At 35.1% G+C, this 144,179-nt stretch overlaps 2 protein-coding genes, 2 long non-coding RNA genes and 1 pseudogene across 4 annotated transcripts; 3 read left to right on the plus strand and 2 right to left on the minus strand.

Moving 5' to 3' along the window:
* Positions 1-52,521: 52,521 nt before the first annotated feature.
* Positions 52,522-53,444, minus strand: LOC144842726 (uncharacterized). Its single transcript, XR_013612164.1, has 3 exons — positions 53,371-53,444; positions 53,128-53,214; positions 52,522-52,746 (listed from the first exon to the last, which is right to left on the minus strand). It is a non-coding gene; the product is annotated as an uncharacterized LOC144842726 (long non-coding RNA).
* A 15,427-nt stretch (positions 53,445-68,871) lies between these two features.
* LOC144842722 (uncharacterized) lies at positions 68,872-111,944 on the plus strand. Its single transcript, XR_013612161.1, has 4 exons — positions 68,872-68,924; positions 69,177-69,211; positions 69,364-69,907; positions 111,932-111,944. It is a non-coding gene; the product is annotated as an uncharacterized LOC144842722 (long non-coding RNA).
* On the minus strand, positions 84,326-86,225 carry LOC144842694 (P2X purinoceptor 7-like). Its single transcript, XM_078699225.1, has 3 exons — positions 85,809-86,225; positions 84,972-85,190; positions 84,326-84,714 (listed from the first exon to the last, which is right to left on the minus strand). Exons 1-3 carry the CDS (start codon positions 85,994-85,996, stop codon positions 84,555-84,557), a joined length of 567 nt encoding a protein of 188 aa, XP_078555351.1. The 5' UTR covers positions 85,997-86,225; the 3' UTR covers positions 84,326-84,554.
* A 2,822-nt stretch (positions 111,945-114,766) lies between the features above and the next one.
* Positions 114,767-115,781, plus strand: LOC144842706 (uncharacterized). The gene is made up of 3 exons (XM_078699240.1): positions 114,767-114,899; positions 115,091-115,502; positions 115,716-115,781. Exons 1-2 carry the CDS (start codon positions 114,845-114,847, stop codon positions 115,384-115,386), a joined length of 351 nt encoding a protein of 116 aa, XP_078555366.1. The 5' UTR covers positions 114,767-114,844; the 3' UTR covers positions 115,387-115,502; positions 115,716-115,781.
* A 24,494-nt stretch (positions 115,782-140,275) lies between these two features.
* Positions 140,276-142,127, plus strand: LOC144843379 (uncharacterized; annotated as a pseudogene).
* The last annotated feature ends 2,052 nt before the right edge of the window (positions 142,128-144,179 follow it).

The raw sequence follows: 144,179 nt of genomic DNA on the forward strand, positions 1-144,179 counted from the left end.
TGAAGCAATACAATGGTAAATTTGGATGGAATCATTGCCTGGCACCGGGACAGACTCTACGCACTGCACCTCTGCATAGATTTTGAGGATATTGTGCCAAAAAGATCTTACCAATTAATGATGAATGATAAGCAGCCACAACCATGATTCTGTTTATTATGGTGGTTTTTTGGTATAATTGTTATAATATATTCTTATGTCTTTCAAATAGAATGAATAAATGTGATAATAGATGAAAACGCTTGTTTTATTATGTAGGGATGTGCACTCGTGGAAATACCAAATTATAAAAGAAGGTGTGGTAAATTGGGGACTGAAGATCACAATGTGGACGTAATTTTGTGGGGTTATGTTAAACACTAATCTAAAATCATGCGCCTAAATAATACAGAAGTTGCAGTTATTGAACATTTTGCAATTGTAAAAACCTTGCTTAATGAAGACGGTTATGTTTGTTCGACACCTTGAATTGAAGAACACTAAATATGTGCATTACCAATTTCATTGAGAGAGATTAATTTACAACTATTACCTCGATTTTATTGCATTGATCCATGTCATTTAAAGTTCTATCATATTCTATCAACCAAAAATATAAAATTATTGAATAATTTAGCAAAATATATTTGATTGTTCTGAAAAAAGACAAAGTGTATTATAACTGTACCGTATATAATTTTCAATTATACTGTATTTGGGCCAGAGGCCTCTATACATGATCAAATAAATGTCCTAGGTCACGTGCCTAGGAACGAACTATTCAAATATTGTGAATGCAAAATTATGTGTCTGATACAACCAATATTATAAAAAGATTTAAAGTAATTAGATTGTTGAACACATTATGCTTCAATTAATTTTGAATGAATGAATTGTTATCTTTTTTTCAATAGGCATATTTTGTACTTAAGTCTTACTTTTTACATTTATGCTGACATGTTCAATCAGCGTCGCCAAAAAGGGGATTCGCCTGCCTGCTTTCAAGAGCGAATTTACTTCCATTACCTCACAGTGTATCCAATGCGGTGTCACAGAAACACCTCCTCTAGTGCAAGAAGAACAAGTACCAATCAAATGGTTTCTTTTTATTAATTAAACAAAGCAATTTTTATATATATATATATATATCTATTTATTGCAGACTTGTTGATAATCTTAAGTTGCGTAATAATTTTATAGCTCGAACTAATTCCTTTTATCGTTTTATCTTAATATTGTAATGATTTTGGGGTAGAAAAAAAAGATAGAGGGCGGCAGATGAAGGCAAAGGTAGGCAGGAGGAGAACGGGGAGAGAGAGATTGGAGAAGGAAGGCAATGGAGGGTGAGTGCGTAATAAACAGGAGAAATAATAAAGAAAAGAGAGACAGTAGAGCCGGAGGTTACGCCTACTGGTTGTGTTACTGTGGAAAGGCGTCCGAGCGATGGGTCTGACCAGAAGAAAGTCCAAGTTAGTGTTTTAGATCAAAATCTTTTTGGCGGAAGCCAGCCTGCAGCCTAAGCAATCAAAAAGACATTGCACCACGATACCCATCTGGCAAAGAAGAAAGGAAGGAATTACAATTGTACTATACACAGTGTTGCCATTGGCACCCTATCCTTATAACTTGTGAGGCCTACCACCCAATAATGAAATTCGCAATGTCAGTATCGGCCAGGCAATGATAAATAATAAACTTGTATGCTACAATTGGCCTAATAAAAGTAGTGTCATAGACAGACAGACTGGTAATAACAAAGTATTAGTACCGTAACAGAAATTAAAAAAGTTACACTAGACTTTTGCTATTGCTAGTCCCAGGTTTTTTGTTATCAAAACTTAGGTTAACTTATTATGTTAAATGTTATTTATAACCCATTGTTGGGAGCACTGGAAGGAAGTTTTCTCGGAAGGACCCATAATGGGTGGATGAACCAAGAGGTTTTCTTTGAGTGGATGGCAAATAATTTTTTCAAAAGTGTATCCGAAGCTGGTATTCCTTTCCTGTTTATTTTATTTTTTGACGGCCATTCCATGCACATGAATTTGGAATTTTACTTTATTGTTTTCTCAGTCAATGTAGTCATTATTCAACCTCTTGATTTATCACTTTTTTCTTCTTTGAAGTCATCATGGAGTCGTTCGTTACAAAAATTTCAATTCAGCAACCCGGGAGAAGCTGTCACTAAACAAACATTTTTTGTCTTTGCCCTCGCATGGATGCTACGAAGAAGATTGCGGTAAGTGAATTCCGGAAGGCTGGATTATTCCCTTTTCTGTAGAAGCAATAGATAAGAAGAAGTTCTCATAAGGCAGATGGATGAAGATGTTGCAACTGTAGGCGCTAACAAAGTCGACACCACTCTTGCTAATGGTTTCCATTGAGCACGCCGTCGTGCCATCCACCACAGCCACAATCCCAATAACGTCCGCTAAAGAAACCCAATCAGAAAGGATGATGCCACTTTCAACTAGCCAACAAGTTCTGTTCTTGAAAAGCAAAAAGCTGTTGTTGTTCAAACGCCGCTATGAGTACCAAAAATGAAAGGTTCTAAAAAACGCAGCAATCAAGTCGTATTTTAAATCTATTACCGGTGAAGCATTCCCTCAGCAAAAATCCGATGACGAAGGACCAATCCCAACAACGTCAGGCAGAGAAAGTGCAGAACACTCCCCACTAGAACTTGTAAGTATTTAGAGACCACTTAAGTTACCCCACAAAAGAATTGAAAGCCAAAGTGGTAAATAAAGCGATGCCCAAGGTGCTATCTGGCGCGCAATTTATTGCGTTCGCTGAGGCAAAGGCAAACAAAAGGGCAGAAGAGGATGCGGCAAAAAAATAAATAATTCAATAGCGATTAGGATGACCTACTAGGCCTAGGCCTAAACTCAACAGCGCACTTGAAGCGTCGCCTAACAGCATTCTTATCCATCGTAAACACGCACACACACCACGTCACAGTCATCAGTCGTCGCACCAATCAGACTACTAATACACGTCACTTTGTTCGAACCGCCGACGAATCGAAAGAAGGAGGAGCAAAGATAGCTTTGGGAGGAGTAATTAAAGTTTGTATAACGCCACTACATGGCGCTATACGATCTTTGGGAGGGAATATAGGATAGAGTGGGATTGGGGGAGGAGAAGGGATGATTTGGATAATAAAAGCCTCATATCGAGAAAAAAAAACGGGTTTTTGGCACTTATAATAAATATATCTTAGAGAAAAAAGCACATGGCATGTGGAACTATATAATCTTAGCGTAGGAAGACATACAAATCCCAGGTCATGATAGGCTCAACTGCAAAAACAAGGTTAAATAAGGTCGCGTACGGCCGTACGCATGTGCTAGATGGTAAGATATTTTGACCACATTTTTTACGTGTTTGGTTAGATGTAATGAAAATAAAATATAGTTGATCTGAAGGGAATGATATGATATGTAAATAAACAAACACTCAAAAGAATTATGTTTACAGTTCAATTATTGTCAGAATAATAGTTTATTCTTATTTGCCTAACTTTATTTTTTTCCTCGGCACCTTTGTCTGCCGACCCCGGCCCCCCCACTGGATATGCCACTGCTTGTGTGTGTAACGAGTGCAAGTAGACCGACGATCGACTACCAGTATTAAATATTTTTTTAGAGGCAAAATTTAAAAATGTGGAGATTTCTAGAAAATTGTTCACCACCCAAAAAAAAAAAAAAACCAAAACGTCTGATGAAAAGTTGGAAACCCAGAGGAAGTACGAAAAGGAAATACAAAATAGAAAGTTTTTATCGGCATGGCAGCATGGTCGTCCATGGCTTGTTCACAACAACAGCCAGCGACAGTGTCTTCCCCGAGCAAGGATGAAATGTTGTTCTGTAGCGTTTGCATAGCTGCATCGGCAACTAAAATAGTATGTTTATTGATGGTTCCACACATTATAAATTAGAAACAATAAAAAAAACATGAATTGTTAGCCACTCATATTAGGGCAAAATCTATAGTAAAAGCAAAGGAAAATCCTCAGAAAATGCAAGCATACAAGCACGTACTAACCAAACTTAGCATCTTGTTTAGAAATTGTCATTCGCTCGCCGTACATAACCGACCATTCACGGATTATGAATGGCAGTGTACCTTGGACAAAGCTAAGGATTTGGATAATCGGAAACACCTATACAAATGTAACAACAGCAAAACAGTTCACAAATGCCATTGCTGATGTAGAAAGGTCGAAGTTAAAATCGAACAGAAGTAAGACTAAGTATGTGTCCCTGTTAAGTGATGAATCCACAGATTCATCAATCAGGTTGCCGGACTAAGCTCGTATAACCACAATTTACTAATCTTGATAGACCAATCAACAAATATTGTATCCATATAACAGGTCTATGGTTCAAGTGAAGCAAAAGTTGGAGGGCCTTTAACTAAGGTTTTGCAGAAAGCTGATATCATTATCAGAATTTGTATCGATATGCAAGTCAATATGTCAAAAAATAATGACGTTGTCCAGCGTTATTGATGATGCAGACTCAGATATGTTTGCCAATCGGATAGAATTTCCTACAGCCGCCAAACTAATTGATGATATCCATGAAGATGATGCTGTATTATGGCCAGAAAAAGGTACAAGAAATGACCATGCAGTACAAAAGTACACTTATTGTTGAGGCGGTGTTTTTTGGTTTTACTGTTCAGTACTACCCATTCCGGCATGCAGGCTAGGCCTATAGCCTAGACCTACTCTTCGATCGATATCTGGTGGGGAAATAAAAAAATCGGCCTTGGTATACCTTTAAGGCCAGTTTAATTACGTATGAATAAAACATTAAAAAACTCAGTATTTTTCATCTGAAGACTTCGTAAATCAAGTCAATTCTGTTAGAAATATTTGACATATTAAAGACTGCTAAGAAATTTTCAAACAAGAAATTGACATACCAATGGAACGGTTTGAAAAACATTTGTTTTTACATGTCATTGTATAACAGTGATCTATATTTGCCAACTAATTGAAAGTAATGTAGCATAACACGGAAATAATTTATTTCAATCTTGATTGTTTTTGGTTTTAAAAATGTTTTAAAACTACTGCATCGTGATATACGAGAACGAACGCAAAAAGGGACTGTCCCACTTTTTGCAAACAGCACATGACGATAGCGTACGTTGGTAGCTAAACATTGTTACTTGAATTTTACTGTTTTATAATATAATAATAATCAATTTACTATACTTAATTTAACGCAAATCTGTACCGAATAGTTGACATAATAAATTAATAGCACAACAGGGATTGTAAAACTGTCGATACGGCAATAGAATTCGACTAGAGAGCGAAGCGAAGCCCGGGCGTAAGTCGAGCATTGCTTAATTTTTGTCAACAAAATCGCCGCCGAGCGAGCTATAGCTACTATACTGTTGATGATGAAAAATGTTAATTAATACAATTTGCCAAACATAATATCTCCGATTTTTTGAAATTCTATTGTGTGGATTTTTTTCCTTACACTTTTTTTCTTTTCTTACGTGTACGTCAAATGGAACTTTTTTTTCAATTCGCGCCACGGTGACTCGCATCATAACACACGTGGTAATTTCTTACAAAAAGGGTGCGTGTACGTCAAATGGACCGCCACAACAATCGTTCAGCTCGCAGGAACACGCATGGTAATTTTCTTCTTTTTTTGGGTGCGGTGTACGTACAATAAATATACTGTATTCCATGTTTATCATTTTACGTTAGGCTTTAAGTTTTAGACAACGTATCAAGTCTAACATTATTGGTAGGACTGACAACTCTAAATTTTCTGCTTTTAAGCAGTTTCAACGCTCATGGGATAGGTTGCCTCAGGATCTTAGAAATACGCTCCCTATTAGCTTAGGCTCATTTATAAATGAATTAAAATGTTATTTAAAGCAAAATATTTCCTTTTATTCTTTTACAACTACCGGCCATTAATCCACGAATAATTAAAATTGTAACTTTAGTGATGGAAATACGTTTGATAATAATTTGTTAATATTCATTTGATATTTATAATGCTGTAATAATAATAACAGTAATAATTATAATGGTGGTAATAGTAGTAATGGCAATTATAATAATAATAATAATTATAATTAAATGTCTAGGGTAATTATTGTATTAATATTTGTACTTTTTAATCTTTTTCGTTGTTTCTATTGTTGTAATTTTGTATTTCTTTGTTGGATGATTATGTTTTGCTTCGGAGACCCACTTGATAGTTTAAATTAGTTCGCTTTTGGGAATCCTGTCTCTTTCTATTGTTTGTTTTTTTGTTTTTTTTTATATCTGAGACTAAATAAATGAAATGAATTGATTTTTTGTAATATGTATTTAGGTTTAGTTTAGTAATAATATTGTTGATGATTGATAAATTATTGTATATACCGTAATTAATGAAATGTAAAACAATTCAGTACAGTTTTTATGTGTTTTTCTGTTTATTGGATGTTCCAATGTTGTCCAATTGTTCTTTTTTTTGGTGGTAGACATTGGTTATTTATCTAAATCAATTTCTTATCTACATACTAATTGATATGCTAATCAAGGCGCGATCGACAAATTATTCCAGACCACAGAGAAGTGTCTAGACACATCTTGTTGTTCCGAAACCAGTCTGCAAGGTACTACACCGTTTGAACGTTCGATATTCATGTTAAAAGAAACTCCTCCCCTTTAGCATGGTCGACTGCATTTTTCTATTGTTACTTGAAAATACGAGGCCAGTGGGGTCCGTGTGGACCAGACATGTTATTTTTTTGAAAATAAACACAAACATACAAAAAAGAACAAGAAAAAATAAAAGGATAATAATTTCTCCAATTACATTGAGTTGTTAAATTGAAAGTACGCACGCATATACAAAAAATGAATAAATTAGCACCCCGCACGTCGCAAAGTATAATTACAAACAAGTTTGAACAGTAGACATAAGCCTCTTGAGTTTTATTAGAAGATACTAACTGTAAATTCACCTGTACTATAAATAGAAATTCAGCAAGCGCGTTCGCTACTCCGCCGTGATCTGATCTTTTGCCAAGTTTGCTACACGGCGGTAAACAACAAAGGTGTCGGTAGCCGTTTGTTCGTAAGTAAATGTAGTTGTCAATGAATGTTCATTTCCACTACATTCTGAGACACAGACTTCATAGTATTATTAATTTATGATTAAATAGGCAATGGGCAACACCATGTTTTATTTAAATTGTTTGTATTTTTATTGGCTAATTATATATCACATGCTGTAAAACAAATAATTAATGTTTTGTATTCTCCGAATGGAGAGAATATTTCAATCGTTGAAAGATTGACTGCTCTATTTAACTCGGCTCCATGGATGTTAAATTTTAGGGCCTGTTTAGCCTCTGCCTAAATCTGTGCTTGCGTCTGTCAAACCTGACAGTAGTCTACATTAAAAAGTGTAGTGTTATTTTTATTAAAGAATATGTTTTTTTCAGGCATTGATACAGTTCATCATCTATTTAAGACTCCTCATTTGGGAAGAAAGAGATCGAACAGATACAAAGGTTACATTGACGCTAAGATACCATGAAAGGATAACAGCAAAATGAAGCACAATAATAATGGACACTTTTATAATGCTCGAGTTAAATACTGCTTAGAGCTTAGTGCGAAATTCCCTAACAACCAATCATCATACCAACCTCATATACTACATGCGAATTAGACGCTCTCATCATTACAGCTTATGCTCCTGGCCAATCAGCCATGAATCCGATAGAACATGTTCGGTGTCCCTTCCTGACAAGATTAACGGCGAAGACCTATGTCCTTGGCAGCAAGATCTCACAGAAGAAGAATTGCACCATAAAGATTGTCAAGTTTATGATTCTGCTATGTTGTCCCTTGGGAGTTACTTAAACAATGTTCAATTCGGGGGGCTCCCGATCAATGTTGATTTTATCCGATCAGCAAACGCTGACATGCCTTATGCAAACTATAATGATGTGTACCATGTAATGTCTTCTAATAGTGGAAAGGTTTTTAAAGATAGTAGTTTAGTGAAGGAGGCAGAATTTATGCTGAAACATTTAGAAAAGAGAATTGGGTTTCTTTGTTTTGCAAAATGTACAGATATTTCATGTGGCCATTGCAGTACTCATCCAGTAATTGCTACCAATGTCATGACTGATGTCTTTTATGGTGGCTTTCCATCCCCAGTCCCAAGTGAGAATCTGGTAGATCACTTTGTAACTTTTGAGGAAGTGTTGTTACTACCCGCAAGGGGCACATTAGACAGTTATATGTCTTCTTCTGTTGGCCGTTGTTGCATTTGCCCGTCTTTCATATTTTCTAGCAAAGCAGAAATTATGTCACGTAGACGAAAGTACCACCCAATGCAGAATGTGTTGATCCGATTTTAAATTTTCTTATGATTATGTGAATTATTCAATTGAATAAAATATTTACGAAACTTAACTTCCGATGTTCATTTTGTTGTTAGTGTTGTAAAATAATTGTATAGGCCTAATTATGTCATTAAATGATGATTAATAACAGTTCAAAATTATTCATAATTTTTAAATAGTAGGCCTAATAGTAATTAATGTACATGCAATTTTTATTTCATTCAACCCTGACAGTAAGAACAATGGAACGTCCTTCACTGTTTTAAACAATGTACAGTAGTTATAATCTGTCGGGCTTTTGTTAAGTCCGTCTTTTATATAAATCCAAAGGATTCAAATTTAACGCTCCCGTAAATCAACACTGTGCTCGGCTCCGCACTTATACTTTAAGAAAGAGCTTAATTTTTGGCGAAATAATGATGTATATATTTTTATGATCTAAAGCTTCAAAATGAAAAGTACATCAGTGATTTTATATCTAAATTTAAAGGCATAAATTAAACGGCCAAGCCGAAATAAATATTTATATAAAGGTAATGAGAAATAATTATAGATTTTTTTTTGTAGATAAAAGAGCACTTTCAAAATTTATGGTAAATACATACATACAGTCTCGTGAATAAATAATATATTCCACAATAATATGAATAATATATCGGGCGGTACAAATGTGTTAAGTGGAGTGGAGTGGAAACTGAGCTGTGGGAACATTTCTCATTGTTTATAATATGGACCGGTTTTACCACACTTTTTACCATTCACACTTTATTTCTTGGTTATAGCAAACGTTAACAGGTTAGCAGAAATGAATAAACCCCAAAAACCCCACTTCGGTAACGATCTGACATACACTTCGCGGAATAATATCACTTGACATAAACGATGTAATATGACCGCCCAAAGCTCGCACGTGGTGTGTGACAAAAGCTGCATGAGAACACTATAGATAGAGCCGAACGACAACAACAAGGCGTGTGAAATTGGCAATTGCGCATTTTTAACTTCGTAAACATAATTATTAATATTATATATAAAAGTATTTAATTGCCTATTAAACCATTTAAATAGATATAATTGTTTAATGTACACACTTAGTATTTTGTAAAACATTAGACACACTGTAGGCCGACACTGTGCGGTGAGAGAAAACCATGTGCTTGCTGCATGACGTCATATCGCCCAAAGTTTCTCCTCGGTTATTTTGTTTTGAACGTACAAATCGAGGCCTGCGATAGGATGGTTGTGCGTTGATTCTGGGTTACCTTGGCATGGACATTTTGCTGTTACATACTAAATAATTCAGTTTATGGACTTTACTTTTATTCCACAAATAATATGATTTTATTTTATGTGAGCTATAATTATTGCTTTATTAATATATGAGATATTGTTTGTATGTTTTTTATAACGAACTGTATAAAAATTTGGGGCGCGCTATTTTAAGCGCTCCTTTGATCGTCTTCAGGGAGCATCAGCACCAATTTATAAATATACTGTAGTTTGTATACGATTCATATACAGCATTTTTATCATGAATAAACAACGTATACGTCCGTATGATAAACATACAACGCTAACTCTTTGTGAAGCAACAGAGTTGAAATAATGTACACAGTGAAATCGTATACGTTTTTAACGTATACGGATCGTATACAGCTTTTTTGCAAAGGGTATCGACCAGAACTAAATACCAAAATATGCGCATTTGTGTAAACCGACCAACAAGCCGAAACGAATTCTTGTTTGACGGGACTTAGAACAGTATAGTGGACGAAACTGCCTACTTTTGCATGGTATGCCCCTGAATCACCTAGAGAAGATACTGACGAATTAGCTATTAATTTAACTGCCTCTAAAATAACTGACAGTATTGAACTAAGCGCTCTTGATCGAACCCATCGCATAGGTAAAAGGAAGTTAGACGCAACAAAATCAAAACCACGGACAATTATCATCAAATTCACGTTGTACAGTTCCCGATCAGAAGTCTTTAAAAACAAAAAAATGCTTAAAAAGTCAGGTTTCACAATCACCAAACGCCTTAATCTGCTTCATAAGACCTCAAACAATGAAGCTGTTGAAGCCGCATGGTCAATCGACGGGCGTATTACATGCATACTAAAAAGAAACAAGAAAAAGATGGTAATAAAATCGGAGTCTGATCTAAATTATCACCTTTCAGGACGTTCTTCGTGGATCAACGAAAAGATAAGTAACCTTTGTGTTTTCTGTTACCAATTGCAACTTAACTTTCATCATATTGACTTTTTGACACTTCTGACTCTTTGCATGTACCGGTAATGTTATTGTCTCATAAATCAAACATAATTAATAATTTTCTTGCATCATTGCATTGACTTCTATTGACGTTTCCTCATGATTTTTCACCTTTTGGATTTTCCTTTCCCATTTTCGCCATCGATATTGGCTTGATTTGTTTTTTGTTTTTATTTCTCTGTAATTTTTATTATGTTATAACCATATTTACTCAGATTCTGAATATTGATCTATGTATGCTTCAATATTTCCGTATTGGTGTGAATGTTTATCGTTTGTGCGTGCGTGTGGGTGGATGCGTGTTGGTGCGTGTGTGTGATGGTGCCGCCATCCTAAAATTACTAAAGAAATTACAAATTAGGCCAAGAATATGTTGGTCCTCTATAATTTAATATAAAACGGTTATCATGTGTACACAACATTTGGCAACCTTGAAGGCGCGTATACAGACTTAAGCCTCTTGAGTTTTATTAGAAGATACTAACTGTAAATTCACCTGTACTATAAATAGAAATTCAGCAAGCGCGTTCGCTACTCCGCCGTGATCTGATCTTTTGCCAAGTTTGCTACACGGCGGTAAACAACAAAGGTGTCGGTAGCCGTTTGTTCGTAAGTAAATGTAGTTGTCAATGAATGTTCATTTCCACTACATTCTGAGACACAGACTTCATAGTATTATTAATTTATGATTAAATAGGCAATGGGCAACACCATGTTTTATTTAAATTGTTTGTATTTTTATTGGCTAATTATATATCACATGCTGTAAAACAAATAATTAATGTTTTGTATTCTCCGAATGGAGAGAATATTTCAATCGTTGAAAGATTGACTGCTCTATTTAACTCGGCTCCATGGATGTTAAATTTTAGGGCCTGTTTAGCCTCTGCCTAAATCTGTGCTTGCGTCTGTCAAACCTGACAGTAGTCTACATTAAAAAGTGTAGTGTTATTTTTATTAAAGAATATGTTTTTTTCAGGCATTGATACAGTTCATCATCTATTTAAGACTCCTCATTTGGGAAGAAAGAGATCGAACAGATACAAAGGTTACATTGACGCTAAGATACCATGAAAGGATAACAGCAAAATGAAGCACAATAATAATGGACACTTTTATAATGCTCGAGTTAAATACTGCTTAGAGCTTAGTGCGAAATTCCCTAACAACCAATCATCATACCAACCTCATATACTACATGCGAATTAGACGCTCTCATCATTACAGCTTATGCTCCTGGCCAATCAGCCATGAATCCGATAGAACATGTTCGGTGTCCCTTCCTGACAAGATTAACGGCGAAGACCTATGTCCTTGGCAGCAAGATCTCACAGAAGAAGAATTGCACCATAAAGATTGTCAAGTTTATGATTCTGCTATGTTGTCCCTTGGGAGTTACTTAAACAATGTTCAATTCGGGGGGCTCCCGATCAATGTTGATTTTATCCGATCAGCAAACGCTGACATGCCTTATGCAAACTATAATGATGTGTACCATGTAATGTCTTCTAATAGTGGAAAGGTTTTTAAAGATAGTAGTTTAGTGAAGGAGGCAGAATTTATGCTGAAACATTTAGAAAAGAGAATTGGGTTTCTTTGTTTTGCAAAATGTACAGATATTTCATGTGGCCATTGCAGTACTCATCCAGTAATTGCTACCAATGTCATGACTGATGTCTTTTATGGTGGCTTTCCATCCTCTATAATTTAATATAAAACGGTTATCATGTGTACACAACATTTGGCAACCTTGAAGGCGCGTATACAGACTTACAGTTCCTATGTCATATAAGCACGTGCAGCATATACAGTAATCTAATCGAAGACATCACATGCGGTGGAGCGAAGTTTTTTTCACAAATGTTTCTCTACTCTAATTTGGAACTTATATGTTTATAAGTGTATTTATAAGAAAATCTTTGTTATGCCTAGGTTGGGCCTGGCTTAAATACAAAGTAAAAGGCTCCGTAGTAGGCATAGGCCTAGCTAGTCACCCTCTCTAGTGTAGGTTCGTAAGTTAATAATTGGGCCTGTCTTCAGTAACGAAAGGTTAAGCTAAGTTACTCTCTGTATATATTATATTGAAGGCTTTTATTTTTAGCTTTTATATGCGAGTGACAGTGTCTGAGCCCATGTTTGGGTAACTTTTTTAAGAAATACCTTTTTTATACAAAATTCACAACTTGTATTCCAAATACAGTTACTTAGGTAGTGCATTGTTTCTCTCTTTTTATCATAATTTACAATAAAATGTACATTTAAGACAAGGAATGACCTGGTTTAATGTAGTTTGTGACTTTAATGGGACTTTAATAAGTATCTACATGATATATTGTTATGTATTTCATAAATAGTTGGTTTGATAATTAAAAAAACTATAAAAAAAACACTTCAAAACAAGAAAGTAGTGGTTTTTAAAATTTCGTTTACAGTAGCTTGAAGTTTGATAGCATGGAGGCCTTTATGTGTGGTCTAAAAGTATGTTCTATTTCTCCTCTAAACTATTTCTAAACATTTTGTGTTTTTTTTATTCTATTTGAATATTTACCGTAATATCTAACTGATGATATTGTTATAAGTAGATGTTGTTTAAAGTCAGAAGGTTTGCTAACGGAGTTACACTAGGGCTGGTTAACACTAATATCAGTTAAAAATATGGGATGAAAATAAAAGTTTTTTTAAAATTTTACAGTACTGTTATGAGCCTACTGTCCTAATGTCCACAAGAAGCAGAAGACACCTTATAATCATTCCTAATATCAGTTAAAAATATGGGATGAAAATAAAAGTTTTTTTTAAATTTTACAGTACTATTATGAGCCTAATGTCCACAAGAAGCAGAAGACACCTTATAATCAATCCGAAAGTGAATAGTTAGTATTATTTTGTAAATCAAGATACTAGAAATACTAGAGATCGACATCTTTGATTACAAACAGTGCAGATTTTGTGACAAGTTACTTCATTAGATATTCTTACAAAGAGGCCCATGTGGATTATTTTAGACCATAAAGAAACTGAAATTATGAAAGCTGTACAGTAGGCCTGTGTTTGTCACATGCAATTGCAGAATTCAGCAGGTTTCATATTCATATTAATGTACCTTTTAATATTTTGTATTGATTCAAATGCCACTACTCCATGGTAGAGATATAGATGTATACAGTATGTTGCATTGGAATTATATTTTTGCTACTTCTAAAACTCTCAAACATGACTGGGTTTATGGTTTATATTGCAGTGTTTTCTGTAATTTTAACAAAAACTTTTTTTAATGTTTTAAAATTAGATTAACATGAAACACTGCGGCATCCGTTCTGACCCAGTCTCTGTTTCCAATTATACTAATTAAAAATCAAATTATCCATTTACATCTAATCAAGCACCATGCTTTGTTTTAATATAATAATATCATGTGGCCAGGTTGTCAAGTATTTGTTAAAATTTAAATGTTTAATTTCACATCTAGATATTTTATATGTTCGCTATCTAAGAGCCTATTAAACACGTGCCTCACCTGTGTAGCCAAAACATTTATTTATTAACATCCCTAAATTTACAATCAAGTATTCTGTAATTTTACAGACGCTATTCAATTGTTGTTTGACATTCATCAAATAAATTTGCCAATTTGGTTCAACAAATTACACAAGAAACCCAAATCGCGAAAATAAAAGGTCACGAAATAGTTGAAAAAGTAAAATCGCGAAAATATAAGGCCGCAAAAATGTTGGGCTTTACAGTAAGAGAGAAAAGGTATGAACAAATATTATACACTTGTGCTGGAGGAACAAATTAGCCCAAATGGCTTCAAGCTAGTTCACCAGGAACAAGGCCAACAGCCATAAGTCGCGTGCTCTCAGAAAAAAATGAACTTTCAAAAAGTAATGTACTTTAAAACTTTTCTGTACATCAAAACAGTTCAAAAAGTACAGAAAAACGCAAAGTGATACCCGACAGACCGACCGACCGACATAGTGAACTATAGAGTCGCGTGCACGTCTAAAAACGAAATGAAACGCTTCTATTGGGCCGTTGCATCATAAGACAAACTTTTAGTCGCGGGGGATACGCATAAGGTAAAACAAACGACCGATAGAGGGCTCACTACTTTTTGACGTGGATGTAAACATCATATTCATACTCGTCTTCTATTTAAAAACAAGGAACAACTTCAACTCCAGTTAATAATGGCTCTCCAATCACTCCTTCTCATAAACACAGCAAATGGAGATGATGACCGACCGACCGACATAGTTATAAACTTGTCTGTACATCAAAACAGTTAAAAAAGTACAGAAAAGCGATAAAATGCATAGTGATACCGGACAGACCGACAGACTGACATAGTGAACTATTGAGTCGCGTCCACGCAACTAAAAATGTTAAAAAAAATATAGTGTATATATGTAATTATATAATTAAAGATGTATTGTCCCTTTGACTAATTCCAAAAAAATAACAATAAAAAGATTTCGAAAAAAAGTGGGTCATTTTGAAGTATCATAATAGTTATTAACTTTCACCAAAAATTAGTCGAAAAAAAAATCATTCAACTGAAATACAGTTCAAAAAATAACTTTTTTTTCGATCAAAACATATCTCATAATGCAACGCGCTTATTTGGCTACTCTGTATGCATAATCATAAAACTTCCTCGCGATCTGTGTGAAAACACCTTCTCAACCGTAACTAGTTGTAAACAATCCTAATTAGCATCATGCATAATGCATACTCATGGTTTGAAATCTTTGTTTACTTTCGCGACGATTTTCCAGACGAAATGTAATCAAATTAATTTACCTGTTAATTACGTAAACTTGTTGTTTTTGGCTCGAACTTTCGACTTAAAGTGAATAACTTTAATATTACTTTGATATGGCCAATTTAAATTTAGAATATTTTGATCTTCATTTTTTTGTGTTTCAAGGGACAATACATCTTTAAATATTGGATGCAAATAAATAAAAGAAATTAGGAAAAGAAAAAGTAAGCTGCATGCACATACTAGGACACAACATAAGAAAAAACAAGGAAAAAAGAGACAAAGTTAGATTAGTTATATAATTCTATATTTACTAGACTAATCTTTTGAATGCATTTTACGAAGAATAGACTTTCTAAAACAAATGATAACTCTTTTCCGTTGTTGGCAATGGCTTAAAACATATAGGCAGCAACGGGAAGAATACACAACCTGAATGTTTGCTGTTATGAAAATCAAATTGAGAGAACAATGTCATTTTGGGGATTTTTATGCCAATTAAGGGGCATTCACACCTGTTCCGTTTCGCGGAACGGAAGACGGTGCCGTTTCTTTCAACGTGACGCGCCCGTTCACCGTTCCATTTTAAACATTCACTCCTGTTTCGTTTTGTGACATATCCAGTGACAACGGGCAAACGTTAAAATGACAGCCGTTTCTGGATGGTCATCGGATGATAGTGAGGAAGAAATTATTCTTTCCGCTATAATTTTAGCCAAAAGAAGGAAAAGAAAATGGGTGAACGAGGTCTGTTTCTGAAAGAAAGAAATTTGGTCAATTTGAAACGTAATCTGGCGACCAATGAAGACGAATTCTTTAATTATTTTAGAATGACGCCTCATCAATATGGTCATCTTGTCAGTTTAATTAAAGATGATATTACAAAACGGGACACAAGATTCAGAGAGAGTATCTCCGCGGAAGAACGTTTATCCATCTGTTTAAGGTACGGTAATGCTCCGAGGTTTATTAATTAAAAATATAGTAGAATGAGTAGAAGAGAATGGTGGATGAGTAGAAGAGAATGCTGAAGAAGTAGAAGAGAATGCTGAAGGAGTAGAAGAGAATGCTGAAGGAGTAGAAGAGAATGCTGAAGGAGTAGAAGAGAATGCTGAAGGAGTAGAGGCCAGGGATATGACGGGGCTGCCATGTCAAGCTGTAGAGTGGGTGTACAAGCTCGATTAAAGGAAGATTCACCACTTGCAACCTTTACGCACTGTGCTGGACGATAGCAAAAGCCTGTTCATTGCCAGCAATTAGGAACATGGTGGACACTTTAAAGGAAGCTTGCCTCTTCTTTAACTGGAGGCCGAAAAGAGAAGGTCTACTGAAAGAGGTAGGCCTATTGTTCAATATTTCTTTTTTGAAACTGTTGCTTTAGAAGGGCCTTCTTCCTTTACTAATTCTTCTAGACTTATGCAAGTTAAGAGGCTAGGTCTAAGGCTTAGGCTATAGCTACTGGTATTAGTTGTGAGAATTGATCCGGCACAAAAGCCTACTAGAGTAGGGACCTTACCTAGGTCTGGCTCCATGGCCTATTTAAAATACATATTATATTAAATATTTCAGATGGAATCTTGTAACTTATGTCGCCTGTGTGGTAAGAGAGCAGTGGAGGAAAGTAGACGTCAAATTTTGAAGCAGAGCTATGCAGATTTAATTAAGTGAGCTCTTAATGTTGATGTTATGAATGACGGTTCGTCATATATTTGTAATAATTGTAGAGTCAAGTTGGATTTTTTGAAGAAGCAGGTTCAAAGAAAAAAAAAAGCTGTCCTTAACATAGTCCTTGCTGAACACCAGCCTGCTGTTAACTTGTTGGAGGTGGCCAAGTCTATCGGCGAGAAGCATGGTTTTATTGTTTGGCAAGGTGAAAACAAGCATGTTTTTGTCAAAATTGACGTGACCACATGCACGAATCAGCGGTGTGTTTGTACTAGAAAGTGATGGAAAGTGGCAAATTAAAATTTTGGGGAAAAATGTAAAAGTTACATCATCGGTCATGCAGTCAGTGCCAGACCCTGTAAAGGTTGGAGACTTGGAAAGGCTTTTCTCTGTTGCAAACATGAGTATCTGTACCGGCAACAATGATTTTCCTGGTATTGCCGAGAAGAATTTGTTAAATAGTGATGGGATTGTTATTGCGACTGTGACAGAAAGCACAATTCGACATATAGATTGTCAACTACTGATCGCCAGCTGTGTTCGGTGTTGTATTTGCGCAGCATACCATTGCAATTTGTTTGCGAAAAAATCGTACATGGAGCGAACAGGAGATGTTGTAAAAGTGGTATCACCGTCATCTCACATTCGTCACGACTTACTGAGTAGCAACGAATTGAAAACCAAACTTCAAATGGTCCAATCCAACCGTAAAAGTTTGATTTAAAAAGTTTCTGTTCTTCAAGACAAAGTCTATGATCAATTAGACAAATACAGATGCTATTCCAAAAGATTCGGCTTCAAGAATGTTGTGGGATCAACAGGTAAACAACCAGCAAATGCGATGGCATCCTGCAATGCTAGGTTGGTGCATTGGGCTAAACAGCAAATCGAAAGCTGTCTATAATTTCATCAGAAAGTCTGGCTTCATTCAACTCCCGCATGTGAACACCTTAAACGCGTACATCCACCACACCGTAGTAACAGCTGGTGTTAATGCAGATATTATCAAACAAATCGTAAAGAAGGCAGAAGATAAAGGAGCATTAGCATGGGATGTCAGCCTAAAAGAGGAAAAAACTTAGAAAACTCTGGCTGGAACAAAAAGAGTAGAAATAAGTATGCAAGTTTTATGTAAACCTTGTACTCAGGCGCGTAACAAGGAGGCAAAGGTGAAATTTCCTGGCTATTACATTTCAATTTCAATTTCAAACTGAGAAGCAAAAAAAAAAGTCATTCGGTTGTTTCGGGTCCTGGTTAGGGTACATATTTATTATTTGGGTATTCCCTCTCCAGTGGAGTCTTTCTCAGCCGTCAAGGGGTATCTTGCTGCTTCTCCCGCTTGTTACGCTAGTGCTGTCGAGAAAGAAAAATGAATGTTCGCAAAATAAATTCAATCCCCATACTTATTACCTCCGCCAAGGAGGTTATGTTTTCACCCCTGTATGTTTGTGTGTGTGTCTGTGAACAGCCTGGAGGCCACAGTTTTTATCCGACTCTCACCAAATTTGGCAACAATGATCTATGCCCCAAAAGCTCGGACAAGTTCGAATTTGAGGGGAAAAGGTCATAGGTCAAGGTCACAACTAACAAAAACATACAGTCCACAGTTTTTATCCGATTCTCACCAAACTTAGCCACAATGATCAATGACACATCATATAATTGTGGTTAAATTTTGAAGGGTCAGGGTCAAAGATCAAGGTCCACAAAAAACTAAAAAAAAAAGAAATAAAAAAATAATAAAAAAAAAAAAACCTCAGTGGGACTTGAACCAGCGATCTCAACTGTGAGAGGCTGGATACATAACCATTACACCACACTGTCATCCACAACTTTATAGTGTGCAGTTAACATATTTACACTTGGAACTAATAAAAAAAAATGTAAAAAAAAAATATTCAGGGGGCATTTTATGTAGGGAATTTTACAGTAGGCGGAGGTTTGTACTCTCGGAGTACCCTCTAGTTTCTTCTTTTTTTTTAGTTCAAAGGACAAGCTGTTAAATGGAAGCAGTGTCTTGATGTTTATGAGTGGGATCTTGGAATTGGAAAACATTCACCAGGCTTGCGGATGCTTCACAAGATTAGCCATGAACACCTTTACCTATCACCATCTCTTAGAATGAAAGTTCACCTGGCAACACAGGTACGGTGTTATACAATTTTTTTTTTTCCAATGTTATCCCCAACACAATGGTTTTTATTTCATCTTTTCTATGATTTTTTCTTTGTTTTTAAGTAAAATGTTTGCAAACGCCACTGAAACCTTTCACCCTGACCTTTCGCCACAATTTCAAAATGTGTAACCAAGCCAAAAATGATTGTTTGACCAACCTAAATCAATTTCTAAAGTCAAATTCTCTGGACCTCAAAGTGCATACGAAAGTTGATCTAGCTACTAGAGTATAAATATAAATACAATGTAGTTAAATTAAAATGGATTAAAAAAACATTTTATATTTCCTAATAGCGTACTGCATTAAACAACGACCTACAATTTGGAACTAGACCTCTTGCTACTCAAATGGATAAAATTCTAAGGAAAAACTAAATTCCTCGACAACAATACCATGGAAAGAGTTATTGTTGGAAATCCCGTATACAGAGCATGTAAAGTAAGTGTTGTGCATTGTCATAGAAGATTGATTAATAATAATAATTTCAAAATACAATGCTCCTTTGATCATTATTTGGAATTAGTCAAGTTCAATTATTATATAAATGATATTGAAAGAATGTGAATATGCCAGTGATGTTTATCTTTCCTGATGTGCTTGTGTTTCTACGTTTCACTTACCAGTGGCAAAAGGCTTTCTACTTTCTAGGAGTTTTATCAGATAATCTATATTGTTTTGGCAACTCTTGCTGATATTGCCATTTTGTTGTTGTTTCAGTTTAATGTAATAGACAAACTTATGGATGGAGTTGAAATTACACTAAAGCAACAACTACATCACTGCCCTGAACACTGTAAGAATCTGTTGGAGATCAAGTTACAGAAGATACGTGAATCGTTTACACCTGTGTTTAACACATTCAGTGAAGTACAAGCCTGCATAAACCATACTAGATGTATTGATGATGCAAATATTGATGGAAGAATATGGTAAGCAAACAAAAATGCTTTATTATTGGCGATTTATATTACAAAATTGTAAACGAATTTATCGTAACAAATTTTCTTTTATAACTAATTAAACTTCAAATACAGAAAATGCAATAAACAAGTTCTCCAAAGAGTATAGAAGAATAGCACCAGGGGTCATACAACCCAAGCTCCACATGCTGGAACATCATGCCATTCCATTCATGAGGGAGTGGAGAGTAGGAATTGGTCTGTTAGCAGAACAGGGAGGAGAGCTTATACATGCTGAATTTAATCGCCGTAAAAGGGCTGTTTATGGTATCCGAAGCAATTTGGACCAATTGATGTCAATGATGACTTCACATCATGGTTTACAACTCCCTGTTCACATCACCCGAAATTCAGCATGAAGTTACCCAACCCAAGAAGTGCAGGAAAGGTGAAGAATGATGTGTGTATATAATTAATATACATACCCAACATTCAGGAATAGCATGATTAATACTGTTATGTTCAAGTTGCAGTTGACCATTTTCTTTCATCTCTGACATGGGCTGTCCTTTATGAGGTCTCAGTTAATGCAGGGAGTTGGTTAATGCAGTGTTTTATGATGAGTGAAGAAAATAAACAATCAATTAATATGAATGCAAAAAAATGTTGTAATTGGAAAATGTAATTTTTATGTTACAATACAGTACTTAATAATTAATCGCTAATGTTCATTTTTCTGTTATATCTGCCATGTTAGCTGTTAACTTTTAACTTGTTATTACATGATGGCTGCGAATTCATACTGTAGAAAATAATAAAACCACAAAAACATTAATTATCATTAATGATAAATTGTGCTCTATCAACAGCATGCACTTCTAGAAAATTGAATATGACAACGATAATAAATTAGAAGTTGATGTAAAAAAATGTAATACCTGTCATAATAATAAAGTAATATAAAAAAAAAAACATGACGCCGTTGGAGTGAGATGTTCCACTTGCGAGCTCCCTAGCCTATCAATATTTATAATTTATAACCATGAAGAGAGTTACACTCACTTGGATTTTCGCCAATTTGTGAGGCTAAAGGCCTGTTCATACTACGACGATAACTATAACTATACACAATAGAAAAAAATCGCACAAGTTAAAATGAATAGAACCGTTCACACTAGGACGATAACTATACAATTCTATCGTGTAACGATAAAAGATAGTTTTACATACAGCTTGCATGAGCGATATTTTATTTGGACGCGAACGATAAAAATATTTCAACCAATCATAGAGCTTTATTTATGGCAAGCGCCAAAAAAAAATCAGACGGATGGAGTCATCTATGGGCCTAGACGAAACGTTAATCCTCCTTGTACAAGGAAATGAGGTGCTGTACAACAAATCAGACACGAATTACAAACATGTAATTAAAAAAAGAGATATATGGAATGCAATTGGAGTAGAGATTGGTTTGACAGGTAGGCATAATTTGTTCCCATTTGGACTTACTAGGCCTGTAGGAGGCCTCTAGGCTAGATACATAGCCTATGCTAGACTAGACGAATACAGGTCAACCCGTACCCATGCCAACTCGTACCCACCAACTTGTACCCAAATTTTGGCTTACTCGTACCCAAAATTTTGGCTGACCCGTACCCATCATTGGCTGACCTGTACCCAGGTTTATTGCTATTTAAAGTATATTTATATTACATTTAAACCCAGTTTTATTACATATTTAGATACCAATCATATGTTCGATATTATAATGGCAAAAACTATTGACCTAAAAAGTATAATTATATGTACAGACTCGTACGAAAAAAGCACAGCTTTCATCGTATTTGGGTACGTCGTATTTGGTCAAGTTGATACTTGAGGGCGCTGTTTACATGGAAGATGTCAGTGGTCGGCTGTGTGCTGCATTCTATTTTTTTCATTTATGAATAGTTATTAATCTATTATTTACTACGAATAGTAGTACACGGAAATTGAAATACCCACTAGTCTGTGATGATGAAAACTTGAATTATTAAAAGTAAACATGAATTTCTTTTATACATAATAATTTGTATTTTAATTTTATTTTACACTAGATAATGAAGTAATGTGCTTTTTGAAAATCGTTTTAAAAATGGTTTTTGTTGTTTTGTTTGCAAGTTTTGGAAAATATTAAACTGTTTTAACATTTCGAAAATATTTAATACATTTTTAAGTAGTCACTCGTATTTTAAAATCACGAAACTATTTAAGTGGATACCAGCCTCATTTTTGTTGCTAAGTGGGCATTTTAGAATAATGAATCTAAGTAGATTATTGCCGTTAATAAAACAAATCCCCTAGTATAAAATGACGGATGTGAGAATAATAATAAAAGGTAACCTCCAATAATTTAACATTTAATTACAAACGACGACATTTGCTGTTATTACGTTTTCATTTTATAATTATTATTACTGTATTATTATGACTAAAAACCGAAATAAATACTACTAAAACTATAAAAAAAATCATCTTATCGCTGACAGATACGTAAGTACTCAGACACGTGTAGGTAGGCCTTCAGAACGTTTATATTATTTTAGTAAATAAGACGACATCCATTGCCATGGAAAAACGATCGTGGTCATTCATTTGTCTTAAGTTTTGACACATCATAGAATGCGTATTTTTTTTTTTTTTTAAAGGGAATCCCTCGTCAGCAAAAACACGTAGCTGTTATTGAGGAAACATCTACCAAAAATGTTTAATTGCCGTAAACAAACAGATCATTTTACTGAATTATTTAAGAAAAAAAAAATAGAAAACGATCATACGCTACATTGCGTAGCCGTTGTCTATTTTTTGACACACTACAAATGCGTTTTTTTTTTAATATAAAAGAGGAATCCCCAGTCAGCAAAAACACGTAGCTGTTATAGAAGAAAATCTGCCAAATTGCCTTACAGTACGTGTATATGATCATTTCACTGAATTATTAATAAATAAAATATATGGAAAACGATCATACGTCATTACTGAGTCATCTCTTTGATGCCCTATAAATGCATGTTTTTTATAACAAAAGGTTAATCCCGGTCAGCAAAAACATGTAACACGAAATCTACAGGGCCTTACAGTACGTGTATAATTATGATCCCCGATATGATCATTTCACTGAATTATTAATAAATACAATAGGCCTATATGAAAAACGATCATACCGTACTGAGTCGTCTCTTTGACGCCCTATAAATGCGTAATAAATAATAAAAGGTTAATCCCGGTCAACAAAAACACGTAACACGAAATCTACGAGTAATTCGACCCCATAGCCCTGTGGGCTTTTTGCTTAAAACAGGGCATTGTTAATTCAACCAATTTTAAATTACCAATACAATAGTTAGAATAATAATTACTTGATCGAATCTAATCAGGGAAGATAATTAGGTGATAAAAATTGAACGTTGTTGGTAGGCCTACTTTACCTGGGCTTAATTGAGAATTGTAATACTATACAATAGTTAAAATATTTTTTTATTAATTAATGTTCTCTTACGTAAATAAAAAAGACACATCAAACATACGTTTATAAAACTATAATACTATTAAATAAATGTTGACAAATATATGCCTAATTAAACGAAGTTTACAATCAAATCAATGGTCATTTTTATTAGCACACATTTCACCGAGACCTGTAAAATAAAAAAAAACAATTTAAATATAAAAATATTCATACGGCAAAAGCATACCACTAGTTTTGCGCTGATCAAATCATTACAAGTAATTATTAAAATTGGGTACGAGTAGGCCAAATAATGGGTACAAGTAAGCCAAAAATGGGTACGGGTAAGCCAAATAATGGGTACGAGTAAGCCAAATACTTGGGTACGAGTAAGCCAAATATTTAGGTACGAGTTGGCATGGGTACGAATTGGTTTGGGTACGGGTTAGCCAAAGTGGGTACGAGTTGACCAATTATTTGGGTACGGGTTAGCCAAGTTGGGTACGAGTTGGCATGGGTACAGGTTGGTTTGGGTACGGGTTGACCAGCACCCGACTAGACCGCCTGTGCTACAATACATAGGCCTAGGCTAGTCTCATATAGTACTAAAGCATAGGCCTAGGCTACTCTAGGCTAGTAGCTAGCTATGCGGACCTAATACTAATAGGGCCTAGGCCTAGCCTAGATTATAGGCATCATCCTATTATAATTTAATTATTTAGGCTAAATACTACTAGCCTAGGCCTACTACTCTAGGCTATGCCTAGTACTACTAGGCTAGTAGGCTAGACCTAGCCTAGGCTAAGCTAGTCCTAGCCTAGAGGAGGCAGCCTACCCTAGGTAGTAAGGGCGTGTGGCGCAGTGTGTTGGACGTTGGACTACCGATCGTCAGACCTAGGTTCGAATCCAACTCTCGCCGCATTGCTTGTATCCGTAGGCAAGATACTTTACTTACGTTGCCTCTCTCCACCCAGGTGTATAAATGGGTACCCAGTTAGATCTACACACAACTTTGCGCTGGTTACCGGCTGCATTATGGGAGTATGTTTCCATACGTGTTTGATCCCAAAAAAAATACTGGGGTAATAATGCTTGTAAAGCGCCTTTGAGCATGATTACTCATGAAAAGGGCGCTATATAAATGTGGTATTATTATTATTATATAGATGCCCTTTAGTAAGAGCAATAATATAATAACGATTTTATTGTGTTTATTGATCATGACGTTAATATTTTATTGTATTTTTTAAAATAATATTTTTATCAAAGACAGCATAAGTTATGATTATCCTATAATGCTAGAATGAAAACTTGAAATTTCTTTTGTTTTATGTAAAAGTTATTACTTTATAAATGTTTCGCCATTGTCAGGTAGCGTACTGTAGCAGGATACACATTCAGTGGGGTTTATATTTACCACCTATATGCCTAGGTATTAATAATAATATATATTAGTATTACTGAATGTGTATCCTAGAAGGCCCGGCTACAGTACGCTACCTGACAATGGCGAAACATAACCATTTATAAAGTAATAACTACTACTACTACTACTCCTACTACTACTACTACTACTACTACTACTACTACTACTACTACTAGGATTTCGTTTTTTCGCAGGTGAGGAAGCCCAAAAGAAATGGAGTAATATTAGGGATGCCCTCATGAATAGCAAGCGGAAAAAACAAACTAGATTTGAACTCGTCACTACGGACGAGTTAGGTTATCCGCAGCGCAAACGCCACGTGCACGTCATACGTTAGAATATTACGCGCAGAAAAACGATCATGCCATTGGAAAAATGTTAGTGCGCTCTCTATTTTGTGTCACGTCTAAGTATATACAGTACACTATATACTGTATACGTACTACATACAGTGCAGTATAGGTGAAAATAAGTGACCAAAGTTTTTGACGCTTTTGCACATGATGACGTCATAACAATTTTAAAAATTGTAAATCATGCGAAAAATAATTGATTGACCTAGACAATATAAAAAAATGGAGGGAAATGGAATATGGATAAGTGGAGATGCGCTCTATTTAATGTGATGAGCTATGACGAAAGATACAAAAATCCTATATTTTATATTCGAGTGGCCATACGATGACGTCATAATGTCCGTTTAGCCATATTGATTCATGATTCGATATTTACAACTCATCTACTTCCAGAATATGTAATTTTAAAAAAAGTTCACCAAGTAGTTTAAAATCTATGACTGTTTAAAAAAAGGCATAATTTTGACGAATTTTTGAATATTTTCATCAAAAACGCGCGCAAATTGTCCAATTCGACGTGCTCGTATGACGTTAAATTATGTCGGAATTGTTTAAAAGTTGGTAAAATTACTAGAAAAGGCTGAAAAAAATAAAATCACGCAAAAAAATCTGTTTATAACGCTACGTGCGCACCGCGCGCGTAATTTTTTGCGCGCACGTGGGAATTTTTGACATGCTTAAAATGACATGAAACGCGTAGAAAGTTGATTAGAAATTGATTTTTCGCATTTTGAAATTTTAAACGCGCGTGCGCACGTAACTTTCTATAAAACATGCCATTTTTAATCCATAGAAAGTTTGCCCTTGACATGACTTAAATTTTCACCTAGTGTCAATACAAAATGACTTTTGGTTTTTAATCTATGATCAATCATTGAAATTCATAAAATCGCGCGTAAGTCACGTTGCGCAACTCTAAAATCATAAAACAAAGTGTCTTGCACATCTACAGTTAGAGGTCAATCTTCTGACAAAGTTATATAATCTTATGTTAGCAAGAATTAGAGATATGCTGCCAACAAAATTCTGGGAAAGAAAGAAGAATATAGAACTAGATTTGAACTCGTCACTACGGACGAGTTAGGTTATCCGCAGCGCAAAAGCCACGTGCACGTCATACGTTAGAATATTGCGCGCAGAAAAACGATTATGCCATTGAAAAAATGTTAGTGCGCCCTCTATTTTGCGTCACGTCTGAGTATATACGGTATACACTATATACTGTATACGTACTACATACAGTGCAGAATAGGTGAAAAGAAGTGACCAAAGTTATTGAGGCTTTTGAACATGATGACGTCATAACAATTTTAAAAATTGTAAATCATTCGAAAGATAATTGATTGACCTAGACAAAATAAAAAAAATTGAGGGAAATGGAATATGGATAAGTAGAGATGCGCTCTATTAAATTTGAAGAGCTCTGACGAAAGAGAAAAAAATCCTATATTTTATATTCGGGTGGCCATACGATGACGTCACAATGTCCGGTTAGCCATATCGATGCATGATTCGATATCTACAACTCATCTACTTTTAGAATTTGTAATAAAAAATAAAATTCACCATGTAGTTTAGAATTTATGACTGTTTAAACAAAGGCATAATTTTGACGAATTTTTGAACTTTTTCATAAAAAACGCGCGCAAATTGTCCAATTCTACTTGCTCGTATGACGTGATTTTAAGTCAAAATTGTTTGAAAGTTGGTAAAATTACTAGAGAAGGTTGAAAAAACAAAAATCAAGCAAAAAAAGGATGTTTTTGAGCTACATGCGCACGCGCGCGTAAAACAAATGCGCATGCGTGGGAATTTTTGACATGCTCAAAATGACCTGAAACGCGTAGAAAGTTGATTAGAAATTAATTTTTCGCATTTTGAAATTTTAAACGCGCGTGCGCGCGTAACTTTCTCTGAAACATGCCATTTTTAATCTATAGAAAGTTTGCGCTTGATATGACTTAAATTTTCACTAAGTTTTAAAACAAAATGACTTCTAGTTTTTAATCTATGATCAATAATTGAAATTCATAAAATCGCTCGTAACTTACGCTGCGCGACTCTAAAGTCAAAAAACTAAACGTCCTGCACATCTACCGCTACAGGTCAATATTATGACAAAGTTACACAATCTTATGTTGGCCATAATTAGAGATATGCGTGCAACAAAATTCGTGGAAAGAAAGAAGAAAATAGAAAAAAAAGAAAAAAAAAAAAAAAAAAAAAGATCCTGACAATAACAAGGGGTTATCCGCCAAGTGCGGATAACCAATTATCCGCCAAGTGCGGATAACCAAAAAAAAAAAAAAAAAGAAAAAAAAAGATCCTGACAATAACAAGGGGTTATCCGCCAAGTGCGGATAACCAAAAAGTGGCGATGAGGCCAAACAATCAAAAACATATAAGTATGCAAACATCCTTGGGTTTTTGGACCCTTTCTTAAAATCTAGGGAGTAAGTTGAAATTTGTTTTCTTTCTGTAACTTTAAATTGAATGAATAATTTAAAAAAAAACAATTATCGTAATAACAAAATATTCACATGCTGAAGTATATCATGAAATACATATTTTTTAATTCAATGTTTTTTTTAATCACATTTCAGTGTACAGGAAATTTATTTTAGAAACAATAAGTTGTACACCACATGGACAGAAAAAAAAATTGATTTTCTATGTACATTGACTGATTTAATTGTTTATATTACTAGACTGTAACCCACTGTACATACTGAAAGACAATTCTGTACATAAATTAACAATTATCGTAATAACAAAATATTCACATGCTGAAATATATCACAAAATACATATTTTTTAATTCACTGGTTTTTTTGTTATCACATTTTACTGTATTCAAGGTATTTAATTCATGTACAGGAAATTTATTTTAAAACAATAAGTTGTACACCACATGGACAGAAAAAAAAATTGATTTTCTATGTACATTGACTGATTTAATTGTTTATATTACTAGACTGTAACCCACTGTACATACTGAAAGACAATTCTGTACATAAATGCAAACTATCATCAGTCTACTTTGGATTTACATACTTTACTAATGTATACTTTCATTATCAATTTATATAGAACATCCTCTAATCTGAATGAAGACGTAGAAAGTAAACCATCCAGCAGCAGCACAAAAAGACCACTGAAAACAGATGCTGTTGATGAAGCCATAGTTGAGCTAATTGCTAAGAAGAAAAAAACCAAAAAGAACGATGTAGATTTATTTTTTTGTGCTATGGCAGAGACAACAAAATCATTCCCCAAACGGCAGCAAATCGAAGTTAAACGTAAAATTCAGCAACTTATATCAGAAATAGAAATTCAGTTACTTGCGGACGAAGAATGAACACTTTAATAATTATCACATTTTGAAATGATTGAAATCTGTCAGCTATTTTAATATTTTAAAGACACTTCCCTACGTTTTTTAGATCTAATTTAATTTCACTTTACTTTTAAATAACGTTAGTTCAGTTTTTTGTAAAAAGTTTTTCATGTGAGGTTGTTAACTGATCCCAGGCGAAATCAAATTGAAGTAAAATTAAAAACTTAATTTTTATAATGCACATTTATATAAGAAAATTGCAGTTTGATATTTTACGGCATGCTGGTCTGTATCTGTGCATTTTAACTTCAACGCAACAGACAAAATAGGTTTGAATTACTGTATTTCTTTATTCTGTATCAATCCATAGTGATACTACGCATTCCTGTTTAACTGCATGAGATGAGATTTTCACTAACTTTCGGTTCACCGAGAATGATGGGATAGCTTGGGTTAGCTCGAGCAGAAGTTTCTCTTTGGAATTATCGAATAATCTAATTGTTTGTTATTTCAAAATCTTCTTTTATTTGCTTGATAAAACTGCAATCGAATCATAATTTCATAATTATGGCTGCTAATGATGATGACAGAGTTGATGTTGTGGATGATATTTTGTTTTCAGATGACAGCGACAGCGATGAAGAGGATTTTGTGCGACAATTTTTCCAGCCTCCGGACAGCCCTGATCACGTGGATGCTCAGCGGGACAGCAGCAGCGAGGAAGAGGTTGATGGTGCTGACCCTGCTGACGCCGCCGGGCCTAGGCCAATGGCGGTTGACAGACTGGAGTGGAAGGATAGGGCTTATGAGTATGGTTGGTTAGGTAATATATACTTATTCTTATATTTATATACTAACTAAAAATATTTATTTTATTTATTTTTTAGCCGTATTAGTGTGTTTTTACGTTGTTTTATATTGACCCCTTCTGAAAAAGGCGAATACCGTCGTTTTCAGCGGCCAACGAGTTCGGCCTCATGTATTTAGTATAGGCAGATCAGTGTTTGGGTCCTTATTTTTCATTATATTTTTCGATTACAAAACTTTTTTTTTTTTTTTTATAATCTAATCTAATCTAGACCTACTCTAGCCTAGTACTATAATTATATTTTTTTTCTTTTTATAAATAGGCTTAGGCCTATTCAATCTTTTATTTTTATTTTTCTTATAGCCTAGATAGGCGAGCATGAGGTCTGGGTCTTTTCATTAGATTTTCCGATTACAATACAAAAACTATTATTTTTTCCTTTTTTTTTTTATAAATTACTACTAGGCCTATATAATTATATATTTTTTATTTTGAGGCTTTTATAATATTCAATCTTTTATTGCTATTTATTGTAATTTTTTTTTTTTTTCTTTTAGGTGAGTATACAGAGCAGGATGGACCAAAGTTGCATGATGCTATAAATTCATCAATTAGTGATATTTTTTTAGATGACCATCTACTTCGGATGATTGTGACGGAGACCAACAGGTATGCCCATAAAGAGATTGCTGAGCTTCCAGCAGGTAGGTTGCAGCACTCAACATTGAAAGGTTGGGTTGATACGGATATACATGAGGTACGTGCTTTTATTGCAATTATTTTAGGATTAGGTTTTGATAAACGTGGTAGCTATGATATGCATTGGTCTCAGCATTGGTTTTTAGATCAGAGAGGTTTTAGGACGATTATGGCAAGGAACCGGTTCATGCTGATGCTACGATGTCTCCACATTTGTAATGATGACGACGCTCTACCATGTGATGATCCAGAATACGACAGAGGATTCAAGGTAAGTGCCTTTATGGCTCATTTAATTGCTAATTTTCAATCTGCTTTTTACCCCTCTAGAAATCTTTCTGTAGATGAGAGTGTGATTGCATTCCTAGGCAGGGTAGGGTTCAAGACTTACCATCCATTGAAGCCACACAAGCGTGGGATGACAGCATGGACATTAGCGGATGCCAAAACTGGATACGTCTACAACCAAAACTTGTATGTTGGAAAAGACAACTAAGGTGCTGGTGCTACAAGAAGAACGGTCAACAAGTTGTGTGAACCAATCACAGGTAAGCGTCATCATGTGTACATGGATAATTACTTTACTTCTCCAGCTCTCTTTTCAGATTTAGCCAATTCAGGTTGCGGTGTTTGTGGGACAATTCGCAAAGACAGAGTAGGAATACCAGACGCCGTCAAAAATGGAAAACCTGCAGTTGGAGATTCAATTTTTGAACAAGATGGAAAGAACCTCTTCATGGTATGGCACGACAAAAAAGAGGTAAGGCTGCTAACGAATATACATAATTCTAGAACTTTTCAGAAATGGGCAAGACAGAGGCATGGAGCAAACCAAAGGGAGATCAACAAGCCATGTGCCATCGAACTTTATACACATTACATGGGTGGAGTTGATAGGGCAGACAGACTGATATGGACCTACCTGCACACACACACAAAAGCGTGAAGTGGTGGAAGAAAGTCTTCATGTACTTGTTGGAGGTAAGTTTCACTAACGCTCTTATCATTTACAGATGGTTTAGACCTAATGAGCGTATTAGGTCCGACAAGCTGCGACTCGACCTTATTGATGGTTTGCTTGAAGGCTACGTCCGACGTCCTACCAGGCCAGAAAGGCGTCCAACAGATCAACCCTTTGACCCAATATCTAACAGATATCATATCTCCGTAATTCTACCAGTCTCAATCCTTGACAGTGCTAGCCTGTCTGTCTAGCATGAACAATTGCTTCTGCATACTTCACATTCCTCTTCTATTTTTCCATGCTCTGCAATTCAGATGTATGGCCTACCAACACTTTGTATGTCAGGATTCATGTCATCTTCCGACTTCCTCTGTCGGGGCACTGTGTGTTTTGAAGGAGTATCTGTAATTTCCTTTTGCTGAAAGTGCTGCCCATTTTCTTCCAAAATTCATCTTGTCCAACCATCATTTTTTATAATCATTCAATTACAATCACCTTGATTACCTTGATTACACTTTTGCTGCCGGAGGTTCCATTGTGACGTAGTCGCGCGTCGCTTGGTTTTATGCCTCGAATTAGTCTCCTTCAATCAAATTCGTCACTGTGCGTCTTGAAAGAGTAACTGTAAATTCCCTTTTTTTTTTTCATTTCATAGCCTGTCTGTCTAGCATGAACAATTGCTTCTGCATACTTCACATTCCTCTTCTATTTTTCCATGCTCTGCAATTCAGATGTATGGCCTACCAACACTTTGTATATCAGGATCTTCCGACTTCCTCTGTCGGGGCACTGTGTGTTTTGAAGGAGTATCTGTAATTTCCTTTGGCTGAAAGTGCTGTCCATTTTCTTCAGCATTCATCTTGTCAAACCATCATTTTTTATAATCATTCAATTACAATCACATTGATTACCTTGATTACACTTTTGCTGCCGGAGGTTCCATTGTGACGTAGTCACGCGTCGCTTGGTGTAATTCTTGAATTAGTCTCCTTCAATCAAATTCGTCTCTGTGAGTTTTGAAAGAGTAACTGTAATTTCCTTTTTTTTTTTTCATTTTTGCCAAAGCCGCTTAGGCACGCTACTTTTGCTGAAAGTGCTGTCCATTTCTTCAGCATTCATCTTGTCAAACCATCATTTTTTTATAATCATTCAATTATAATCACCTTGATTACACTTTTGCTGCCTTGGGGATTGTCCCTCCCGGATGATGACAGTATTGTTCCACCCTTCTATCACAAAATATATAATTTCGGTAGGTGCTGGATTCTTACGTATTCTCCATGCAAATAGTATTTCTTTTGTACCAGGAACTTCAGAGACATCTACCTTGTCCAACCATCATTTTTTATAATCAATCATTCAATTACAATCACCTTGATTACCTTGATTACACTACCTTTGGGATTGTCCCTCCCCGGGGCCATGTTGAAGCCTTCACGTGGCGGCCCTGTTGACGTCGCATATTGCATATGTGGCTAACTAATTCAACATCATATAGTTTTTCACACAGGTTTTATAAAATAATAAAACTTTTTTTTTTCCATTTTTTTTTAGTGGAATACTTCGATAGATTTAGACTTACACAAAGAAAAATAGACAATCATTTGTTTTACTGTCAATTTGTATAATTTTCATTTATTTAGTTCAAGAAAGAAATAATGTATTTGGAAAGCACATTTCAAGACCTTTTTTGTAATGTTTTTTGTTTTTGAGTTCGTGTTGTGTCCGTTGGATATTGTGCTCCGCCAACAGAGCAAACAGAATTTCTATGTTTTTTTCCTAAAACAAATGATAACTAGAATTTAATTCGTCACTTTGACGAATTATAGGTGATCATTTTTATCATTTTACTGAAATTAATTTTTTTTGAACATGCACGTACGTTAACATACGATTGGAAAATGTTGATGTATGCCATCCTATTATATGCTTATAGTGCTGAGTTGTGCCTATATGCCATATACAATATGTACAGTATATACTGTATATCTATATACAGTGTAGCATAGGTGAAATTATGGGACACACATGTTCTAATATTTTGGCATGATGACGTTATCAAACTAAACTTTAAGATGACAATTTCGAAAGATAATTAATTGAGCAAAAAAATATAAGATTTGGAAAAAAATTTGGCACGTAGAAGCGCTGTGCGCGCTCTTTGAATTGTGTATAACTTTGACGAAAAATATGAAAAAACTACTTTTTCACTTCAACTGGCCATATGTTAACGTCACAACATCCGATAGGCTTAATTTTTATATGAATTAATATCTACATTTCATCAGCTTTCATAATAAATTATAATCATCAAGGTAACCTTCAATTCTGAAGAGCTGTAAGATATTCAAATTTACTGCGAAGGTGAAATTACACGGCCTACGTTATTCAAGTTTTTACGCGTGATGACGTCATTAAAATGAAGATAGTATCAACTCATGATAAAGATAATTAATTAAGCAAGCACATACTGAAAGTTGTGCGAAATTCGAGCACACATAACCAAGATGCGCTCTGTTGAATGTGATAATCTACACAAAAAGATAAGAAATCCTAATTTTTAAATTCAAGTGGCCATTTGATGACGTCAAAACATTTTGTACGTAAAATGTGTACATGAATTCATATCTACAACTCAATGGCTTCCAGAATAAGTTAAAAAAATCGGGGGTCATCTTGCATTCTGAAGAATTATTTTCATTTTAAAAAAGACCTATTTTTCACCATTTTCAGAACTTTTGTAAAATTAATGTGCGCATTTTGTCATTTTTAACGTGCTCGTATAGCGTTATTTTAAGTCGGAACTGACTCAAATTTGGTGAATGTACTAAGGATGGTGAGTAGAATGAGATTTGTAAAAAAAATTCATATTTTTTACGCTTTTTAAGTATCGCGCGCGCAAAAACGCATTTTTGCGCAGTAATGTTTTGAAACACGCAAATGGCCTAATTCATGCTCTAAATTGATCAAAACTTAATTTTGAGCGTTTTAAATTTTTAACGCGCGATATCACCACATGAACCTACGTGCGCGTGCGTTTTTATTTGCTAATATTTTTACCCTTGATCTGAAGTTTACGTGTAGTGAATTTCATTAATATGTGATAATGAATTATGGAGATATGATTGATGATGTGATTTCGCAAAATGGCGTATAAATGTTGTCACGGATGAGTGATCACGCTGGAAAGCTTATTAGGATTAAGTTATATTATTTGAAAGATATTCTGAAATTTTTGTAATCATTGACATTAAACTTTTTGAGATAATTGTTACACAAAATAGTGTACAGAAACAATAAAAAGAAAAAAAAAAAGAAAAAAAATAATAATAAAGATTTTATACAATAACAATAGGTGATCATTTTATTCTAAATGATCACCTAATAAATGATACTTGACTTGACTTGACTTGACCTTTCATTTGGTATCAAACATTATTCAATTACTGTAAATGGAAAAAAGTTTTAGACAAAATTGTGACATGCACTTTGGTGAATGAAAGTGTTTTCATTTTGAATACTTGTGTTCTCTATACTGCTTATAAATATGTAATATTTATATTCAAACAACATTTAGATTGAAAAAAAAAAAAATTATATATTGAAAAAAAAAAATTATTATTATTTTTTTTTTTTGGCATTTTTTGTTATATAACCATTACTCAAAAAAAAAAAAATTTACAATGTAGCTTATTTCATAAGGAACATTTGTTTTTTAGAAACTTTTTTCCATAAAACTAACAGAAAGTGATTTAAATGGTCAACAAAGGGAACTGCCTCTAAAAACGTGAAAAAATGATCACTATCAAAAAAGAATGCGTTTTCATGTGAACTGCGCTTAAAAAGAATCCGGCAAGATAAGGGTTAACACTTAACAAAGTACTATCTAGTATTAAAGAATTAGACGAAAATTTTAGCAAAGCTATTGAAAATAACTCACTAAGAATACAAGACTTGGAAACAGCTGAAAAAGTCAACAAGAAAACCGTAGACCTGTTAAACGCCAAAGTAAGTGCCCTTGAAAACGAAACATCAAAACTAAAGGTAAACATTAATAAAAACGAAAGATTTTCTAGACGCAACAATTTACATATTGTTGGAATAAAATACACTCAGTCAGAAAACTGTGTTGAAATTGTACATGATTTACTAAAGAACATTTTAACTTTAATGAACCACCACAAATTGAAAGGGCACACCGTGACGGTAGGAACTATAATGCCGAAAAATCGCCCCATATTATAGTTAAAATTTTTCTTCTCTCTTAATTTACATATTGCCCAAGCCGACTGGAGCCTCGCTAATAATGCGGAACTGCACAAGCACATGTTAGCTAAATCGCAGTATGTTTTTAAATCTGTTAAGTTTGTTTTGAATTATTATTTTTACTTAAATATATTACCTTTATACTTATTATTTTTTATGTAAAGCTTTTTTACATGTCATTAGATGTCAGATGATAATTATTTAAATCATCTACCTTTTCACAGGTTAGATACATATCACGATGATTTACCTAAACTAAATCCAAATAAGCAAATTATCTAAATTGTAGATCTAATACACTTGAAAATTGTGATTTGTTGATTTTGCCAAATTTAATAGTATGGTTGATAACTATAATAGTACTAGCCTATCCCTCTTACATATTAATATCAGAAGTATATAAAACAAAACTGATAAACTTAAACATTTGATTGATTCCTTAAATTTGAAGTTCTCTGTGGTTGGTCTTTCTGAGACATGGCTGAACGATTCGAAAGCAATTCCATTTCTTAATGGTTAAAATTTTTTTTCGAGCCATAGAACTAATGCTATTGGTGGAGGTGTTGGTTTTTTTTATTAGAGATGAACTAGAAATTAAGATTTGTTATGATTTATCTCTCCCAAATTATTTATGTGATTCACTCTTTATTGAAATCAAATTAAAACAAAACAATAAAAACTAGAATTTAATTCGTCACTTTGACGAATTATAGATGATAATTTTTATCATTTTACTGAAATTAATTTTTTTTAAACATGCACGTACGTTAACATACGATCGGAAAATGTTGATGTATGCCATCCTATTATATGCTTATAGTGCTGAGTTGTGCCTATATGCCATATACAATATGTACAGTATATACTGTATATCTATATACAGTGTAGCATAGGTGAAATTACGGGACACACATGTTCTAATTTTTTGGCATGATGACGTTATCAAACTAAACTTTAAGATGACAATTTCGAAAGATAATTAATTGAGCAAAAAGATATAAGATTTGGAAAAAAATTTGGCACGTAGAAGCGATGTGCGCGCTCTTTGAATTGTGTATAACTTTGACGAAAAATATGAAAAAACTACTTTTTCACTTCAACTGGCCATATGTTAACGTCACAACATCCGATAGGCTTAATTTTTATATGAATTAATATCTACATTTCATCAGCTTTCATAATAAATTATAATCATCAAGGTAACATTCAATTCTTAAGAGCTGTAAGATATTCAAATTTACTGCAAAGGTGAAATTACACGGCCTACGTTATTCAAGTTTTTACGCGTGATGACGTCATTAAAATGAAGATAGTGTCAACTCATGATAAAGATAATTAATTAAGCAAGCACATACTGAAATTTGTGCGAAATTCGAGCACACATAACCAAGATGCGCTCTGTTGAATGTGATAATCTACACAAAAAGATAACAAATCCTAATTTTTAAATTCAAGTGGCCATTTGATGACGTCAAAACATTTTGTATGTAAAACGTGTACATGAATTCATATCTACAACTCAATGGCTTCCAGAATAAGTTAAAAAAATCGGGGGTCATCTTGCATTCTGAAGAATTATTTTCATTTTAAAAAAGACCTATTTTTCACCATTTTCAGAACTTTTGTAAAATTAATGTGCGCATTTTGTCATTTTTAACGTGCTCGTATAGCGTTATTTTAAGTCGGAACTGACTCAAATTTGGTGAATGTACTAAGGATGGTGAGTAGAATGAGATTTGTAAAAAAAATTCATATTTTTTACGCTTTTTAAGTATCGCGCGCGCAAAAATGCATTTTTGCGCAGTAATTTTTTGAAACACGCAAATGGCCTAATTCATGCTCTAAATTGATCAAAACTTAATTTTGAGCATTTTAAATTTTTAACGCGCGATTTCGCGTGCGTTTTTATTTGCTAATATTTTTATTAATATGTGATAATGAATTATGGAGATATGATTGATAATGTGATTTCGCAAAATGGCGTATAAATGTCGTCACGGATGAGTGATCACGCTGGAAAGCTTATTAGGATTAAGTTATACTATTTGAAAGATATTCTGAAATTTTGGTAATCATTGACATTAAACTTTTTGAGATAATTGTTACACAAAATAGTGTACAGAAACAATAAAAAGAAAAAAAATAATAAAGATTTTATACAATAACAATAGGTGATCATTTTATTCTAAATGATCACCTAAAAATAAAATAATAGGTATTATTTACAAGCCACCAAATTCTAATGTTGAAATTTTTTCACAAGAAATAGATAAACTACTTCATAAATTAAATAATTTAAATATGGATTGTAACCTCATGGGGAGACTTTAACATTGATCTCTTAAAATCACAACATCATAACCTTATTAATAAATATTTTTCTACAATTTTATCAAACTCTTTTTTCCCAACTATATCCAAACCTACACAAATAACAAATCATAGTTCAACATTGTTAGATCACTTTTATACTAATCAAATTAACTCAAAAATAGACTCTGGAGTGTTAATTACTGATATATCTGACCACCTTCCTATTTATCATATTATCCATAACGATTTAGATTTCTATCCAAAAACCATTCAATATTCTTATTATATAAATGACATAGATTTTCTATGTAATGATCTACAAAATGAAGATTGGTCAAGTATCTATAATTGTGATCCTAAACTATCATTTAATCTGTTCATTGAAAAATTTATCTTAATCCATAACAAACATCTATCAAAAAATCCTCAAAAAGTAAATCCTTTAAACAGCCATGGATGACAAAATCTATTCTTAAATGTAGCCAACGTAAACACAAGTTATATAAAAAATTTATTAAATCTCAAAAAAATTGTGACAAATTAACGTATAAAAGATATAATAATATATTTAATTTTTTGTGCAAAAACGTTGAAGAGAAATATTTTCACAATAAATTTTACCAAGCTAAATCTAATCTCAAAGCAACATGGGATATAATAAATTCAGCAATAAATCCAAACAAAGGTTAAAAAAATGATCCATTAGTCCTACAAACAGAAGATAAACGTATATAATATAAATGATATTTGTGAACAATTCAATTCATACTTTTTAGTTATTCGCATTCAGTGGATAACTCCTTGGAACTCTCCTGTTTCAACTTTTTTTTTTTTTTCCTGTATTATTCTTTCTTTCTGTCATTTTTGTGCAGAGCGTATCTCTAAAACTTGTAAAGCTAACATTTCATAACTTTGTCAACATGTGGGCATTCACGTGAAGTTGTGCTTTTTTATTTTTGAATGACGTCAGAGTTGCGCAACATGACTTACGCGCGTTTTAACGAATTTCGCGTATTTAACATAAATCGAAAACCGTATAACATTTTAAATTGAAACTTAGTAAAAGTTTAAGTTATATATATATGTTTTACGCACGCGTGCGCACGTAGCGCAAAAAACTTTTTTTTTCACGTGATTTATGTTTTTCCAGCCTTTTCTAGTAATTTTACCAACTTTTAAACGATTTCGACTGAAAATTACGTCACGTCGAATTGGATAATTTACGTGCGTTTTTGATGAAAAAGTTCAAAAATTCGTCAAAATTATGCCCTTTTTTAAACAGTCGTAGTTCCTAAACTAAACGGTGAAAGTTATTTTTATTGCATATTCTGGAAGTTGATGAGTTGTAAATTTTGGATCATGCATTATTATGGCTAACCGGACATTGTGACGTCACTGTATGGCCACGCGAATATAAAATATAGGATTTTTGTGTCTTTCATCATAGCGCATGACATTTAATAGAGCGCATCTCCAATTATCTGTTTTCCATTTTTACCTTGATTTTTATATTATCTAGGTCAATCAACTATCTTTCGCATGAGTTAAAAATATTTTAATTTTTATGACGTCATCATGTCTAAAAATGTAAATAACGTGGGTCACTTATTTTCATCTTTACAGTAAATTTCAATCTGTTATAGCTCGTCAGAATAAAACGTGATAATCATGATTAAAACGTTTTCTGGAAGCTATTGGATTGTAGATACGAATTCATGTAAACATTTTGCCAATCGGACGTTGTGACGACATCATATGGCCAGTTGAATAAAAAAAGTCGTATTTTCATATTTTGCGTAATAGTTCATCACATTTAAATAGGCGCGCATCTATATTTTACGTATTCAAATTTCATCTACACGGTAATATGTGGTTACTGAGATAATCTCCTTCCGAAATTGCTATCTTAGTGTTTCATTTTGATACCGTCGCCATGTTAAAAATAGGAATAAACCCCGTAATTTTACCTATTCTACACTGTATGTAACATGTATACATATTATATCGTTTGCACTGTATATACTATATGACACAAAATTGACAGAATTCAGCACTAACAGCATATGATATTCTTCAGTTCAGGTCATAATGCCATGATCGTTTTCTGTGTGCAAAAAATCCAACGTATGTCGTGCACGCAGCGTTTGTCGTGCGGATAACTAACTCGTCAAAGTGACGAGTTCAAATCTACTCCAATATTGGTTCTACCAACCTCTCTAAGCAAATGCAATGTTGACCCTCATACATATTTAACCTCGCCATCATCAAACTCACTCTTTCTAACACCTGCTACTGAACTTGAAGTGTCTGATATAATAAAAGGACTTGTAGTGGAAAACGGTTGATAGTACCGTTTTAGCGTACGACGCTACTGTAATTCAACGTTGTATCCAATCAGAACGATCCCGTCCACTTTTAGGCCTAGCTAGCTATAGAGCCATTCACGCATTTCATTCAAGCTAAAAACTAGCGTGGGACATCAAGTCACTCATTCTATACAAGGCAGACTAGACTGGACAAGTTTAATGCTGAAAACCCTCTAACTCCTAAAAAATTCAGTAAACAAACAAGAAGGGGAGCTGTGTCTTTTTCATTAGCAAGTTAAGGGTTATTTTCAACCGACTGGACTGGATAGACTAATCACAATCATTTTTTTCTTCATCCTTAATGTTGTACAAATCAATAATTGTAAGTCATTTGCAAGTCAGGTTACATGTGGAGTGCCACAGGGTTCTGTTTTGGGCCCCTTGTTATTTTTAATTTACGTAAATGACCTATCTCAAATAACTGACAATTTACGTGTGATCTCATTTGCAGATGACAACAGTTTTTTTCCAACATGTACAAATTTAACAATCATAATATTTTACTAAATGGTGTTAAAATCACTCGAAAAAGTGAAGCATTATTCCTTATTGTTTTGATAAATGAACATCTGAACTGTACAGGTCATCAATATTATATAGCAAATAAGATTTCCAAGAGTATTGGTGTAATAAATAAGCTTAAACATTTTTTCTCTTACAATATTTTAATACAACTTTATAGTAGAGGCTATATATGGTTTGACCTTGAAAAAATTCTAATAAAAGGTCTTTTAGTATTTTTTTGTAGCTTTAGGTGTGAATAATTACCAAAACATTTTTGCAGCCTTCTAGTTGCTGCATTATTGAGATATTGAGGGTCAAAGGTCAGTGACCTTTTTGTGGCATTCGATGGCTCATTTCTCCTCAACCCCTGGGTTTAAATAGACAAATGTGGTATCTACATCTATGTTTTAGTGGTCAAACAACAAAATAAAGTTTTTGAAAATTTGTGGTTACTTGTGCCATTGGTCAGATAGTCGGGGTCAAAGGTCATTGACCTTTATTCATTATTCGTTCATAACTCTTTAACTACTGCACCAAAAAGGACAAAAGTGGTGTCTAAACCTAGGTTTATGGGGTCAATAAATACAATTAACATATTATCAAAGCAGTCAGATGGCCTCTTTAATACTTTTTATACAGCACTCAGTCACAATACATTAAATGTCATATACACGATTTAAACGATACGTGCAGAAGAATATGGTCATAAACAATTTAACTATCATTTGTACACATTGATGGGCTGCACGTAGCTAATGTCATCATCAATATCAAAAGAAGTATAGTAAACTGCTTAAATAACATTCCTGCAGCCATCAACCTGACAAGGGCCATCCAAGCATTTGTGCATGGCATATCAGCATTTTTGCAAGAACATCTTAAGTTGCTCCATTCGGTTTTGCAATTGCACCTAAGGACCTTCAACAGATATGACCAATCATTTTCAACAAAAGGCAACGCACATGAAAAGAGAAGGAAGGGTGGCAACCAGAAAGTCAACTTTCAACTAAATACCGAGTGCAAGTATGACCTGTCACATTAGTAGGTGAAGATACAGACCTTCTTGTGCTCCTACTATTTCATCTTGAAGATTATCAAAAGCCTGTTTTTTTTTCATGAACGAGAGAGAGGGACTAAGAAAAGTACTATGTGTTGCAACACTGAGAAAGCAGTTGGTAATCAAATTTGTCAAGCATTGCCCTTTTTGCATGCCTTTACAGGATGTGATACAGTCTCAAAAATAGCAACAATTGGAGAAAACAATTTTAGGAAAGTTCAAGAAGTCTGATATATTGAAAATGTGTACAAAAGCATTTGTGAAATCAGGCCAAGATCCGACAACAATAGATGAACATGGCCGAATGGCAATGTGGGAGATTTTTGGTGGTGTAAAGAATGGGACTCTTTCTAAATTAAGAGAGCGAGTTTTTAAATGGAAAGTATCTACATCTACAAAGGTTGTTAAACCATCTCAGTTGCCACCAACCAAGTCAGCAACGTTTTTGCATAGTCTGAGGCTGGTATTCATGAAAGAAATCTTTAGTCCTGGACTATCCTTAGTCCTGAACTATCTAGTCCAGGACTAAGGATAATTCTGGACTATCCTTGATATCGTATTCATGAAACCTGGACTAACTAGTCCTGGATTAAAGGGCCTTTCACATCTGTTCCGGCACGGTTCCAGTCCGGCGAAAAACAAATCGCGTCTCTATGTTTTCAATGCTGTAGATGTGTCCTGTTCAGATCTGTTCCAGTCCGGTATCCAGCGACGGCGTCTTGCTTCCAGCGACCGGATGAGAACCGGTTGAGAAGCGATTAACTTTTCTGCCGGATGAAAACCTGTTCATTATGACCAATCACAAGGCAGGCAGGTATTTATTTGTCAGTAGGTAGGCCCAGGCTAGCCCTAGGCTAGGCCTAGCTAGGCTAGGCATATAGGCCTAGGCTAGGCTAGATAGGCCTAGCCTAGCCTAGGTCTATTCAATATTATTACCTTTCTAGTTATGATGGGCGCTCCTGGCCGGTCTCTCTCTAGGGCGCGCGCCTATCCTGGCGCGGTCGGGCCTAGGCGCGGCCTAGGCTAGGCTACTATCTACTAGCTAGGCCACGCCTAGCTAGCTAGGGTCTAACTAGGCTAGGCCCTAGGCCTAGTACTAGTATAGAGGCCTACTCCTAGCTAGTAGAGGGCCTATTATAATTATATTATAGCTATGTAAGTAGGCATTCATTGAGGCCTAAAAACTAGCTACTAAAGGCTAGGCCTAACTAAACTAGGCCGCCCCCCTCTAGGCTAGGCTAGACCTAGCTAGTACTTCCTAGCTAGGGCTTGCCTACTAGGCCCCCCCAGGGTCGGAGTAATAGTAGTCAGCCTACCTAGTTTTAGGCCTTACTTAGGCCTACAGCTAAGCTAGGCCTAGGAGGTATGTAGGCCTACTACTACTACTAGGGCCAGGCCTACTAACTACTAGGCCTAGCCTAGGCCTAATACTAGGCCTACTACTGTACTAGGCTAGGCCTAGAGGTAGGTGCAGCTATAGGCTAGGCCGAATGGCCTGCTAGTAATGGGATGCTAATAATAATAAATAGGCCTAAAGAGGCCTTCTCTTAATAAATAATAATAAATAGTCTAGGAATTAACAAATGTAATGTAAACTAGAATTTAATTCGTCACTTTGACGAATTATAGGTGATCATTTTTATCATTTTACTGAAATTAATTTTTTTTAAACATGCACGTACGTTAACATACGATCGGAAAATGTTGATGTATGCCATCCTATTATATGCTTATAGTGCTGAGTTGTGCCTATATGCCATATACAATATGTACAGTATATACTGTATATCTATATACAGTGTAGCATAGGTGAAATTACGGGACACACATGTTCTAATTTTTTGGCATGATGACGTTATCAAACTAAACTTTAAGATGACAATTTCGAAAGATAATTAATTGAGCAAAAAAATATAAGATTTGGAAAAAAATTTGGCACGTAGAAGCGCTGTGCGCGCTCTTTGAATTGTGTATAACTTTGACGAAAAATATGAAAAAACTACTTTTTCACTTCAACTGGCCATATGTTAACGTCACAACATCCGATAGGCTTAATTTTTATATGAATTAATATCTACATTTCATCAGCTTTCATAATAAATTATAATCATCAAGGTAACCTTCAATTCTGAAGAGCTGTAAGATATTCAAATTTACTGCGAAGGTGAAATTACACGGCCTACGTTATTCAAGTTTTTACGCGTGATGACGTCATTAAAATGAAGATAGTGTCAACTCATGATAAAGATAATTAATTAAGCAAGCACATACTGAAAGTTGTGCAAAATTCGAGCACACATAACCAAGATGCGCTCTGTTGAATGTGATAATCTACACAAAAAGATAACAAATCCTAATTTTTAAATTCATGTGGCCAAATGATGACGTCATACCATTTTGTACGTCTAATGGGTATATACATTTATATCTACAACTCATTAACTTCTATAATAAGTTAAAAAAAATGGGGGTCATCTTCCATTCTGAAGAGTTATATTCATTTTAAAAACGCCTTATTTTTTACTATTTTTAGCACTTTTGTACAATTAATTTGCGTATTTTGTCATTTTTAACGTGCTCGTTTAGCGTTATTTTAAGTCGGAATGGACTCAAATTTAGTGAATGTACTAAGGAAGATGAGTAGAATGCAATTTGTACAAAACAATTTTGTTTTTTACGCTTCCTATGTACGCACGCGCAAAAACGTGTTTTTGCGCAGTAATTTTTTGAAACACGCAAATGGCCTAATTCATGCTCTAAATTGATCAAAACTTAATTTTGAGCGTTTTAAATTTTTAACGCGCGATTTCACGCGCATGACCCTACGTGCGCGTGTGTATTTATTTGCTAATATTTTTACCCTTGACCTGAAGTTTACGTTTAGTGATTTTCATTAATATGTGATGATGAATTATGGAGATATAATTGATAATGTGATTTCGCAAAATGGCGTATAAATGACGTCACGGATGAGTGATCACGCTGAAAAGCTTATTATGGCTAAGTTAAAGTATTTAAAAGACATTGTGAAATTTTGGTAATCATTGACATTAAACTTTTTGAGATATTTGTTACACAAAAAGTGTACAGAAAGAATAAAAAGAAAAAAAACTAGAATTTAATTCGTCACTTTGACGAATTATAGGTGATCATTTTTATCATTTTAATGAAATTAACATTTTTTAAACATGCATGTACGTTAACATATGATCGTAAAAAGTTGATGTACGCCATCCTACGACATGATGCATATGCTTATAGTGCTGAGTTGTACCTATTATGTGTCATAGAATATATACTCTATACAGTACAGTGTACAGTATATCTATATACAGTGTAACATAGGTGAAATTACGGGAACCACACAATGTTCAAATTTTTTGATATGATGGAATTATCAAAATAAACTTGAAGTTGACAATTTCGAAAGATAATGAATTGAGCAAATAAATATAAGAATTGGAAGAGAATTTGGCACGTAGAAGCGCAATGCGCGCTCTTTGAAATTGGTATAACTTTGACGAAAGAAATTTAAAAACTACTTTTTAACTTCAACTGGCCATATGATAACTTCGCAACATCCGATAGGCTTATTTTTTATATGAATTCATATCTACATTTCATCAGCTTTCATAATAATTTATAATTTTCAAGGTCACATTTAATTCTGAAGAGCTGTAAGATATTCAAATGTATGGTGTAGGTGAAATTACACGACCTAGGTTATTCAAGGTTTTACGCGTGATGACGTCATTAAAATGAAAACGCTGACCACTCATGGAAAGATAAATAATTAAGCAAGCACATACTGAAATTTGTGCAAAATTCGAGCACAAATAACCGAGATACGCTCTGTTGAATGTGATAATCTACATAAAAAGATAAAAAATCCTAATTTTTAAATTCAAGTGGCCATTTGATGACGTCACAACATTTTGTACATCAAATGTGTACATGAATTCATATCTACAACTCAATAGCTTCCTGAATAAGTTAAAAAAATTGGGGGTCATCTTGCATTCTGAAGAGTTATTTTCATTTTAAAAAGGCCTTATTTTTCACCATTTTCAGAACTTTTGTGAAATTAATGTGCGCATTTTGTCATTTTTAACATGCTCGTATAGCGTCATTTTAAGTCTGAATGGACTCAAAATGGGTAAATGTACTAAGGATTGTGAGTAGAATATGATTTATTCATCAAATTTTATTTTTTACGCTTTCTAAGATTCGCGTGCGCAAAAACGCATTTTTGCGCAGTAATTTTTTGAAACACGCAAATGGCCTAATTCATGCTCTAAATTGATCAAAACTTAATTTTGAGCTTTTTAAAATTTTAACGCGCGATTTCACGCGCATGACCTTGAAACGCACGAGTTTTTATTTGCTAATATTTTTACCTTTACCTGAAATTTATGTGTAGTGAATTTCATTAATATGTGATAATGAATTATGGAGATATGATTGATAATGTGATTTCACAAAATGGCGTATAAATGACGTCACGGATGAGTGATCACGCTGAAAAGCTTATTATGTCTAAGTTAAAGTATTTGAAAGACATTGTGTAATTTTTGTGATCATTGCAATTCAACTTTTTGAGATAATTGTTACACAAAAAGTGTACAGAAAGAATAAAAAAAAAAATAATAAAAAAAATAAATAAAGATTTCATACAATAACAATAGGTGATCATTTTATTCTAAATGATCACCTAATAAAGATTTTATACAATAACAATAGGTGATCATTTTATTCTAAATGATCACCTAATAATATGCACCCTACTAGAGTTAGGCCTAGATAGAGTGAGTAGAGTATAAAGGGGCCTGCCCTAGACCTAGTTTGTTTTATTTGTACATTGTATATTTATATACTAATATATTATAGGTGATCAAGTTAAGGCCAAATTTAATCACATGAGGGATTCCCTAAGAAAGAATATAGAGAAAGAAAGAAAGGCAAAGAGAAGTGGAGCGGGTGCCATGATGTTTAGGCCATACAAATGGGCAAGGCAAATGCAGTTTTTGTTGCCACATATGCAACCAAGAAAGTAAGTTCTGTTGCTTTTAAATAAAATGTAACTAAAAAAATTAACTAAGGAATAAAAATTGTGTGATTCTCAAACTGACCACCTCACGACGTAATTTAAATTATAACAGATCAATTCTTACTTGTTTATGAAATAAATGCTGATATTTTATTTTTTGTATCAAATTCAGGACCTACAGTAACTTAAGTACAATAACTACTTCTCCATCTACGACTGCAATTCAGAACACCGATAAAGAATTATATCCAGAGAATGATGATTCTGAACTGTATGGTGTAGAATGTGATGAAAAGGGTACAGACAAGTCAGGTAAAATTAAATGAATAAAAAACACCCAATAATTTTTTATTGAAATTACCAGCAGTATGAAGTATAAGGAATAATGAGATATCAACAAAATAACAGTTGGCATTATAGCCAAGTCAATTGAATAAAATTGACTGTATATACATTTTTATTCTTCTTTTACAATTTTTCAGAAACTGCAAATAAGGGGAAAAAAAGAAAGGGGGGTGATGATGATTGGCTGATAGAATACTTGGAAAGAAAAGAAAAAAAGAGGAATGAAGAAACTAATGAGGACAGTCTAAAAACCTTTTTTTTATCTCAGTATCATTGTGTTAAACATTTTCCAATAAAACGGCAAATCGAAGTTAAAACCAAAATTTTTTCATTAATTTCATCAATAGAGATGGAATTGGCACAGTCAGAAGAATAAGCCAGAATCCGTAATACAAATGGGGGGAAAGTTACGATTATTCCATTTATTGTAGCCTTCATGATCGATTGAAATTAGGTGAATCACAGGAGAAAAACTAAAATATCAATTGGGCGTCGTGAGGTAATTTCCCGAATGATCGTAAAATCAAAACGGTACAGGGTATGACCAACTAGCGTTATTGTCACCAACTAGTCATCCATTCATAGAAGTACTGATGTAGTAGCCTATCTGTACGGTGACCATAGAATGTGACCCGAGACATGACTAACTACGACTTTTAGTTGATAGAAGATTGAAAAAAATTGTTAAGAAGAGTTGTACTGTATGTGGATGTTTAATGTTATGTCAATAATGTTTACACACTAGGCATACAAATAGTAATGTTTGTTAGTAAAAATAATTTTGAGTTAATAAGAATAAGATATAAGGAAGAAAAGCAAAGAGACTATGGAGCGGCTATTCCTGAATATACAATACTAAGTATCGTAGATTTAAATTATAAATTTTAGGCGATCTTGTCAAAGGTCAATATTGAACTTGACCTGACGTGGTTCCATGGTATCTTTATATGCAATGCAATGCATGTTAGGATTTATAGCAGGCCGCTAAAATGATTAGAATCTACTTATTTTTCACATTTTTAACCGTTCAAAGATGAAAAAAGTTATCACAATAGGACCATATAGTTTGTGACCTTACATTAGATCTAAACAAGATATGGACTGTTTTGATAATAATTCAATGATTATCTGACAGCGAATTACAGTATTATAATATCGGTCTAGATTGACAGTCAAATGGGACTCATTGTAAATACCAGAAATAATGTTTTGATTATTTGACAGTGAATTATTATAATACTGGTGGCCTAGGTTAACAGCAAGAAAATTCACTATTTATTGAACAAGATTTTACAGATTACTGTCTACATGCATCTATATAATACTGTATTATCAGTCAGTTTAATCAATTCATAAATAACAAGCAACTACACACTGTTGATCCAGTTCTTTGTAATGTATTCTGTGTATTTCTTTATTTGAGAATCAAGTGTTTTTATATGCAACTTTACTGCATCTTTTCACTTGCAATAAAAATTGTACAGTTCAATTTTACATTCTTAGATGGTTTTCTATTTTATCATTGAGTTTTATTTTTATTTATTTATTTATTTTAGTTATTCAATTTCTGCCATATACATAACAAAGAAGACAAAAACAATTATAAAAGGAGGCACGGAAAGACCAAACAGGTGCTAAACACCAACTCTAATTTCCAAAACAATGCTTGTTTTGCCAAGAAACCTTGCCTGCCTCAGAACTAAAATACTTTGCAAACTTGTTGCGTACTTCTATTGCGTCTTGTGACCCACGGTAACCTAATTTATCCAAATTGGAGATTCCTTCACAATTGTCTAAAATTGATTGTGTGCTTTCAATGTGGGAGTTACAAGTAGGCATCCCACTGGAAAAATGGCCCTTGTAACAGAAATATTGAGACCCGCTGTTGTTAGGAGCTGTAACATGAACATGCTTTCCATCAATTGCGCCCAATGCATTAGGGTAGTTCCATCGTATGTAGAAGTCCCTAGCCAAACGCTCCCAATCGTCAGATGATGATGGTATTGCCATATATATCCCACTGAGTCTATTCCAGATGGCTATGCACACTTCCACCACTATCATAGAGACAGTTGATACGCCCATTCTATAGTTATAATGAAATGATCCATATGAGTCGCCTGTAGCCAAAAACCTGTACAGAAAGATAAATAATAAGATAATTATTATTATATCCAATGATCAATTTATGCAATGGTTGTATATATGGATAGCATTCCAGTAAAAACTAATATTTTCTTCATTCTCATTATTGTTAGTAATTGTCGGTTAATTAAATAAAACTTGGTTATTTGTTTTACCTTAAACAAACTGATAGACGTTCTCTGGGTTTAATTGCTTTTCTAAAACGAGTGTCTTGTTTTTTTATGTCGGCATTGATTAGGTCTAAAATGGTTTCAAACTGTTCCTCTGTCATTCTGTAATATTTGTAATATTCGTCTTCCATAGATTGCAAATCATTATTTATAAGACACATATACTGGCCCATGTTTGCTCTTTTTTTGTTAATTTCGTTGACCCAAACAGATCTCTTTGTACGTTTCTTTCTTCTTCTGTTTAAAATCAAGCTTACAATAATTTCATTTTCACTGCTACTATCCATTATTGTGATACTGAATACGATACCAAAAGAAAATAATTAATAAGGTAACAAAAACATACATGTATTTTTAAATAGGCATACTAGGCCTAGGCCCTAGTAACAATCATTACATAGGTCTAGCCAAAATAAAATTTTATAAATATATAATTTGTATCAATTCACAAGTTAAATTTGCCTAAACTACTTAGGCCTAGTACTATGCTGGCGCGGGCCTATACTTAGTACTAGGCTGGCGCAGACAAGACTAGCCTACTGCGCCTACGGAGCCTGTAAAGGGACATTAGTTGAAAAAAATGTATATTATTTCTAGAGAACGAAGTCTTATTTCATTCCCTCGAATTCATTTCGTTCCCTCGAAATATTATTTCGTTCCCTCGAAATAATATCGTTCCTTCGAAATTTTATTTCGTTCCCTCTAAATAGTATTTCGTTCACTCGAAATAATATCGTTCCTTCGAAATATTATTTCGTTCACTCGAAATATTATTTTTGTCTCTGTATTATATCACCACAATTTGTTCCTCAATATTTATATCTCGCCTTCCTTCGTTCCCTCTGACAAATTATTACTAGGCCTATCTGTTCCCTGTTTTCACAATAAGACTTTTTCTTTGTTGCATCTTCTCTTTGGAACGAACTCCCACCTTTTGTCAAACGTTCACTCAATTTTTATGCATTTAAAATAATATAAAGAATCATTTATTTATCAATGCAAAATACATTGCACAGTTGATAATTGACGCTTCAATTGACGCTATATAAATGTTTGAATAATATTGAATATCATTATGCTACAGTCTATAATCTTTATACTAGCAATACATTTTCTAAGTCAGGTGATAGTATACACATGAATTGGTGTCAGATCAAGGGCTAATATTATTGCAAGGGAACGAAATAATATTTTGAGGGAACGAAATAATATTTCGAGGGAACGATATGATTTCGAGGGAATGAAATAATATTTCGAAATACTATTGCGTTCCCTCGAAATAATAATATATATATTTTTAAACTAATGTCCCTTTACGTAGTATACAGTAATTATAACCTAAAGAAAAAAAAGTCACTTACTCAACAGTTTGACGGTTTTTTTAAACACAATTAATGACCCCTTCGATCTCCCGTGAGGTTTGTTTATATTTTGATTACTTAAGCGTGACGATCCGGCGTGTCCAACCGCCGCGCGCCGGAACGGAACATATTTGAACAGTAAACCTGACGCCGGATGCGAACTTGATTGAAACCGGCGCCGGACTGGAACCGTGCCGGAACAGGTGTGAAAGACCCTTAAGCCATGAAAAATTACAGCAGCTAGGTGGTCCATGATGTTTCCTTCTAAACTTGTTCTAAACACGCTAGCATTGCATTCGCATACTACGCGTCCAGGGTATAATTTACCCTGCACAAGTTCAACTAGAGGTCAGATTATAGGTTCTGCACACAGTACGTGTACACATGTGACAGATGCCTGATGAATAAATAGTAACATAAAACAACCAATTTTGCCATTAAACCAGAAGCATAAATGAAATTATTGGAAAACAAAGTAAGTCTTGAATATTTAAAGAAGACTCTTGTGTAATTTTATTTGAATTTCATGTAAAGAAATTGAATTTTAAGGCGAACTTCAGGCCTAGCAAGCCTACCTTGTTGGCCTAGCCTACCTCTCTCTAGGCCTACCTAGACTAGCCGCAACTACTATCTAGGCCTAGTATTCCTACCCACTATTCTACCTATAGTCCAAGGCCTACACTAATTTCACTAAAAATATGGCCTATTACCTAGGCTAGTTCCAGTAGTAACTACTCTACTCTTTTCTTTAGATCTAGACTAGCCTAGGCCCTAGCTAACTACTACTACTAGGCCTATATTATATATAGGAGGATTATAGACAGACTCCTTCTACTACTGCTACTACTAGTAGTAGTGCTACTATCTAAAGGCCTAGTAGTACTACTAATTTTGTCCTTTTTTATATTTTGTTTAAAAAAATGGATGCATCATTTGTTATTAATTGATCTGTTACAGTAGGTTGATTCATAATAATAATAATATGATGATTAAATTAAAAAAAAATAGGCCTAACCTATCTAGCTGCAACCTTGTCCATCTAGTTCCTACTATTAGACTAGAGTAGAGCAATAGCCTGCCTTCTACTAGCTACTGACCAGGGTAGTCTCTCCTGGTAGTAGGCATAACAATAATATGCATTATTTAATTGAAGATCTGTGTTTCATTTACAATGAGATATCGCATTTAATTATTTCAAATGTTTTATTTATTTTTGTTAAATGGTGAACCTAAACAGCATACAGTATGTATGATGACCATAATTCAAGGGGCCCTCATATAAATACATAAAACAAACAAATAAATATAGCAAAGCAAACAAAAAAACAGAGAAATAAGAAAAACATGTTCAAAAGAAATATTGATTATAAAATGTAATTTCACAGGAAAATATAAAAAAAACAATAATACAGTAATTATTAATTTCCAATATTTATTGTAAATTACCTTTTTTTTATCTACACAGATTTTCAAGTCAGCAAGGCATCAACATTGTTTAAAGACTGATTAAATTAAATACTGTTATTAGGACTATACTAATATTTTCATTGTTGGAGTATAAACTGCAGAATTGAGAATTGGACATAAATAATTCAAGACATGATGACCATCTTTAAGTAACAAAACTATTTATTTTGATGACAATTGTATATAATATATATTTCAGTCAGGAATTATTTATCTAAATAAAAGTTGGACAGAATGCTGTGATCTGAACATGAATGTACTACAGTAATATGGTATTTGAATTTATTTATTTACTGTTTTTGAATAAAACAATAGAGTAATTTAAAAAGTTTCATATGTGGTTTTTATATGGATTTTCTTATTTTAATTTATTACATACTACACAAGTACAACTTGCTAAAACGTATACAATTGTTTTGATAGTCCTGCTTCTCTTTGCATGATTATTGCGCTCCATCCAGGTTTGTTAGCAATTGTATCTGAAAAAAAATATTTAAATAATGTTAAATTACATCCAAACAGCTTTACAACTGAAAGACAGTACTGTGTACAGATAATAGCGGTAGACGATAGACAATCTTTAGCCCTGGCCAACAAAGACTGTAGGCTTACAAGCCAAGATAATTTGTCACAATACTCCACTTCATTTTTGTTTTCAATAATACCTCTTTAACTTGTACTTGAATAATTATGATGAAAATATCCAGAAAATTAAGCCTTCCCCCTATATAACTATACAGTGGGTGGATCCAGGATTTTTTAATTCAATCCCCACCCTTCTTGTGTAGTTTGCAGGATGCAATTTTTTTAGACAATTTATTAATACATTTTAAATATTTGTCTTTATCTTATTATCTTACTTGACCAACAGCATCATTCCATGTAGCCTAACTAGGACGGCAGTGGAGGAGGCATATAATATTGACCAGATATATGTGTTCAGCAGTCTAAACCAATAGAAAAATAAATGAAATTAAACTATATTATCTAAAAAAAATATTGAAACTATTACTAGCCTAGGCCTATTTACATTTATTATGCCAAATTAAAATTAATTCAACAGGTTGTATATAAATTGTTTTATTATCTTATTAATACCTTACCTGACCAACAGCAGCATTCCATGTAATTAGGACGGTAGTGGAGGCATATAATATTCACCAAACATTTGTTCAGCTGTCTAAACCAATACTAATAGAAAAATAAATAATGCCAATGATATTAAAATATATACAGTATCTAATATTTACTACTAACTATTAGCCTAGGCCTATTGCATTTATTATGCCAAATTAAAATTACTTCAACAGGACGTGCTATGTAAATTGATCCAATATTTTGAAAATACCTAACACTGCATTCCAGTCTAGCGCTAGGCCTAGACAAGGCATACTAAGTAATACAAGGTATGCATACAATAGGCTAAGACTACTGTTTTACTGACTACCTGGTGTAGGGCCTTGCAATGCCTATCGACTTAGCCAATGGCAGAGTCTAGAGAGGCCTAGTTAATTAGTAGTAGGCCTAGGCTACTAGGTACTCTATCTAGCTAGCTAGGTGTAGTGCCTGGCGATTGGCTAGTGGTTACGTCATCTATACGTCACAGCCAATCGCCGGGCCTATATGCACTCAACACACGAATCCGGCCCTGGGACTGGCCAGTGGCGAGATACGTCACGAACACCCCCAGGGGTTGAATGTGCGAGGGACAAGAGTCTCTCTCTTGAAGCGAAGACACAACCAAGGAAGGACATAAACTATACCCATCACGTACCAGCCTATAAAGGATTAGGTGAGTACAAACGATGAGTGTGTAGTTATACCGAAGAGACTTAATTGTCCTCCTAGGTGAATAAGTATAAATATATATAGATAGTCTCTTTAATGGCGACGAGGTAAACTGGTGTTCCTTTTGCCTCGGCGGGGGACACTGTCAACCGCGTGTAGCTGTTTGGGAAGGTAGGAGTGTTGTTCTGGTTCGCACATCTCGTTTCGCCCTGTCATGGTGTTGCCCAGAGGCAATGCTGGAGAAATGACGTGTGTTTACTGGACGGTACGTCCCACTACCCATCTCCCACCTCGCCAGCGACTCGTCTCCGTCTCTCGGCCGAAATCTGCTGTCGTGCCTGTTGGCCTGCGGGTTTCGTCCGATCGATGGGGTCGAGCCGTCGGGAGTTATTTATAGTAAATTATATTATAATTTCTCCGTCTTGGATTTGTGCTGTAATCCGATTGTCAGACAGGTACATTTATGGGGGACCCATTTGTGCTGTACTCTGATTTATCGGATAGGTACATTTTTTATTTCCTAATGATCCGAAATAAATATTATTGTGTGTAGCGATGAGGCTGGGCCCTGGGCCTGTGACCTAGCCGAAGCTACGTACATACCATGCACGTGAACATGGAACAGCGTTTTTTTTATTGTTTGTTTAACGCACTGGGCCCATGATTCCAGAACAATGAAGAATATATCTGGCCCGTGTTTCAGAGTATTATTGAAAAATATACAAAACATAATAATTACATTTAATTTCGAGACTATTTTTTAGTGAGGGACGCCATTTTTTGTGGTTGGTATCTCTCACACATTTTAATTTGTTTATTCGCTTATTCAAATCCACGATTTTTATTATCAATGTTTTTAATCCTTAAATTACTCTACCAATGAACTACGACCTACTATATCGAGGTTATTGGAGGGTGTTGTGTGTTAGGGTAATCCGATTCCGGTTTGGCGACTTGTGTTCACGAACGACGGGGTTAAACAGTAGTTTATCTACACTGCCGTTGCTTTGAGAATGCCGCCATTCCGGAGCGGTTTGCCTTGTCAAACAACAACTTTCTGCCTATCAGTCTTCTCACGTGTGATTCATCGCTAGCCAATCGCGAGCACGCATTCGCTTGCTACCCTCGCGGATAGCTGCTTGCATCAACCAGGTCAACTGTTGTTTACTACTTTCGATGTGTGACGCGGGGTGAGTACTGGATTCTGATTGGTGGATTAATATAGGGATACTCCTTGCTATTTTTAGGTTTTAGTGTTATGCAGAACGGAGAGCTCTTCTCCCGGTCTGTGTATCATCAGAATTGATTTATGGCCTGACGATAGACGGGCTGGAATTTTCTGGCTTGTACTATCGCAGGGTACTTAGATTATATTATTTTGTCTATTCCACTTGGGTGGGAATGACATTAGGATTATTATTTATTTATTTATTAGTTCGCGTACATTTAATTGCTTGGAATTTATTTAATTTCCAATTGAACTATTTTGACTTAAATTAATTAGTAAAAATTTTTTTTATTGTTTAGTTAGATGATATTTTATTTATTAGGTGGTTATTCAAGTGGAATTTCCTACCTATTATTTTCGGGATTTATTTTTATTGTGTAGGGTAATTATGCATAGGTATAGTTATTCCTGTTCTTATTATTATTTTTAGAATGTCTTGATTTAGTTCGAGCTATTTATTTAGAATAGATTTTTTGGTATTAAAATATTTTTTAGGGTACATACAGGCTATGCCAGTACCTATATTTATTTTATTTTTATTTATTACCTTTTTGGTTAGAATATTATTTTTTTTTTACTTTAGGCATATTACTATTTATTTATTTATTTTTTATCTTAGGGTTTTAACTAGGAATTTTTTATGTCTTGTATGCCTTTTTCTTCAAAAAATAAAATATTTTCCGTGTCTTGTCTCATTTATTTTCGCATGTTCTTGTATGTGCTTATTCTTATGATATTTTTCAACATGTCTTGTATGAATTTCAATTCTTAACTGTCACAGTGTGTAACCTGTCATTGTTTTGTTGTCTATGTCATTGACACTTGCTTGATTTAACATCTGGTACAGATTTGTATCTCTTATCACATGCCTTGTATGTCCTAATTCTTTTCTTTAACCTGTACTAGTTGTATAGTCCTTTTATATTATTTTTTGTGGCATAATGTGAGTGCCCATAAATCAATATATGTACACATAATTAGCTAAATTTTTGTGATGGGGGGAGGTTACCCTTACATTGTGATTATATTTAATTGAACTGTGATTTAGTGTTAGGTCTGTATTGGGCTGGTAGTACCCCTGTTCTTCCTGGGCACCCAACTAGCAATATGCAAAAATAATCATCAAACCAGCATCAGACCGATGCTGCCTTCGCTCGCTTGTTGGATGCACGGGGTGACGGGAGTGCTTACCGGTTCTATAAAATAAGCAATAAAACTAATTGGGAAGCATTTTTCTTATCTTCTAGGAATGCCAAAAACCATGGAACCTACATCCTTTAGGATAAATTTTGTCCGTAGGGCAAAAGATTTCCCACAGGGTTTACCACCACCCTTGGCCGAAAAAATCATGGCCTACAGGGATAATTATGGGAATATCACCAACCCACAAGATCTAGCACGGGCAGTCGGCGATAATTCGTTTGACTTTTTGTCCTTTAACGTGGACTATGCCACTAACTCTCGGTATGTGAGAATGGGACCGCCGACTGGGGGGTATGGAGATGCTGGTAATGGTTCGGGAGAGCACGATCAAGCTCCTGAGCAGGCCTGCACCCCCATACTACCTTTGCCGAGCGACCCATCCTTGCATCCGGGGGCCGGAGGAAATCAACGCTATGAAGAGCAGGCAAGCGTGCCTAGCAACCCAGATTCTCGTACGCTCCACAGCAACCATCGGGCGGGCGATATGGGTGGCGATGAAGTTTTTCCGAGTACTCCAACGAGAAGGGGTGACACTGCTACTAACGGCCCTGTTGCTGTTGGTCGGGGTAGACCTCTCCGGTCCAACACGCATTGCCACATCATATGCGTACAACCTATGAAAATTCTATTACCGATTTATCGGAAGATCAGGCAGGGGTGGTGAAGGAGATGCTGACTGAGTTCGCAGATGTGTTTGCCAGGGATCAATTCGATATTGGGGAGGTCCCTAATATTGACCACCGGGTAGACACGTCTGATGCAGCTCCAGTGCGGCACCGACTTCGCCGCACCCCGCTACACTTTGCTGATGAAGAACGCAAAGAACTTGATAAAATGCTGGAGGGGGGTATCATTCAGCCATCCAATTCTGAATGGTCCTCCGCCCCAGTTCTAGTCCGGAAAAGGGATGGAAACGTTAGATTTTGCATAGACTATAGGGCTTTTAAATAACATCACGGTAAAGGATGTATATCCATTACCAATCTTAGAGGATTGCCTCGACACATTGTCGGGTAATCAATGGTTCTCTAAATTGGACGCCATTTCTGGTTATTGGCAAATAAACCTCAATGCCGACGATCGCAAAAAGACTGCTTTCGTCACCAAATATGGCCTGTTCGAATTTGTAAAAATGCCCTTTGGCCTATGTAATAGTCCGGCAACCTTCTCTAGGGTCATCAATATGGTTTTGCGTGGTCTAAATTGGCAGACTGCTCTTGCTTTCCTCGACGACGTGGTTATCCTGGGCAAATCATTTGAAGACCACAGCAATAATCTAAGGGAGGCCCTGGGTCGGTTCCGACAATACAATCTGAAACTAAAACCAAAGAAATGTTTATTTTACCAGAGGAAGGTGGAATTTCTGGGCCGTATGGTCTCCCGCAACACTCTCGAGATGTCCGATACCGATATAGCTGCAGTGTGTGGGTGGCCTGATCTTAAGAACTACAGTACTGACTACAAATCATGTACCATAACCCGCGTTTGTCGCGCGTGTAAAATATGTGTAATTGCCGCGTGCCTGTATTTGCCGTGTGGACCATGACGTCATCACTTTGTAGCTTTTTACTGGTAAAATATGGAACTCCCGGTACGACGCCCGCGACAACAACACACACGTGGGTATCAGTTGTTTTGTTTCTATTGTTTAGGCCTACCCTCATATTTATGTAATCTGAACCCGCCCGTTACTGTATGTAACAAAGTTTATTTTTTCTCTATTGTTAGGCAAACAATAAAAAAGAAAGTTTATAGAATTCATGTCAATTGTTTTTCATCGGGGTTTTATACATGTGTTGTTTAGAGTTCACGTCGTATTATTTTATGTGAGGCGTACAGCGAGAAGTGTACAACAGGGAGGCTAGTAGGCTAGAATAGAGAGCTACCTAAACTAAGCCCCCACAAAAACATATTTAGCGATCTTTAATAGGTCAATAAATAGCCTAATAATAGTAATATTATAAAATGATGTTTCCTTGTATTTTCCTAACCGTAAGCCAAATATTTAAATTAAAATACAGAGCTAGTGTTTTAGGCCAAGTACAGTATTCGCTCAAATAACTGCGAGTGTGAATGGGTTTTCCGCCGCCCGGTGGTGTAGAAAGTCAAATTATTACGTTCTTCTAACACGTTTATTAAATGTCTTTTAGTATATTTCTATCTAACATGTCTGCATTGTATACTTGCTTTATAAATTCTCTGCCTATGAAACGACTTAATAAGTTGCTAAATTGACGTTTAAAGCAGATATTTGTCTGACATCAGCCCATGTTTATAATGAAAACAAAACAAGGTTCCGAAAATGGTACAGTCCAAAATGAGGTGTGCAATTAAATAATATCAACGTAAACTTATGCGCACGGTATCAGGGCTGTAATTATAAGAGAACTAATTTCCCCTGGACGGGAAATGGTAAAAACTGTATTTATTCGACCTCGCTTCTCTCTCGCTCTGGCTGTGTGCGGAGGATCGCTCCAACGTGGTTTCGTGGAGCGATTAATGGTCCAGTCCGTAACAGGGGTGTACATTAGTTACCGCGCTAAATAATACATGCATGATACAGGCGTTGTAATACTATATAACTGTTTTCCTCCCCGACGGGAAATGGTAAAACCTTTATGTTATTATTTGGCCTAGCAACTGTGTGTACTCAATGCATGGAGGAACTCTACAACGTGGTGCGTACAGAAAGTACGTCATTCGATCGGCCACCACTTGTGAATTTCAAGTGTTTGCGAAAGATATTGTTGGGTCTTTTCTACCTTGTTTTTTTTAATGAGTTTACTCAAATATGACTTAAAAATATATATAAACAAACCCTGAAACCAAACTAGGCCTAGAACTAGTATTTTCAATCACAGACATAATTGCACAATGGAGGTCTCCATGATGATTGCACCATGATGGAGGTTTTTACCTCCATGATTGCACTAAAATAAATAAATCGATTTTTTATTTCAAATAGGCCTATATTTTGTTATATAAAATGCTGTTATCCTGTACTGTAATTCCAGTTGTTGTCTGTTTGATGATAATAATATACTGTATTATGAACAAAACATCAACAAATTATAAATACAGTTCGCTGCAGTTGAATTACTCAATGCAGTAATGCATGAGTGAATATGGACAGTATTGTTAGTACCTAATTACACGCGAGTCACGCGTTTTTCACACCCGTGTAAAATGTGTGGGCTTGGTATATGATATGTAGTCAGTACTGTACAAGGAGGCTCAACGCTTCCTTGGCCTAGCAAATTACCATAGGGCATTCATTCCCCACTTTGCCGAATTAACAAGACCTCTGTATGCAGTTGCAAAGAAGGGGGAGTTCCGATGGGACAAACCTCAAATAGATGCATTTCACCTAATTAAATCTAAATTGACACAACCACCAGTTTTGTCACTTCCAAATCCGGATGATATGTTCGTCCTTGATACCGATGCATCAGATCAGGCAATCGGGGGTGAATTGTCCCAATTACAGGGGGGTCAGGAGCGGGTGATTGCTTATGCTAGTTTAGCTTTAACATCAGAGCAGCAACGTTACTGTACTACCCGTAAGGAACTGTTGGCAATAGTTAAATTCACACGTCAATTTAGACACTACTTGCTGGGTAAACCATTTAAGGTTCGCACCGACCACAGTAGCCTGACTTGGCTTCTAAGGTTCAAGGAACCCCAGGGGCAACTGGCCCGCTGGATAGAAGAACTTAGCCAATACGTAATGATAGTAGAACACCGCCCTGGTAACAAACATGTCAATGCCGATGCATTGTCACGGGCTCCTGAAATGGCTAATCATTACAAACATGGGGTGAAATTATCTGATTTACCTTGCAAGGGGTGTAAGTACTGTTTACGTGCGCACCAGCAATGGGGGGCGTTCATTGACCAGGTCGATGACGTCATTCCGCTGACTGGTGTGCACGCGCATCAAAATCAACCTATCTCGCAGCCTGTCCTGCCCTCCCAACACGTCCATCAACTAACCACGGATAGGGCGGAGCAATCTCATTGGGGATTCTCCACCCAGGAAATCCAAGAGGCTCAGGGAAAAGACCAGGAGCTGGGGCCCGTGTCACTCTGGTTTAAGGGTGACGCGCTGCCTTCGGCAAATGAGCTTTTCGCTACGAGCCCGGCAACAAAACATTATTGGTTGAGTAAGGAAAGGATGCGCTTGCGAGACGGGGTTTTATTCATCCAGGATAAACAGGGGGAGGAGGACCTTCTTGTTCTCCCGAAATCATTAATTAAAACAACTATGCAAGCTTATCATGATCTCCCATCAGCCGCCCACCAAGGTATTAAACGAACTAAGCTCCGACTTAAACAACGATATTACTGGTTTGGGATGGCCGGGGATATCGAAAGATATGTAATAGGCTGCCCAATATGTAACAGCCATAAGAGGGGGAACAAGAAAGGCCGCTCAGAACAGATTAATTATCACTCGGGGGGCCCCAATGGAAAGGGTTCACATAGACTTTGCAGGACCATTTCCTCAGTCCAGTAGTTGAAATCTTTATGTATTGATGGTAGTGGATCAATTTACAAAATGGGTGGAGGCCTACCCGGTACCCCGACAGACTGCACAATTGACTGACGAGGTACTGGTAAGGGAATTCTTCTCCAGATTTGGTATGCCGTTGCAATTGCACTCGGACCAGGGTCCGAATTTTGAGAGTGATCTCTTTGGGGAGCTCTGCAAGATTCTCCTCATTAATAAGACCCACACCACGCCGTACCGTCCTTCAGCTAATGGTCAGGTCGAACGTTACAACCTGACTGTGATGAATGCGGTCCGGTGTTTTGTGGGAAAACAACAAAAAGACTGGGATAAATATCTGCCCCAGATAACGAGTGCAATTAGGGCCACGGTATGCCGAAGTACCCAATCTACACCAAACCTGATGATGCTGGGCAGGGAGGTATCAACACCACCAGACCTCATGTTCGGTTCTTCAGGGGGCACAACAATTAATGATCCCTACTCATACACCACTGGCCTAGTAGAAAATATGAAGTTAGCGCACGATATTGCAAGAACACATCTAAAATCAATGCAAAAGCGCAATAAGCATCAATACGATCTCAAGCTACTAGAGCGTACATACGCAGTTGGGGACAAAGTCTATGTGTTCGACCAGACCAAAATAAAGGGGAAAAACAAGAAATTGAATGCACCATGGAAGGGTCCGGGGGTAGTCACTGAGGTGCTGGCCCCGTATGCCTTCCGTGTGTGTCTACGTAATAAAGTATTTGTGATCCATCATGATAAACTAAAGCTCTGTCGGGATCGGGAATTGCCAAAGTGGATCACCAACCTTGATCAGGCAAATTCCGACCCTGATGGGGATGCCGAAGATGACGGCCTGTACTGTATTTGCAGGAAGCCATGGGAGGGGCGTTTTATGATCGAGTGCGATCTATGCGGTGAATGGTACCATGGAGCATGCGTCAACATTACTCCAGCAGAAGCTATCGATATCGATCGATTTAAATGTACCAAGTGTGCCGAGTAGATCCGCATTCAAACGTCTCACCCCGGGCTAACTAAAATTGTAATTCATATTCACCATGATTGGAAAGATGCGTTCATTATATCTTTCAGAGTTATATTATGGAGAAGAAGAGCTACTCGGAAGCCGTATTGCCGATGGATTGGGCAGAACAGGTAGATTTGGAATTTCCTCTCTTACCGAACCCTGCCCGACCCTCGGGATCATCGACCACTCCACTACCCCCTGGGGTAGCGGTAGGTGCAACCGAGGATGAGCCCTGGCACGTACCCCCTGGGGAAGTGCAGGACTCGTCCCCCACTGACATACCGGCTGTGGCGGCGCTTCTCTTGCCCCCAGGGGCAGAGTCGTCCCCCCAGCAAGCAGAAAAAGAGACGGAGCCTGAAGATCCGATGTCGCCTCTCCGGCCTCCATCACCATCTATGCTGTCCCCTTCCCAGCCTCGAGTCGCGCTGGGCCAGGTCTTGTGGATCCGGCGGATCTCGGCAGTCAGCAGCAGGGGGGCATTTGATGGTATGGTGGCCTTATCACTAGAGGACGCGGAGATGTTCTGCGCCAACATAGAGGTGGCTGGCATTCCACGACCTCGTGGGACGGACCTGTCATTGGATGCCCGTTATGAAATCCAGAGCTTGGCCAGAAAGGGTGTTCTACTGCAGTCGAAGGTAGTGTCGACGATCGGTCCGGACCGCATCATTTGCTCCATCCATCCGTTTCCGCCTAGGGCAGAGACGGTGGGGGAGCTCATGACGCGGTTCCTCAGCGACGAGGCGAAGAAATCGACCTTTGCTTCCCAGGACATTAGGCTTAAGAACGCATCGGGGGACGCCAGGGGTCGGCCTGCTGCCAGGGCGGCAGGGCGACCTTCGACCCGGTCTAAATCTTCAAGGCGAAAACCGTACGCCGCACCGCCTGAGGTTGTGGAGGTGTCAGCCATAAAGAGATCATATTTCTTGCCTCACCCTGACACCCCCGCAGCCAAGAAGGGATCTGGATATCCGTGCCCAGTGCCAGCTTGCGGTGTAAATGGCTCAGCGATGGACCACCTCAATGTGCACGCCCCAGAGGTTGTAGCGGAGTTCGTGTTCCATCGGGAGGACCAGAAGATAAGAACAACCTGGAGATACCTCCAAGAACTGATCCCCCTGCTCCCAGGTAGTTTGTCATCCATGAGGAATGCCTTTGAATTTCTGAGAAGGTACTTCCTGAGGCCGGGAGCCTGCATGCTGAGCAACTGTTGGTTGCGTCAACTGACGCTGGCATCTCATGTAATCAACTGGAAGGCGCCGTCGGTGGAAAGAGACATCAGGAGTCAGGTCACCGCCCTGGTGATGCTGCACCCCTTTTGTCTGTGCCCACTGTTGGCAGAGGCCATGAGGGCTAACCCACGAAGACTCCAGGAGTTAAACAAGAGATATGGAGGACTGCGTAGCCTGCCCTCATGTCCCCCGCCATCGTCGAGAGCTCCAGCACCGGTATCCTCATCACTGGCCGCACCGCCCAGGGGCTAGTATGGGAACCCCAAAACCCCCTCAGCAGCCCTCCACAACACCGCAGCGTGCAACGGGAGCCTTGGAGGAGGAAGCTCGCCGACTGCTGAGAGAGGCGTATACTGCAAACCAAAAACTAACAGCAGCAGCCTTGTCATCCTCCAGCAGCGCCCTGCGGGAGGCGGCCGCCCGCATGCACCGCATGTGCATCGAGCAGCTGACCCTCGCAGCGGAGTTGGACGCATGAAGAGCCACCGGAATATAAAAAAAAAAAAAAAACAGAACAAAAAAAAAAAAAAGAGAGTGGAACTCGGATAGAGTGGAACCGTAAGGAACCAAATTAAAAAAAAAAAAAAAAAAAAAAAATAGAGAGTGGAACACGGATAGAGTGGAACCGTAAGGAACCAAATAAAAAACAAAAAAAAAACAAAAAAAAGAACTCAATTCTTTAACAGGACTCAATTCTTCAAAATGATTGTTATTTCACACCACCACACCGTTCTAATCACTTGAATACAGTACACCCCTTCTTGGTGTACTTGCGTATCATATTTCCCACCATAACTCAGTTATACATTCTTATGATCTACAGTGTAGCCTTTTGGATTTCTGTAGACCTGTACCCTTGATTGTTGTTAACCCCAGGACAATTGTCTGTCCTTAGTTTCCACCGCACGCCCAAAAATTGGCGAAGAGCAAATCCTCTTCCCACCCCAAAATTAGAGGTCCAACATGTCCTCTACTTATTTAGCTGGGACCGTAAGTCCCTTACCTTAATTACGATTGTCAGTGCGGTCTCTTTCTGATGATTCCCCTAACTAGAATATATTGTATACACACAAACAGTCAGCCCTATCCTGGAATCCCAGAACAAAATTTTGCTGTTGTGTGCTAAATTTTGCCATTCCCCATAGGCTTGTGCCTTCTTTTCTCAAATCTGTTATTCTGTACCCCTAGAACGGTGTTCCTAAGATTGTTTCTTCCGGGGGCCCGGCGGTTGCCAATGATCCCTGGTCACACGGCGCCCGTCTGCAACCCGGTAGATACCCTATGCCATATGGCTTGTAGGGAGTTGATTTTCTTGTTCCTTCATTTCGTTTTTAATTTTTCGTAGGTGTATCGCCCATTGTTCGATTGTTATGGCAACGTTTTTTATTCGGGACTCTTTAGTCCCCTGTTGGCTTTCATATGTTCAAATTGTTGGGGCACGTTTCCCCCACCTTGACGTTCTGGTGTTGGTTTTTTACATCCTGTTTTTGTTGGGGCTGTGCCCCCCGTTGTGTTACATGTTAAAAAAAAAAAAAAAAAAAAAAAAATGGTAAAAAGAAAGAGGAAGGAGTGGAGGACCCACCATAGAGGAGAGAATTTTAACATGAACTTTGAAATGAACTGGAAATCACATGAACTTTGAAAGGAACTGGAAATCAAATGAACAGTCAAATGAACTTGAAATCAAATTGGACAGTAATGTCAGACACTGACAATGAACTAAAATGTACCTGCCTCCCTTGGGAAGACCAGTCCGAGAATAGTCAGGGGGGCAGGAAACAAAGAAAATAAAACGAGGAGGATTGTAGTGCCTGGCGATTGGCTAGTGGTTACGTCATCTATACGTCACAGCCAATCGCCGGGCCTATATGCACTCAACACACGAATCCGGCCCTGGGACTGGCCAGTGGCGAGATACGTCACGAACACCCCCAGGGGTTGAATGTGCGAGGGACAAGAGTCTCTCTCTTGAAGCGAAGACACAACCAAGGAAGGACATAAACTATACCCATCACGTACCAGCCTATAAAGGATTAGGTGAGTACAAACGATGAGTGTGTAGTTATACCGAAGAGACTTAATTGTCCTCCTAGGTGAATAAGTATAAATATATATAGATAGTCTCTTTATAGGCTTACTAAATACTAGACTTCGGCCTAGCTAGCTAGGCTATATCCATCTATCATCATTTTTAACAAAAATTATAATATTTAGAATATATTACAAATTAAGATATATAAAGTGATTTACATCTTTAAAATAAGTTAAATGTGCGCTTAATGAAGAACAAATCATTTTAACACTAGCAGTATAGGGTGGTTGCTAGGCAATATCGCCATAGGCAAGCGCTGTCAGAATTGAAACTGTGTGGGCCTAGATTAAACACACTAAATTAACTTACTAAATATAATTTTTTTACTTTCTAAAGTACTTTATTATATTAAATATACGTTATATTTACTAATTTGATACAAATAAAAATGATTAATAAAATTTTGTTTCTTAAATATGGTTTTAAAGTTGTCACATTTGTAACCTACCTTACCTCAGGCCGCCATTTTTTTCGAGCTATTCTTGAGATAGTCCAGGACTAACTTTCTTAAAGCCTGTTTTCCTGTCGACGTTGAAATACGTTGAAATACGTTGAGTTGCGTTGAGTCGCGTTGAATCTAGATTTTACTGGAAAAGGGGTAAAACTGTCTTTACGTCGTCGAAAAGGGGTAATTTTCGATGCTGAAAATCGTTGAAACAAATTAACGATTACGATCGTTGAAGTTGAACTCGATCCAACTTCAACGACACGATCGTTAAAACTGACCAATCAAATGGTTCGCAAATTACGTCATTCGATCGTTGAAACTGACCAATCAAATGGTTAACAAATTACGTAATCTTTGTTGAAAAACAGACGATATACTATATGTACATTTTTTTCGTCGCGCGATAATTTAAATTGACAACAACATGTAAGTCAAAACATTTTAATTTGTTTCCAGTTTGTTAACTATTTGTAGGTCTGTGCAATGTAAGTTAACCAGGCCTATGTTGGCTTGGCCAGGCACTACTATCTATTAATTATAGTATATAATATAGGCAAGAAGGCTTAGCAAGCTAGAGAGAGGCCCTGCCCCTGCTCTAAGCTAGCTAGGCTAGAGTAGTAGGAAGGATAGGCCTACCCTAGCTAGTAGTATTAGCTAATGTAGTAGAGTAGAACTAAGACGTACTAGTAGGTAGTAAAAAAAAATTTTTTTAATAAATAAATAAAAAAAGTTGTCCTATAGGCCTAGTGATTACTGGTTACCGGTTCAATTAATTAATATTATTTGTATAGTAGGCCTAGCAGGCATAGTAGGTAGTAGGTCTGCTAGTAGTACAGTAATGTTTATAAACCTTTTTTTAATTCAGAATGGATTCATGTGAAAAAATAGTCATGAATATCAGGCCCGTAACCAGGGGGGGATCGGGGGATCGTACGATCCCCCCCGCTGAACAGCGAGTTCCGCTTGGCCTCCCACTTTTTTTTTGCTGGGCATACTAACACAACACGACGATTGTTCACTACAGGCCTAGTCAAGCCTTAATAAATTTAATTAATATATATATATATATTTTAACTAAAATATAAAAACCTAACACTAAAATTTACAAGATAAGTTCTATTTGATAACTGCTTAACATCGTGGTTCTGGAGCTCTAGCGAGCTGTACACAGAGCATAGTTGTTTGCTTGACATAACAGGGTATTCCCCTACACAGGTCTCCGCGTGCGTGTGACGTGCCCAGCCAGCTGCTTGATAGAGAAAGCATGCAGCTCACACGCAAGTGCAAGATGCAACGGTTGAGTGAATTCAGAGATCATCTTAATTCCATGGTTTTTTACCTAAACACCACATGATGGTGAATATGCCTGTTAAAGTCTAAATGATACGATCCCTAATGTACCATGTTGTTGTTAGGAGGCTTGAAAGGAGGAGGGATCTAGCCTAATTTCGGTCGGCAAGAGAATGCCGTCCTCTGACAATATAAGGTCGGCAATTGAAATTTGTGGGCTGGAAATTACACCAACTTATAGTTCATAAACAAAAGAGAATAGCCGGAAATGCGTTTTGCGGCCATAGGCCTATAGAGAAAAAAAATTTGATTGTATGATTCCAGTGGCGGATCTAGTGGGGGTGTATGGGGCGTCCTCCGCCCCCCCCCCCCCCCTATTTTTTAAAGATTTTTTATTTTTTTTAAAATTAAATAGATTTTAAAAACACGTATCGTTTCGACGGTCATCAATCACCGATGGTTTGCACATTTTCATATTGAAAATAGTACGTCGGAGCACATCGTCAGCTTGATCGCATTCCACCAAGCATACGTCGACATCCTTTGTGTACTATCAATCTCTAGCGTCACAGTTAAGTGTAAAAGGAGCAAGTTGATAAAAGCCACGTGGTGAGCTTGGTCGCGTTCCACTAAGCAGGTCGGCATCCTTTGTGATCGTCACTCCCGTATTGTAGAATAGCGGTACCTCAGACGATCAATAGAGTTGATGAAGCCACATGGGGTCTGTTTCTGCTGCATAACGCAATTTAACCGGTTATTTTAAAATAGATTAAAAATAGATAACAATAACATGGTCAGTGCTACTATACTACGCGCCCATTTATTAAGTACAATAAAAACAAAGGCTAGGACTGTATAGTGCCTATGAAAATTATCCCGTTAGGGCTACATTTTATTTAAACGTATTACTATTAAAATATTAACAATGCTGCAGCATTTCATGACCCTTGTTGTTTTATTTGCTTTCCCGTCGATGATTCTCATAAACACATCGCGATGACATCATGACAAAAGAGGTGTTTTGTTTTTTTCAAATCACTAAATATAATGTAATCGAGCCGGACCGCTAATTTTTAAACGATCGTTTAAACCAGGTCGTTGAATATGCCGTGATTTTAATTGTCAAAAACATGACCGTCAGTAGATGGCTCGGAGTTTCGATAAATCTTGCGTCGCATGTGTTGCGTGGTGAAAACACTCTCAGCAAGTTTGCTTCATTTAAATATGCATGAGACTCTGTGACGGCCCGCTTTAACGTGACGTCATGTTACTGCTGCATGCGAAGAAGTAGTGACCGCGATCGACCCGGCGCGCGTGTAAGAAAATAATACCGGCCTAGGCTAGGACAAGTTTATAAAAGCTGAAAAACATCGTCGCGTTGTAAAAATTTAGATGTAAAGTACAGGCATTTGGCATTTGGTACCCTAGGTAAGTATCAGCTGCATGTTCCACATGTCGTAATTTGCGAGCTTTAGAGTGTTTGGTAAATGACATTATGAGATGTTTGTAAATCGTTTTAAACGACTTACAATGCGCTAGAGTATCTAAGTCTACCATTAAAATATCAATATAAACAATAAAGATTATTAATTCAAAACTTATGTAATTATAAAAAAATACAATCACAGTAATTGACAGTTCTATATCTTTAAATTCTTTTCTGAGGTAATTTGGTTTTAACAATTTGTACAATTAATTAATACTACCGTAGTACTTATCATTTAATCCAAGGTGAAGTTGTGCTAATTGAAGATACCGTTACTCCCACTGCAGCCACTCCTAAAAAACCTAAGTACAATGTGGACCAAAGAAGTAATATTAAGAAAGGTCAGCCTGCTTTAATATACAGTACCTACATGTTGTAATGTTATTTAAACTCTTTTACTACTTTCTTTCTTATTGAATATTGTGATCTTATGTCGCTTCATTATGCATCTTTCATTTACTAATCATAGCCTTATACTAACCTTACACATTTAGTCATTTTACTGTATAAATATAATAATTAAAATGCATTGTAGTAAGTATGTTGAAATATATGTGGCTATTAAAATATACCATTTATACTATCATTCTTAGAGAGAAAACCTTGGGCCAAGAAGAAACTTCTAAAGGTATTTAAATGATTGATAAAAACCTCTTGTTTTATTTATGTCGGTTTTTACTGTAACTGTCATGCATAAATACTGTATAAAAAAAATTATAAATAATTTGTACCTTGTAAAAATTCTCCCATTTAACAATAATGTTGTCTTGTCTCATTCAGAATGAAACTGGAAATCTGACAGAATATGAACAGGCTGTCATTGATTTCGTGAAACAACCAGAACCAGAACCGGACCGTATTAGTAATTTTTGTAAGTGGTTGGAAGCCGAAATAAGAAACAAAGAAGAAGCGAGTCAGAGAACAGTGATGAAACATATCACTTCCTTAATTTTTGAAAATTAATTAAAAGAACATTACGTGTACAGCCCCATTAGAGAATGTGTTCATTTTTACCCGAAGATTTTCAAAACTTCAGGTAAATGTCACTTAACCTCCTACTGTGACATGTGCTAATATAAGTCCAACTTTGCTAGGCAGGTCGTTAAGCCTTTTGATCATCACCGACTTCTGCTAGTTTTTGCCTGACCATTTACCTTGCATACTGAAGAATGTACCTTGTCCTAATCAATCAATTACAAGAGAGCTAATAAAATCACAGGGGTATAATAGGATTCAGGTCATTAATCACCTGCTTAGTTGATTTATCTGATAAGTATTTTGACCAAAAAGTTCTAATGGGGATCTACACCTAATGAATATTAATGTTAGATTTTTTATTTACATAGAGTATACCTAAGGAGGTATCAATCAACTATTTATTGCTCCAATTTAATTTTATTCAAATAAATTAATTACCAATATATTGTGCAGTTCACACATCAATTACTGTCCCACAGTCTCTGATGATCTTGTCCTGCCATGGGACTGCTCCTTCACTGGAATTAAAATAGCCGCAGAAAAGATCTCTTGTTAATTTGGCAGAAAAGGAATAATTTGGGGAGCCTTGCCGATTAAGATTGGCCAAACCATCGTCATCTTTGGTAATGCTTCGCCACTCTCCTGGTTTAAAATCATTAGAACTGTTGGAGTCTACAAATCCAGCAGGAATGTAGTGTGCATTGTCTGTCTGAATCATATAGTTGTGTAAAATAACACATGCCTTGACTATTTCGTCTACTGTGGAAATTCCTGCTTTGATTGGGGTCCTCATTATTCTCCATCTGGCAGACATTACACCAAATGCATTTTCAATGCATCGTCTGGCTCTGGATAACCTGTAGTTGTAAATTCTTTTTTCGTGTGACAAGTTGCTTTCACCATATGGCTTCAACAGCCAGGTCTTCAACGGGAAAATTGCATCGGCCAAGATGGTATGCGGCAATGAAACTCCAGCAACCTCAGCTGGTGGTGGGATATTGAGGGAGCCGGCGTCTATGTGACGATTAAACGATGACCGACTAAATATTGAAGCATCATTTTCATGGCCTTCTGCACCCAGACTTACCCATGTAAATGCGTAATTCGCATCGCACATAGCCATGATTACGGTGCTGCAGTATCCCTTATAGATGTAGAAGCTGCTCCCAGATTGATGTGGCTTCTCAATCATAACATGTTTCCCATCCAAGCAACCGATGCAGTTTGGGAAATTCCACTGGGTAGAGAACTCTTTTGCTATATTTGCCCAGTCACTCTCGTTGCCTGGCATGGTTAAATATGTATTATTTAATGCATTCCATAAACCTGTGCACACCTCTCGTATGATGTTGGATACTGAAAATTTACAAAGCATAAAAGAAATGATTTAAATTTAATATAAAAAGAGTACTATTTGAATATGTCCGAAAATGGTTCTGTTACAATGATTGTTTGATGATAAACAAATAATTAAAGATGTATTGTCCCTTGAAACACAAAAAATAAAGGTCAAAATATTCTAAATTTAAATTGGCCATATCAAAGTAATATTAAAGTTATTCACTTTAAGTCGAAAATTCGAGCCAAAAACAACAAGTTTATGTAATTAACAGGTAAATTAATTTGATTACATTTCGTCTGGAAAATTTTTTTGGAATTACAGTTATCAAAGGGACAATACATCTTTAATGCGAGTTGAATGGATAGAATATTTAATTCATGATTTAAAATGGATAACAATTTTAAACATGTCTTACCTGTTGATATGCCCATGCAATAGTTTAGGGCCATGTCACTCATGCTACCTGACCTGATTGTCACTGACAATCTCTCCTCTGAGCTAATAGACACTCTACCCCTATTTACCCGCGTCTTTAAATGGGGCTTAATTAGTTGGTGCAAGTGGTCAAATCTCTCAGGAGACATCCTGAAAAATCTAATAAAGGAACAATATTAATAAATGTAAAGCACAATAGTATCTAGCCTAGCATAGGCCTATGTTGTTTCTAATCAGTTAATAATAATGAGTTTAATATTAATACTATTTGGCCCACTCGTTTATTTAACCAAACTAGAATTCAACACTTTTTTGAAAATTTAAGCTTGGTTGATTGGAGTTGTATTACTGATCTTAATTCTTCTGACCATGCATATAATGTTTTCATCCATAAATTCACAGAGGTCTACAATATACATTTTCCCATCTCTAAACTTTCCAACAACAATTCCCGGCGTCGTTGTATTCCTCAAAAGCCTTGGATTACTTCGGCGATCCTAAAATCAATAACTCGAAAAGATAAATTATACAAAAAGTATGCAAGTAACCCTACTGAATCCAACAAAACGTCTTATGTTAATTATCGTAATAAACTTACTTCTTTAATCAGGGTTTCAAAACAGCAGTATTATGCTGAAAAGCTTGAGGAAACAAAATTTAATTCAAAACAGACTTGGAATGTTCTCAATAACATTATGGGTAGACAAAACAATAAACACATATCATCATTTTTTAAAATAAATGATTTACATATATCTGATTCTCAAATTATTGCTGATAACTTTAATAAATACTTTGTCAACATTGGTCCTGAATACCTGCGTAAAATTCCTCAATCTGATATTACTTTTAATTATTTTATAAATAACATAAAATCACCCGTTAACTCTCTGTTTTTTTTACCAACTGATAAAGATGAAGTACTCACAATATTCAGAAATCTGAAATCTGGTGCTAGCAGCGGTTTCGATGACATTAAACCAGATATTATTAAATCTGTTGGGGAATTAATAGCATCTCCACTTGTTCATATTTTTAATTTATCACTAGCTACCGGTATTGTCCCGGAGAAGCTGAAAATTGCCAAGATAATTCCCGTCTTTAAACATGGTGAGACTGATCAATTTAGCAATTATAGGCCCATCTCGGTACTGCCCGTTTTCTCTAAAGTTTTAGAACGCATAATTCATAAAAGACTCTATAATTATTTATCTCGATTTAATTTATTGCAAGAGAACCAATTTGGTTTCCGCCCAAACATGTCTACTGAAATGGCTGTTCTACAAGCATATGATAAAATAATCTCTGAATTAGATAAGAAAAAGCATGTTCTTGGGATATTTCTGGACCTGTCAAAGGCCTTTGACACCGTTAATCACGACATTCTCCTGTCTAAACTACAGCATTATGGTATACGTGGTGTTGCCTTTGATTGGTTCAGAAGTTACCTGGCGGATAGAAAGCAATATATCTCTTTTAATTATCATAGTTCTTCTTCTTTAAACATTTGTTGTGGTGTTCCACAGGGCTCAATTTTAGGCCCGCTACTCTTTATTATTTACATCAATGATTTAGCAAACATCTGTAAACACTCCAATCTTATTTTATATGCAGATGACACTAACCTTCTAATTTCAGATAATGTTTTAAACCGTCTAGTTGATAATGTAAATTCCGATCTCTTGACTATCTCGAGATGGTTTAAAGCAAATAAGTAATCGCTTAATGCTAATAAAACTAATTATATGATTTTTAAGAACAGATATAGTAACCGTGTTTACAATGACCTTAACATTTTCATTGATAATAATAACATCTCTCGTGTAACTAGTTGTAAATTTCTTGGTGTAATAATGGACGAATGCTTAACCTGGAATCAACATACAATCCATATTGCAAACTTAGTTTCAAAATATTCTGGTATTCTTTTTAGGCTAAAACCAATTTTACATGTCAATGTTCTATCATCCTTATACAAAACTCTAGTCCTTCCTCATATTCAATACTGCAGCTTGATTTGGGCTGACCACAATAACTGTCGCCTTGAAACTGTTTATCGCAAACAAAAGCGCATAATGCGTTTATGCACAAATTCTCAATTCCTTGAGCATTCACCACCATTATTTGCTAGTCTTAACAACTTAACTGTGTATGATATTCATAAGTTATCAAAAGGTGTTTTCATGTATAAATTTAAGAATAATTTATTACCAGCTAACTTTTCTAATTATTTTGTTAGAGTTAACTCAGTTCATAATTATGGCATCAGGTCCTTTGATACTTATCGCCCTTATAATTTTGTTACCGATATGGGTAGAAACACTATCAGAGGACATGGTCCAATTTTATGGAACAGTATTGATGCTTCTATTCGTAATTCATCATCTGTTAAAGTATTTAAAAAGTTGTATAAAAATAATTTGCTCTTAACTTATCAATGAGTGTTACAAATATGTTTACATTTACATTGTTCTTTTGCTTCTTTTGGTTTTATCGCACTATCTTTGAGTTCTTATGCCAACATGTTTAGCTAGTATTGTCTCGTCCTGTGCTTCAATTATGTTTGTATCATGTATTAATTATTTTGTTAAGGTGGCCAAATACTGTACGAGCTTTGCTCTTTTTTGGTCATCCTTCCATTTTTGCATATATTCCATTTCGCTTATCATTATTATATTGGAAAATAAAAACTGAAACTGAAACTGAAACTGAAACTGAAATACTTTAAATTTAAAGAAGGCCTTCCATAATGCTAATAATTGGATTGTGCTTAGGCCTAGCCCAGATACTTACTTGAAAAACCACTCTCTGTCCCGCTCTTTCATCATGTTGAAGTGGACATGGTACTGGCCTAAATTTTGACGACGTTGAAGCAAGTCCCGGACCCACATACGATGCTTCCTTTTCTCTTTCTTTTGCTTTTTATTTCTGTCTAATTCCATTAGAAGCAGAATTTTCTTCATTTTCTCACGTTTCTTAATAGAAGGGGCCATGGCAAATTAAAATTACATTAGATTTTTACACCGCGCACACCGCAATGTTTTGTTTGTCACGGTTGGCATGATGTGACGCTCGATCAGTTCAACGATTTTTTGATTCGAATTCCAACTTCAACGATCGTTAAAAGTTGTGTAAAATATTGGCGGTCCGACTCGATCACCGTTGTCGTTACAATTTTTCAACTTTAACGATTTTTAACTCAACGTATTTCAACGTATTTCAACGTTGACAGGAAAACAGGCTTAAACCTACCCCTTGGGTAGCTGATATGCCATGCACAAATTCAGGTTGATGGCTGCGGGAATACTTCTTTTTATGTTGATGATGACATTAGCTACGTGCAGACCATCAATGTGTACAAATGAAAGTTAAATTGTTTATGACCATATTCTTCTGCACGTATCATTTAAATCGCGTATGCGAAAATATACACGAACGTTATAATTGCAGAGGTTGCTGTCTAGGGGTGCGAAAATTGTAAATGCGCGAGACTAACACCCATGGGCTGATCTGCAAGAACATTTTGAAAAATATAGCTGATAGGTCCCCGGAAATATACATTGATATATGAAAAGGAATTACAAGTCTACCAGAGAACCAGCCCATCAAGGTTTATTATACTTCGAAGCATAAAACAAAATATATACCGGTACGTCTCCACAACCAGCCCTACCATGGATATAAAAAAAAATGTTTAAAAAAAAGAGAGATCTAGGTTCCCAGACAATTCACTAACGAAATATGAAACGAAATGTATCAGTATCCATGATCAGCTCTATAATTGGGGACGGTTGAGACAATATTGAAAACTAGAGCTGCAGGTCTTCAAAAACTACACTTACACTTTAAAAATTCAGGCCTAGAGGCCTAAAAAAGTGACCCTTTTTACCTTTACCAAGCATAGACCATTTTTCGTCGGTGAAATCAGTTTATTTCCCAGATGTGAATCTGGAATTTCGATGTACGATGAGCAGTTCATGACATACAGGACATTGGAAATGTAATAACTTAGCTATAATAAGATGTTGGCTAAACGAAAAAGGCATGTTTTCTGTTTAGGTACCCCACGGTACAGAGGGTTAATCGTAAATTAAAAAATTGAACATACGAACAATAGATCGCGAACATAATTCGTAACCTTTTGCTGTATAGCGCAAGTCGCACAGTACACGACGTAACGCTTCGGTAGAGTTCGGTACAGTACACATTCTGGTCCCTGGATGGAACACGTTTTTTAGATCGCTGGCAATAATGCATGCATATAAAGTGTAATAGCCCACCAACGTACGTAGTAAAAAAAATTGAACGTCGCGGTTTTCTAGGCGCTGAAGCTATGAAGTGAACGTGAACGATTTTGACGAAACGTACTCGCGTTTCCCGATTGGGGGGGGGGCGCTAGGCTCCCCGACGAGGGGGCTACGGGGGCTGGCGCCACCACTGGTAATGCACGGCAGTTTCAAACGCGATATCCGAGACACAAAGTGTTTACAATGCGCTTTTGATTGATACGCGTGGCGCGAGCCTTGAGCAGCTATTTATAGCCCACCAACATCGAGCGAAATGTTTACATTAGCTAGCTATAAACAGAAAGTGTATCATATGAAGTAAATACAGTCTTATAATGACCAATTAATAAAGTTTTCTTTGAATCTTACAGTGTTTGCTTTATTATTGTATTTTGTATTAGGGAAAATTGTCTAGGATTAAAAAATATTATTAAAGAAACGAAATTTTAACAATGTTTGCGATAGTTTCAAAAGCCGAAAATATACATAAATAGCGCCCTCATGGCGAAAGTTTATAGTCGCGGTAAGTTCAAGCTTTTTATCGTCTGATAGCAAATCTCTGCAATTTTTTCGAGCAACACCGTTAATTCTAAGTAAAAGCTGAGACTTTATTCTTTCTTTAGCTCAAAATTCAGGCCGATGTCTACTTTCAAATTGATTGATATGCATTGAGTAATTTATGTCGTGTATGTGGTGTCAAGTTAACACGAAATCAGCGAAAATTTGAAGTAACTACGTCCTGACATTTTTAAATATTGATTTAACTCATGAAAACAAAGATGTACATCCACCATTCATTTGCAAGAACTGTCAATTTTCAAGCTATAACAAGAAGGTTAGCACAACTCAAAGGTACATCTGGAGACAACACACACAACAATCATGTTTCACATGTTATTTATTATCAGAACAGTCAAAACCAGGTAAAAACTAAAACAAGTAAAACTCAACACATTATTTTCTGAAACAGAATGTGACGTTATTCCATCAAAATTTACAGTCAATGACAAAATCAATTCTGAACCTTTCATTTGCCAAATATGCAACTCGAACAGTCTTGAGTCAAACTGTTCACATCACTATTGTTCTAGTTGTCTGTATAATTTGTTTAGTACCCTCCATGTTAACGTATGTTCATGTCTTGTGTGCGCAAAGCCAATGCACATGCTGGAATTTAAAACCGCCTCCCAAATTGTAATAGAGCTTCTAAAATCACTAGAATCACAATGCTCATGCAATAAGTTCATAAAATACTCTCAACATCAGAGACATATTTGTGAACACCAGACAACTAAAGGAGTGGTTTATCATAATGTTTCTAAAGCTGTATCAGTGTTAGAGAAATTACTAGAAGATAGTCATGTCTCCCAAACAATAAAAACGTTTGCACAAAAAGTTGTTTACAATCAACTAAAGAAAAGTGAGGAAATGCTGATTGCAACAAATGTTCGGGTGAGTGCTTTAAAACAAATTCTGTAATTATCATATTGCATGTTATAAAAAGTAGATTAATATTATTATAACAGATTTGTTTTGTGGTAGTTATTTACTGTCAATAGGTTGTGTATCTAGCATAAAACATACAAATACAATTCTTATCTACAGCCAGCAAAGATTGCTATCATACCAAACACCAAAGTCTCAAGTGATAATGCCAGTTCTCGAACTGTTTCCAGACGAGCAAATAGTATCAGCAGCATCATAAAATCAGTTGGCAATAGTGAGGCTGGTGATTTCCATCAAAAAGTATACTCGGCGGTTACACCAGGGAAGGCGTATAAAAAAAGGTGAATTGTCAGTGAGTTCGGCCGACAAACTGTATAAAATTTCGAAATCTACGCTATCGGACAAAGCCATGGGGAGAACCCTGTAATATCAAAACAGGGACCAGACTCATGGCTAACTGTTGCAGAAGAAAATAAAATTGTCGAATGGTTGAAGGGCATGGCCCGGATAGGGTATGGCCGCGCTCACGGTGAAAAAATCATAGAGATGGCCGGGAGACGGCCCCTATCAAAAACAACATGTCGGGAAGGCAATGGCAATGCAACTTCATGAAACGCCACCCTGACCTGGCTGTGAGACTTCCAGAGTCCCTAGGAGTGGAGTGGGGTCTCAAAAGAAAAGATAGCGGGGTGGTTCGAAGAATGTCAACGCTTCATAGCAAAGGAAAAAAGGTAGAAGAAGCGTTTGCTTGAGACCACTTGTTATGTCGTCAGGCAGTTACCTTTCAGTTATTATATTATTATACAGTAATATCTAGCCTAGGCCTACTTTCTAGTAGGGCATAAGTACTAAGACTAAAGAGAGTTAGCAATTTATTTGATTGCCAATCCAAAGAGATATTACTATACGTAATTTATATGATTTATTATATGAATTATTATTAATTTGATTTTTTTTTATAGGCCAAGTTGAAGCAGAAAATGGTGAACTAGAAAATGAATATACATTTCCATAAGTTGTTGAATCATGCATTTAAACCAACCAAATCAGTTTTTAATACTAAATTTTAATTTGTTCTTTTAATTCTAATGTAGGGAAAAAGTGTGGTACATCAAAACCCCCCAAAAAAGGGTAACTTTACCAAAATCAACAGTAACTACTTTCTGATGTATTGGCAACAATAAAAAGAAATCCCTTGTTTGTCTTGTGTGCGCAAAGCCAATGCACATGCTGGAATTTAAACCCGCCTCCCAAATTGTAATAGAGCTTCTAAAATCACTAGAATCACAATGCTCATGCAATAAGTTAATAAAATACTCTCAACATCAGAGACATATTTGTGAACACCAGACAACTAAAGAAGTGGTTTATCATAATGTTTCTAAAGCTGTATCAGTGTTAGAGAAATCACTAGAAGATAGTCATGTCTCCCAAACAATAAAAATGTTTGCACAAAAAGTTGTTTACAATCAACTAAAGAAAAGTAAGGAAATGCTGATTGCAACAAATGGTCGGGTGAGTGCTTTAAAACAAATTCTGTAATTATCATATTGCATGTTATAAAAAGTAGATTAATATTATTATAACAGAATTGTGTTATGGTAGTTATTTACTGTCAATAGGTTGTGTATCTAGCATAAAACATACAAATACAATTCTTATCTACAGCCAGCAAAGATTGCTATCATACCAAACACCAAAGTCTCAAGTGATTATGCCAGTTCTCGAACTGTTTCCAGATGAGCAAAAAGTATCAGCAGCATCATAAAACCAGTTGGCAATAGTGAGGCTGGTGATTTCCATCAAAAAGTGTACTCGGCGGTTACACCAGGGAAGGAGTTGAAATAGCAGTAAGGCGTATAAGAAATGGTGAATTGTAAATGAGGTCGGCCGCCAAACTGTATAAAATTTCGAAATCTACGCTATCGGACAAAGCCATGGGGAGAACCCTGTAATATCAAAACAGGGACCAGACTCATGGCTAACTGTTGAGTGCAGACGTGTTGTAAAACCGCTCCCGTCCTTCTCGGCGCCAAGCTAGTTTTTATTATTTGTCACAGTTATTTAAGCTTATTTAAGCTTTGGCAATTTATTAAAGAAGACATAATGAATGACAAAAAGGATAAAAAGCCTGAAAGAAAGTCTCAAAGAAATAAAGAAGTAGAAGAAACAACTAATACTACCACTGGAATCGGAGATAAAGGTGAAGAAATATTATGCAAATTAAGTAAGCTGGACAGCATAGAAGAACTTTAACAAGGTATTGCAACCAGGCTGTCTACTATAGAAGAAAAACAAAAGCAATTGGAAAAGGATCAGAATGAAATCAAGGATATTACTAACCAACTCGAGGTAGGAGTTAACACTTTAATAAGCGATCTAGATGAAACTAAAAGTAAAGTTGAAAATTGTGTCAACAAGGATACGCTACTGAAGCTAGAAAAAAGGTTAGATGATTTGGAAAACAGATCTAGGCGAAATAATATTGTTCTATGGGGTGTTAGTGTAGGCTGGTATGTCGTTTATATGAATGTCGTGTATATTTTTTGTTAAAAGCAAACTTTGACTTTATTTCATATCTTGATAATATAAGGAATGAAAAAAAATATGTTGCCATTTTTTCAAAAGACATTTAAAGGACCAAATTCAAGATGGCCGCCAACATTCAAATAACCCTATTAAAAATCAGAATATCACCAATAATACAAATTATAAATGTGGAACAAGTCCGTTTTGATGGTATTACTGTACCCATTATACAATCTTAACTATGTAAAGCGATTATCTGTCGGCCATCTTGGATTTCAAAATGGCCACCACTAAAATTAAATTCTTTAAATAATTTTTTTTAAATATGTGTGCATAAATTGTTGTTTGTACACAATGTTCTAAATTTGTCACTTCTCCCAGGATTGTCTAAATATAAGGCTGTCTAAAGTTGTCAATGTTCTCTATATAACAGATATATAATACCCAACTATGACTCTTAAATTAAATAATCGTTCAAAGTTGGAGTTGCAAAAGTATGGAACAACTTACCAATTTATATCAAATATTCAACAACAATTACGTCTAACTAGAGGGTGAGCTCGCTTCGCTCGCTTCCCTCTAGGAAGTGTAAACGATGTTTCTCAGAATGATAATGACTCGGGTAAAAAGGTTTTAGAAGGACGTTTTCCTTGTACGTTTTATGTCGGTTACCATTATTGAAAATGCTTGACATTCGAAAGACTAAACCTACTCTGTTTCACAGTGTCTTAGATGATTAATAACATACATAACAAGTATAGTGTTTATTGTTTGGTAGGGCCCTTATATGGCGGAGGTCGGGAGGCAGATATCATTTGAGGGAGATGATTATTCGAGGGATTTTTTAGTTTTAATAATATTGTAACATTTATAATCAAATAAAATCCTCTAATAGATATGACAAGTGGTAAAAAATAATAACAAATGCTTGTTAAATTATAGTTAACCGTGTGATGAATTATATTACAAATAGTATAATTGTGTTATTATAAATATAATACAATATTGTGTGTATAAATGTGGATGGGCGTTTACCTGAAACCAGGTAGTTGCAAGGTGAACCTGTGAACTCATCGTGAACCTGGAAATTACTTTGATCGCGTACAATTGAAATTGAGTTGAAAATCTACCGATGAAATCAGAAATTTTGTTTTAAAGCAGAAATGTCACTAAAACATTAATAAAATCTATATAAAGTAATACACTAATAAACACGGCTCATCCTTAGCGTTATTTTTAAGATTTCGCCGTTATCACGAAAAAGCAAATTTAAAATAGCCACTCGAGCAATTCAATTACTTCCGGTTCGTATGCAGAAATATTTCCGTGACGTCATCTCGAGTGCTTCGCTTGGTTAGTTACACACACGAGTTGTTGAACACTGTATTTCTCTATTGTATTTCGCATTCTTTTGTTCACGTAATCAATCTCTTGAGGCACTTTTGTTAAAGTTAACTTTTGTTGGTGTTAAATCAAAACACAATGCCGTATTGTGCAGCATTTAATTGTACCAATACAACAAGTGGAGGAAAAAATCGCGACCGGAATATATGATTTTTTTCCTTCCCAAAGTCTTCGGCTCTGAGAAAGGCATGGATCCACGCCGTCAGACGAAAAAATTTCCAGCCTAGCAAATTCGCAACGATATGTTCGGAGCACTTCTTGGAAGAAGACTTTGCAAAATACCCACCTAAACTTCGTGAAATGGGATTCAAAGAAAAAGTAAATTGGAAATTGAAAGACGGGGCAATACCTTCGAAGGTTACATTGCCTTCAGAAAGCACCGCCACCGAGAAGATCCCAGGCCCAGCTGCTAGTAGTAGTACTAGTAGTACTAGTAGAGGCGCCTTTCAAAAACGTAGGCGAAGAGAAGTAAGTGTTGTTTTTACTGTTTTATTATTGCACTAGGCTTACCACCACCGCCGAATTTACTTGCCTCGATTGACAGGACAGGCCCTATGCCTAGCCTCCACACCACACATTCTCATTTTAATGATTAATAATAATAATTTAATATGCCTTGTCAGTTAGGATTATAAATGATGCGAGTGAGAGGATGGTGTGTGCTGATGATGCAATACAACAATATGCTGTATAAAATAGCTTACAGTATGTACTTACAATAAAAATAATTCAGGAAGGTTTATGTTTTTTATTGCTAATTCAGTTCAGTAGTTAATTTATTCATGTTTGATATTATTTGCATAGTAATAGTAATACAAGTTACTTTTACTTCTACAGACAATCTTGATGATAGAAAAGCAAGAAAGAGAAAGACTTGAGACAGTTGATGATGCGCCCCCAGTACCTGTCGAGACTGAAATGCAGGATGTTGCTGCTCCGAGCTGTTCAACATCATACATTGTGAAATCAAAATATGTGCAAACCAGGCCACAACTTAACACAAGCAATACCAGATCAACACAAACCGAAATCGGTGATATTACCACAATTTTAACACAGTCACCAGCAGAAATTCGGGAAAATAAACCAAACTCCGAGTCCGACTCTGAATCTGAATCATCGTCATCGTCATCGGAATCGGGTGATTGCTCCAGCGATGATTATGAGCCAGAGGATGACGATGACTTTGAGACAGAAGATGATGAATATGATGAGGATGATTGTGACAATTACCTATCATCTCATGCTGAACCTCATTGTGAACGCAAATTCATTGTTTACGAATCATGCATTCGTGAACTTCTTTCGAAGTGCAATACTTGCAGTGCACCTACACTGGTAAAGATAGCTGCAAAGAATGGATGTGCGGCGGTGTTCTCAGCTGAGTGTGAAGAAAACCATGTACAGACATGGAGGACGCAGCCCATGCTGGGGAAAATGGCACACGGTACTTTGTGCATGGCTGCAACTACACTATTTAGTGGAAGGAGTCCCGAGAAGATAATTTTGTTTTGTAAACATCTAAACTTGTTATGCTTCAGTAAAAGGACATATTTTCGACTACAGCATGCATATTTAATTCCGTCTATCACAGATGTTTGGAATCGAGAACGGCAAATGGCACTTGAGTCATGCAGAGGAACATCCATTACTATTGGAGGTGATGGCCGGTGTGACAGTCCTGGTCATTCTGCCAAATATGGATCATATACGATTATTGACCTGGAGAAAAATGTTGTCCTGGATACACAGCTAGTTCAAGTGAGATATTGTTTGTGATTTCTTCTATTTCATTAAACCACTGCCCAACAGAATAAAAATCACTACAACCATCAAACACAGTAATTTAATACAGACAAAAAGAAAAAAAGTTTCTCCATTCATTTTTATAATATTTATATTATTTTTTACAGTGCAATGAAACAACCAGTTCAAATGCCATGGAATTGGAGGGGTTAAAAAGATGCCAGGCAACCTTGGATAAGGAAGGCATTCAAGTCGATGCATTGGTAACAGATAGACACGCCTCTGTGAAAAAGTATATGAGGGAAAAGTGGCAAGGTGCGAATCATTACTTTGATGTATGGCATGTTGCAAAAGGTTTGTACCAAAGCATGATAACCACCTCATTAAATTTAAAGTTAATTGACAGTGCTTTTAAGTTTTCACTTTTGGTTTACTCTTCGTAGGAATCAATAAGAAGCTAATGAAAGTTTCTTCAAAGAAAGACAACCAAGATCTACGTGAGTGGATTAAATCGGTGGTAAATCACATGTACTGGGTAGCATCAAGCAGCGGTGACAACGAACAAGAGAAGGTGAACAAGTGGTGCTCAATTATGTTGCACGTCTGTAACATCCACACTGGATTTGATGGAGACTTCAAACAGTGCGTACATGGTCCTATTGAGGAGCATAGAGAGTGGATTAAAAAAGGTAATTAGACATTTTGTTATCATTAAAAATTGGAAAAAAACATTTTAAAATAATGATTAATCTAATACTGTCTTATGAATCGTTTACCCTGCAGGTTCTAAGCATTACAAATTGTTGTCGGAAGTTGTAATGTCATCATATCTCCTTAGGGATATACCCAAGTTATCTCCCCGGTTACAAACTTATGGCTTAGAGGTATTCCACAGCAACCTCCTTGCCTTCGCACCAAAGCACACGCACTATTTCTATAAAGCGATGACAGTGAGGTGAGTTAGGTTACACTTGTTTTTTTATTTGCATGTACTGTATTTAGTATTGTTTTTACAATTTCAAAGCATCGAGGTAAAATTTTGACATTGTGTTTGATAGAATATATTTGGCAGCCCTTCATTTTAACGAGAATGGAAACAGAAAACAGGCAGTTAGGAAAGATGGTGAAAAGTGCTGGTCCGTGTCATACCCGAAGTCAAAGAAAGGAGAGAAAGCTGTTCCATCAAAAATTAAAGTTGATCCGACCTACAGTAAGATTTTTTTTAAATAATTTATAAAGTTTACTAAATATTGTTGCAACAAACGAGGCCATTAATGCAATTGATGGTAAACTAAAGTGGTTTATTGAAAATAATAAATAATATGTCCTGTGTAAATCATTTCTTGTATATTTTTTTAATAGAATATATTGAAAAGTTGCTAACTGTAGTGTTTGAAAGAAGACAAGAGTTTGCTACATACAGCGAAGCCAGTCAAGATGCTCTTATGAATTATGCAAAAGCACCACCGGCCGTTAACGCCACATATCAACCGTATGACAAAGCAGACTTGGTCAAGAAAAGATGTACTCGTTTTCCAACTAAATAACATTTTAATAATCAAGGTAATAAAGTACTTATTTTCATGCCTTACAATACACATGGCAAAACATACAGTAATTATATATGTTCTTGTCAGTATAAACTTATAAAAATAGTTTTCAAACTTTTATTTCATTATCCTCAATCATGAATAAACTTAACTAAACTGAATAACTCTTTTGTTTTATTGTTTTAATTGTAGGAACTGAACTTTGGTGAAACTGGTGGATATCCAATCTATGCAACTGTACAATGTGCTAATTAGTCATGGAATTTTGGGATATTTAAAGCCTACATATTGTTGCGCAGGAAATGCATTCCTAATAGTTGACACTACGCAAGACGGAAGTATTTTTCTTTTGCCCTTCCCAAGTAGCTTCCATATCCAAGTTGTAAACCTCCGGTAGGCAACATGGCGATATAGCCTGAAAACATAAAGAAAATTGTGATTAGTTAACAAAATAAATTTACCATCTTTAATGTCTCATTACAAGACAAGAAGTTGCATTGTTTTTCTAGAAACTTGCTGGACCTTTGGGTCGGTAGTTGGTTTATTGAATTTGTTAATTTAATGTTGTCAGTTTTGTCATTAAAAATCTGATTTCCACTACAATACTGTTTTACAAACTGTTTTGTAATTATTTTGAGCGTTAATTCAAATATAGTATTTACTCAAACTTACTGATTCACTGGATGGTCATCGTCAAATGGACCTTCCTGTTTCACATAATGCCAGAAGGACACTTCCAAAACATCGTGGTCCAGGCAGTTGTTTTTGAAACCGGTATGTTGCGTTATACATCCAACTGCTTGCTCCCCCATTTTCTCTGCCATCTCCTCTGTCTCATAACAACATACAGACTCAACAGCAGTTGTTGCTGTACAATGTGAGCACTTGCACCTGCATAGAATCAACATTACAGCACTCAAATATATACTATATACAGTTACTATACTAATAAATGAAAATCAAGATAACAAACAAGGTCCTCCCCATCCCACCAAAAAAAGCCCCAAAAGCTAGGCTTCTGTAGCTAGCCTAGCTAGTAGAAATAGAATATAGCCTATTAACTGTGGCTAGCCTATTAGTATTATAGAGTGTAGCAGGCCTATAATTACGAAAAAATAAAATATACTCAAAAGGCTAGTAAAATCAACAAATTTGATCCAAAACAAAATGTCTTTCCCCTTTCCCGTCACCTTCCTCGCTGGCCGCATATGTCAGGATATGGCCGCGATTTTTTTTTTTTTTTTTGGTGTCGTCCGATCGATGCAGTCGGGTAGATTCACAATTGTGAAAAGGCTACACATAACAGTACTAGCTAGCTAACGAATAATACAGTATTAAAATGATTTTATTATAAAAACAGCAATAAGGAAGATTTTAAGACTGTTTTACGATCGGTATTTAAACACTAAAAAATGTAACGTAGGCCGCGCCTAGCCTATGACGGAACCGATGCTAGCTAATTAATAGGCTATACAGTAGCCTCCCGGCTAGTGGCCTATGTAAACATACCATGTTAAATTTCCTTCTCTTTCCTCCCTTCCTTCCGCCTCAACATCGTCTTCTTCTTCCTCATCGGAAGAATAATTTTCAAATTCCCTAGCCTTTCTCAAAGGCTCATATTGGTATGGCTGAATTTCTAACGGAAAAGTTTCTTCTTCGGAATCGGAATACATTTCGCCAGGATTGGCTTTTTTCATGTACTCATCCAGCGTGATGGTTCAGGGAAGATAGCGAAACCCGATATGACGTCACGACTGTAAAGTTAATGAGTTGGCTCTAAACGCTGACTGGTCAGAAAAATCCTATTTTCAAACGTCGATTTTAGCGGTAAAAATTGCATAAAAAATTTCGAAAAACCTAATATATATCTTATTATAGCTAAACAATCATCACAAATACTCAAATAGGTGTTGACATTTCTGCTTTAAAACTCTTTATAATATATTCCTAAGATATGGAACAATATCGTAAAAGTGAAAACTGTTTTACATTTCGCGGTACATCTGAGATAGGCCTAGTTCAGGTAGGTATCCAAGGCAGAGATTTGTTCTAAAGTTTTTCCATTGTGCTTGCCTATGTCAGAATTAACCATAATTTATTTATAGATTCTAAATTACAGATTTCATTTCTTTTCATGAAACTGAAACTTGACAGGAAACAGGACCACAATATAAAACAAGTGCATTTATACCTTATTGTGAAATCCTGTATAAATATGATGTTAAATAATAAATGCGTTATTGCTATGTAATTCAATGTCTGAACCTTCAGGGCCATAGTCACCAGTATCATGGTTGGTAAGTTTTTAACCTGACAACTTTTGGCAGAAGCTTGAAGGCAATACAGATACAGCTCATTCACAAGATTATTCATAGGCAGCATTAACTCCTACTTCTCATCTTCTACAATCTCAACCGATTTCATTAGATATGTACCCCCTACAGATGGACCACCATTATACACTGGTTTGATGAGTGCACATGGTTGTGGTTTAAAAATTCATGTACTAGGGAAAGACAAGAATGCCTGGTGATGACTCTTGCCCGAGATAAGTGGAGGTGGACAGAGATGACATCAAGAAGCAATTATTATGCCGACCCGGCGAACTATATGGCTTTTGGACATGTAGCATTGTGAAAATAGTGTTGAGGCCAGTGCTTTTGTTGAAACTGAACTTGTATTACCTATACAACCAGTGACACAAATATCTTAAATGGAAAACACTAATTCTGCTTTCTCTCTACAACTTGCTTCTACAAATGCAGACACAGAGAGAGATTCTAAGTGAAGTCATTTTGTTTGAAAGAGGCTGATCATAAAGATATTAACTTGAATACAGAGAGTCGACGAAATCTAAATGATGTGGTTAAACTATATCCCTATATATGTCCGAGACACAAGAAAACGATATCTCATCATCATCCATCATCCGTTACGCTATTCGTCTTGGGTAGACATTGCGTACGCTAATCGTTTCCAAAAACGATATCTGCACACATGGAAAGTACACATGCTTTTATCAAATATTTCGTCGCTCATGACCACCTGAACAACGACCGGTTACTTCCGCTGTATCAATTTTAACAGATTACTGAAACAAATTACAGATATTGGAGTTTATGAGAGGACATGTATGTGTGGGACTTGCTGGATTTACATCAATTGATCAGGGTCATTGAGCGTGGTATTATTGGAATAACACAAATTAATGATTTCATCAGAGCTGGCAAATCTAGTTGCATTACAATTTGTTTTGTTTTTTTGGCCTATTTAATTTTAGTGCGTTGGACTCTTATCAGTTGATCTCAATGTGCTCCCTAACACAGTGGTGTTTAATGAACCATGTTGGGTCGTTCCACTTTACTAGGAGGTAACTTTCAGACAGTTAACAAAAGTTTTTAATAAAAGAAAACAAAACAATACAATAGGTACAAAAGAAAAATGTTAGAGTGTTAAGAACTATTTATTAGGAGACTACTCCCCTTAAAATAACTATGGTACATTAACAATAAGTATTGTGTAGGAAAAAAAAGCCCAAAAGGGCGGAGGCTGATACAGAAGGTAATAATAGAATATCATACTGAACTATGCCCGATAGGTAATCTGTTTCATATGCATAGTGCGTACACTTAATCTGTTAAATATATTATATTTAAATTATTTCTATTTTTGTAGCAATCTTCAAATATTGCACAAACAAATAAAAGTAATAATTTTAGTAGAACCAATGGTATACCAACTCCTTGTGTATACAATTCATTGAAAAATCACCAAAACAAATTTAAAGTGCAGTATAACGGTATGTAGATGCTAACTAGTACAATATGAATATATTATATATTACATAGAGATACTAATAATATAATATTAATTTGACATTAGAAAACAGAAATGGAAACCATATAGGTCAAATTCAACGTTTTGTGCTACAATCCTTTTCCTATTAGTAAAATGGACGAGTCCGCCAATACGGCAAAACCACGCTGGTGGTTTTCAAATAAACCAAGTGTTTTAAAACTACTTATATAAAAAATTCTGTTCCCTTATCTTAAATACATTTACATATTACAAATAAGGGATAATAACTCTTAACTTTCGTGGAAAAATAAAGCGTTTTGGATAAGTAGTTTTTCAGCAACTGTAATTTTAGTTTTAACGTTACGTTCTGACTGCTCAGGAAACGTTGGGCGACTTCGAAAATTTTCGCCTATCCTTTAACACTAGTCGGTCACTGACAAACCAAGACACTGCTTCAAAAAAGGGGCTGTGCCGACGAAGTATCTGAACCAATCACATTTTACTTTAGGTCATTAGAAAGCTTGATTGATTAGCTTTTGCATGGTGGAACAGCCAATATCATTGGATAACTAGGTCAAACGTTACGAACGTTTTTGTAAAGATCTCAACAAATTGGCAAAACAAGCCTATTCTTTAACACAGGGCAATTTTCAAATCGTCTAACTTTAAAAATCAATGCCGACGACGTTTTAAGTTTTTTTAAATTAAAAATAACATGACATCGTAGGTACTTAATTAGGCATTAAAATGTCGAAACAGCCATAAAAATCGGTCAATTAATAACAAAGTTACATTGAAAAAACCTCCAAAAAATAGCTGTTTTTCGGTGATTTCGTGCCGTTTAGCGGAAATCGCCCGGATTTTTGGGTACATAAAACAAATTGTAATGATGAGTTTGAATTCCAACATTTAAAGAGAGATGATATCCCGATTAATGAAGAATGCTGCAAATTCGCACAAAGGTGTTTGTTGGCCATGGCATGATGAAATTGGACAGAAAATGTTTGAGGCATTGGTAAAAGTCTTGTAGAAGGCAAACTGTCTATTTGGGATCCTAAGAAAAAGACGAACATTGGCAAAAAATATATATGACGGTGAATACAGGTGACAAACTTATCAAAGTAAAAGAGGACTCCTATAATAGAGATTATTTGGCAGTGAAATGAGGTATTGCAGTACTTTTGCCAATTTGTTTCTGAACAAGCTTGTTGGGATCGCAGATCAGTCTGTGGAAGTTTGATGGATACAGTAGTAGAAAACGAAGGAAGGTCAACTTACTGTATCGCATTCAAGATTAGAAATATTTCATTGAAGGACTTTGGCAGAGTTAGTTGTCATTTAACTGAAGAAGTGTATGAGATGTTTTAATATGAAGAAGTGTACTGTCAGTAATATAGACCTCCGACCTGATGGTCAACATTTTGTGTTAATCACCATGTTGTTGTCATAGGAATATCATTTTGTGTATTTCATCTAATTTTATTTAACTTACACACGTTTTAATAAGAAATTTAACCCATCTTTAAAAAATGGTGGCCATTTTGAAATTCAAAATGGCCACCATTTTGTTTTAATCACAAATGTTGTTGTCATAGGCCTATCATTTTATGTGATTTCAATCAACGTCATAACTTGCACATGTTTTAATAAGAAATGTAATCCATTTTTAAAAAATGGCGGCCATTTTGAAATTCAAAATGTCAGAATACTAATAAATATAGATTTATAATAATTCTTATATAGCAGAGAACCCATATGAACTTAAAATATTATTCAAAATGGGTGTTACTTTGTCCAATATGGTACATTTATTGAATATTTTACGTATTGGCGGCCATCTTGGATTTGACACCCTTAAGCTTTTTTAAAAAAATGGCAACATATTTTTTTCATTACTTTACATCCTAAAGACACTAAATCAGCTGGAATTTTGCTTTTAACAAAAAAATGACACGAAATTACATAGTGGCCTACATTATGTGTGTGAAGGCTTGGAAAACTCTTTGGACTGTACTGAAGTATTTTTAGATATAGTTAAATCGATTTTAAAAATTGATAAAGAAATAGAAGTTGAACGAGCGCATCGTAGCCCCATGGGAAAATTAGCCTCTGCTGCAGCCGCTACCAGATCATCGCCACGCCCTATACATGTAAAACTCCTTCGGTACGCGGACAGGGAACTAGTTCTTCGCTCAGCGCCGAAAGCATTGAAAGGTAAATATTACCATGAAAACACGGTGTTTATTACCGACGATGTATCCGCTTCAGTTAGAGCGGATAGGGCAAAACTAAGAGCTGATTTAATTAAAATACGAAAAAGAGGACAGTTTGCTATAATCCCATTTACTGTTCCAGCATACATGTTAATAAAGGGTACTGATGGTAAACTAAAGAGAGTGTACCCTAATGAAGTAAGTGAGACCAAGAAGTAGACTTAACTTATACTGTACTGAGATTAATTTTTGTTGGCGGTGAGAGGACTACCGTGTTTCCACTCTTTGTATTGAAGAAATAAACTTTGTTTTTTCTTATAATGACGTTTTTGAAAAAATGTTTGTATTTGTGTATTTATTTTAGTCTTTGTCTCAGTTGGGCTTACGTTACTTTAGTTAGATATGCCAGTAACCTGGTATGCAGGATTTTATAGATTCCTATCTTGAGGAGGACCTTTACATTAATTTAAATAACAAAAGTGTGAAAAATGCAGTAACACCGTCTGCAGTTAATGCGTCTTACAGCACTGTGTTCAATCATGCATTCACTGTAACACACATAAACGCTCGTTCCCTTAAAAAAAATTTTGAAGAAACTCGTTTGCTCTATGAAGACACACTGATAGGCAAATTTAAAATTATTGGAGTTTCAGAGACATGGAAAATAGACAACCCAGAATTATTCCATTTAAATTCTTATTCTCTTGAATATAACTGTCGGGAAAATAGTAGAGGCGGCGGGGTTGCTGCATATATTCACATATTTCATAAAATTAAGTATAGAAACTACAAATATTTTGATAAACAAAGATTTATTGATGAACTATCTCTTATTTCTTGGGATGCAATTTACTCTTGTAACGAGGTTGATGAAGCATACGAGTTATTTGTTTCATTATTTAGTGATTATTGTAATATTCATGCTCCAATGGTAGAAAGATCTTCAAAAACAAAAACAAAAAACAAACCATGGATTACCAAATCAATTAAAAAATCAATTAATAAAAAATATAAGTTGTATTCAAAGGTGATTAAATCAGGACATGAAATTAGTAAAGTATCCATATATAAGAAGTATAGAAATACGTTAACAAAAGTACTTAGACTAGCTAAAAGAAATTACTATACTACTTTACTTTTACACAACCAGAATAATTCCTCGAAAACATGGCAAACTATCAATAATCTTCTTGGAAAAAACAAATCTAATCATAACCTACCTAAAAAATTAATAATTAAACACGATAATGGTAATGAAATATTATGACGAAGTTCTTCATTTATTAAAAGGTATTGATATTAGAAAATCAGCGGGATATGATGATTTACCGGCTAAATTGATTGTTATAGCTGCAAACGTCATTGCAATGCCGCTATCCTACATTATTAATTTATCATTTACACATAGTCGTTTCCCCACTGCTTTGAAAGTAGCAAAAGTAATACCTCTATTTAAGAAAGGTAATACAGATAACCCCGGTAATTATCGTCCAATTTCCATTTTGCCTTTATTTAGTAAAATTTTTGAAAGAATTATCAATAACAGACTTATTATCTTCTTTGAAAAATATAATTTGTTCTTTAAACACCAGTACGGTTTTCGTGAAAAATATAGTACAAAATTATCCCTAATTAATCTAATTAATAATTTTCTTTACCAAGTTGATAATAATAAGTCTTCACTAGGTATATTTATTGATTTTTCTAAAGCCTTCGATACAATTAATCACCAAATTTTGTTATCCAAATTATATTATTATGGTATTAGAGGGCAACCGTTACTTTTGTTTACCGATTATTTAAAAAATAGATCTCAATTTGTTTTTTCGAACGGTCAAAGCTCCGATCAATTATCAATTCAATGCGGTGTTCCGCAAGGCTCGGTTCTTGGACCCACTCTTTTTCTAATCTATATTAATGATTTACCAAATTCTTCCAGTTTTTTTGAATATCGTTTATTTGCTGACGACACTACCTTATATCACAATTTTGCAGGCAGTAATATTGATTTGTCTATAGTAAATCATCATTTTAAAAAAATATCAAACTGGTGTGACGCTAATAAATTAACTGTTAATTTAGTTAAAACTAATTATATTATTTTTTGTAACCGATTTAAAACTATTAATAAATCAAACAATATTTATTACAAACATGTTATGATTAAAGAAGTCAATGAAATTCAGTTTTTAGGTGTTAAATTAGATAAACACATCACATGGAAGAGCCATATAAACTTTATTAAAAATAGGATAAAAAAGAAATCTGGAATTCTGTTTAGTTTACGCCATATTGTACCCCGTAATATTTTACTTATGCTTTATAAATCATTTATTCAATCAAATATTACTTATGGTTTAGAAGTCTGGGGTAGCACGTATAAGTCGCATCTATATCCTATTTTACTTGTTCAAAAAATGTGTCTTAGATGTATAACTTTCTCTGATTTTATGGCTCCATCTTCTCCATTATTTAAAGATCTGGGTATTTTAGACGTTTTTAAGTTGTTTGATTTAAGTATAGTTAAGTTTGTTCACGACCAAATTAACGGCAAAACACCACATCAAACAATGGAATACTTTTATTTAATTACACATAATGCTAGTACCAGATTTAGTAATAGATATAATTTTGCAATTCAGAAAGCTCGCACAGATGCTGGTAAATTTAGAATTTCTTTTAATGGAGCTCAACTTTGGAATAATTTACCCTTAGTTATAAAATGTACCTGTTCTAGATTTAAATTCATAAATGAAGTTAAATGTTTACTTTTACAAAAATATTAATGTTAGCCCTTGTTTACGTTATTTCTTTTATATAGTTGCTGTTTCTTTCTTATTGAATTATTGTTGATAGATGAAAATGTATGCATTATGACTAATTTATTTTTTGTGACAGGAGTCAAACCTTGATTAGCGAAAGCTATTTTTGGCTCCTTTTCACACACACATACATATTGTATTGTACTGTACTATTTATGTATGATGATGTGAATAAAGTTGGTATATATTGTTACTTTTAAATATACAGTATGAGAGTGACTACTACCAAATTGCAGTCATAAAACAGTTCATATATACAGTTAAAACATTGCTGGGAATAAATTTCTGTTGAAGCAGGCTCTAATGAAGTTGCATCTAGTAAGTTGACTTTGTTGTACAACTCTATCAAGTACTGATGGTATCTTCCGACCTCTTCGTTTACTTTGTGTTGTGTGAAAAGTAAGAATTTTTGTAGGATCTTCATTTTCTTTTCTAATTACATGTCCGATCCAGTTGAATTGTTGCTTGTAGACATATTCTTCTAGCGGTTGACAGCCAGTAATTTTGTAGAGATCGTCATTATCAATTAGGTAACGCCAGTCTATATAGTTTTCATCTGTTTCTTCATCTGAGGATATGTCTACATGGTTTGGTGGGCAGACCCCAATAAAAACAACTTTCTGATAATGCATCCATTCATTAATTATGACCTGGGCTGTCATTACTGAAAATTGGGAAGATTTAATGTATTTTTCATTTGTTAACAAATGCTGGAAGTTGTTAATTGACAACGCCCGATTAAAAGTATGACCAGAGAGTTTTATTAATTGTTTTCTATTCAATTCTAGACAAAGATGTTCCTGCACAGACCAGGGAACTCTCTGTGCAGACAAAGAAGAAAGGGGCTACAGTGCAGAAGAAAATCAGGTACTGTACAGTACTGTATATCTAAATGTAATCAAGGCTTTTAATGAATGATATACTGTAAATAAAAATAATCGATATACTGAGTCATTTTTTAATTCTTTTTATCAAAGTATGCACAACAGATTGTCTTTTTAATAAAGTGGTTCTGACTATTTACTTATCAATCATGTACAAATAACAAATTCAATGTTTAAGCTGTATGCATGATGTTAATTTTCTTATTAATTTTAGAAAACTGCAAAAGACCAGCACCAAAATATTCAATAGAAGATGCCAAGCATTCAATTCGAGGAATATTCATCACATCACTAAAATCTCTGCAAGTTCATCCTGTGTATAGCGGACCATTTACACAAGCAAAATGCATCAGCTTATCATATACCTATATAATAATGTTGATGATGAAAGAGTGAATGAATTCCTAAGTATTCTTTGCGATGCTCTGTGGCCTGCTCTGTGTTCAGCCGACAACAAGTACCTAGGATCTGAAGTGTATGAATTCATAAAGTGCTGTTGATGCCACATGTGAGAACATCTTGGTTTGCTCTCATTGGGTCAGTTGATGGTGAAAATAACAGTTAATAACAGTTCTTTGTTATTACATTAAGATTCGTTGCAAAGCATTTATTAATGTGTATCTTCAAATCACGAAAAAAAAGAGAAAAGTTTTCGTAAGGAACTTGCGAATTAGAACGTTTGGACCATTAAATGTTACTGTATTATACATAGTGAAAGAATAAAGTTCATGATATTATATTATTAATATTATATGTGTTTGTCTTCTCCTTTCCAAAGAATGTATCCCATTCGAGATGCAACTACAGCTACCTCACACAAAAAAGATTCTTCTGTCTGTTTTCCACTGGAATGAAAATCAGCAAGTTTTATTCCAATTTTTACATCCTTCTTTTTAGAGCGCACATTCTTCTTCCATGTGTCATGTTTTACTCTACAGTTGTTACAAATGTATGGTGGGTGAATATCTGGAATATCCACGTTCACATCTACTTGTATTGCACGCTGGATTAAATCTGAACAATCAGATTTCAAAATTGGACGTCTTGGGTCAGATGCAGCAGTCTCTCACCCACATAAACGACAAATAGCCCGTATGTCCATTATTACAGTACAAATTCCAATAATGAATAACAGGAAGACAACAATTATAAATAAATTACAGTCAGTACATTCATACATAGAGTTGTATTAATACTAATTATTATTTATAGTGGACATATGCCTAGTTATATAGGTAATTTCCCGCCTAGTCTACGTGCAAAGGCCTAGGCCTATTTATGGAAGAGTGCTAGGCCAGGGAGTTGTTATTAGAACATCTCCCTGGTGGGAGTAGTAGTCCCTGGTGGTGTACCTGGTGCATCACCAGAATCGGCGATTTCAGCCGCCAACAAACATACGATCGCAGGGTGTTAATTACCCAGATTACACGCTGGCATTTATCACTACTGACAACATCCTAAAGCATGTTGTATTTTAACCAAAATTACAATTGTGTAAAAAACTGTAAGAAAATAAGATATCAAGAGAATGATAGAAGACATACTCTTTTAAATATTAGCGCTGGTGTTAAAATGGAGAAACGTGCGGAAAATATCAAATATTAACTTTAAAACTTACCAAAAGTCTCTGAAAATCACAAACAAACAGATGAACGCTTTGAATTATCGTAACTTTTTAACGAAAGGTCGGAATTTAAAGCGGTTTTTTGTAAAATAAGTATTGCAGAATTCTGTAATAACGTAAACAAATTGTAACGCTATAGACGAAGAAAGAATTATCTGCACATGCCTACAATGTTTGTTTGTCAGGGAATGCATCAAAATCTTTACTCAAAATGGACGAATCCTGGCGATAGAGGGCCTGGCATCGTCAGCAATGTAGACTCCAAACAAAAGGCAGGAAATTATTGACCGTTGACTGCATAATCCATTGAAGTTCCTGTATACCGCCCATCGCTTATTGGCTGTAGAACAGTTGATAAATTCATTGTTACTCCATCTAATAACAACTCCCTGGTTCTACTATAGGGATCTACTAGGCCTAGCAATGCTAGGCCTAGGTCTAATTAATAATAGACTTGCTACTATGCTAGGCTAGTTACTAACCTTAATACTAGGCCTACTAGTTATTATAATTAGGCCTTAGTAGAGTAGTACTATCTCCGCTAGGCCTATGTATGTAGGCACATCCATAAAACAGGTCCCTCTGATGTTTGCTGTTATGTCCGGAAAGAGATCAGACGACTATACTGCCGTATTGCGATCAGTGTTTGGGATGTTGCGGGAACGAAATGTGGTGAAGGTGGTTTCTGACTACGAGGCTGGAATATGGCAGTCTGTCCGAGCTGTGCTTCCGGACGTTATTATGACCGGTTGCCTATCCATTACACCCAGGTATGGAAATCCTTTTTAATTTTTAATTGCTTTGCTAAAAATCATATTTCTTTTCCAGGTACTTATGTCACTGTTTCTAGTGTAAATAGTAACCCTTTTTTATTATTAATAGGCAATATACCGTAAAATTAAAGATGTTGGACTTCAACGCGCGTACATGGGAACAAGAACCACAAGAACTTAGAACTTACTGTAGCTCTGCGAAATTATGGCATTGCCAGTGTTGCCCGTGGAGCACATCCCCAGCAGTAAGGATTGAAATGACTGGACGCCATTACCAATAATGCGAGAGATGTTGGAATATGTTTACAACTACTGGGTTCACGGCGATACATTTACGCCAATTGGGTGGTCTACAGGCAAGACATCAGGACAAACAACGACCTGGAAGGTTACCACCAACGCCTGAATCTTCGAGCTAAGAGATGCAAGTTTGTAATTTTGGTAGTTGTTACTTTAATATTTCTAACTATATTACTATAATAATTGAATCTATAATCTGAGAAATACCATTAACGCTCCTTTTTCTTTATATTTTCACAGCTAACCTTCACTTTTACCTGTTGGTTAAACTTCTCCACGAAGAGAGCCAGACAGTTTCAATTACAGTGGAGCTCCTTCTGAGAGGAGACAATCTCAGAAACCAGTCTTGGCACGCTGCCAGAGCCACCCAGCGCCTCAGTGGGACCAGTACAAGCGTGGTAACCGGACTGCAAGGTCTCTTCTATTAGCAGCCAGCCGAGTCATTAGTAGAAATGCATGTGTAGTTTAATTTTTGGTTAATCGAGCAATAAAGTAAAAATGTAATTAAGAAAAATAATTTTCATGCAATTATTGATCAAGGACAAAAGAAATCGTCAGACATATTACTATGTCATAATTCCGTCCCCAAAACTGACATCTATGTCTTCGATGGAGGTTCTTTAATACACCGACTGCCATGGAAGAAGGGCGAGTTATTGCAAGCTAGTTAGAAAGTATGCATCCACAATAGTAGTGTTTGATGGCTATGGAACACCAACAACAAAAGATATTACACACTTGATGTGTGGAAAAGCTGACCACTTAGATGTCAAATTTGACGAATCTACAGTATTTGACACAAAGAAAGAGAAATTTTTTAGTGATACCAACAAACAAAGATTTATCAACATGCTTGGAAAAGAGCTTGAGTGAGTAGGTGTAGAAGTCATCCATGCACCGGGTGATGCTGATGTTCTCATAGCAACTACTGCTATTAATGCTGCCAAGAATAAATCAGTCGCACTCATAGGAGAGGGTACAGACCTTCTTATCCTCCTTTTGCATCATACCCGTCTAAGCTCCAATAGGATAATTTTTAGATCCGACAAAGCATCAGGTACAACAGCGACAGATATCATCCCCTTAAAGAAAGCACTTGGATCTAACCTTTGTTCAAAGCTCCTGTTTTGTCATGCCCTTACAGGATCTACATGTGGATCATGCCAGCTAGAAGGATGCGAAAATTGCCCAATAATTGACATCGAAGGCGACATTGATGATGATGAAACTGATGACGAGTAGTGTATCCAACTGAGGGTGTTAGAGGATGATATGTAAAGTCTCCAAATAGTATGTATGCAATTATCTGTTATAAATATTTTAATGTACACTGTGTAAAAGAGAGCGATACAATTTCAATTTTAAATGTGGAATAAAATGCTTTAATAAATGCATGGTAACCACTGCCACTGAGCATACTGCTGTTTGATTGTAATGGTTTATGATCAAAAAATCATCATGTGATGGTAAATTATCATTTCAAAAGCAGTTACTATTATAGTAAGTCATTACAATCTTATATAGTTACACACTATCGTTAAACATTATTTATAGTATTTTATTCATTATTTGTATTTTCCTTAGTTATGGTTGCTAGGGTAATGCCATATTTATAAAATATTATCATCAATATGATTGCACATGAAACAATGCAAATGCACATTTTGAATAAGATTGATAGACCTAAAAACATTAAATTTTATTTTATTATTTAATTTTATTTATTTATTTGTTATCGTTACCATGGCAACCACATTCCTATTCCAGTGGCAATATGTTGTGTTGATTTAAGGGGATCTCTCAGTACATAATTCATCAATTTTAACATTTCAAACACATAATAACATATAACTATTTTCTATTAATTATTTTAATTTTCCTTAGTTACGCATAACGGTTGCTATGGTAACATGATTATTGATAAATAAGATGATCAATGGAATTCACTTTGGTCATATGATAAATACACAAAGTTTGCCTAAGATTGATTGATATTAAAGATGTATTGTCCCTTTGACTAATTCCAAAAAAATAAAAAATAACAGATTTCGAAAAAAGGTGGGTCATTTTGAAGTATCATAATAGTTATTAACTATCACCAAAAATTTTTCGAAAAAAAAATCATTTAACTGAAATACAGACGTTTTTTTGTTAAAAAAATAACTCTGACTTCCAGTCAAAGTTTTCGATCAAAACATACCCCATAATGAAACACGCTTGTTTGGCTACTTTGTATGCATAATCATAAAACTTCCTCACGATCTGTGTGAAAATACCTTCTCAACCGTGACGAGTTGTAAACAATCCTAATTAACATATGCATAATGCGTACTCATGGTTTGAAATCTTTGTTTACTTTCGCTCGCGACGATTTTCCAGACGAAATGTAATCAAACTAATTTACCTGTTAATTACGTAAACTTGTTGCTTTTGGCTCGAATTTTCGACTTAAAGTGAATAACTTTAATATTACTTTGATATGGCCAATTTAAATTTAGAATATTTTGACCTTCATTTTTTTGTGTTTCAAGGGACAATACATCTTTAAGATATTTTAATTAATTTTTGTTAATTTCCACTTAATTTGACCTTAAATGACCCCTTCGGAGGGTCCGATTTCTCAGGACTTTTTTTCTGTGACTAATGACATAGAGTAGAATCCAAAAACGTTGAAAAACCTTTGTACGCAATTATTTCTAGGTTAAACCTTATTTTCCATCCACTACATGTAGCATTGTGAAAATAGTGTTGAGGTCAGTGCTTTTGTTGAAACTGAACTCTCTACAACTTCTGACACTTTTCTAGAAAAAATGCAGACAGAGAAAGAGATTCTAAGCGACGTATCATTTTGTTTGAAAGACACTGATCCTAAAGATATTAACTTGAATACAGAGAGTCGACGAAATCTAAATGATGTGGTTAAACTATCCCTATATATGTCAAAGACACAAGACAACGATATCTGCACACATGAAAGTACACATGCTTTTATCAAATATTTCTTTGCTCATGACCACCTGAACTATGGCAGGTTACTTCCGCTGTATCATTTTCGACAGAATACTTATAGCTTATATCAAAGGTATCATAGCTAACCTTGATGACTTTAACCGGGTGTACTATGGAAACATACTGTGGAAAACCATTGCAATTCCTTCAATAAATTATGCTTGCAGCATTTGGTATAATAAATCCAAGAAGGATAACGAAGACCTAGAGAAAGTGCAATTGCAAATGGCCCGCTTTCTTCTCAAAGCTCCACGGTATACTCCAAAAGAGGCACTTTATGGTGACCTTGGATGGGTTCCATTATCCAAGTTACACAAACTGTCCAGAGTTAAATTATTTAATCGTTTTATAACTATGGATGACCACAGGTGGCCTAATATTGTACTTAATTCTATGCTACAATTGAAATGTGACTTTGATCGTTTAAAATATAAATTTATATACATATTTGAAAAATGTACAGATATAGGCTTTTACAACAATGTTTTTGATAATGATAGTTTAACTCTTGTTCCTTTCTCAGTCAGCAATGTCGTGCGATGTGTGTCAGAATCATATAAATCAGAGTGGTCAAATAATATAATGCAAAAAACCTCATTAAATTTATACTCAAAATTGAAACCTTTCCCTAATTTAGAAAAATATTTACTTGATAAAACACATTTTTATGAGACAAGTCTGAAATTTAAATTAAGATCTAACACTCTGCCTTTAGATTGTAAAACTTATAAATGGTCCAATGATGTTTCCGGTCTTTGTACTTTATGTGGGAATGGTGAAATTGAAGACATTAAACATTTTTTTATTAAACTGTAAAGCATGTCAATGTAATCTATAGGTATGTGTATTTGTTCAATATATATACTTCTATATATTTTTATATGCAATATGCAATATGTTATACCGTAAATACAAATTGTAAGTAGTAGTTGTACTAAGATGACATCGGGTATGAAGCGTCTCACATACACACAGAGCCAAAATCACATCTTGGACTTGCACAGTGTATGGACTCTAACCTTACGGTTTTCATTAAATATACCATTTCATGCTATCATTCTAAATAACTAACTTTCAAATCTATTGCATTCCTCTTTTTTTATTCCATCATCTTATCTTGGTGAAAAAGGAGGATACTACATTTTCCTCCCCCGAGTTTATAGCCTCTCTACTCGAACACAAATAAGAACACAAATAAGATAGTTTAACAAGAAAATTTTAATCATGTATTTTACCGCCATTTTTTTTTTCTACATTTTAATTAACATCGTATCTAAAATTTTAAATGAGAAAAAATATGGTTAATACTGAATTCTATTATGTAAATATACCTGTATTTTAACTACTTTAAACACTTACTTTTAATTATCACAAATGTACTTATATGTATATAATATATTCATCAATGAGAATTTAAATAAACGTGAGAAGAACTCACACAAGACAAAAAAAAAACAAACTGTAAAGCATTTGATAATATTAGAATGAAAGAATTATCCATTCTACAAAATAATCTTGTGCTCTGTAATGATTATGACACATGGAATCGTTACACAACAGCAAGTGCTGATGATAAATTACAGTATAATTTAGGTGGAGATTCTATCGCGATTTGTAAAGAATCTGAGACCTTTTTTGATTTGTTTTGTAAACAATACACAAGAGCTGCATAGGAGAAACGGTCAGAACAAATCTCCCAATATATAGATTGTTTTTCTTTTGTATTGTTGCTTTATATATGATTTGTAAATATTATACACCTGTGATAATAACTATAGGTCTTCAGTACCTGATGTTGAAACAATGGTTTGTAATGTAAACTCTTTACTATATTTTATATTTATTTTTATATAACTATTATCAACTCAAACCTATGATACTGTAGGACAATTTAATACAGTACCTGTATTACCATGTTGATAATGATTTTTCTTTTATATTTTTGCAAATAGTTTAAGAACCTGTATCCGTCATATAATGTATTGTTTTGATGTATTATGTTAAATTGGATGCACCACTTCTGTGTGTGCCACCGATGCAAAGGTTTCATTTCCTAATAAATTATTATTATTATTATTACTGAAACAAATTACAAATATTGAAGTTTATGAGAGGACATGTGGACTTCCTGGATTTACATCAATTTCATTTCATTATTTATTTGGTCTCTTTGAGTATACATACAAACAAAACTGAAATTGGGAAGACCAGGGTCAACCTAAGTGAACTTAATCACTGTAGCTGAGCCGGTTGACCCAACCCCAAAGTCAGTTTACACATAAAAGACATAAAGACAAAATACAGTTAGGGGCCGTGTCAAAATTATATTACTCCGTGTAACGCGGTGCACCGCGGTTAACGTTATTCTGTGTATTACAATTCGTTAATGAGGTGGGTGTAACCATGTTCATTGAACGTTTTGCCTCATTCATATTCATGAGGTAATTACGGATTCGTTTACTGAATAATAAAAAAACAATAAACGCGGTAAACGGTTTGAACACTTTGTAATACATTATACGTTATGTGTGTTGTTTCCACTGTTTTTAATTCAGGGGAATTCCCATTTTTTGAGCCCGAATTATTTTTTTTTTCAGTGACAACACGCGGTATAATGTAGTACAGTAGAGTACGCTGTAGTAACATCTGTTCAGTTTACAGGGGAATTCCCTTGTGTGGCCGTCACCGCCGTGCTGCAAGGCTCTGGCTATACGTACATAGGCCTACTGTATACAATGTTATTCTTAGTATAGTAAAGTGCAGTAATGATTTTTTTTAAACATTAAAATACAGTTTTACATATTTTACCATATTTTTCATTAAAAAAAAAAGTAAATTTGTTTGTCTGATCTAAATATTTACAATGAAAAATCACAATTTTCCCACGGTCTTTCACATTTTCCCACGGTCCCAGTACTGCACGCACGGTCCTAAAAAGGCTCATTATACTTAAATGTAGGCTATTGTATTTTTATTTAAAATAAACCTATCATCATGGTACGTGTATTTAATGCGAACAATCTTTGAAGAAAAACAATTCCATAAGTAAGAAACTACCATGTGTGTTCGTGAGCCGCACGATCAATCGTTGTAAAAACAATTCCGAGGAGCCGAACGATTGTTGTAGAAATTCCATTTGATTTACACGCACCCATCTGGAAAGAAATTACCACGTGTATATTCATCATGCGAGTTTGTTGCCCCGAACGCCGAACGACTGTTGTGAAATTCCATTTGATGTACACGTACCCCTCTGGTAAGAATTTACCACGTGTGTATATTCTGGGCTCGCACTGGCCGATCGCCAAGTCGCCATGGGCGAAAACGTTTCCATATTGGCGAAAAATAAAACGACTGCTTTAGCCATTTTGGCGATGACATATTATAAAATAGATAATCAAATAATCATTTTGGCGAAAGCATAAAGTCCAACTAAAACGTCCATTTGTCGATCTCCAAGCATTTATTTGTTCGTTATCATGTTGTTTACTTCAAGCTCCATTTCTCGACAACTTGTCTTGTTTAACCAGATGTCTCTTTGTTATTTCCGCATGATGGGGCTGCTACGTACGGTAGCAGAGAGGTACACTGCTGTTAGAGACGTTACAAGACACATCGATGATAAAGACTATCCGATCGGGATTTGCTATTTTTCGATAGGGATGTCAGTTTATTTTTCTGATAAAAAAACGTTAAAAAAAACGTGTGTAGGCATTGATTGACAGTATCTCCGATGAACGTCGTTTTATCGAAATCAAATATTTATGCGTTATGCTTTTTAGACCTAGTTTTACATTTTTTAATAAACTTTCCTCGTGTGTGCAGTGCTCGAGTGGAGTGAACAAAACAACATTCGGGGAAAATGGAAGAGTCACTGCACTCGCCTCACCTCGTATTTCGATAACAACAATGCTGTGCAGCGAAGCGTAACCAGCGCGGTAACCGACCGACAAGTTACTTTAATTAACATCACTCATACAAATTATCGTATTTAAATGATTTTTTTAGAAACTTTTTTTTAAACAATAGACCCTATAATTAGAGTATATATTTCTTTAATTATCTAAACCGTTGCATATTGCAATATTGAAAAAACAACAGACGTTTCATTGATTATAACCAGTTATAAATGGCTTTTACGTGTAGTTTATTAATAACTTGCCACTCTCTAGGCCCTATACAAAAATGGAGACTGCGTTGAAATATAAATTTCCGATGGATTTTAGGAGATCAAAACATTTTTTTCACAACTTTTTTTTACTCATACAATGATGGTTAATCTTTTAAGAACATTTTACAGTATGGTTATATAATACCATACGATCGACTCGGCATTACGAGGGAATTAGGAATTTTTTTAACTTCACGCCGCACTACTATCCCTAAATTTCTGTTACGCGTCGTCCTCCTGCACACGATGACTATAATGGGATGTTCCGCGATATTTTTACTAGCACTGCACGTATAAATTCTGTAGGCCTAGGCCTATTAATAAATATGCCCAGAGCCTCGTTTTTAAGACGTATTTTACATACAGTAAGTAAAATTAGGCATACATAGCTTAGAGTAAATAAACATCAAAAAAAAAAAAAAAATAAGAAAACGACGGTCGCTGGAACGCATGTAAAAACGGCAGGAGGTAAACATCATTTTTTTCAACTTGGCCTATATTAGTATTACTGTACAGACAGTACACTATCAAATCGAATGAAACTTTAAACCAACACGATGACAGGTGCGCGCTACTGCGCATGGTGACTTAAATACCACTTTAGATAAGACGCACGCGGTGGTGTTGAACCTTTGGAAACGGTAAGTAGAAAAGACGTTTGTATTTATTTGATGAATATATTAAATTAAAATAATTGTACAACATAAAAGGTATATAGTATAGCTCGGCTAGGAGTAGTTTAGGCTTATCAGAACTCTTCAAAACTTTTTAAAACATTGATAATAAAGAGAGATTTTGTTTTGTCTGCCAGGCAAAATGAACCTGGGATTGCCTCAAGGTTGAAAAATTACTGTAGGCTTAATATAAATGATACAAATTATATTCACTTAATATAAAATTTTAAATAATTAAATATAAAGTACATTAATAGAAGAATTAATTCTACTATATTAATCATTATTAAAGCAACTAAACTTTTATTTTTTAGTATCATTATTCATTGATATTATTATTAACTATTCATACATTTTCAGAAAATATATCGATATATTATCAGCTTAACAAAGTAACATGGAGGTGGACAGATTTTCCAGCAACCTTATCCCAACAGATATTACAAACTTTGTATCAGATGCACATGAGTTTAAAGCAATCAAATCTACAGGCAATGGAAACTGTTTGTTCAACAGTGTTTCTATTCTTATTGCAGGTATGTATTCTGGGAAATAACTTTATATGATTAAATTTTGTTGAAAATCCATCATATGTATATCATTTTTATTAGCACAGTTACAGTACTTTCATAGAAAACACATTTAAAACACCATTTAAAGTTATTTACAGTTCTATTCTAGTTCTATTTTAGTTTAGTTTTCTGAGTTTGTTTTTTTCAGGTAACGAAAATCTAGCTTCTTCCTTCCGGAAAGATTGTGCAGTAGAGTTGACACAAAATGTTCATGAATATTTTACACACTATCACTTGGAGGTTGCGTGTAGGTCCATTGGTATAGACAAAGATACACTTCTTCACTCTATTTTGGACCCGGACTCATTGGAGGTGGCACTGGAGTCTGGTATGCTGAAAGGTCTAGAACATGAAGCCACTCAAACCTATAATGACAAACGTTGGGGCTCAATCTTGCATCTTATGGCTCTCAGCACCGTTTTAGGACGCGATGTAATTTCCCTTTATCCATCTCTTCCTTTTACACATCGTCCACTTATAAATGCTGTAATTCATCCACTGCAGCATTTTGACTCGCAGTCAAAACGAAAATATGACACAAGTAAAAATCCTTACTCTACCCGTAATCTCGATATTATTGTGCTGTGGACCAGGGATGGGAATTTCAGCATTGAGCATGGCGCAATCTACCAACCAAATCATGTTGCTCCAGTAATATCTACTGAGTGTTGGCCAACCTTAAAAAGAAGTAGCATTGATGTTTCAACCACTGTAAGCAAAAAAGGAAAAGGAAACAAGCAATCCAAACTCGGCAAGTTCTTTACTATAGGGACCATCCAACCACCTACTTCATCAGATTCACATCATGAACGGGTATCTCCTTTTTCACATTGCCAACAAGATGTGTCACCACCTATAATTGTCTCAACTGATGCTCACATGTCCCCCACTGATGCTCACATGTCCCCCACTGATGCTCCAATGTCCCCTACTGAATCCGGACATCCTGCCAATTTCTTTCCTCTTACTTCAGATAAAGCAGACCAACAGTCAGCAAACACAAGCCAAGCAACCTGTCCAACCAAACCATGTAGGTCATTTAAACGTAGTTGGCTGACGGAATTTCCATGGCTGCTCATTGAAGATGAGAAAACATATAAATGTAAAGACTGTGTAGCGGCTCATAAAAAAAACATCTATGTTAGTGGAAAATTTACAAATAATCCAAAAAAAGATGACTTTGTAAAACACCAGATGGGAGTCGACCACAAAGATGCTAAGAAAATTCCTGGCCTTGTATCAGACATGAGGCATGCTAAAGCAAAAGCATATGATGCAACAAAATCCCCCATAATAGCACAAATGGCAACAGTGCTAACCCAAGCACAAGAAGCTATACCATCTAGCAAGAACTCAAAGCTGATCAGACTACAAATATTCAAAGTAAGTATAATGGTATAAACTCTATTAAATATACAGTTATTCATTAAAATTCTTAAATCAGTCTTACTATTTTAAGCATTTTATTTTCTTAGGGTGTTACAAGCTTACAGGCACTACGTCCATCAAAAGGGAACCCACATTACCAGCACAATAAATCCATTAATGAGATCTATGACACAAATTATATCGAGATTTTGCTCCTGAACTTGCTGAGCCTGTTGCGGATATCTTCAATCATGCATTGAAGGATGGTGTTTTCCCCGACCTTTGGAAAAGGGCTACTGCAGTTCCCATTCCTAAAACTGTGAATGCTAGTTCTGTCTCTGACCTTAGACCTATTTCCCTTACCTATATTCTTGCCAGGGTATTTGAATCTTTTATTGTTAAGTGGATTCTTGAAGATATTAAGGGTAAATTAGATTCTCGTCAATTTGGTAGTAGGAAAAAGGCTTCCTCAACTCACTATCTTGTTAGTCTTATTGACTCTACACTCAAAGATGTTGAGAAGGGTAAATGTTATGTGAACCTATGTGCCACTGACTTTACTAAAGCTTTTGATCGTGTTGATCATAATGTTATTATTATAAAGTTGATTGAACTGGGTGTGAGGTCGTCCATAATTCCCATCGTCTGCAGCTTTCTCACTTCCCGTTCTCTCAACACCAAGTTTGCTGGGACTTTGTCATCTTCCAAGCCACTGACTTGTGGTGTCCCACAGGGGACATTGCTTGGCCCTGTACTTTTCCTAGTACTTATTAACGATGCTTGTGTTGATTGCTGCAGACGATGGAAATATGTGGATGACCTCACACTTGGGGAGGTCGTTCGCAAAGGTGATTTGCCTTCCATGCAATCCCTGTTAGATGATCTGAGTGTTTGGTGTTCATCCAATAACATGATACCCAAACCCTCTAAATGCCATATCTTGGTTGTCAATTTTCTTAAGGACAAGTCGGACGATATTATATCGCCTTCTTTTGGTCTGAGTGGTTCCATTTTACAAGTAGTTGATCACATGACGCTTCTTGGTGTAATCATTCAAAATGACCTGAAATGGGAACTTAACACTAAGAATATTGTGTCTAGAGCTTCTAGACGTTTATTTTCCTTGTGCATTTTGAAAAAAGTTGGAATCTTAATTAATGATCTGTTGACTGTTTATATGGCTTATATAAGACCTATTTTAGAATATGCTGCCCCTGTTTGGCATGGCGCTATCACTAAGAATATGTCCAAGTCTATTGAAAAGGTACAAAAGAGAGCATTGCGAATCATGCTAGGTAACAACTATTTGTACTATGATCATGCATTGTCTGTTACTGGTTTACCTACTCTTGTTGAGAGAAGAAACAAACTGGTGTTGTCTTTCGGGGAAGGCTTACTAAAATCCGAGCTGTTTAGAGAAATACTTCCCCCTCTTCATAAGCCAGCTCGGTCTCTCAGATTCAACCGATTTCTAGAGGTACCTCATTGTAAAACCAGCAGACTTAGGTCGTCTCCAGTTCCCACCATGGTGGATATAATTAATAGGCATCACTAGCTCCTTTTTAGATATGTAATAAGTGAATGTTTTAAGGTTTTTTATTCATGTTTGGTTTTTATTTTTATGGTACGATATCTAATTTTAATAAGATGTTTCTATTTTTATAGCAATTTTAATTAATTTTTATTTATTTGTAATACAATTCATTTCAGTCTTTGACTGTCGTTTTGTAATATATTTTTATATACCGATTAAATAAATAAATAAATAAAAAACACTTGCAACAGTGATTTCTGAAAATCTGTTGTCAGAAAGAGCAGGAAGCCCTTAGGCGTCATGTCCAAATGTTTTCAAACGTACAAACCGCGTCAAACGGTCACCGTTGATAGCTTGATCGTTTGCCGCGTGTAACGATCGTAAAAGAGCTAATTAAATTATGCACTTAGTATTGTACCGCCCACCGCCCACCGTTTAGCCGTTAGACGCGCGTTAGCGTTAAACGTCGTTGGTTTTATTATCGTTGGTTTTTAGATCGTGTAAACAATGTCTAGGCCTAGCTGCCTTTCGCCTACTGTTTTATCGTCAACATTCAAGAACCGTAGAAAAGTTAATGTTATAAAACACAGAATGTTTTAATAAATATTATTATTACAATATAGATTGACTAATTGCTCGCACATTCTATAAAGTGCACTACGTACAGTAACAGTTTAGTTCAGTACAACAAAATGAATTACTTTTTCTTAAATACTGTCAACCTACGCGATGTTCACATTTATAGGCTAGATCGACTCGAGTGTCTGCCAGCCCCATATGCAGGGATGATGATGTCACCAACTTTTTTTTTGCTGAGTGCTACAGTAGTTGATATACCCAGTACCGTTTTGATCGTACGATTAATCGGGAAACCACCTCACGTCGGCATTTTTTTCTACGGCGCGTGAGGCTGTGTGTATATAACATTTTTAGGTTAATTAAATGCATTTAATGTAATATTTGTTATGATTGTGTTTAAAAGTCTACGAATATAATAACTTAAAATATTTTAACTGTGTTCATGCAATCCGAGTATGAATCCCTTATCCATAATTTTCGCTAAATGTCATATTCTTGGTCATACAGTTTTGTTCTGTTAACATATTATTTTGTCCTTCAAGTTTAATGCATTGCTAATTTACCACACAATATATTATAGAATGTCAAGTAGTACTGGTAAAAAATGTCAATAATTATTTTGAACAAACAAAAAAAAAAAACCGTGAATAAGCGCATTTTGTAGGATTGTTGTAGGTAATAAATAAATAATTTTGTTTGACAAATCCAAAAGAAATTACTCACATTCTTTAGCTTTCGCCATCTTGTCTGATGGCTTGATCACAAGTGATCCGGTCCACTGCTACTTCCTGGAAATCTGTTGTTATTGTTTCTAGGTGACGTCAGGAAAGAAGATGGGTCACTGAAATTGCTGGTGTACAGGAAAAAGACACATACTGACCAGTACCTGAACTTCCAATCTCAACACCCGCTACACCAAAAACTAGGGGTCATCAGAACGCTCATGGATAGAATGGAGAACATAGTTACAGAGGAGGCGGATAAGAAAGAAGAAGAAGTTAAGATCAGGAATGCGCTTAGGAAATGTGGATACCCCAAGTGGTCACTGGACAGAGTCAAACAACAAATAAAAAATAAACAACCAAAGCAAAGGAATAAAAACAAAGAGCCGGAGACACCATCAAAGGAGTGGCAGAACAAGCTCAAAGGATTTTTAAGAAATATGGTATTTCCACCGCCATGCGTCCAACGAACACTCTTAAAAGCATTCTAGTCCACCCCAAAGACAAGAAGGACATCACCCAAACAAGTGACATTGTTTACGACATTCCTTGCAAAAGTTGCAAGAAATCATATATTGGGGAAACAGGTCGTCAATTTGGAGTAAGACTGAAAGAACACCAAAAAGACACTGAAACGGTCACCGATCGTAAATACACCCGGGCAACTAAAAAGGAATCAACATCCGAAATCCACAAATCCGCCATCACAGACCATGCAGCGCAAGAAAACCACATCATCGATTGGGAGGGGGCCAAAATTCTTGACAGAGACTCTAACCCATTCAAGCGTAGAATCAGAGAGGCAATCCAAATCAGAAAGAGGGGGGCTAACGCAATCAACCGCGACGAAGGGGCTGTATATCTCGATCACGTATACACATCATTGCTACGAAAAAGTATGACGTCACCTAGAAACAATAACAACAGATTTCCAGGAAGTAGCAGTGGACCGGATCACTTGTGATCAAGCCATCAGACAAGATGGCGAAAGCTAAAGAATGTGAGTAATTTCTTTTGGATTTGTCAAACAAAATTATTTATTTAAAAAAAAAAAACAATTAAAAAATCGATATTTATATTTGTTACGATTTATTTATTAAGAATATTGATGGAACTTGAGTACTCTATGTACAATCGTTAAAGTCATGCTTATGTTCGTTGTACAGTACCGTAGGCTACTACAGTATTCAAAGTTATTCTACATCGTTATTATTATTAAATTTGGGCGACAACCACGAGGCCGGCTCAACTGACGGGTTCTGACCACGTCGCGGCACTCAGAATTTCCCATCGGCACCATGTTTTTAATTGTCCACAATAAAAAAAAATCAAAATAATAGTATTACATTTTTATGTGTAAATCGAAGAATTTATGGGGCGTTGGAAAACAATTACTCGCTTCTTGGACAATGAGCATGCAAAGACAATTGAGATTTAAGACAAAGCTCGTGCATAATAGAGGTACAGTACATTCAATTTGTAATGCCAAATCGTGACCACTCAAGCCGAACGAAAAGCAAATACTTAATGTTTTTTATGTGGGCATAGGGAGATCATTATTATGCTAGTAAACAAATTAAAAAAATACATCGACGACAAACTCAGTAGCCTTCACAAAATAAATGCAAAATCCATATATTCCTTGTTTAATAAGTATAAATTAAATATTACTACAATTAGGCCTTTGTGCAACGAAAAAACAAATAACGAAGGTGGTCCATCCAGCCGAAGCTGATCATTAGGGACCCTCACAACAATACAATATGATTATGACGAGACATATATAGGCCTAACGTGTAACAATAAAAATTAAATTAAATAGAATTTATAAACAAAATAAAATTCACAAAACATAGAATCAAACATTAAATGAATAAAATTAAATGACCAGTCATCTTTTTAACGATCTAAATAAGATTACCGACCGGCAGAATTTGGAGTAAAAACATTTATATTTATATTTGTTACGATTTTTATTTACAATATTTTTTGTCCTGGGTGATATTTTCTGCGATGAGCAGTGACGTCGGAATTGTTGAATAGCGTATACGCAGGACAAATCAAACATTTACCTAAGCCACCATGTGGCATCGCGTTGTCGCTTATGTCCCAAGATTCAAATTGTAAAACATCGTGAAAACTACAGAAATGTTCCCCATTTTCTTCGAGCATCGACGATGGAAATCCTCCGTTAACTCTTATTTTGTCCATAGCTTCGTTTGCAATTACTGGGTACGTGGTACAATGGCTACAATCGTCGTCACTACATTTATAAAATGCCGTAAATCCCTTTCGCCTGTCAATATGTTTTAACATGAATCTTACCTCATCCACAATGTCACTTTCTTTGAACTTTTTGCCACTGTTGGATGACATTACCTCGTAGCAGTGTTTAAAGTCACTATAAGGTGTTTCTTCTTGACCGGAAACAATGAATGACGTTTGAATTTCATTACCAGCGAACATTAATCCATCCCAGTAATTATGTAATTGCGACATAGCAGCATCGTACACACGATGTATTTTGTTCTGACGTTCATCGTCTGAAAGGTCCGGTTGATCCCATGGTGATTTCTCCTCTCCGTCTAGTTTATCGGGAAGTGAAACGGAGGCTAGTGATTGTGTACATACACCCCAGACGTGCTCAATAGCATTTAGAGCGGATTGTCCTGGTGCGTGGCAAGTAATAAGAAGTGCATCTATTCGTGTGTCTTTGAAAAGTCTACAATAGTACAATAAATTTGTGTTATGTCCAGTATTGAAATCACATCCCCCATCTGTAATTATTGTCACAATAGACTCTCCGTTTTGCGTGTCCTCTTTAATCATTGGTAGAAGGTCATTTACATGAGATGCAACATCACATTTGGTTTTGGGACCCCTTAAAACAATGCGTGTTGGCCCATTTCGCTGAACACGGAGTTAAAATCTGCCATGCTTATCAGAAGACGCTTGAGGTGGGTCATGAAGAGTAAGTTTTAAATATCCACACGGTGTGAGTAGACTTCCATTTCGCGAAGGAAAGTCGTGGTCCAAGTAGTTGGGTCTGTCGTTTGTCAGAAAGAATTTGCGAATCTTTGTCCTTCTGTCGACGGCAAGTACATCTGTTCCTGTAAGAGAAGAAAACAAAATGTCCAGTATCAGAAAAACTGATTTCACTAGCAGTAAAAAGTTTGGAAAGGCCTATATTAGCTAAGTATTTGCGAAACGAGTAATCTTTATTTAACTTTACAATAAAATTTAATGACCAAAAACAAGAAGATCGACGTTTCGATTTTTAGATTTTGAAATAATCCAAAAACTAAATTGTTACGGACGGACACTTTTTTTGTGTCACGGACGGACACTTTTGCTCTTAAAACATATTTGACCCAGTTTCATAATAAAAATTGCCAAATATGTTTTTTATTATATAATAAGATCGACGTTTCGGAACCATCATGGAACAATTTTCAAGATCAAGTGATCGAATTATACACAAAAAAACAAACACCAATGGTATGATTCGATCACTTGATCTTGAAAATTGTTCCATGATGGTTCCGAAACGTCGATCTTATTATATAATAAAAAACATATTTGGCAATTTTTATTATGAAACTGGGTCAAATATGTTTTAAGAGCAAAAGTGTCCGTCCGTGACACAAAAAAAGTGTCCGTCCGTAACAATTTAGTTTTTGGATTATTTCAAAATCTAAAATTTTTTTTTTTAATCTTTGAGATATTGTACAACAATATGACTAAACTTACTTTAATAATACAAATTTATGGTCTAGTCTTACTTTCCTAGATAGAGATTTTTTTACACAAATTTTTTTTTGGAAAGTGGGTATGTGGTATACGAATTGGATAAAAAAGAATTTAAACCTCCTTCCAGACCATTTTTATCAATTGATAAAGTCAAATGTTTAGGGAAAGTGTCCGTCCGTAACGTTGGACGGACAAAGTACAAACAAAACAAGGTACATAATATGAAGAGAAAAGAAGAGAAAGTTAAGGGCGTACAGAGTCTGGCTACTAAAACAAAAGAAGGAAATTTGAGCAGCACAAGACGAAAAAAGCAATAAGAAAAAAAAATGCATACCGATCTTGATTTTGTTCTTGTTGTCAATTGAATAAAGAACACAATTTCGTGGGTATAATGCGTTAAATTGAAAGGCATATTTCACTCTTGCATTGTAAAAATGACCATTGTCGTTGGGTTTCATACGGCTATTTTCTTTTCTTGGTACTTTGGCATCAATATAGCCTTTATATCGCGATGCATTTTTTCTTCCCTCGTGTGGGCACTTGAGCATTCGGTGAACAGTGTTTATACCTGAAATAAAATGTTTTTTTTAAATAAACGATTATACAGAAAAGTGTATGTTATTTCCAAGCACATTATAGAAATTCAAGGAAATAAAACACACGTCTGTCCTAGTTTGATGCTTGCTTTTTTTTTTTCGTATATTGATAATACATCATTTTCATGCACTTAAATATAATGTAGGCCTACTTACTGAATCTGGGGTGATCTTCTTTCAGGTTATCAACCTCGCGTAAAATGTGCGATTACAGGAGCTTTAGACTAGTGCCGCAGTTGCCAGTAGTATTCTGTCGTCGTCCATGCGCTTCAAAACCACTACTTTCGACAAAGTTTTTGGCAACTGGAATTATGTTCGGAAATTTGGATACAATTGACGGTCTCCCGCGTTTTGCCTGTGTTGCAGTTTCAAGATGTTGTCTTTTACGACGTAAATAGTTACCAGAACATAAATTTGATTTTGGATTCCACATTGTTAAAAAATAGATGTTGACACTGTATAAAATTACTGAGAAATGACCATATAATTTTCTAATGTGCTTGCATACATACGAAGCTAGATACGCCCAGCTATTTGCTCCAAAATAGTCTGAATATAGACAATCGAAGCTGGATACGCCTAAGTTTTTTTTTTCAAACAAGTCTTTGTTTCTTTTATATTATTGTTATTTGCAAAACTCATCGTCTTTTATTATGAGAATAGGCGAAGCTGGACACACCCGGGCATTTCTAGAAAAGGTTTTTGCTTCTTTTATATTATTGTTATTTGCAAAACTCATCGTCTTTTATTATGAGAATAGGCGAAGCTGGACACACCCGGGCATTTCTATAAAAGGTTTTTGCTTCTTTTATATTATTGTTATTTGCAAAACTCATCGTCTTTTATTATGAGAATAGGCGAAGCTGGACACACCCGGGTGTTTGTGTCTTACTCATCAGAAGGTCAGAGGTGGTGACCAGTTTAACTTACTGTTTGTAGATAACCACAAATAACTATCTGTCAATAGGATGGTAATTTTTTACATCTTTCATTTCTCTATAATCGACGCATACCAACACTTGTATCTTTAATTATTATAAATATGTCGGAATTATATTATCTTGTAAAATGGCTGGAACCGAGAAAAGATAAAGGAAGTATTTCGCATGTCCTACGCAACGAAATCGACAGTGAGGCCAAAATAATATCCGTTGGCATGACAATAAGAGCCAAGTATGTTCGCAAGTTCTACAAGGCAGAAGTAATTGAGGGTATGTTTTTATTACTTAGTTTTTTCAACAAATTAGTTTGTAATAGGCCAATAATATTTAAAGCTATTTTTACCACCAATAAATAGATAGGGCCCACTCTTTTCTGCTTTCCTCTATAGCTTTTGTATATATCGTGATGAATGAAAAATGATGTGCAGTCCTTTTAACTTAACTTCTGTTTGTTTTTATAGTTTGCGAATCCGAAAAGGAAGATGAGGAAGACCAAGTAGATGGAAATAAAGCGACAACCAATGATGAGGTAGAAACAGCTAGACACAGAGAAGTAGTGGTAACGGATGATGGTATGAACGACGAGGTAGGAGAAAGCGTGGTGAAAGAAGTGGTGGTAAGCGATAAAGAAGTGGTGGTAAGCGATAAAGAAGTGGTAGTGACATTAACGAATGGTATGAACGACGAGTTGACAGAAAGTGACGAAGAAGTGGGTGCAAACGGAGAACCAAAAGCAAAAAAAAACAAGATTGGATAACAACTTTCTTGACATAGAAGAAGACGATGAAGATGAATTCCTTCGTGGTGCTGCGGCTATCACAAGCGACTTGTTTTTGCAAGGACTCTAAGGATCAAACGACTTTCAAATAAGCTGTAAGTATTTTTTATAGTTTAATTAGGTGATAATTTAGAATAAAATGATCATCTATTGTTTGTTGACCTTGTTATGATAATCCTTTGAATATGAATCATAGCAAATAACTGGCCTATTGAGATTTATCCTTCATTTATTATTGTTGTTAATAATAACTACTGTTCTAAACATTATCATACTAATATATTTGTTGTTATCTATATAAATTACAGCTCCGAAACAAGACACCACGGTTCAACGACTACTGGAAGGACTAACTTGTCTGTTGGAACAGTGGTGGAAACAGTGTTGGAGGACAAAACAAATCAAGTGATGTCGGATGTAGCCATACCGAATTGAGTGATACTCGTAAGTATTGTTGTTATGCTTTTGACCATGAGGGAAACGTCTACATTTTCTGCCAATTATCTTTGTTGAATATACATTTTAGTAAGTGTTTAAATGATTTTGATATATATATAGTCTATCCATTGTTGTTTTCCTTTACAGGCAGAATGCACTCATAATATTTCAATGCAAATGTGATTCCTAGCACCTCTCCATTCCCCACAACCCGAAACATCTACAACAAAAATTAATGTGCGTTTTTTCTCTAATTACAGTTAAAGATGTTTTGACACGTTTAACAAGTTTAGAAAAGGAAGTGGCAATGTTAAAACGTGCATGTAAAGTTGCGCCGAAGACGCTCACTAAGAAAGTGATTTTGCCACCACCAACTACTGAATCTGGAATATACAAGTTGGGCGGAGAAGTACCTGTTTGCAGAAAAGATTTTGAAACATGTGTCAATGGCGCGGATAGAGCAACATCACTTGTTCGAGCATTAATGGACATGGTTTTCTTAAAAGCGTACATTGTCTTAATTCGTAATACTAATTCGTTTTGCAGTACCGTAGGCTACTAATTCAAAGTTATTCTAAATCGTTATTAATAAAATAAATTGTAAATATGTTGTATAATAAATATATTGTTGATATTGCATGATAAATATAGCGTACATTGTCTTAATTTCTACTAATTCGTTGTACAGTACCGTAGGCTACTACAGTATTCAAAGTTATTCTACATCGTTATTAATATTAAATTTGGGAGACAACCACAAGGCCGGCTCAACTGACGGGTTCTAACCACGTCGCGGCACTCAGAATTTCCGATCGGCACCATGTTTTTAATTGTCCACAATAAAAAAAAAAATCAAAATAATAGTATTACATTTTTATGTGTAAATCGAAGAATTTATGGGGCGTTGGAAAACAATTACTCGCTTCCTGGACAATGAGCATGCAAAGACAATTGAGATTTAAGACAAAGCTCGTGCATAATAGAGGTACAGTACATTCAATTTGAAATGCCAAATCGTGACCACTCAAGCCGAACGAAAAGCAAATACTTAATGTTTTTTATGTGGGCATAGGGAGATCATTATTATGCTAGTAAACAAATTAAAAAAATACATCGACGACAAACTCAGTAGCCTTCACAAAATAAATGCAAAATCAATATATTCCTTGTTTAATAAGTATAAATTAAATATTAATACAATTAGGCCTTTGTGCAATGAAAAAATGGCCAATGATTTATTTATTTCAACAAATAACGAAGGTGGTCCATCTGATTATGACGGGACATATATAGGCCTAACGTGTAACAATAAAAATTAAATTAAATAGAATTTATAAACAAAATAAAATTCACAAAACATAGAATCAACATTAAATGAATAAAATTAAATGACCAGTCACCTTTTTAACGACCTAAATAAGATTACCGACGAATTTGGAGTAAAAACATGTGAGCGCTGTGAACAGGAGGAGAAAGAGGATATCGCGTGACCAACATCTAGGTACTTGTTTACCCTATAATTATCGGCCCGCAATCTATGAGCGCACGAACACCGACGGCCGGCATTCGCTGCTGCTATTTTTAGAATTGAAGACCTTGTTTTTTTAACGATCGGCTACTGTAGACATTCGCTAATGCATTTAGAAGTGATATTTGATAGTTCACCGGTGGCGTGGCACATCGTGTTGCTATTGTAGTCTGAACTTCCTATTGATATTTTCAGTCGACTATGTAAAAGAAAGCGACTAAAAACATTTCAGGTCCCTGTTTATTATTGATATTAAATTATTCATTCATTCATTGAGGTTACGAACTTATAAACATTTTAGAATGATGCTTGAGATCGGAACCCCCGGAATAAAATTCAGTCACAAACTGAAACGAATTGTTTGGGCCTTGTTTGTGATGACTCATCGTTAAACGCAGTATCAAACGACGTCACACGAAGCGATTCGCAACGACGTTAAACGATTCGTAAAAATCAGTCAAGCATGTTAGTGGGCGGAACTATTACAAGCTATGCATATTGTCCATTTTCCAAACGGTCTGACGATTTTAGAATGTTCATGCTAACGCTAAAACAAAATAAAACGTGATTAACGCGCTTTGTCAGTTTGAAAACATTTGGACATGACGCCTTATCCATTCTATTCACTGGAGATGGATGAAGCTACCGATGTCAGTGATTTGTCAATATTGGTGTGTGTTTTTATACGATTATAGTTTTTCCAAAATCTAAACCAGTACTGTCATAAAAGTCTGTCAAGATAAAATAAAAAATAATTAAATAAAGAATGAATGATTCTTACTAAAAGAAAGAATTATCTTTGAGAAAATCCTAATGACCTGTATACTGCATTCTGTAAAGATAACCCTCTAATAATCGCCTATTATTACCCGTCATGCTATTATTTTAAATAAATTAGAGATTACTGCAGTAATTGATATAATTTATTGTCTACTACTAGATTATATATATCCGTTATGTGGATATTGATGGGAAAGTTAAAACCAAATATTTCAAAGCCTGCCAACTGCAAATAACTGATTCCAATGAAATATACCGAGTGGCAAATGAGGCAGTTGGTAATCTAGACAAGACCCACATGGTTGGCTTAGCCACTGATGGCGCAAGTGTGATGATGGGTGTACGCAAAGGAGTAGCTACAAGGCAAGTAAATCGGTTACTTATTTGACAATTGACAAATTATTGTTTTTGAAATGTTCATTTTAGTGATAGGTTTGCTATGTGTGACCTGGAAGACGTAATGTCCCAGTTCATTAATGAAAACAGAGAATAGATTTAATAATGAATAACAGAAAACAATCTTACTTGTTATTGTAGATTCAAGAAAGATATTCCCCACCTGGTGACAACACACTGTATGGCACACCGATTACAGCTTGCTAGTGAGAAAGCTGCAAACAAGGTGCCATACATTGTTAAGTACATAGCAATCTTAAACACATTTGCAAAAGCATTGAAATTTTCACCTAAGTTTCAAAGAATACTTGCCAACAGCAAAGACCTAAACCAGGAGTGAGCAAAGACAAGTTTTTTTTACCAGATGGCTTTCATTTAGCAACAGCGTACAAGCACTAACAGGATGCATATGTAGTGTCATATCATCTTTGGGGGCTGCTGGTATTGAAAGGAATGCAGAAGGAAGAGCATTATTACATGGTGTAATGACACAGATGGCGACAGTAAAATTTGTTAGGATGACCCACTTTCTGGCAGATGCTATTGGCATTTTAGGCTTGCTTTCTCTGTCGATGCAGAAAAACAGTGTAACTTACGGTCATATTAAACCCCAAATTGATGCAGCTATATTAGCTATACAATCGTTACTTACTACTCCAGGTCTATATTCACAAGAGATCGAAAGTATCGTACCGGCCGAAGTATGTAGTTCTGGGTATCTGATCTATAAGACGCATGACTTGAAGGACTCTGCAAAGCACCGGCAGCAATTTAAAGAAGCAACTATTGCTTTTATGGATGCAGTTGTTGCACAGCTTTCATCTACTTTTCCAGACATGAAGATAATGGATGCGTTCATGGTGTTGTACCCAAAACATCTAAAGCACATGACCAGTGATGTTCAGGAGGCTCATGTAAATACACTCCTAACGACATACGCACATATAATTTGTCAAGAGGAAGCAAGAGCCGAATGGCATCTTCTCAAGTTCATTTTAGCAAGTGATAGGTTTGCTATGTGTGACCTGGCAGACGTAATGTCCCAGTTCATTAATGAAAACAGAGAAGCTTACCCAAACCTAAGCAAACTGGAAGCTATTGGCCTCACATTACCAGTGACATCTGTAAGTTGCGAAAGAGGTATATCAGGATACAACGGCATCAAATCCGAATACAGAAATATGCTGACAGTCGATCATATGCATAATCTAATGATCTTGTACTTGGAATCACCAGAAATTGAAGACTTTGAGTATGAGAGAGCATTCGAAGTCTGGGCAAATGCCAAGAAACGCACAGGGTTTAATGCCATGCTTTCAATGAATGAAAAGAGAGAATAAATGCAAACTTTTCATTATCCCAAATAACAGATGATGACTGTAAACTGTAATTTTTTTTCATATGAAAATGGTTGTTTTTACAAATTATGACATTTGCTTAGGCCAAAATAACAAACTAAACATTAACTTTCTTCCTAAAAATGTTCATATATTAAAGTTAAAAGTATCATCATTTAAAAAATTTTTTAAAGATGTCATCATAGTAAAAAATTACTACTACCAACCGACTGACATAGTGAGCTGTAGAGTCACGTTGCACACGATTAAAAATTGTACTTTGAATTTAACTTTTTATGAGATAAAAATGTTTATTTTTAAATAATTCACAGCTGCAAAAAAAAAAGCCGATGACATGGAAGAGCCAAATATCAACTTGAAATGCATTGGCTGATTCTCTGGAAATTGTTAATCTGTCATTCAACAAAGTTCTTGAAGACCTTATGCTTAAAGAAAACGTTTCTCTTTGCAATTAGGAGCAAACCGCAAAGACTACTACAGAAAAAGAAAAAAATCTTTTCACTTGACAATGAGGAGCAAACATCCAAGACTACTACAGAAAAAGAAAACCTCAAACCAGTCATGTAGGCAGAAACAGAGGACCGGTCGTATTAAACATATTACTGAATTGGATATTGAGAACGAGCTAGAAAGTGAAAATAGGCATGCAAACACACAAATAGCGCAGAAAAGGAAGTAATAATAGAAGCGTTACAACCGAATAGACGACAAACGAATGATGATAAAAAATCTGTTTAGTGAAAATGAGAAAGAAAACAAACGTCCAAGAGACAATGACCATTATTAATGATTATTATTAACCTATATCATCATTACTGTTCTATGTTACATAGTGACAGTTATCATTTATTATATTCTGGTTTTCTAGATTCAATAAGCAAAGTTGATCTATCATCTACTGATTGTAAGTGGATTATATTATACAGACGATTGCGAACAACCAGTTACATTGTTAAGACTGTACATTAAACACAGTGTGCGTTATATTTAAAAGAGAAAACGCTGTAGGCCTAACTTGGGGATTATCAGCCAGTGATCTAGCTCAAACCTTCTGAATAAAGTACAGTACAATTTCCGGGCACCTATTAGTATTAAAATATATTGGTTGGCTAAGGTTTTTGATTTTGTACGCGTTTAAAATATTGTTTACATTTTAATTTTACACTGCACAAAAAATGCACCAAAAAGGCATTGTTTGGAAGAAATAATGGAAAACCAAAGACTGATAAAAGACAGTATGGACAACCAGAACAAAACAGCGGTAAGTGCAATTCTTCAAACTTATCGTTAAAATGGACCTGAAATGGACTTTCGATTTTCAAGAAATTCACACATGTTATTTAAATGTATCAAATTAACACAAGTCCATACAAATAAAAACAAAATGTATAGTATTTTGAGAAAAAACGAAATTTTAAGATACCTTGGTAAATTAGCGAAAATTACTCACGCCATTGCAATATTCTATTTCAACGGCCGTCGGGAGCATCTATATTCACGACGTCACATATACACACGACGATATCGAGAGCGTATATGCCGCCCGATAGTCCGTGAATGATCGACGGCCTGGAAAGATACGCGAAGCGTTCACACTAATACTAATTTATTCAATATATAATGTTGTTGAAATATAGTGCCCTAAAATGTACTTTGTTCTAAAACCCGAATTTAGAAGGCCTAGGCCTACCTCCCAAACCTTTACTAGACCTAGCCTAGGCCCCAGCGCGCGGAGTCGATCCACCACCCACCCATATGCGAGGCTCCGTTTCATGTGCATCCAAAGCGATATCGACAACTTGCTGCTCATTGTCAAGCCAAAGTAAAATATGAATCAAATTCGTTTTCGAACTGCCTGATTCGTGACAAATAAATTATCATCTCATATTACTAATTTAATTCTGCTAAACTAAAAACTAAAGAAACTAACACATTTTAGCAGTATAAATTACGAACGATATACACAATACACGAACGGAAAAATATGGATACGCATCATTGCACACGGCGCTGTATCCCGGACAACGTTGCCAGGCTAACGTCCGGATTGCCAGAAAAAAACCGTTGATTTGGAGATTTTAAATCGTCATTTACTCGATGAATAACCGTTTATACGGTAATAATTTTATCTAAAAAAATTCTAAATACGTTTCTGCAAAAGCACAAGCATTTTTTAGAAAATATTCCATAGATTTCAAGAGTTATAGCCAAAAAACTGCAAATTGTCCATTGGAGGGATAGGAATATATTCGCAAAGTGACGTCACCCGCGAATTTTTTTGATTTTCAAATGGGGCTTTCCCCAATAGGGCGAATTTATATTTTGTAACAATATACATTCTAGCAACACCTAATAGCCCCCAAAACATCATTCTAAAATGAAAAAAATCGAAAATCCATTTCAGGTCCATTTTAAACTTATTGCTGTATTCATCGCCAAATACCAATTCACATTCCAACATTGAAGGGTTTTTTTGTACTTGGAAATGTGCAGCTAGAGATACTCTTGCCTTTAAAAACCTACAAAAAAGTTTTACAATCTGGACAAACACCAACTTTATTATTTAAAGGACTCGTGGACGAAATATTTACTAAGGTTGAGATGGCTGGAAGTAACGTAGGCGGTAAACGGGGGAGAAATGCGTTGGAGCCTGATAAAATGACAGCAATTTTTAGCCAGACTTGTAAGCAATTTACAGCGACCAGCATCAATTTGCCAAAACATGATAAAAGCGGTAAATGACAAATGACGAAACCAAAGATTTTGTTTGCAACAACAAAATGGCAACTAAATAAATGTAGTAACATATAATGCATATGGGTGATTATTTTAATGAGGGAGCAAATAGGAAATTTGTGTACCAACATGATGTAGTGTGTTTCTTGTTTTATTGGTAGATTACTATCAATTTGTGTTTATTTGATTTGATTATGGTATAAATGGAGAACATTATAAAATGATCAAAAATAAAAAATAAAACTAGAATTTAGGTGATCATTTTTATTGATTAATTAATTTTTTTTAAACATGCACGTACGTTAACATACGATCGGAAAATGTTGATGTATGCCATCCTATTATATGCTTATAGTGCTGAGTTGTGCCTATATGCCATATACAATATGTACAGTATATACTGTATATCTATATACAGTGTAGCATAGGTGAAATTAAGGGACACACATGTTCTAATTTTTTGGCATGATGACGTTATCAAACTAAACTTTAAGATGACAATTTCGAAAGATAATTAATTGAGCAAAAAAATATAAGATTTGGAAAAAAATTTGGCACGTAGAAGCGCTGTGCGCGCTCTTTGAAATGTGTATAACTTTGACGAAAAATATGAAAAAACTACTTTTTCACTTCAACTGGCCATATGTATGTCACAACATCCGATAGGCTTAATTTTTATATGAATTAATATCTACATTTCATCAGCTTTCATAATAAATTATAATCATCAAGGTAACCTTCAATTCTGAAGAGCTGTAAGATATTCAAATTTACTGCGAAGGTGAAATTACACGGCCTATGTTATTCAAGTTTTTACGCGTGATGACGTCATTAAAATGAAAATAGGGTCAACTCATGATAAAGATAATTAATTAAGCAAGCACATACTGAAATTTGTGCGAAATTCGAGCACACATAAACAAGATGCGCTCTGTTGAATGTGATAATCTACACAAAAAGATAACAAATCCTAATTTTTAAATTCAAGTGGCCATTTGATGACGTCAAAACATTTTGTACGTAAAATGTGTACATGAATTCATATCTACAACTCAATGGCTTCCAGAATAAGTTAAAAAAATCGGGGGTCATCTTGCATTCTGAAGAATTATTTTCATTTTAAAAAAGACCTATTTTTTACCATTTTCAGAACTTTTGTAAAATTAATGTACGCATTTTGTCATTTTTAACATGCTCGTATAGCGTTATTTTAAGTCGGAACTGACTCAAATTTGGTGAATGTACTAAGGATGGTGAGTAGAATGAGATTTGTAAAAAAAAGTCATATTTTTTACGCTTTTTAAGTATCGCGCGCGCAAAATTTTTTTTTGCGCAGTAATTTTTTGAAACACGCAAATGGCCTAATTCATGCTCTTAATTGATCAAAACTTAATTTTGAGCGTTTTAAATTTTTAACGCGCAATTTCATGCGCATGACCCTACGTGCGCGTGCGTTTTTATTTGCGAATATTTTTACCCTTGACCTGAAGTTTACGTGTAGTGAATTTAATTAATATGTGATAATGAATTATGGAGATATGATTGATAATGTGATTTCGCAAAATGGCATATAAATGACGTCACGGATGAGTGATCACGCTGGAAAGCTTATTAGGATTAAGTTATATTATTTGAAAGATATTCTGAAATTTTGGTAATCATTGACATTAAAGCCCCCTTCCCTACGTTTTTTAGATCTAATTTAAGATCACAAACTATATTTAATGTAAAAATAATACTATATGGTCCTATTGCGATAACTTTTTTCGTCTTTAAACGGTTAAAAATGTGAAAAATAAGTCGATTCTAATAATTATAGCGGCCCGCTATAAATCCCAAAATGCATTGCGCGCGGATTGATTTTTTTGTTTTTCGCCTGTAATTCGCCCACTTTTCGATCGATCGTGAGGCCAAAACAAATGGAAGACTCCTAATTTTTCAGCGAAAATACCGGGTTTTCCCCAATTTGTATCAACGGAGTCTGGCAAAAATAGAAAGACAATTAATGCAGCAACTATACAACGTCAGGCTTGGTATATAGCTAGCGTACGATGTTCGTACGTTACCAATGTTTACCAGCTAGGCCTACAAAACTAAGCCTAGCTAGGCTAGGCCTAAGACCGTCCACGAGAGGTCGATCGCCGCGAGCTACTTAGGTAGTGCATTGTTTCTCACTTTTTATCATAATTTACCATAAAACGTACATTTAAGACAAGGAATGACATGGTTTAATGTTTTTAAAGTGATGTATATGTATTATTTTCCAAAAAACGTCCAAAATTGCAGGGAAGGGGTCTTTAAACTTTTTGAGATAATTGTTACACAAAATAGTGTACAGAAACAATAAAAAGAAAAAAAATGAAGATTTCATACAATAACAATAGGTGATCATTTTATTCTAAATGATCACCTAAATATATAACAATTTTATTAGCCAAAAACATTGTGGTGTTATCTGTAATATAGCACAAAATGTGTGACATTTTTATGTAGTATGTTCATTATACTATTCTGTGTTTATTATTAAAGAAGATAACATCTGTTCATGTTAAAAGTATAAAGTAGTGAATATTTAGTAGGCTGTGTACGAGTTTCTTTTGTATTACTTTACGCATGGATAATATCGACCTTGAAAGTGAGGCATAACGACGTAACATTTCGTGTTTCAAAATGTTACGTGATAAAGCTACTATTTAGAAGGGAACTACAACAAACCAAGGCTATAGGGAAACTGTAAAACTATGTTTTATAAAGCACGAGTTTACAACAAATACACTAAAAACAGTTTTGATGAAGAATCATAAGTTTTAAAAACAAATAAACGATTATTCATACTTTTGTTATGCATGTCGTGTTCTCGATTTTTGTTACGGCGTGAAACTCTCCCCGCTTGAAAAATGCCATCATCTGTTCAGAAATAAAAATCACGAGGTTCTATGACGCCCCCAGTGGTGCGAAGCGTTATTCGTCGACCTCTCGCACTTCATCTGACCTTCCAGAGGTAAACACAGCAGACGATAAATTTTCGTGTTACAGGTTGTTACGGCGTGAACAACAGTTCGTCGAAATATCGTAGGTAAGTTACTTTTACAGACATCAATTGTATTGTTATTTTTAGTAATATGTTTCCTAAAATAGTTATGAAAAGTTTCAAATCAATTGTGGAATTTAATCTATATAATTTGGGGTTTGTATGTGATGTTTTTACATACAGTAACACCATTTTGTTTGGTGTTAATGTTACGGGTTTCGGGGTTCCACGATTATTAGCTTATTTATCCAATTCTTCCGCATCAAACTCTAAAACAAGATGCAGACGTTCCAACACTCTCGATTTATCCGGGAGTCTCCCGAATTTTAAATATATCTCCCGATTTCACATAAAATTCAGTATTATTGCATTAAATTAAAATCTATCTTCTCACGAAAGTTAATATTACAAATTAATTTAATCTCACACGTCGTGCGTACCACCCCGTATGATACAACGAACATGTAATGTATGTAAAGATTGTATAGCATAGTACAGCGTACTGTAAGGCGACGTCCTTTGTGTTTACCGACAGTACGCGATTCTTACCATTAGCGATAAAGCTACAGTATCGCTTTATCAGTAGAGTAGGCGCACATGTACTGAAACTTTTTCCTGGTTACAAGTTTGACCTAATTCCCATGCCGAGGGAAGGCATCATCGTCAGTGTAGTAGTAGTAGTACTATGCAACGTCCTTTGTGTTTACCGACAGTACGCGATGAATCTACAGTATCAGTAGTAGGCGCGCGTGTACTGAAATTGCTAGTTACAAGTTCTTTGACCCAATTCACCAATGCCCAGGCATCGATCGTACCATCGTACAGTACTGTATGTATTCTCACTGCGCTTGTACCGGAAAAGTACTGTATTTTGCGTACATACTTTCGCGAATTGCAATCACTCGTGAAATTTTCTGGTTTTACAGTATGTCGGAAAAACGTAGTAGCGTAGTTTTAGAGACTAAATAAAGTTGTAAAAAGAAAAAATATAAAACTAGATTTTCTAATGAATGAACAAATTTTATTAATTGTTATTTCGATTGTAACTAGTAATGGTGACGTGGTTAAATGATACTAAAGGCCTATTATTACAGATAAATAAATAATACATTATAACTGAAATACTGTACTGTCACCGATGTAATAATATAACAATAAAAATAATACTAATTACGATACATGTGCGTACATGCATATACAATTCGTCAACTTCAATATCTCCCTCTGATTTGCAAAGAGCTGTCTTAAGATTCGTGTTGGTAGTACAGTACACTTTTATTCTTGAACGTTGGTGGCGACAGACTTCACAATGTTAACGTTGGTGGCGGTATACCCTCCCAATTTTTAATTCAATTAGGTTGGAACGTCTGAAGATGCAATATATGTAAACTAATTTTAAATGATATATATATGATGATGTATATTCCTATAAACACGTCATACCTGGTGAATATCATGATTACGAATGAAACCACATCACGACGTAAACTGAACACCAACAGGCTAGGCTAGGCGTAGGCCTAGCAAATTTTGTGTTTCGTTTTCATGTTACGGCGGTCTACTCCTACCTATAATTCCCTAATTCTTTTGCAACAAACTTCTAAAATATATGTGGTACACTTGTGAAGTACTTTTAAATACTAACGACTAAGTTATATTTCTATAAAAACGGTAAAGCCTAGGCCTAGCCTAACTTGTAATTATGGTACCAAATTCAACATGTAACTGAACACGATACCTAGGCCTAGGCTAGTCTAATTATAGGGCTAGGCCTAGGCCTAAAAAAACAGCCAGGTAAAGTTAGAGATTTGGATGTGACTTTTTAACTGACTTTATTTAAAATAAACAATGATAACAAATGTACTATATTACTAGTATTTAATAAACTAAATGTTAATTGTATCATACATTACAAAGTTCATGTTGAATGATAATTATACCAAATAATTAAGCAATTTATGTATGGATCATCATCATCAGCATTGGTAATATCTTCCAATATTTTTCGTATAAATTGGTAATTTTTCCTTTTCTATCCTCAGGCACTTGTGATCCATGAAAACACAGCAATGCTTCCGTTTAATTTACGGTTAAGGTTCAGCTCAAAACAAAAATTACATGCGAATAAGTCACCCGTGAAGAAGAAATCAGAATCTCATAACTTACAATGCGAGAGTAGAGCAAAAAAGCCAACATGGAGAGATTGGATAAAAGCTACTGATCCTGAGAAGTATGCATCAATCTTGGAGGATGGTAAGATGCGTGGAAGGTTAATGAGATTGGAAATGTTGGTAGCAAGAGATAATTTAAAGAAAAGAAACCTGCCTGCTAAAGAAAAGAAGAAGTCTGAGGAGCTAGCTGCCAAGTTAAAAGTGTATAATGATGGATGTGCTCGGAGAATGAGGAAGATGAGAGCTAAAAAAGCAGCGCAGAATACAGACGAAAATTTACCACCGAAGAAGCTAACGAGACAACAGAAACAAGTACAACAAGAGAAGAAGGATGCTGTGGCAGCGAAAAGACGTCAGCAGCGTGCAGCAATGACGACAGAAGAGAAAGCGAGGAACTTAAAACGCAGAAGAGAGCTTTATGCTATAAGGAAGCAGGCTAATATTATTGAAGCGGAAAAATGAAAGAAGCAGCAAGCAGAAATTCAGAAGGAGACAGAGCGCTTCCAGGAAATGGAAAGACAACTCATTCAGCAAAGACTCACATTAGAAAATACAAGGACAGAGGTAGAGGTACATGGAGCAGACATTCGAAATTCTGCAGCCCGAAGAAAAAGTCTGCAACGTGCGAGGAAGGCATTGCCGAGACATGCTGCGCAGTTTGCCAATACAACTATGGACCTTATCAGCAAGGCATCACCAAGAAAGGCTGCAGCCTTTCAACACCGGAATGTTGCTGTGAGCTTGAATACAAGCCTGGAGGCAGCTGTTTGTGAGGCAGTATCCAATGGACTCTCCCAGCCAAAGCAGTTTGCGACACGTAGGGCACTTAGCTGTTCCCTGCATGTTTTAAAGAAACAGCGTCTAATCAGAAAAGCTGCCAAGAAGTTTGGAGTCAGCAGAAAACTTTTGAGTCGCGCAAAAAAATTCGCAGTTGGTAGAAAAAACTTGCCAGCATCCACAATTGCTGCGGTAAGAGAATTTTATGAGATCATATCAAATTCGCTACCTGACAAAAAGATGGTAAGCAAGAAAACTGGCCTTGCAACCAAACTGATCCATCGATCTGTGAGTGTGGCTTATCGCCCTTTTTAAAAAGGCACACCCAGGTATTAAAATTAGTATATCTGCATTTTTTAAACTACGACCTCGTCATATTAAGACGCGCCAGCAAGCGAAGTATCGTGGATGCCTTTGCGAGTACTGTGCGAACATCAGTCTTAAGCTTCAGGTTTTAAATGCTCATCTTGCTGCAGCCCATGTTCAAACCTTTAGTGGGATATACGAACTCTCAAAGGCAACGATGTGTGACAAGCCACCGTCATCATTATCTCATCATCCTGCTTGTGTCAAAAGAATGTGTAACACTTGTGGCACTCATCAACTTGATGCAAGACTTGCACCACTCATGGCTCAAGGAACAAGACCAATTGAATGGAAACGCTGGGATCTAGTTACTCAGCAGGTGAAGAAGGGAAATGACAAAACAGATGTAAAGAAAAGAACGCTGATAACAAAATGTGGGGACATAGAACAATTAGTTCATGAACTTAAAGATGAAGCACACACCTTTTCTGAACATTTATTTAATAAAGACTGGCAAAATGAACAACTGCAATATCTCCGTGCCAACTTACCCCATAAATCTTGTTTGCTTATTTTTTTTTACTATTGGGTGGCCTACCAATAAGGACATCCTTTGGTATGGTCGGGAAAATATTGTTAAACAGATCGAACCACCAATTCCAGTTTCAAACCGAGGGCTAAATAAATTTTCTGACTTTTGAATTTGCCATATGAAAACAAAAAAATGTTGAGGTTGATAATGTTAGTTAGTTTTGTTACTGGTTGTATCAACTTGAATATTATTATTGTTGTTTATTTCAAAATATTGAAATCTCACATGATGGCATATTTCATTGCTTGGAGTTGATTAGTGTAAATTACCTAACTCAATTTAATTAGTAAACAGGGTTACATCAGGTGGTTAAAATCAGTACCGAAAGTACGAACCAACTTTATATACCATCGAGTAAACATTCTAGAAGTAACGCGTGATTTACCAAATTTTGCCCTTATGTAAATTTATATAGATTATATGTTTAAAAAAATGATGATTACATACAAGAGTGTTAATGCGAAGTATATCCAAATGTATTCTCAATGATTTTACTGTAAATGACTATATTAATAGTATATTTTAGCAGTTTGTTGTGTGCAGTAGTAATCACAGTTGTCACACTTTAAAAATAATGTTGTTGTTGTTGACTTTTATTAATTGAAATTTTTGGTGTCTCTGTTACACGTTAAAACTTTCTATTTTTTATTGCATTGAGTTAAATTGTTTTATTGATTAAAAGATAGTATTTGATATACTATTTTTACCAGTTTATCAATTGTATGCAGTAGTAACCACATTTGTTACACTTCAAACATGGCTGCATGTCAAACCATTACATCAAACATTGTGACGAGTTAAAGTGAAGTTTTGGTGTCTCCGTTACGTGAAATCTTCCATTTATATTTCATGAACCATATTGTTTTATTGCCACATAGAGGTATGATCCTGATTTGACTTGTTGCTAGTAAATGTATATACTTGAGGTATATTCTGTTCATTTCTGTTTTGTTTACCTTTAATTTTTAAACAGCAGTGACTTTACAAAACTTTTATATAGAAATTAAGTCAATTTTAACGGCTTTGCATAATAATGTCATAAGCCATTTTTTAAACTTGAAAAGTTGTGATTTAAATAATATTTTTCTGCATTGAAGATGTTCCCAACAGCTATTTAAGAAATCCAATTTAAACAGTTTTATGTTATTAATAATAACATATAAGAGGGATAGATAATGTGATTTTGGTGTCTCTGTTACACGTGAAATTTGCTATATGTTGATACTATATAAATGCTGTTACATAGAGACAGCAGATTTAATGTGTATATTGCGTATTTTTTTAGTTCATGTACATGATATACTATTTAGAATTGATTATTAGACTTAGAATGTCACACTTTGAAATTCTGACCCTAATGTCACACCTTGGCCCCTTTATTTATGGAAACACCCATATCTGCTATTGTTTTTATGAACGTTTATTACAATAAACCAAATTTGCCAAAAACTTACGAATTACCTGTTTGTTCTCTGTTTGTAATTTAAACAGCGCCAGTTTTGTTCCCAAAATTTAAACTATTTATCTGTTGTGATCATTATGCAAACTAGTGTATTATTGTCATTTATTATTTGCGTTTAGTTAAAACTTTTGATCTTTGGGTTTTTCAAATATCAACTACTGTAATGAAATCGTTTTTGGCAACTAATTGTTTGTTCACTGTTCGGGTTTAAATGGTCTTGTTCCATTACCAGTTAATTTTTGGCTGCGGACACAAATCGAAAGCTCTCTCTAATGCCCATATCGATAATTTCATAGAACATCTTTGCGCTACCGCATCACAACCTCTGGTTTCATTGACAAAATTCTATTGTTCTGAAGGTAAAGGGCAATTCCATGCAAACATGGACATGACCAAAAAAATTAATTAGTCAGCTCAAAAGTTGTGTTTATGTTTACTCTTTGAATTCATTTATGACTTTTTGCAGCCAAAAAATTACGTTTATTCAATGTTGAATATATATTTTTTTTTAGGTGTGAAAAATAGGTAATTACGTTAACTGATTATTATTTCACCACCAAAGCAATATTTATAAAGTAACATGTCTAAGTAATAGTACACTTAAGATGTATGGAAAATATGATATAACTACAAATGTTGAATATCCCATATAGGAGTGCTGTGTATATTCTGTTATATATTAGGGTATGTAATGCGAGTGATGATGATTTTTTTTTTTAATGAAATTTTATAATTTAGCTATACTACATTGAACAATTAAAATTTGACAAATAAAAATAAAAAATCCCCGTAAATACAAAATTGTTGAGACATTGAAAAGTGAAATGCGAGTGACATGTATATGCGAGTGACATTCAAAAATGGACAATGTAATGCGAGTGACATTACTAAAACTCTTTTTTTTGTAAAGTAAAATAGTAATTAATCTATCATTAGTTATGAATTAGTCCCAGAATTAGTATATACATTAATTTCATAATACAATGTGTGATTTGGCCCTTATTTGGAGGCAGTACAGTATAATAATTATAGCATTAGGTTTGTTGAGGGCAGCACAATCCCTAGCAACGACCTTTTTGCAGTTAAATCATTTGAAAAATCAATCATTATAAGAGCTCATTAAATAAAAAACACTAAATCTGGTGAGATTTATCAAATTTGGTACAATCTTTTGTGAAGGTAAGAATAAGTATACATTTATATTCAATTACAATTTTTAAGTTTTTTTTTCTTATATTGTTAGTGTTAATTATTTCAAATTCTATAATTTGAAAACACCGCATAGGCCTAGGCTATAATAATTTATTTATATTATTATTTACTAGGCATATTTTACACCACCAGGTCTAAAGCATTGTAGTTTTAAAAACAAAATATATAATTGCTTATTTTATTTATATTTTATTACTGTTTAGTTTCAAGGAGTCAATGGCAAAAAAAACAAGATGCAAGTCCGTCATTTGACAAGCTCTATAATGGAAACATTTTCCCTCTTTTGTAACGAGTTTCCGGAAATAAAAGTTGGAAAATCCAAGTTTGCAGAAATGCGACCCAAGCATGTTTATCTCACAAATAAACTGCCTCACAATGTATGCCTTTGCAGGTACCACGAAAATTTCATCTTTGCAGTTGATGCACTGCACAAGGTGTGTCGAACATTTCCATCCTATACCCATGATTTTCCTGCTTCTTTGTTGTGCGAGACAGTAACCGAAAAATGCTGGTTAAATGAATGCCCATCTTGCAAAGATGCTGAAGGATTGAAGCAGAAATATCAGTTAATTCTTGATGAAGATGCTTGTGAGAATGAAAGTTCATGGTATGTTTGGAGAATGCCTAACACTGATCAAAGAATACTAAAAGTCATTGAGCAAGGTACAGTTAAAGAGCTGACAGAGTATTTTTGCAGTCTTATTCCACAATTTATTGAGCATTGCTATGTCAAGCGCCAGCAAGCAGCTGCAAGCAAAGATGATAGAATGAAAGCTTCCCCACTTGAGGATGTAATCCAAATAGATTTTTCTGAGGACTATACGCGTGTCTCCCAAGAAGAAATCCAGAGTGCTCACTGGAACCAGAGACAGGTGAGCCTATTCACAACAGCTCAATGGTTTGGGGAGGAAGTCCATTCACGTGTTTTAGTGTCTGATAATCTGGTCCATTCCAAAGAAACCGTAGTTTCGTACATTGATGAAGTGCTAGAGCAACTACTAGAAACAGTAACATTTGTTTCACTTTGGTCTGATGGACCAGCATCACAGTTCAAGAACCGGTTTATTGTTGCTGCAATTCAACCACTGCAAGCGAAACACAAGTTAACCCTACAGTGGCATTATTTTGCAACATCACACGGAAAAGGCCCTGTAGATGGAATAGGTGGATCAGTGAAACGATTTGTCTGGGGTCAGGTTCGAACAAGAAAGACAATTGTATCAGATGCCAAATCATTTGTTTCTGCTGCTGCTGGTATGAAAAATGTTTCTGTGAAACATTTTTCGCAACAAGAAATTGATAAGAGAAATACTTCTCTTAATACATGTAGCATTTTTGATCATGCCTGTGCCATTCATGGAATTGCCAAAATGCATTGTTTTGATGTAACTTCAAGTAATGTGTCTGCTTTTGTCATAAGTAGGCATGTTAAGGAGTATAATTTAACAGTGCATGTTGGTGAGTGGTACCAAGTTGATTACGACGGAAAGCTGTACCCAGGGGAGGTTATTGCTATTGGGGAACAAAATGATTTTCAAGTGTCCGTTATGGAACAAGTCGGGAAATACTGGAGATGGCCCACTCCAAGAGATACAATATATTATGTACAAGAAAATCTTAAAAAGAAGGTTCAAGCACCAGTTGTTGTCAACAACCGTGGTCACTTTGAGTTCCACAATTTGTAAAATGGCTGTTTGAATTTTCTAATTCATTTTTAGTGACCGTATAAGTGTTACTGTGTTTATAAAAAAACAAGATGTTCTGTTAAAAATAGATGATGTCCTTTAGAACTACATCCAAATGAGTTAAAATAAAAGTTTTTACTTGAAAATTGATATAACATCCTTTGAGAGGTTTAATGTTGCATTATTTAATTATTGTCTACTTTTTTCGTTCTAAAATCTGCTTTGTTTAGTAAATACTAAGTTCATTTCTTACAGTAATGCGAGTGACTGGACTTTTTTGTTAAAATGTCAAATATTTTTAAAATCTATGTAATGTTGAATTTTTTTATTATCCTATTTTATACTTTAAAAGTATAGCAATTAAAAATATAAGATCTTTTGATTCATATATTTTTAGTTTAAGGACACGTTCTTATCAAATCTAATCAAATTTTTGTTGTGTCCTTTTTGTGTAATGCGTGTGACAGAATTTCGCAATGGCGTCATTGTCGAAGTAAAAGACATACAATTTTTTTTATAGTATTTTATTAAAGACTTGCACCTAAAGTATGTTCATATAAAACATTGACTTAAAAATCCAATTAGTATAGAAAGTACAAAGCTTAGACTAACAAAAATGACTGTAATGTGTAATGCGAGTGACCATGGAATTGCCCATAAGGTCTTTCAAGATGTCACCAACCGTTTCAAAAAGAAAAAAAAAAAAACTTAATTGGGTTGATGCCAAGCTCGACCAATTTTTATAATGCAGAGCATGTATAAAGGGTGTTTACAAGGTAAGATGCACAATTCGTCACCGGCACCACGAAGTGACACTAACCTAAAATTCTGCAATTTTTGAAAAAAAAATATTTTGATTATGTATATTAGTCTAGGCCCTGGGTCAGATTTGTATGCATTTAATTTAGGAGAGAATATCTCAACTGTTATAGGATAATTTGACCCCAACGAACAACATGGAATGTGTGCCAAATTCGCTATCCGGGACGAACATGCCAAAAATCGGGGTCAAAGGTTAAAAATGTGTGGCTCTTATATCTCGACAACCACTTGTCGTACAGATTTGTTTTTGGTAACAAATTGTTCAGAATATACATATTTATATTCGGTCTAACACAACTTTTTAGCGAAAAAATGACCGGAAATGCTTTTACTGACCTTTGACCCAAAAATGACCAAAAAACACATTTTCGGGTTAAATTATTCTTTAAAATGCCAATGGACAAACTGTATGATATCAAATGAAAGCATACACAATATGCTGCCCATTGCTACCCAACTTGTATTGAACATTTTTAATTATGAAGCTAATTGTATGGAAAATGTGCATATTTTGATTATTTTTATATAAAAAATGAATATTTGGTAGCGTAATTGTTATGTTTATTTATATAATATTAAATAATTTAAGTGTTTGGAAAAACTATTTAGTATCAAATGAAAGCCCATAAAATATTCTATCCATTGCTACCCAACTTGTATTAAAAATCTGTAATTATGATGCTAATTTTGTTAAAAATGTGCATATTTTATTATTTTTTTTACTAAAATGAGTATATTAAATAGTGTCAATTTATTTTGGTTTATTTATAATATTAAATAATTCATGTGTTCTTTTGGTGTCAAATTGTTCAGAATATACATATTTATATTCGGTCTAACATAACTTTTAGCGAAAAAATGACTGGAAATGCTTTTAATGACCTTTGACTCAAAAATGACCAAATTAAACATTTTCAATACAAGTTGGATAGCAATGGCTAGCATATTGTGTATGCTTTCATCTGATACCATACAGTTTGTTCATTTTAAAGAATAATTTGTTTGTTGTTAATTTGTTAAAATGTGTTTTTTTGGTCATTTTTGGGTCAAAGGTCAGTAAAATCATTTCCGGTCATTTTTTCGCTAAAATTTGTGTTAGACAGAATATAAATATGTATATTCTGAACAATTTGACACCAAAAGAACACTTGAATTATTATATTATAAATAAACCAAAATAAATTTACACTATCTAGTATACTCATTTTTGTCAAAAATCAATAAAATATGCACATTTATAACAAATTAGCATCATAATTACAGATTTTTAATACAAGTTGGTAGCAATGGATAGAATATTGTGTATGTTTTCATTTGATACCAAATAGTTTTTCCAAACACTTAAATTATTTAATATTATATAAATAAACATAACAATTACGCTACCAAATATTCATATTCATTAGTCATTTTTTCGGTAAAAGTTGTGTTAGACCGAATATAAATATGTATATTCTGAACAATTTGACACCAAAAGCAAATATGTACGATAAGTGGTTGTCAAGATATAAGAACCACACATTTTTAACCTTTGACCCCGATTTTGGGCATGTTCGTCCCGGATAGCGAATTTGGCACACATTCCATGTTGTTCGTTGGGGTCAAATTATCCTATAACAGTTGAGATATTCTCTCCTAAATTAAATGCATACAAATCTGACCCAGGTCCTAGACTATATCAAACTCTATGTTTTCACAAAAATCTAAACTTCAAATATCAATAATTAACTAATTACATTAATTAGACAATATCAAAAAACACCATCATATGAAATTTGCGTTTTTACGAAGTGACACTAACTGTAGTGTCACTTTGTGAAACCGATTTGAAGTCGTATACGAAGTTCTCCATTTTCACGAAGTGACACTATTAGGTACCAGGATGTTGATTGTGCGAGCGCCGCAGGTAATATGAATTTCATAGGTTGCTTTCGCGGGTCTATTTACTTTGGCCTAGATATACAGCCTAGGAAGATAGTCTGATCGCACACTCCACAATATTTGCATTTTATTAAGAAAGACTGTAAGTTAATCAGTTTATTTAAATACTTTTAGTGAGCTCATGTATCCATCATCATGTAGAGACCTATTAGGCCCGGCATATTTATTATAATAATTTGTAAAACAAGAATTTGACATAGTCTAGGGTAGGCCTAGGCTAGTACTAGTTAGTAGTAGCTAGGCTTAGCCTACTGTGTACCTATCTTGACCTAGGACTACCTAGGCGTAGGCGTTTTTGGTCAGGCCTACAGTAGCCTATGTAGTTGTGAAGGCTTAGAGACCTAACTAAGCGTGTGTGAAAGTTTCACACACGTAGGCCTAGGCTATTCCACCATAATTAATAATAAGGTATAGGCCTAGGCCTAGCAATGCCCATAGCTTTATTATTAGGAGGCCTGCCTAATAAGTATAATAGTTAATACTAGCCTAGGCTAGAGGCCTAGACTAGAGGCTACCTATACTACTACTAGGCCTAGGCCTAGTAGTAGCTAATTGACTTGATTTTTCTTCTTCTTTTTTCTTCTTTTATTCAATTTTTCACACTTCAAAAATAATACAAGTTATGTGAAACATTAAGGTAATCAAACTAATTTAAACAAAATATATAGAGAAACTTGTACAACAAAGAAGTGTGAAAGGAGGTCAAATAAGTATGATACTTTAAGCTTGACCCCCTAACAAGACTGCAGTTACGGTACATGACAAAAAACAGCACATGAAATATTGATATTTGCTGTACAAAATGCCTAGTAAAAATTAGAGAATAACAAATATCAGTAATAGTTGTGATTAAAATATAATATATAAAAAATAGAATAACAATAAATTAACATTATTAAAAATAATCATAACACCTTATTCATCATATGCTTGGATTAGAGATTGCTTATATGTAATTTTAAAACTAAAAAGTGAAGGTTTCTTTATCAGTGAATGTGAAAGACTTTCCCAAAGTTTAGGTCCGGTATAAAGTATTGAATGACGTCTAATGTGCGAGTCGCAGTTTTTAACAGTGTATACATTAGTATTGGAAAAACGGGTAAAATGTGTATGGGTATCAGAAGGTTTAGTAAAGAGTGAACATATGTGGGTCGGAAGTAGATTATTTGTAAGTCGGTACATGAATAATGCAGTTTGAAGTTTATTAACATCAAAGACGTTGAGAGATTTAAAGTTAAAAAATAAGTGTTTTGAATGAGATCTGAATGATGCCCCTAAACAGATTCGGATTGCTCGTTTTTGCAATTTAAAAATTCGGTCAATATTGGTAGTTTCGAAACTAGTCCAGGGGCATAAAGTGCTAAACTTGCCAATTTTTAACAATGTCATGTGATAAATCACTGTCAAAATTGTGTTCGTTTTTTTTAAAATTAATTAATTTAACAGTTTCAAGATCAGCAGGGTGGAATTTCGACCAAACAATCGATCACAACAATGGTGAGGAGAAGGTGTTCTAAGTCCAAGGTCAAGAAACCGCAAGTTCTGAAAATACTAATAATAATATAATCAAAGAATTCCTATAGGCAGCGACGTCTATTTATTACTAATACTAAATAGTAAACTGTACATTTAATTTTTTATTTTCTTTTTATTTTAATTATATAACAAAACAACAAAAAAGCGGATAAAACCTGGTAATTACATCTTCCACCAAGCTTACGTTTGTCAATCCTGGCTGCGAAAAGCTGAAATGTCCTGCTGATGTCAATTACTTTATTTTTGTTTAAGTGAGTGTAACTACCTTACTGTTTTGTGCGTGACTGTAATATTCAGATGGTCATTGCTATTACAATAAGGTTGTGACACATCACATTTTACTTCTAATTTTACTTTAAATTACCATAACAGAATGATCAATTTTAACGTAAGTTTATAATTTTGCTACTTTTTAAAAAAAATTATAATCACCTTCCAAACATTTTAGAAATGCTGTATATTTAAATAGGAGCTTTCATAAAATTGTTTTGTTTTTGTCTCAAAATTATGGATAACAAAATATATAACCTATATAATAAAAATAGATTATTCTTGACCTAGAACCTAGGTCTGGACATATAATATTAAAATTATATTTACAATGCTTTCATGAAAAATAACAAATTTCTACTGAGCAGGTGCGATTGAAATTAGTCAGACCAGTAATACGATTTTGCAATATTGCCAGAAAGAAAGAAGAAGGAAAGAAAGTACAAAGAAAGATAGAAGAAAGTACAAAGAAAGAAAGTACAAAGAAATAAAGAAAGAAAGAAAGAAAGAAAGAAAGAAAGAAAGAAAGAAAGAAAGAAAGAAAGAAAGAAAGAAAGAAAGAAAGAAAGAAAGAAAGAAAGAAAGAAAGAAAGAAAGAAAGAAAGAAAGAAAGAAAGAAAGAAAGAAAGAATGTCAGGAAAACAAAAACCCAGTCAGCATGCTGATTGGGTTAATATACTTTCTACTAGTATAACATATTTCAATCTTTTCTATCAAACTAAAGTTGAAGTTGGTATGGTTTGTGATCATCTTTGTCACACAAAGATTGGACTTTTCGTTTACCAGGAATGCTAGATATCCACACACAGTAACACTTGCTTATTGCAACTTTTTGTGAAATAACACACATACATTATATAGTACTTATATCAATGCACTTGATGTATTGGTAAAGTGGAATGCAGGTGGAACCCAGAATGTTGTGTCTTCAAAAGACCTGTCATTTCCTGGATTATTAGAAAAAGACATGAATTGGGATGGAACCATTTGGAAAGGAGAAGTTATGATGATCGAAAATGAATCGAGTTCAGATGACTCAGATGACTCTGATACAGAAATGCTAATGATAGAAATAAACTGACAGGTATTGAAGTTTGTCTCATTTCATAAAATTAAATTTTATACTATGATATATGCATGATATATGCATAATTCTGTATTTGTTTCCCTCCGTTGACTACTTTATTTCATATTATGTTTATTTGTATTACAATGTATGGAGTGAGTGCAGAATTTATTTATTTATTTATTTACTATTATTGTTATTGTTGTTATTGTTATTGTTATATTCTAATCCAAAAATATTTATCTAAAAAGAAATATTGTTTCAATGAAGGTTATTGGTATTAGCACACAAGTATTCCAGGTAATGTTTTTAGAATTTTGTATTTGTTTCTACATACATACAATTTTGAAAACAGATATTGATAAATTCAGAGTACTTACTGTGATTTTACCTTTACTGTTTACAGAAACGAATGATGCACCACTGTCTGATGAGAGCTTAGAAGATGTACAACATGCCTTGTGTGAGAATTTTAGTTGCAGTGGGGAGGTGTGGGCAACCTGCACCAAATGCTTATGTTTTTTGTGTTACGAGCATTTTAATTTAGACGACAAGTGTATTTCACATAATAAGTATGTTTCTTTGTTTCAGCCTGAAGCTGATATCTTTTTGTCCGAAACAGCAGTTAATACCCCTATCCAATTTGATTTATGCAATGCTACTGATATCTAGAAAAGTGCTCTTGTGCCAGATTTTGTAGAGATACCTACTGTTGATCTAGCATTAACAGACATATCAACATTGAATGTTAATCTGTCGCCATGTCCTTTGATATTCCGGTTGATACACCAATGTCAGACGCTTTTGGTGAGCCTCATGGCGTGCCTCAGGCACCTGTTATGCCATGCGATCTTTCAGATCATTGCTCTGCGTCTGTACATTCTGATTCTGATTGGTCAGATAATTGCTCTTCTGCGTCTGGAGATTCAGCTTTAAATTTTACAGTTGAAGGAGAAGCAAGGCCACTATCCCCTCAGAAACCAAAATCGAAAACGTCTAGAAATCTAGAAAAAAGAAATAGAAACAACGGAGAAGAATATTACACCGAAAAAACTAACAAGTTAATGGCAAGAAAAAGAGATTGCCCCCTTTGTTCACGTAAGGGGTTAAATTGCAGAGATATCCAGGAAGAAGAACGGATGGAAATCAGGAATGCGTACTATGGTATGGGTGACTTGCAACAGCAAAGGGAGTGGTTGAGCAGGCATTTGGTCGTTAACTACAATTCCAAATCCAAGAGGCCCAATCGCTACACATACTTCTTACCAAAGCCTGATGGAGACAACTGGAAGGTTTGTCGTAAGATGTTTTTGGCCACTGTGGGAGTATCTTTTACTCAGGTGAGGACTGTGCAACGCAAGATGGATAGATTTGGTGTGATGGAGAGTGAGAGGAGAGGAGGAAGGAAACGTAGTAACAGTGATTATGTGTTGAGAGAAGAGGTAATCAATCACATTGCCAGATTTCCACGAATGGAATCCATCATGCACAGAATGTACAAGAAAGAACATCCTCACGGTGCAAGTCTAAGCCTATATAAGAAGACCTTCCGTTCGCTGAACCTCAAGTTTCATCACCCTAAAAAGGACACTTGTGGCTTATGCGAAACATTCAATCGATCAAACGATGAACAAAAAGCAATTCTAAGGGAGCGGTACGAGATGCACCTGAGTGAAAAGAAAAAGGTTCGTGAAATCAAGACAGCGGCAAAGGAGCATACAATGGCAAATGAACAATATCGGGCCGCTGTCTTTGATCTACAGCAAGTCTTTTACTTACCAAAATCACCAAGATCTGAACTATTTTACAAACGCCGTTTAGCCTGTTACAATTTTACAGTTTACGAGTTGGGGAGTAGGAATGGGTTGTGCTTTTTCTCTCACGAAGGGTTAACACGCCGTGGTTCTTGTGAAATCGCATCTTACATCAATGTTTATCTGAAGAAAGCTGATGCCGAAGGAGTGAAGATAGTGGACCTCTTCTCCGATGGATGTGTAGGCCAGAATAAAAATTCAATCATACCATCCATGATGTTGAAGTTTGTTGAAACATCAACCTCTGTAGAAGAAATTAAACTGCACTTCTTCGAAACGAACCACGGCCAGTCGGAAGGCGATTCCATGCACAGTACAATTGAAAGGGCTATGAAGCAAGTCGCGGAGTTAACTCTACCCTTTCAATTGGTTACAGTTATTAAGATGGCAAGACAAACCCCAAAACCTTTTGAAGTATTCCACGTAAAACCTGAAGACATTAAAGACTGGAAACTCTACAGTCAGAAAAGAGGAGTATTACGAGTCAGAACATCAGAAAGTGGCAGAAAAATTGACTGGACCCAATTCATGCAAATAAAAGTCATCAAAGCCAAACCCAATGAAATTCTCTTCAAATATTCTCACAACGACGATACCTTTGACGTCATCAACATTTCCAGTTCTCGACGTCGATCAGATACCACTGAAGCAATACCCGATCCAGAACCTCTTTATCAAGCCAGTGCACCCAAGTTATCCCGATGCAAAGTATCAAGACTTGTTAAGCTTGTGTTCTGGGCAAACACCAGTAATATCACATCCACATTATCAATCATTTTATAAGCAGCTTCCTCACTGAGTTTTCACTCCTAAGTATGCGACACAGGTAATGTATAAAGCTTTTCATGTTTATTTCTTCTAATCGACGCATCTTGAATCTGCCTTGTAAATATACTTATGTTAGAATATTTATTTATCACCATTATTTTAACGTGACGTATATACCTACCTTTTTACGAATATGTAATGCATGGTTGATAAAACATGCTTTCATAAAACTTCATAAAAGTCGAGAGACTAAAAAGTGAATAAAATAAAACAGAAAATTAAAAAATATATATAATAATGTATTAATAGCAAAGCCAGACTATAAGACTATAATATGATTTTGTTTTATTGGTTGAATTTAATTAAGTTGAATATCACAGTATAGATTATATTGTCTGTAATGCATGGTTAAATAAATAAAATAAAATTTCTATACAACTTCATAAAAGGCGAGAGAATAAAACATGAATAAAATAAAACGAACAAATGAAAAAAAAAATATAGTAATAGCAAAACCAGACTAAATGTGTTTATTTGGTAAAAAAATCGGTTAAACTGAACACACAGGTTGAATATCACGGTCACAGCTGTTCCATCATGTAATAAATATTAATAAAAGTCAAGCGCCCTCAATATTAGCAGACGACGCTCGAGCAACGGCGCAAATTATGATTTTCGCTATCGATCGTATTTTCGCGAGATCGATAGCTATTTTTATCACCTTGTAGTACTTATTAGTTTAATAATTCTTAACATACTGTTTTTGTTCAATATTAAATTCATTTGGTTAAAACATAAACATGTTATTGTTTGACCACGCTTAAAATATAAAAAAATCTTATAAAGCAGATTTTAATCACACTTAGTACAGTATGTGAAACCAGGAAATACTATGGCTAGCGCTACAAATAGTAAACAAACGTAAGTGAACAAAAATGATCGTATTATTTTACTGTTAGATAAACAGCAAATATTATGTAAAACAAAATTTGTATATGATTCAATTGAGCAAAGGTTTAAATAGAGTTGCTGGTTAGAAACCTGGTAAAATCCCGTAATGTGCAACCCTTTTTTATACGATCAGCGTATCAGCGATTTCAGCGGAGCGCTCAGGCCTAGGTGATGACCGCGACAAGAGCGGTATAGGTGGGGGCCTAGGATGACGCAAGGCCCAACGCTAGAAAATTTGATATTTACTATTATTAAAACATAGTTATTTGTTTTTTTCTAGGCCTACAGTTTTGCATTATTTATTGTTGACAAAATAAAATTATTATTTAGATTTTAGAATATTATAAATATAATTAAATATTAATAATACTACTAGCCTATATGCCTAGACCAGTCTGACAGTGTAGGCATGATAGTATATTATAGCATATAACTAATTAGTTATAACTAATAATACGAAACCCAACATTGCACTGTTGCGCCCAATTGGTTTTTTTTAAATTCATAGATTGATGATATAATTTTTTTACAGGGAGGAGCAGTTTCATGAGAGGGCTATAGACTCCATCTGTCATTGCTGTGGTAAAAAAATTAAAGAAAATGAAAAAAAGTATAAAAGTGAGAATATGAAAATTCAACTACAAATAAATGACATACATTTTGAATGGATCTGTTCAACATGTCACTCAAAAGTTGTTAAAGGACAGACCATATCACCATTTTTTCAATTAGCTAAATTACATACATCGAAATGCCTTGCTTGCTACTTATTGAGGCAGCAATTGAGACAAGGAAGACGGTTGAAACAATACAAGTTTCCCGATTCCCGTAACATTAGGGGAAATTTTGTATCGGCACAAAGCAAACTCGCTTTAAATCGCCAATATCGTATTTTTGATGATGCCGATATGAATGCAATGTTTGTGGCAATCTACTTTCTGTTGACAGTATACAGACACCGTGTCAACATTTTTATTGTGTGTATCCAGCAGAACTAAAGAACATGGCACATGGCCTTGTGAGAAAAGAAATAGTTGATGGGAAAATGTCCCTCACAACTCAAGGACGAGTAAGTTTTACAGCCAACTTGATATAAATAAACACAAAGATGTACATTAAAAAACATTAATAA

Source organism: Antedon bifida, chromosome 5 (genome assembly GCF_963402885.1).
Source record: "Antedon bifida chromosome 5, ecAntBifi1.1, whole genome shotgun sequence".
Classification (NCBI taxonomy): Eukaryota; Metazoa; Echinodermata; class Crinoidea; order Comatulida; family Antedonidae; genus Antedon; species Antedon bifida.

Excerpts from the sequence above, each read along its gene's own strand:
- LOC144842706 (XM_078699240.1), top strand. The coding sequence starts at position 114,845 with ATGACAATAAGAGCCAAGTATGTTCGCAAGTTCTACAAGGCAGAAGTA. Across the intron at positions 114,900-115,090 it reads CAAGGCAGAAGTAATTGAGG|TTTGCGAATCCGAAAAGGAA; the intron begins GTATGTTTTTAT and ends TTGTTTTTATAG.
- LOC144842694 (XM_078699225.1), bottom strand. The coding sequence starts at position 85,996 with ATGAAAAAAGCCAATCCTGGCGAAATGTATTCCGATTCCGAAGAAGAA. Across the intron at positions 85,191-85,808 it reads AGAGAAGGAAATTTAACATG|GTGCAAGTGCTCACATTGTA; the intron begins GTATGTTTACAT and ends GATTCTATGCAG. Across the intron at positions 84,715-84,971 it reads GATGACCATCCAGTGAATCA|GCTATATCGCCATGTTGCCT; the intron begins GTAAGTTTGAGT and ends TTATGTTTTCAG.